At 39.2% G+C, this 144,179-nt stretch overlaps 7 long non-coding RNA genes across 8 annotated transcripts in view; all 7 read right to left on the bottom strand.

The window, feature by feature from the left end:
- Window positions 1–39,577: 39,577 nt before the first annotated feature.
- LOC119150994 lies at window positions 39,578–50,443 on the bottom strand. 2 transcript variants are annotated; one of them, XR_005105268.1, is made up of 5 exons: window positions 45,554–50,443; window positions 44,384–44,653; window positions 43,565–43,937; window positions 40,630–40,767; window positions 39,578–39,891 (listed from the first exon to the last, which is right to left on the bottom strand). It is a non-coding gene; the product is annotated as an uncharacterized LOC119150994 (long non-coding RNA). The 2 variants fall into 2 exon arrangements; XR_005105267.1 differs by having other exon boundaries at window positions 44,384–50,443.
- Window positions 50,444–55,348: 4,905 nt separating this feature from the next.
- LOC119150989 lies at window positions 55,349–83,911 on the bottom strand. Its single transcript, XR_005105265.1, has 9 exons — window positions 83,794–83,911; window positions 77,696–77,734; window positions 76,858–76,923; window positions 69,903–72,964; window positions 61,017–61,178; window positions 59,664–59,755; window positions 57,899–58,043; window positions 56,832–56,942; window positions 55,349–56,153 (listed from the first exon to the last, which is right to left on the bottom strand). It is a non-coding gene; the product is annotated as an uncharacterized LOC119150989 (long non-coding RNA).
- A 2,595-nt stretch (window positions 83,912–86,506) lies between these two features.
- Window positions 86,507–92,726, bottom strand: LOC119154431. Its single transcript, XR_005106465.1, has 4 exons — window positions 92,562–92,726; window positions 92,405–92,463; window positions 90,718–91,196; window positions 86,507–86,754 (listed from the first exon to the last, which is right to left on the bottom strand). It is a non-coding gene; the product is annotated as an uncharacterized LOC119154431 (long non-coding RNA).
- A 198-nt stretch (window positions 92,727–92,924) lies between these two features.
- On the bottom strand, window positions 92,925–101,723 carry LOC119155788. Its single transcript, XR_005106838.1, has 3 exons — window positions 101,627–101,723; window positions 95,551–95,693; window positions 92,925–93,620 (listed from the first exon to the last, which is right to left on the bottom strand). It is a non-coding gene; the product is annotated as an uncharacterized LOC119155788 (long non-coding RNA).
- A 12,879-nt stretch (window positions 101,724–114,602) lies between these two features.
- On the bottom strand, window positions 114,603–116,089 carry LOC119154429. The gene is made up of 3 exons (XR_005106464.1): window positions 115,948–116,089; window positions 115,418–115,512; window positions 114,603–114,676 (listed from the first exon to the last, which is right to left on the bottom strand). It is a non-coding gene; the product is annotated as an uncharacterized LOC119154429 (long non-coding RNA).
- A 270-nt stretch (window positions 116,090–116,359) lies between these two features.
- On the bottom strand, window positions 116,360–120,664 carry LOC119154456. Its single transcript, XR_005106473.1, has 4 exons — window positions 120,542–120,664; window positions 118,734–118,907; window positions 117,881–118,090; window positions 116,360–116,563 (listed from the first exon to the last, which is right to left on the bottom strand). It is a non-coding gene; the product is annotated as an uncharacterized LOC119154456 (long non-coding RNA).
- A 10,014-nt stretch (window positions 120,665–130,678) lies between these two features.
- The window catches only part of LOC119154522, an 18,009-nt gene continuing 4,508 nt past the window's right edge, over window positions 130,679–144,179 (bottom strand). Inside the window, exons 3-4 of the long non-coding RNA XR_005106482.1 lie at window positions 139,940–140,091; window positions 130,679–130,730 (exon numbers count right to left, since the gene is read on the bottom strand). This is a non-coding gene — a long non-coding RNA (uncharacterized LOC119154522). The remainder of the gene's footprint in view (window positions 130,731–139,939; window positions 140,092–144,179) is intronic.

Below are 144,179 nucleotides of genomic sequence, written 5' to 3'. Positions count from 1 at the left end.
CAAAAACCTGAAGCCACATCCATAATAGACTTGAAACATGGAGAATGTATCACTATTGTTATTTGCGTTCTATGTGATAACAGGCAAATCCATAACTGCAGAATTAAAAATAAATAAGTAAACAGATCAGACAGTCTGAATACTGCAGTCTCAGAGATACAGTAGGTAGGAAGAGAAAAAAAAAACATATCAGTCTTTGCAGACGGTTTTATGATTCTATGAGGCTGCATTAAATAAGCTTTGTTACTGTTCTCCATTGCTCTTCAATGGACCACACAAGACAAAAGCAAACCTCAGTCAAAGGGTAAAAGTACTAAATAAATAAGTGCAGACCCACTTTTTCTGCTTCAGGACAGAATTTGTAATAAATTGAATCAAAAAGGGTTTTCATTGTTTTGGGAGCAGTTGGCTGTAGGGTGTGTGAGAGCTCTGATTTCTGTGTTAATTTAGTTGTCTTCAGAGATAAGAAAGACTGAAGGAATAAGTGTTTGAAGATTACTGTGTCTGTCCTGTTTCTGGCCACTAAGATTGGGGTTTTTAATCTTAATAATTTCATTTATGACAAATGGTGCAGCAGAAAACATCTTTTTCCTACATGTTTATCAGTTTTCTAAGCAATAGAGTCTGATACTTAATTTTGGTCGTCTTTGCCCCTACCAGAATAGGAGGTAAAACAGAGAATTTTCTTCTTTAGAGTACTTTGGGAACATCCTAACACATTAGCACAACTAGCATAGGTAAATCCAAAAGTAAGTCTGAGACTTGTCTCATTTTTCAAGAATCAATGAAAAATGTGAGTCTCACTTGTTTCCTGCTGTTCTACTATAAGCTAGCTTTTATTATTTTTATCTCCTGTGAAAGCAAAATTGGGCATGTCCAGAAAACAAATGCCATGCAGCAGAAGGAATAATCAAAAGGTTGTGAAGTGAAACAAAATCTGGAACACTGGGTGTTCAATTATATAGAATTAACATAAACATGAACAACGGTTTACCTAACTATTTTTTATGCCACATTAGCTTTTCTGTAGGAAGGAGAAAGTATACTCTGGTGCTTGAAATGCAAATGTTTCAAATGTACATCTATGCACATTCCCTGTTAGCCATGATTAAGGTCAGGGGTTTTAATTTTTGCCAGGAATGACTGTGCAGTCAACATTTGTTTTATTTCTGAAACAGCTAGATGCAGTTATTAAGAAATGTCTCTTCTCCTTCCCATTCGAAGCCAAAACGTTCTCATTTTGCCATTGAAAATTTTGATTCAGTACAGAAACACAGTTAAATTAAAGCCCAAGTGGTGTCCAACCCACACCTAGGAGATCTACACACATGCTTTATAATTGTACAAGGAAAGGGAGAGGGTATTCACATCTGAAATGTAAGAGATCCTTAGGTGGCTTTTTTATTGTTGTTGTTACCCCAATAGACACAAATAATCTGAGTATGTTCAATGTTAGCAATGTCTCTGAATATCCCGCTGTATGTACACATTAAAATACTGTCCCTTTAGAGCAATCTGGCCCTTTACCAACCTCCCAATGGCCATGGAAATAAACTGCAGTGCAAATTATGCTAAAAAAATCAAAGGATGAGAGTGAAATTCCTATCTGCAGAATTCATAATTTGTGCTTGCAGCCATCTGGCATTGCTCTCCCTTGGGACAGTGACCTCTCTCACTTCTCTCTCCATTGGTATTGCACTCACCTATCTCTTTGGTTGCCACACTGTCATATGAATGCTGCCTGTTATTTTTAAACATATTAATTTTCCTTTCTTTCTCTCCGTTTGGAGGTGTATGCCTGCTCTTTGAATAGAAATTTCTGTAACGGCAGTTCTACTAATTGAAATACAACACAGTCTTGTTTACTAAACACTCAGTGTGGGCAAGTACCTTCAGCTCCAAGGAGCGGCATGGGTGAAAGAAGGAAACAGAGGCAGCTTCAGAGGCATCTTTGAGCACCTTCATACAATATACTGGTACCACCAACCCCGGCCGGAGAGCCACAGATGTGACGCATGTAGTGTGTATGTCTTTCCATCTCACTGAGCCATACATCAAAGCTAACTGACCTGCTGAAACTACTCACAGAAAACTAAACTACCTTGTCCCCTCCTAAATAACTTTGAATGGAAAAAGTCTACTTGACGGCCTTTTAAAGGTCACAGTAAGAAAAGGAAAGTTGGCTCCTTTTTTTTCTGCTTGTATTATTTGCCTTAAATGCTACATTTGTTCCAGTCCCTGCTGTGGAGAACAAGTATTTGGGCAGTTATGAAGCATGGAGTTATCAGTCCCTGTATAAAGACAATATTAGAAAAATGCTATTGTGAGCCATAAGCATGAAGATTCAGATTGTGAAGCCAATGTGACTAAATGCAGCCTTGCAAAATGTCCTTCAGGAGGTATCTCACCATGGGTTCACAAAGTCACGCCTGTACAAATAGGGCTGGCACTCTCTACAAGTCCTTACCAACATCAGCAAATTAACCACTATTTGCTATTTCATGCTTCCAGAAAATGACTGTCGTCTCTGGCAGCTCCAGAAATCCAGCACACCCCTTCCCAGGTGCTATAGCTCCATAAGATGCTTTAACTTCTGCTGCTGCTTTCAGCTGGCACTAAGCAAGGTATGTCCTTGTCCTGTGTCACAGAGTGGAAGGGAGCAAGCACCAGTGAAGTTATTCAATCCCTCTTGATCCTATCCTTACCCATTTTAAGTAGCTTACTGATACTCCTGTTGACGTTTCTTTGCAACAAGCATGTTTTTTGTCCCCATTCTTCTTTCAGACCAGTCATCCATACCTGCATGAGATGGTGCAGGAACTGAATTGGTCAACAGACAAACAATAAGCACAATAATACAGTAAACATACATCATAAACCGAGTGTCCAGGCAGTGGAAATCAGCATGGTTTTATTAAAGTTAATGGGATTTTTTTACTCTTGAGAACTTGTTTACCCCAACTAGAAGTTATATTTTTGTCCAAATAACATAATTAATACAAGCACACTGAAGCTTCATACACTAAACCTCTATACATCCTCCATGTACAGGCCATAATCTTGTACAGATAAGATTATACCAAGTGAAATCCCAATCCTACTGAAGTTCTCAGAGTAGTTCCCATTCTCTGAAACCGTTATCTGCAATTCACTTTTTTCCCCCTAATAATTATGTGGTCATAGTATAATATAAAGGCAAGACATTATAGGTGGTGTAAATGGGATCATGCACTATGTGACTGAAAATTCTGTATCATGAGTCAATCTCAAGGTAAGTGTCTGGAAAACCTTTTCTTAAAATTTAGGGGCATTGCAGGAGAACTGACCTAATGGAGTCAACAGAAGAGCATTGGCTGGCTTTACAGGAGATCAGTTTTGCCCCATTTACTTTAACTCAATACTGCAGCTATAGTAGGAATGGGTTAAATTCTTCAGCTGAACTTCATTCTGATTTTAATTCATTAAAAGCTGAAATCCCCAAGCAAAACTCAGGACTTGCCATGAAGGTAGGAAACTCGAAAATGTCACGATGCTGCAAAGCCAACAGAGGTCCAATGACACTGTTCCAAGGGCAACGACGCCATCACACAGTCATGGTGAAAAGGTACAAAGAGATAAACTTTGTGTCTTCGTGTTCTCATTTATTCTACTCTGTTGATCCTTTGTGTCCACCTGAACTTGAAGAGAAAACAATTAAAGGAACGTTAAAAAGAGCCCTGTAACGGTTGCCATGCAATTAATTTACTCGTGGTATGCTTCCAGGCATCTTCAGTGGGAGAAAGTATGTGTCCAGAAGAATAACCTGATTTGATCTGAAAAAGACACGTACATAGTTAATCATAACGTTTCTACGTGTAGCCAGTCTTCTTTCTGAACACTTGCTACATCTTGACTAATTTAAACAGCAGTATATTCAGATTTGCCTATGCCTTTTTTTTTTTTAAGTATGTAAAATAAATCTATCTATCTATCTAAATTCTATAACAAAACCCATTGATTTGGGTTTTGCTGTGGTTAGAAGAACAAAAGGGGGGGTGTATAAAGACGCAAATGTGGTTGTTAATGTTCATATACTTCAATGCAACATTTTGATGCACTTCAGTTTATGGATGATATTTATATGGACCTATCACTAAGCATAGTCCTGTGGGTCATGGACTTGGCTACTTTGCCTTTCAAAAATATGCCTGATAACTCAAGGTACCCAGTTCTAGACCAGTAAGATCCTGGAGACCCCCGTATCCTAATAAGCAAATTAAAGCAAGCAGAGAGACTGACGAGTCTGAGTGAAAAGGAAATGGGTTGTCCTATAACATGCTATAATTTGAGGTAATTATCATTAATTATAATCGTAATTATAATTACGTTTTGATAGTGCAAAGTTGGAAGAGAGTTTAGTCATTCCACCAAGGCTGGTGAAGTTAGTTAGGGGTTTTGTATCAATTGAATGTATTTAGGTATGGTCAAGAATTAATAGAATTTTTATAAAAAAGTTTTCAGAAGTATTGCTCCAAAAACTGGGGTCAAAAGTTCCTTCTAGGTACCCAGAAGACTAAATATTATCCTGTTGGATTCTTCTCAGTAAGTGTATATACAGCAAAGGTGTATAACCCCCCTGCAACGTGATATACCATAAAAAGAGCCAAAAAAAAGAGTGAAAGATGTGTCTCTATCCTTCCCTTAACAAATCCTAAGGAAAAAAATTCCAGGGACACAAAACAATTAAATGAGTAAGACACTCGTTACTACCACTGGAGTTCAGTTTTACGTTTAATCAAAGTGCTAATGGAAATTACCTCGGTGGTTGCTGTGCCATCCTTATTAGCAGATACTCCACGTTATAAAGCTGCTGCGTATAAACTGGCACCAGTGCCACAATCTGTGAAACCATGGTGCAACACATAGCTGTGGAAAAATAATTACTTCTGACCACCAGAGAAGAAGGTGGCTTATCGGTCAAGCAGTACATGTAGTTGTGCCTCTGTGGATAAATTAATCGCTTCACATCATAGGTATGTTCTGCGTTTTCCATTTTTGGTGAACAATTTTGCAGTATACCGGTTTAAATGGTATACCGTGTTTATCAATCTGCAGCACAGCATTCAATTATCTAGATTAAAAGAATTGACAGGAAATATTCTATATCACAGAAGGCTAACTATATTGTGAAGTCATACAAGTATATTCAAATCAAACTATTTACAAAAGAAATGGCAAAACTGCCATTATTGTCAATACGCACCATAGAACATAGGAATACACGCATATACCTCTCCTTTGTCAGTATCTGAAGGTCAAATCCTGGAAGTGCTCCCAAGGTGGATCCTTTGAGGATTTATAGAAGCACGCTGAAGCAAAATGCAAGCCAAAATATATTTGATGTGAAAGGAAAAAGGAAAGCAACTGAGATCATTATTCAAGCAGTACCGCATCTAGTGCTTGGTTTAGGTCTTAAATACTGGTAAAGCACCATTTCTGCAGCAGCCCTCTTTCTGCAGAGCCTGACACGTGGTATTTTGTGGCTGGCTGGCAACGATTCATTCCGCGTTTTGATTAAAAGACTGTACAACATGCAAGGCAGTAGAGAACTCATCCTAAGACTTCTGAGTTACTTCTCTTCTGCTAGAAGCTGACATTACACTGACAGCCATCTCATACTTGCAGGTTTTCAAAGTTTCTCATCTTTCAAAGTTTCTCATCTTAGGGACACAGTCCAGTGGAATGCATTCCCGCCCCCTGCCCGCCCCCCCCCCCCCCCCCCTCAAGTTTATGTACTTTGTTGATTTGTGAAAGAATACCTTAGGATGTTTGATATCTTTTGGCTTTGCATTGCAGGCAGTTTTTCTACCAGTATCAGCTCTTCTAAATCCTGAGAGATTGACTTCTTCCCTGGCTTGTTAACTTAATGTAGGTTGCCTTTCTGCCACTTCGGATAGAAGGGAATTAGAGGGAAAGGAGAGAAAGCAAAAAGAAACCCCCAAACTGCCACTGTTGCCTATTCTAGGTACTTCTGTGTTGCAAAGAAAATAATTCCTGAAATGGAATTCCTGTTATGGGAACACTTGGAAAATGAGGCTGGTATAAACTCCCCTGAACGAGAATTAGGAAGAAAGAATTTTATTTTAATACAATTTTAGAATTGAGGCATAGGCTGAAATTATATGGACCACATTGTTCTGGACTTCCTGTGACGCATGAGCCTTGATTCACTACATGACATGAAAAAAAATAATTCAGCTATACCTCTTTACCCTTTAGCCAGTAAAGGATTGCATGCTTCAAATTCTGGAATCACATCTTTTCCCCCTTATTTTAAGGTCAACAAATATATGCTTCAGCCTATGAGTCTTCAGTAGAGGTTATTACATTAAATGAATGACACAAGTACACAGGCAGAGGGAGAAAAAGGGGCATCAAAGCATTTAATCTACAACTTGTCACCTTTTACAAATTGTCTTGAAAAATGCTAATCACACTGGCTTGTAATTCACTTGTCTTTCAGTTTCTGCCCCATTAAACAGCATTATGTCCCTTAAAGTCTTAAGTCTTCCAGTTTCGTGTACTTTTCACTTTTTTTTTCCCCCCATCCCCTTTGCCTGTTATAATACACTCTTCTTGCTCTATCATTCTCCCTGACAGACTCTTCTCCCTTTAGCTTTGGCAGAACACTGCTTTTTATTGTAGTTCCCATGATCTGTTTTGGTGCTCAGAGTGTCAGCTTGTTCCTGAAAAGACATATCTGCTTGAAAGCAAGGATCCTGCTTGCTGAATTCCTAACAAAAATGATTTAAACTCCATTTACGTAGGGACTGGGAGCCAGATCTTTCCTCTCCCTTTTCCCTTTAATATGCATGAAGAAACACAGGTGCCCAGTTCCCAGAGATGCATCTTACCAAGCCAGAGAGCACAGTACCTCACACTCTATGTCCAGGTCCCGACTCTTGTTCATGGGCTGAGATCCACACGTGGGCACCATCCCACCTGGCAAACCACCCAAGCAGGGCATGAGCTGGTGGGCACCATCCTTACCACCTTTTCAGTGGACAGGGAGTCTGCCGGATGGCTGGGTAACAGATGGAGGAACAACGGGATGTATTTAGTGGGCCAGACCTAATGGATTCTGCTGGTGTCTTGGGAATACAGCTGTCAGCCGGAGGAATAAGGGCACGCGTGTCCGCTTCCGTAGCAATTGCAGGGGTTGACAACGTATAGTGATGTGGAGTGTGTGTGTGTGGGGGGAAAATGACATAAGGGGAGATTCTGGGGTGGGGGGGGAGGCAGGGACCTCTGACAACTGATTCAATACGCAGACCCACCATAAGGAAACACAGTTCCTTTGCTTCTAACTGACTTGCATTGCTTTGATGGGGTACAGGTTCATGTAAGAGAAAAACTAAAACAAGATATAAGAAAAACTATTCCTGTTAAACCCTGGATTGGATCCTGTAGAGCATGATTAGTATCAAAACATTTCTTCCTCTGATAAGTCTGAAAATATACAATGCAAAAAGTGGCTGTTATTTACCTCTAAATGTGGCAAAATGGTTTAGATAAAGGGCAAAATCTTGTCTGCTCTTTTTATTGCATTAGAAAAAACCCAGTGTGAACAGATAAAATGCTCAGGCACCAGATGAGAGCAGACAGAACCAATAAAATCAGAAATAAAGATGGTGTTTTATTGTGCTCTAGTGGATGGGTGAATTATACCCCTGAAACGTATTTCACCAACTTACTGTGTACAGGTTTGATGGGAAGTAACCCTTTCTGTAATTGCTGCCTGGTGCTTACCCAACAGTGCAAGGCAGTGTAACAGTAATACTAAACCCTGTAAAACTCTTCCAACAACCATATAAAGACCAAGATTGAGGTCTCTAATAGTGCTGTAATGACTGTATAAAGAATTATGACACCTTAACGACGATCCTAGGGCAGCCAGCACGCCATCAGTACAGCAAGACACACGCCAGACTCGTCTGAGCACAGATAAATGAGTGACGGAGGAAAAGGTCAAGAGTATTACGTAGAGTCAGAGATTTTCCGAGCGTAAGATCATTAGATCATTTAGACTCACCACCTGTGTAACACATGGTAAATAACCTTGCCACACAGCCCTGGAATTCACCCAGGTATCTTGTGTTAAGCATATGCATACCCAACGAGGCACCAAATCCTGATCTGAAGTCACTGAAAGACAGAAAATCTGACACTTCTTTTGGCATGGTGTTCCAGCGATAAAATATGTGCATTGTTGCCTCATCCTGAACTAATCCAGAAATTTTTGAGGATCCCTGCATCTGTCTTTAGGTGATTAAATACTGCAGGAAATACACCAGAATGGCTTGACATGTTTAGACCTTATTAAAATGGAAGAGCCGTGAGAATCGGGAATGCTAGTTGTTAAAAAGAAGCACTAGGAGTCACTTCAGAATTGATTTGTCCTTCCTGAGATCAGTTTTCAAGTGGTGACACATCATCCCTAGGAAGACATCCTGCCAAAAAAGAGAGAAAAAGAAGGAAAGGGATTTTTTGGTACGGATACTTGAAGTCATGTAAATATTTTAAGAAGAGCATAATCACATATTCCTAAAGGGAGCAATAACAAGCAAGTAGGGAATATTCTGGCTGAAGAAAAGATTCTGCGTTACAGACCAAAGACTAACAGAATGGACTTAGATACTAAGTTCAGCTGCAACTTCAGCAGTTTAATTTGCTGAATAAAAGCTACTGTGCAGTAGAAAGGCAGATGTTAGTCCAGCAAAAATAGCTGTCGTGCAAGATGAATATAGGTGTGCTGAAATAGCCATGCATCATCCACAATTTCTCTGGCTGCAGGGATGCTATGGGTTGGCAGCACATTGGCTCAAGGACTGCGCACAACGCCCCTGACAGATAGGGAGGACATTTCCCAAAGCAGGCAGCCAAGACCTTTGAGGTTTCTAGAGCCTCAGAATGACTTTCTCATGTTTTTCTAGTATTAGGACAAGGGCTTCCACAGACAATCAATGGCTTCCACAGTATCGAGAGAAATTATTTTGCGAGCTGTATTGCATGGCTGGTTAACTAGCTCCTGCAAGCAACTGCAGGCATAGGGTATGCAGAACAGAGCTGACTGCAGAAATTGGAAGCACAGATAATGCACTATGCACCAGAGAGGGACAGGATTCATAAAGTCTTCTCTAAATATCTGGGAACTAATCCCAACCTTCACTGGATTTAATGACAAAACTAAATGTCATTTCACGAGTTTTAGGTGTTTTTTTTCCCCCCACCAGATTTTCTAAGCTCGTGCGTTCAGACCTTCTAAAGCAGGGGCTGGTAACCTCCCAGAGAAGCAAGAAGTTGTTTTGCCACTGGGTGAGGTGCAGGATCCCAGCTCCCACAAAGCTGCATGCCACGGTGTGGGCTGGCATCCATGCTCTCCTTCAGCATCATCACGTGGAGGTGCTTTCTCTCTATCGTATGGATTTCTCCATTTCAAAGGCCAAGACAGATCCTTTGTAATGGGGAAAAGAATATGGAATCATTTGTGCAAGACACCAAACAGCCTGTAATTGAATATATAGGGAATTAAATACATATTTATTTATAGAAATGCACAAACCTTAAAATAACATATTGAGAACTCAAAGGATAGAAATTAGGAAATATCTTAGGAATTCAGGGAAAATCATGTATACACAAATTGCAGATGCACACACAGAAGTGACACCACTTTTAAAAAACTAATGTCATAGTATTTTGTCAGTTCTCTGGCCCTTTAGAGACAGCAGATTCCTTCTCACAGAGCACACAGAGAGCAGACCAGGCACAGAGGAGAGCAACCCGTGCATCCTTCCCAGCACGAACTCTCACATGATGGGTTAAATGGACTTTTTCTGTTCAGGGCCCAGGGAGATTTGCAGGGAGAAGATGGCAATTCCTAACAGCCTGACTGCCAGCTACAAATACCTTCCTGATGGAAAATATGCCTGGATCCCAACATCTCACAGAGGATCACTGCTTCCTTGCACACAGATAACAAGTTCTCCCTCTGCAGAAAGATTTCCTAGGGGTATGGGATACAAAAGGGGGAAGGCTGTAAGCTCTCAGCTCTGCCCACTTTTGACAGTTTTTCAGGTGTGCTTTGCTCCCTTCTGCTTTTTTTTAATCAAGAGTAGCATATGGCCACTTGTTAAATCTCAACAGGATTTCCAGCAACCGTGGTGTTATTAGAGTCATTTAATAATGCTGATGGATGTCGTGGGGGAAGGGGAGGTAGTTATGGTGGCTGTGTGCTTGATTTCCAGAGAACTAATTAAAAGTCCCTGCAAAATGCTTTTCTGAGGTATTATAAAATAGAACACACCACACCCCCCCCCAAAATGAGAAACATGAAACCTGAGTTCACTCCTGTGATATTTAGATACATTCAGAATGAAAAAAAAAAAAAAAAAAAAATCACAAACAGAAACCCTGGGAGACTGGATGCAGTAGGACATACTTCTGAATCATAGATTAATTATGCACGAGAGATGGTGGAATAAGACTGTCAGCCCCATTGTTATGTCTCAAAATGAAAGTTTTTCTTTCTATTAATTACTTTAAAAAATATTTTTCCTGGCAAATATAACTTCCAGTTCACTTAACGACAGAAAAGAGAGACTGTACAGTTCACTGCTCTTCTCTCATTTCCGGGCTAGGAAAAAACATCACATACACTAAAACTTTCAGCTTTTGTCCAGAAATATCCTATGTAGCCACAGTGTCGTAACCTGTAGAAATACTCCTGTCTTTAAAGGGCTTTCACACCTGGTTTTCCCCTTTCAGTGTAAACATTGAGTAACTTTTTGACAGTTTATATTGTGTTAAGGAAAAAAACACCCCAAACCTAGCAATATAAACTGCATATACAGACACATTTTGTAAATATATTCCAGAGCAACATGGAAGAACAAAAATTTGGAAATATAACATACCAGATGAGAATTGTTTGTAAAGACAGCTGTGCTACACTGTGAAATCATATAATATGAGGGTGCCTTATCTACAAATGCCCTGATGCTGCTATATGACAGATTTTTCTCTATGAACAGACATACAACTGAATACTCACAAGTTGGTTTTATGATCACAGTAGGATGTGCTCTTTACAGTAACGCATCTGCTCATCACTTCAACCACTCTAGATTGTGACAATGAACTTTTATTTTAAGGAAGCACTGTCTTCCTAATAGAGGTTTTATAAAAAAAAAGACTAATTTGGAGTCCTTTTTAAAGATTTATATTATCATACAATGATTTATCATCATAGAAATCCCTTAATGATACTAAAAGACATATAAAAAAATTTATGAAGAGTTAGAATAGTCTAGCATAATCCAGTAATTGAGTTTCCAAGTCCTACTTGAAGTTTATGGCTGTTTGCATTTAATCTACATGATCTGATCCAGCATGAAATTTTAGCTTCTCTACACCAGAAAAGCAGCTTATAGATACATGTTTTACCCCCGGCGCATGGGAATTAGTTAGATTTTGATTGTCGGTGAAAGGACCATTGATAACATCTATGCAATGTTATCTCTATGTCCACAAAACCAACGCAATAGCTCTACACAATAAACAGTTGCAGCGTTGGCTAAGGCTAGCCACTGAATGCCCTCTAAAAATCTGAGCTGGTAAGTGTTTAGATCTTTGGTTTCTGATGTGAACATTTTGCTGGTTCTGCAACACCGCCTGAACTCAGATTAGAGGTTATTACAATATGAATGGCTATCGTGTTTGCTTCTGCATGCAAAAGCCAAACTCAGATGATTAAAGCTCTGATCTGCAAGCTGATAACTTGATTTGATTCAGCAGTTCTGAAACAGCACTGTACAAAAGGTTGTTTTTTGTGGGTTTGGGTTTTTTTTTTTTTTTCCACCAAAGCACTGTAACTTAGTTTCATAACTTAGCAAAAAGTAAGGATGGCTTTACGTACAAAAATTTCCAAAAAAGCTACCTTATTATTGCATAATAACATTAAGTAATTGCATTAAAACTATATAAATATGTTTATCCCCAACACTGGTTTGAACCTTTATTCATCATTTGGGATTCTGCCATGAGTATTCGCATTCTAAGAGCCAAGTCAACAGACGGCACATCAGTAACCCTTCAGAGACCTACTGGTTGTGGAAGGATGCGCTCTGCCTTGACAGGAGCTGACCCATTTGACATTGTCCAAGACTAGGGCTGTAACAAACTACCAAAAATGCATTAAATAAACTTTTATTCTGGAAGTTCTCTAATACCTATGGTAAGAGCCACTGCTTAACTCTGGGACTGTCATTTATTGCTGAAAAAAAAATGTAATTAATGCAATTATCACCCATGAACAATCTTTACAGATAGACATTTAGGTAACTTACATTTCATTGCTTTTTTTACTCTTTCACAACCAAAGGCTGAAACAAGGCTTACTATAAATATGGTTAAGTTGCCAGATTTAAAAGAAAATTAGAAATGTTGATTTTTTTTTTCATGGTTATTTTGTTCATAGTTTGCAGGTAGAAGATCAGCAACAAGTTCAATACAACATTCGGCTCATTAAATCTTTTCAAATATCCCGACTTCTGAAATTGTTGGCCGACGTTTATTATAGCTGTCAGAATGTCTCACTCAATTTCTAAATCCGAGTCAAAGATAAAACATCCATATTCAACACTGTAAAAAGTGCTTGGGGTCTTCTAAATGTCTGAGTACCAAAACTTAGAAACTCTTGCTAAATATCTTGCTTTAATAGGTATAACTGAAATGAAGAAGGCACAAACTTGTTTTCAATTATTGACAGATGCAAGGCTCTCCTTTTGCAGGACTCTGAAATGAAGTAGAACTCAGGTTTGGTGGAAAAATAGTTAATTTGATTTATAAAACAACATTTAACATTAAAGTGGAACATTCAACTCCTTGTGTCTGTTAAATTATCAGACAAAAAAGATAACAAAGTTGACTGAGGTCTACTGAAACAGTACATTTTGACCATTTTGAAATATCTTTGATTCTTATAAAGGAGCAGAAACTTTGAAACTAGGATGAAGATGCTCTGAGTCTAATATTCAGAAACCTGTTCATGTAAAAACATGTGTAAAAAAATAAAAGATTCCTTAATAATAAGTTAAAGGGTTTAGCATTTTTTATGAAGTCTTTTTATCAGTTTTTAAAAAAATAGCTCAGCTCAACTGAAAGAGTCATGAATATTATCAAAAAGGAAAAATGTTTGAGGGTGTGCTGTGTTTAGAAATAGCACTATATCATTCAATAATGATTAAGACAATTTCCAACAGTCTTGGCTATTTTTTCCTCAAATATTAACATAAATACATACTAAAATTTTTAGCTCTGTGTATGTGTGTATATATATATATATGAACTGCTGTGCTATATTTAAGAGCCAGACACAGCACATTTTATGACTTTACCCCTCCATTTTAAGCAGGAAATCTCATTTGACCTCTTTCTTGTTGAATACAATTGTATCCTAATGGTGTCAAAATGTGAAATGAAACATAGGCAAGTAAGAGAAGAAAAGAAACTGAAATGAAATATTCTTACAACATTGAGCATCACTTTCAGCTTCTTGATTATTTTTTTGTCATGGGACATATTACAAATGAGAAATTCATTTGAGCCATGTCTTACTTTTGAGCTCAGTGAATGATCTGCAATTTAGAATAATTTTTTCCCAAACTGGGAAGATTATTCAAGTGGCCCGTGTTGGGAAGAGTATGGTTTAACTTCAACATCCAATTCTGCACCAGGAACCAGTATGAAACATCAGACCAATTCCAAAACTGGGATTTTTCACTGGCAGGGAAGGATATTCTGTGCTACAAAAAATTCTTGACAAACTTGCTCCTGTTGCAAGGATGCCAGGAAAATTCAATAAAGTGTAGATAGAACATGAACTCGAAGTCTCTTGCTGTGGGTTTGATTTAGCTGGATGAGTTCCAGAGAAAAATAATAGTACACATCAGGGTGTACATATACATCTGTCTACTGCATTTAGCACATTTTGCATTGAATAATTGAAAAACCAACCCCTTGTAAATTATGTAGTAGGAGTTTTATGCTGAAGGAATAAAAAGAATATTCGTCCTTGTGCAATTTTACATACCGCTATAATCCTTGCTTTCCCAGCAGCTAAATTCTAACGATGGTAAATAAAATATAAATAATAAAGGAAATTTGGTTAAGATTTCTCATGGTCCCACATGGATTCTTTGGAAAGGTATCGTAGCTCCTCGGGACAGGGCAAGGCACTACTAACTGTGCAGAAAGGACACACTTCATCAGTGCTGACACTGGACTGGCCAGTGCCAAAAAGAATTTTCCATGTATATTTTTAGGACCTGCCATTCAGAGATGTTAAGCCTTGGTAGCTTGTTGCAATCAGATATAAAAAGCGTCCCCTCCCATCTTTTTTACATCAGTGTATCTATACTGACTTTGTATATTATTTCCGAGTTATACACGGGGAAGTATGAAAAGAACCATTCCCCGGGAGTAAAATTCCAATTGAAGCGTAAGCTTGTGTATAGCCACTTATTCGTATGAATTATATGAAAGTCATGGGTACTCTGGGTGTAAATCCAGGTGGAACCGTGCCACTAATCTATGAACATGTTGCACTCTTGAGAGGAGAAAAAACAAATCTAGAGATCCGACAGCCTTATAAAAGCATTCCCATTGTGGCATAATCTTTTAGAAAAAAAATAAATCATACCCCATCTTTTTGTAAATTGACCTGTAAGTTACTGGCAGCAAATCAATAGGGTACAAATGAAAAATAATAATGCAATAACAATGCTGTGTATTATCTTGGACCCCAGGCGAAAACTTGTAAAACGATCAATATGATAAAGATTCAGCGCTGTTACTCTTTTACAAAGAAATGACAAAATAACATACTGATTTCAAAAGGTGGCTGTAAAAAAAAACCCAACACACCACAAACCCATCTGCCGCAAAATGAAAAGATAAACCCAAATATAAAACATTTCCTTGTTTGTTTGCCTGTTTCTTTCCCCTCAGACTTCCATTAATTTGAACTGGAATTAAAGGGAGCAATGGGGGGTTTTTTGTTTGTTTGGGGAAAAAGCAAGCAATTTTAGCATTAACCCAAGAATCTCAATGGATGAAAACTCACTTGCATACAAAAGGAATATGAAAACTGGTAGTTTCCATGAAGAACTTACGAGCACTTATTTCATTCACTATTTCATTTTAACTGTTATCTCCACTTTTTTTTTTACTTTTTTTTTTTGAGCTGTTGAGCTTAAATGCAGCAGAGCATCCTTTAATTAAAGCAAGATTATTATTTTTTTGTAAATTAGAACAAAGAGGGTGCTTGGAAAGAGTCTTATCCTCCATCCTTAACAGCTTGTCTTGTTTATGGAGCAGGCATGGTAAAGCGGGTAGCAAGCTCTGGGTACAAAAAGGTCCATCTGGGGCCGCATGAGGAGCAGGGTAGCTCTGCCTTTGGGACTAGAGAGCCCTGTCACGGACCTGGGCAAACCCCTACAAACTTTCTGTAACGGAGGAATGAAACTTATGATGGTGGAGGTAGGATTACAGCAAGGCTTCATTCTTAAAAAAACCAACCAAACAAACAACAGACCATAAGCTTTACTGAACAAAATCTAAAATTAGGAAATTTCTTTTCTGTGTGTGTTTTCCACAGTTGTGGTTCAGAATAGAAAATTTAGAGCAGGAAAAGGAAGTGGAAACTGCAGAGGAGAGGGAGAAGGGCAGCAGTGCAGCCTGGCTGCTGATGCGGAAGCTCGGAGTTTGCCATCGCTGGCACGTCTGCAGCAGTGTTCAGCTGTGGCTGTGAGCCCCAGCGCTGCCGACACCAACGGAAAAACCATGGGAGGAGGATGAGCATATAGCACAGGGAAAGGCAGTCATGTTTAGAAGGATTACCTGTATCTCTGAACTAATCCTTGATCAGACTGTGATGCGCATTTATATACACAGGCATAACAGGCGTTCTGTGTGAAAGCTTCCAGAAAAGAAAATTTACAATGCAAACTGAGTAACTATATCTGTAGTTCAAAACAAACATACTCGCATGCTGCTATTTTGCAGGCAACAAGTGTGACACAGCACTGAAGTCTACGACGAGATAATTTTTAATGCCAGGTTCACGGCTGGTATGTGCGCGAGCCAACAGAGTGAACGCTAAGGCCAAGAACTACAAGGTAACTGACTAAGCATTAATCACTAATGTTATTTATTTATCCTTGTAGGTCTGCAAGGTGCTTTTCAGACAAGCAGAAAATTAAAGACTTCACGTTGATGATTTTGAAATCAAAATGAGTCATAAAAGTCAGACAATAAAGGGAGGGAGAATGAAGACAGAACAAGAAGATAAGCGGTAACCCTACAGGAGGGCACCGTTTGCGCGGAACAGCCTTCCCCTGTTCCAGCTTGCTTTCCTGCAAGTACACGGTAAACAGTTGTCTCATGCATCAGTCTTAGTAGCTACCCACAGCCACCTTGTCAGAAAAGATTTTTATAAATAAAAGCATGGGAAGATTGTGGCAACTCATGCATTCCCAGAACTATGTAAAGTAACTTCCACAATCAGTGCAACGTGGCACGTAGCAGTTACCCTTCGATCTCACTTATATTTTCATTTTGGATTACTAAGCACAGAGTGAAAATAAAATGCCTTTCCTGAAAGGCAGCCAAAAGCTACAGTTTTCAAATTTCAGTTCATGTTCAGAGCTTTATCACAATTTCATATGAATAAGTTCTTAGCTTAGAATTTTCCACAATTGCTTAAAGGTGCATTTAAAGTCATTTATCTCCATACGGGTGCATTGCTGTAGGAATTTTAAGAGTTATTTCAATATTAATCCACACTTCGTGGTTACAAGTACAGACCAGAGATCTTCACGCAGCTCCAGCCCCAAGACAGGCACCACCTCCAGGGTGACAGGAGACAGTCCCCTGCCTCTCCCATTAAAATAACGTGCATTTAATTTACTGTGACCTTGAAAGGAAGTATGAAAATCTCACTAGATGTGAAGATTTTTAATTCCTCTGGCATATCAGCCAATGGAGATGTTGGAAATTATTGCTAGAAGACTGTAACTGTCAGGGTATGGTAAGATTCTTTCATCTTAATTCTGGTTTTGGTTTTTTTTGGTTTTTTGGGTTTTTTGAAGATTGTCTTTGTGTGGATTTTTTGTTCTTTTTTTACAGTGTCTGTCTCCCTCCTTTTAAGTGGTATTTGTTGCAAATCAGAACAACCTCAAAATTGAAAAATCTTACTTTGGGGATGTTTAAAAAAAATAAAAATCAAAGTTCTTCATGCAATAAGATGAAGTTTTTCAGACAGCTGCAGATACCACCTGTTTGCAACATTTAAGGAAAGAAGCACACAGGCGTTTTCTCCAGATGCGCCAAACTGAGTTTTGCATTTATTCAGTCCTTCTGTTCTCTCTTGGTGTGCTGTCATTGTAAAATCCAAAGGGGTAAGTATGAGGAGAACAAAATCCCTCATTCTGAGCTCGCCTCTGCCTGCTACCCTGTACAGACAGAAAAAAACATCTTCCCACTGCTATCTGAAGAAATACACTCTGACATCAAACAGGAGTAGCAGAGGTTGTTTCCATAGTCTGCTGGACACCAACACATTTAATAAAAGCAACTGGACATCCCTTTTGCCAACATGTATGTCTGCTGAAGGCTGTGCCAACCCCTGCTGTTTCCCTCTGCTCTTTTGCTATGGCAAAATCTGCCTGCAGCATCCCTGGATGGAGGTTTTGGTTGGAGGTTGAGCAGCTGAATCAGCTTTAATCTGTTTCAGGCGCAAGTCCATCACTGTAGCTTTGCCCACAAAGGACGGGAACTAATGTCTTGCCCAGAAAAGCTTCAAGCATGTGCACCAGCAACTGCTGTTAATGTGGAACAGAAACAAGAACCATGTCTGTCTCCTTTTCTGCTTGTGTAAATTCCTCCTAGTTGCAATTGAGTTAAGATGGACAACAAATATTGCCATGCACCCATATCAATTAGTTGTCAATGGCTCACCTCTCACAGTGCCTGTTATGGGTCACAGGCTCTCCCACTTACCTCAGCTACATTAGGCACCAGTTGCTGTAGTCTGAGTCCAACTCAATCTGCCTCACACTGGGCACCAACTGTTGCAGCACAATCAAACTAGCAGGCTGCAACAAGGCTTTTACCATGGGTCAGATTCTACTGTCTGTGCCATTTCACCTTCCTCCAGAGGGGCGGGGTGGGGCAGGGCGAGGCAACACCACTCCTCCTCCACCCAACCCCCTCTGCCACACTCTTCAGGGCTATTTAACTGCTTAGCAGGAACGAGCTACAGCTACACATCATCCGTGTCCATCAACCCACTGCCTTCAAGGCAAGGCCACAGCTGCATGCTATCAACACTCATTAGCCCACTGCCTCCATTCCTCTACACCTCCTGGCAGTGAGACAGATCCAGCACTGCTGGGTTTTGCCTTTGAAAGAAAAAGGACAGGTTGCAGGGTAGGTAAGGAAAAGTCTTCCAGTAGAAGTGACGCAGTTTCAATGTTAAAAAGCCAGGAAAATATATCATTTAGTTATTCTTTTCTATAGTCAGGGCTAGTTATTCCCTTGCTATGCTAAATCACACACACACACACACACACATACATATATATATATTCAAAGACCAAGAAACCAACTCCATCTCATAAAAACTAAACAGTATTCTATTTTCTGTTTCCAAGCAGGCTGCTAAATCGCACAAGGTATTTATTTTATTTAATTTTTACTGTTATTTTAGCTGCTGTACTGTTTTCTGTACAACTCATGTCCCATAAGAGCAGCCTAAGCTCAGTGACACAGGCAGCGCCAAACAGTACACTGCCTTGAGAAGGAACACAATTCATTTTGAAACCTTCCATAGGATGTATAATTATCAGCACCTAATTTATGCAACTGAGGTATCCCTGACTATTTAAACAGGCTGGCATAATGCTTTAAGTGGAACAGTTCCTTAATTCTGATTTTTTGTGCTCAGGTGTTAATATTGAAAGGCTACTTAGTCATAACGTGAACCAAACCAGTAATAATTCAAACAAAATACCTAAACCCAATGAAAACCTGTGGGGAGGGGGGAGGGGAAGACATGGCAAAGCCAACTTGGAGTGAAAGATCTGGAAGTAGTCTTTAGCCTGCTCAAGCTTTTGGAGAAGACTCAAGAATATAAAGGTAAAAAAATCATATATATAAACAAAAGAATGCTGCCTGCTGTAGTTAAGAAGTACGGAAGGAAACATTCCCTTGCTTTACAGCATGCCTTCCTTTTCTCTTTGGCTAACCACTGATACAATTTGGAGATCTGGAAAGACCACAGAGTGATCTGCTAGGCCAAATTGCTTTAAAAGTAGAATGTAGGCTACTACCTATCCTAAAAATAAATGCAATGTTTTTATGTAATCATTCATTCATCTTTTGTGTAGGAAAAATGGAAGTATTTTAACTGGATTCTCAGACCTCTACACTTAGAAATCAGTATCTCGCATGTAGAGCAGAAACGTAATTAATCTATTTCAGACTTTATAGATGTAGAAGAGCTTGCAATGGCCACAGGTTGTTTGGCACTGAAACCCACTAGCAACAGCAGTAAGTTGTAGATCAGAGACATTTTCATAATCACGAGTCACGTGATGCTTTCAAAGTATTTTCCAAAGGTAGGAGGAGAAGATTCTGCATTGTAAGAATCACTCATGAAGTTTTGTATGCATCAGTAACACATTATGGTCATGATGAAATAGCTGTCTCATCGCAGATTATGTGATGGATTTCCTACGGAGGGCTGAGAACTTGAAATTGAGCTGCAAAGCAGCCACGTTCATGTGCAATACGGTTTGTTAGTCTCAAAATTATGAGATTGTGGAGAAAAATATTTATCTTTATAGTAAGACAATGGAAAAGGGAAAGGCATGGGTAAATACTTTCTGAAAATATTTTACGTTTTGTCCTCAAAGATACTTAAGCACCACTAATGTGGCCTGGTATTGGATAGATGAAACAAAAGTGTTGTATCAAAATCATTGTCTGAAATTAAGCCCAAGAAAAAGAGCTAAAGGCTGTGCCTCCTTTCGTGGAATTTATTTCCAGAGGTATTCAGGACAAAGACACTTAATCCCTAATGTAAACATGCAGGGAACGTTATTTATCTTTAAGAAGACTTGAAGGCTAATGCAACGCAAACTGAGAATTTTGTCTTTCTGTTGTGTGGGGTGAGAAGAGCTAGACACAAATTTTTTCTGCAGATATAAATGGATAGTTTAAAGAGGTGGCATAGCTGCAATTCCTTTGAATGATTCAAGCACCATGTTCGTTCTTTTTCATGAAAGAAAGCTTACAGTGTACAATTAAAAATGACAGAAATATGGTAGCAATATTGGTAGAAATATTGGGTCTGTGATATTTTGATTAAGTTTGATGCACTTGAAGTAGCTATTTCATTATGGTGGACACGTACGAAGCAACAGCTAGAAGACCCAGGTGTATGTATGCCATGGTGGGGGACTTTGCTGTTTAAGGGTAATTTTATTCAACAAATAAATGTTGGCAGTCATAATAAAAAAGGCTGTGCACACCTTTGTAGTCATCATATTAGACATCTTCCATCCTTCTTAATAAAAAAAAATTAATAACAATGAAACTGGCCTCTCAAACATTCCATCACTGCCTTCAGGAAAATGGATCAAGGGTTGGTTCTCATTATTTTGTCAAACTTCAAACGATACATTTTAATGAAGCTGTTTTAAGCTTTAGACCCCCTGTCCTTCTTCTAGTCAGCTTCTGCCACTCCTTGTCATAATATTTCTGTGCTGAGGTCACAGGTGCCTTAACAACATTAAAATATATATGATGTATATAGGCCTGAAACATATGCCGTCTGTACTTAGAATAATTTTAATTTTTAAAGCTGCTGGAATGCATGACCAAAGTAGCTGCAACAGCTTTTTCAATAATCTTTCCACATGAAAATTAAATTAAACCCACCAATTTGGAAGAATTCCAGTTCCAACAATTTGCTTCTAATCAAGGAGCTAGACATTGTTTGACTGGTGCTGGCACCTTGCCCTCTCCAGGGTAAGCCCTGACTATTTCTAAAATAATGAATCCACTGTCATCTCACAACCTAGGGAAACACAGGTCCCACTGATAGCTAAATCAGACAGGATCGTGCCCTTACCGTTAGCCCAAGGAAGTAGATATCCCACCAGGACAAGAAGAAAACGTTGCGCAGAACACTCAGCCACACCGTTTAGCTTCAGAGCAGCTTCCTCTGCCCATCCTGTGATGCTATGACACTGACTCATGGATCCAAAGCCCTGGAAAAACAGGTTCCAGCCCACGACCCTCTGGCACCAACACAGCGCTGCTCCACCTGGTCTCACTGCCAACAGCTCTGCCGGGATGTGCACAGCCCCGATGGCATCTTCAGCCTGAAGCACTCGCTCCTCCAGCTAATTCTAAAGCTGGAAATGAGTTTTCCTTCTGATATTCCTAAAATGTATTTCACAAATGTGAAGAGAGGAAAGGTTTGGTTTTAGGCTCACACCCTCCATATGCAGTTCATGCTGTGCCCAGGTCTTGATATAAATTATCTTTCCCTCTGCTCATTACGAAGCTCCCTGCCAGGATCATTTTCCATGCTGTTCACCTCCTCTCTTCCCTTTGCTGGCTCCAGATTCTCTACCGCAGTAGACAAAAATTATTTATCCTCACTTTCAAGGCTCGTTAATAATTTCCTCCCTACTCATTACCTCTCATTTACTTTCCAGAGATGAACTTTCTCCTCGGGTTAGTGGCAGGGCCAGTTCGAAGTCCGGGGGTTAACACTGGTGGGTGCAGCTGACCATTTGTTCCCTGTGCTTTGGTTCTCCTCTGGGGGTTGGCAGGGTGGGATGGGAACCAGTGCCGAGGCAGTAAACCCCTTGGAGTGGGCACAATTTCTTGTCGCAGGCCTGAGAAGTGATTTGCGCAAAGCACCCACCATTCTTCCAAGCTAATGCTGGACGAATAAATAGCAGGGAAGCAAAGGAGAATAGTGGACATGCAGCATGTAAATATTTTCTGAATAGCATTATTCTACATAAAATGTCACCCTGGTGACGTTACACACTGACAAATGAGAGCAACAAAGACAACAGGGATAGAAATGGAAGTAGGGGGAGTTGCAAAATGTGTCTCTAACCAAAAAGTGGGCTGCATTATGAAAGCACCCAACCTCCACAGTATATTAAGCCATTAGTGTATTTAAGGCAATGGTGGTCTGACTCACAGCTCCTCCAGCCAGCAGGAGCCCTTCCTTTAATTTCAATGTGGTGTGGAAGAGGCCACGAGGACTTACACATTCACCGGCTTTGAGGAGTTTGGAAAATGACATATTGTAAAGAAAAAGACCAACCAAGATGTTTTTCCCAAATGTTTGGCAGCCGTCAGTGTTCCCTGAGTATGAGAGTAGAGCTCAAATTAACACACGCTGTAGTGTATCAAGCTGAGGCTTTCCAAGCTACTAATACAAAAGATGAATTCTCAAACGCCAGACACAGGTGACAAGATAAGAAGCCTAGCACATCATGTATAAGATATAAATGGATCCATCTGCCAGCAGTTACTTTATAAGTGAATTGCTCTCAATTATGTTAGAAACAGTATTTAATGAAATATGATTTTAAAGGACTACATAGAGGAAGAAAATGTGCAAAGTAAATTCCTGATATAATGAAAATTGAGAAGAGTGATAGATTCTGCTATTATAATTGGCAAACAGAATGGAGGGTTTTGATAGAGGTGACAGTAGAACAGCTTTTGGGGTATCATTTGGCTGGGATAGCAATTTTGTAATCATATGTCCAGCCTGTCTTCAGAGGTCATTTTCAAGGTACACCTTCAGATGAGAAATAGCGCTGTTATATGACAATTTCACTGATGGCTGCAAAGAAATGTTCATTACGTTGCCTTCTTGCCACAGAAGAAGGGACCAGTCATGTATCAAATGGTGGAACAGATGTCAATGAAAAACTGGCGTTTAGGTATTCTGAATTTAAATCCTTCATCCAGTCGACATCCAGTCCTTTCTCTTATGACAGAAAGTCAATGAACCCATATGAAGTGGCAGGTAAACATTTCCCCACCCCCACATCCCAATTTCTTCTGGGTTTTGGATTTCTGCTTGGGTTTTGGTTGGGTTGTTTTCTGTTTGGATTTTTTTGTTGTTTGTTTGTTTGGTTGTTATTGTTTTGTTTGGGGGGGTTTGTTTGTTTTTTGTTTGTTTGGTTGGTTTTGTTTTTTTTTCTTTTTTCCCTTCAGTATTTATCATCTCAGTCATCATGACAGAACAAGAGAGCAGTTGGGAAGAGCCCCAGCTTGGAAGGGAAGATGTAGATATGCCTGGCTGTGAGAGATGTATAGATCCCAAAAACCAAATGCCATGGTATCAATAAGGAAAATCTAACCTGTCTTTGAGAATCAACAAACAATGTGAGATTGGAAACATTTAAACCACAGGTGCATCTATACTGTATGGTCTCATTACAGGTTGGAACAAAGGTTGCTTAGATGCCTCGTCTGTGACATTCCATATTATAGTAGATGTATTTGTAGATACATTCTAACTTACATAATTTAGGAACTTCCTAAGGTTCCGTTTGCAGAATAACCAGCATGCTTACATAATGCATTCTACCCTGAACTGGTGATACCGCCTTCTTCAAGACAGTTTCATCCTTGTATCGTTTTTGTCTTGGTATGAGCGAGACATGGATTGCACAAGTACCCCTGCAGCTGCTGAATACAGATGTGAGGGAGTGTGACCTATTTCTGTAGGCTCTCTCTTAAAGCTCTTCCCATAGCCTGGATGGTGGAGGCATGCCACATTTTTTCAGAAAAGCAGGCACTAGTCTTCTAGCCTTAGAGACAGGATTTAATAATGCTGAATTTAAAGTTATTAGAAATACCATTGCTTTCACGAGTGCACAAATACTGAATTAATTATTACATCTATTTGAGATCAGCTGAATAGTATTTCATTGACTGATTTATGTTGGAAATTCACACTTACAAATTATATTCACCAATAAACTAGGCTTAGGTATGACATAGAAGTTATTGCTGTTACTCATGAAACGTTTTCTACTTTGCTTTTTGTTCTTGGGAATGTTGTACACCAAACAATATATTTCCCATATGAAATAGCTTTCCCGAAACATCTGCTGCCAGAAAGTTTGTCTGGAACTTGCAATGATGGATGAATTTTTGACAGGTAATTGCAATTCAGATCAGATGCAGACAGATTTAGTACCTAGAAGCTTCCAGTTTATTAAAATCACCACTGATTTATTTAAGCACCCCCCTCTCTATTCACCACCATTCAGAAATTAATCACTTGGGTATGGTGTTCAGAGCTCATCCAGCTGCTCATAATATGAAATACATCAGTTTATCCTAACTTTATCTATCTCTCAGCACTTCGGAAGAACGTATCACCACAGTATCCAGTTGCTACCAAACGTGGCATATAGTGTAAGCCTTTCAAGAGCGCTGAAAGAAATTCTAGAGTTCATATTAGTTACGTGTTTTAAACTCTTCAGGCTTACTAAAGCAAATTAAATGTCACCACTATCCATTACATGTATGAAAAGGATGTTTATCTTTTTCTTAGGTAGTAGCTGGCAGGATTGAAAGGCATTACTGCTTTGGTTCCTGCCAGTACAGTTTTTTCGGTTTTGTAGCATATAACAAATTCGTTATTGAATAGACATGCACCATCAAGATAGATACACACACACATACAGACACACAGACAAACACACAGACACACACACACACAGACACAGAGACACAGAGACAGAGACAGACACGAGACAGACAGACAGAGAGACAGAGACAGAGAGAGACACAGACAGACAGACACACAGACACAGACACACACGTGTGCGCGCATATTAAGATTTTTCTAGATCATCCCTGAATTTATGTAACTGATATGACCACAGCAACAATGGCAAAATGGAAAGGGACTCCATCCAGTCATGAGCAATACAGGACAATTTTCTGAGCCATGTTAATGCTTCTCAGTTAGATGAGCAAGATGGTTTGTACTCGCTTTGGATTCCTAGGCCACCGCACTGGATTGTTGTCTTTGGGTTTTTTTTTTTTTCCCTACATTGGCTTAGCGGAGATTTTCAAGCTTCATTAATATAATTGTCTTTAAAAAAATCCGGTCTAACTTCCAGCACTACAGTTCATTACAGCTTAGTTTTACAGAAGTTGAGGTAAACGACATCTGCTGCTGTCTCCTTGTCCACAAATCCAGTCATTTTATCATAGAAGCACTGAGGTCAGGTGAGGTTTACCCTTGCTGCTCTCCGTGGTCACCTACTCCTTCGTGTGCCTGGGAGTGTGTTCCCAGGTGACTCACTTCATGATTTTTGCAGGAACCGATGTGAGGCTGCCTGGGCTGTAGTTCCCTGGATTTTGTCCTTTTTACATGATGTGTGGCCTTTCCTGAAGATTGTGGACGGTTTGTTTGCCATCAGACCTTTTGCAGCTTGCTTTACAGCAAACAGTAGGTAGGCTGATCTACCCAGCCTTTCTTTCAAAGTAACTACATCTCCTTCATATCAATTCTACGTGGAGCTAAACTCAAACGAGTGCTAGCTATTGTGTTTGAGGACCAAGGTACCACCTCAGTGCTCTCAGAAGATACAGCGCATGATGGGACGACCTATGGGGCCCAGGTGTCTGTGTTATATAGGGATACACACCATAATACCGGTGGTTGAGGCTGGACCAGCTTTACACAAGGAAAAGTTGCATTGATCTCCTTAGATTCTAGACAGAAAGGACAGATCACACTCAGATATCAGATTTTATTAAAATATTATTTATCTGAATAACGTTATTGGCACCCAGTGCTCCCACCAGTTCACAGTGAAGTGAGAAAAGATTCAGTGCTGGTATTTCACTCGAGTCTGGCTGTTTCCAGACAGACTACCATCAAAGCTTTTGGAAAGTTAGACGTTAATTTTCTTTGCAACTCACATCTGTTCTGATAAAGGATTAGTTATGCACGGATAGCAGCCGTATGACCTTCAGCTATTTTTCTTGTACCTTTCCCAGACTAAACAGAGCTAAGCAAGTGTGGGACATGCTTGGAAAAGAGCCAAGGAAGGTTGAGGATGCCGAGGTAAAATGAGCATGGCAAATTCAGACAGTTAAAGCATTTCTATTTGACTTAATCCAGAACTGGCATCACAACTATTCCAGAATAGCCACTGAAATGACTCAAAGGGAAAAGTGGCAGAAGATAACAGATGATATCCTCCCTTGAATATAATCTAAAAATACACAGATGCCAGTACCTGCTCAGAGTTCCCAATAGCCTCCCACCAGCGGTAAGGCACAAGCAGACGTCAAAGGAAAAGAAGAGGGCAAGCGTACGGTACTCCCCTGAGTAATATTCCACCTGCCAGTTACTACCAGATCAAAGGGATTTTCTCAGCCATATGTAATTTTGTGCACATACTGTCAAAGGTAAGGACGGTTTGGCTCATGTGGACATAAGCGCCTGCTCCAATTTGTTTGTCATTTAAAAGTACTTTTATTATTCCAGGTGCCAGTAACTGTACTTCAAGAAGAAACCTAAAGGCACATCTGCTTTTGTTCACATACTGGAATCTCTTTCTGAAATCATGTCTTGTTTTAACAACAACCCTCTGAACTGGCTTAGCTGGTTTGCTGAAGCTAACAACCACCGCACGTACCTTCTTCTTGTACCTGCAACAGTAAATCACAAAAATGTTAATGCTGTAGACCATACTCTTACAAGAATAGCTATTCTTGCATTAAAAAAAAATAGCATCTATTAAGAAATTTAGGGTGAGTTTGTGCTTCTTCAAGCACAATAACTTAGCCAGATTTTTAAGGCACAGATGTAACATACCATTTCTTCAGTTGACTACAAGGAATGCCTGCCTCATGGACAGGAGTGAGCTTAGGCATTCCCCTTCAGCCTTACAGGGGGTGTCACCTGTCTTCTCTACCAGCGGTGAAATATCTGTGGGTGCTTTATGTATTTCTCACACAAACGAAGGAGATCCATAGTGTTCGTCCCACCTAGGGAGCCGTTACATGTTTTATGTGATGCTCTACCCGCATCCCTCTTGATGTTGTCTCATCAAACATATTTAACTGGCTGAGATTCCTCCATCTAACCACCCATAGGCCTAATTAGCTAATGCTAATTATTAGTGTCATAGATGTAAGTCCTTCTGCACCTACATTTTCATGCTTTCCTAGCTCCTTCCCAGCCTGCTCAACATTAAGCACACAGGTTCAGTGTTGGGTAGTTTTCGGTGTTAAATGTTAAACGGTAAGAGGTGAAGTACAATCACGGGTCTAGAAAAGGTGAGTTATGGGGAACGCTTGAAAGAAATAAAGTTATTTAATCCAGATTAGAGAACAGTGAGAAAGGGATATGACAGCATGTTCCCTAACATACAAACGGATGAGAGTTAGCTCTGAAAAAGAAAAAGGAAAAGAATTATTTCTCATGCCCACAGTAAGCAGCAAGAAGCATTAGAAGGGTGTAAATCCCAGTGAAAAAGATTGATGTTAGACACATCAAACAATCCCAGAGGAATGACGTGGGCCGTTATTAACTGAACAAGAGACCAAGCTATGTTCTCAGGGCTGATACAGAATAAAGCAGCTGTGATTTAAATGTTTCAGATTAGCTGCTGTTAAGTGGTCAGATGCATCTGACGGAAAGGAAGTTTTGGTGGAGCACGGCCAAATGGAAAAATATCTGCCACTGCTGGGAAAAGTATTTGTATCTTTCTCCAGGCATCTACCTAAACCTTTCCAGGTGGCTAACCCTGTGGCAAGCGCAGAGGTGCACAAACCTGCACAAAACCCGTATTTGCCTCCTGGTGAAGCTCACCCCTGTGTGGTTACAGCTACTTCAGTCACTGCTAGAGCAACACACCTCTGCACTCCGTCCCTGTGTCTGAGTACTCGGTTTGACTATTTGAGCCCTGTGGTTTGTGATTTCTTATAACTGACCCACCTGTCTGTGCCATTAAGGGAGAGGGAAATGTAGTTTTGTAAGCTCTGATCCATCTCAGGTTCCTAGAAGAAGAGAGTAAGGAGTAATGTTTTTACCAATATTCATTTGCTCCTTCATTACACAGTCTGCTGCAGAGAAATTATTCTTCTGCCAGGATTTTCCAGTTATGTATGCTCATCAATCTTTTAATGATTTTAAATATAATATGTGGATTCCCCCTCTTTTGCTTATGAATTAATTTTTTAAATTTTAGTAAGCTAACATTTTGAAGAAAAAAGGTCCATAGTGTTTCTGACAAACGATTATAGAATGTCAGATTGAGGATACGCTTCTATTAAAAAAAATGCTTTCTAGGGAGTGAAGATTTGTAGAAGTGTTCTGCTGATTCATGACAGCTAGATATGGAAATTAATTTCTAGAAGCTGCTCAGCGATGAAATATGTAACATATAATGCATTTGTCTGTAAGACAAATATGTATGTTGGCTGATTAAAGAAGATATATAAACTTCTGAAAAAAAACCAACCACAAAAGGAAATTATTCTCAGGATCAAACCAGCTAATTATAAAACCAACAGGAAATGAAATGTGTATTTTGAATAACTATATAATTTTTCCTAAACAGGAAACCTTGAATATTGATTTCTAATGTACTACATATGCAACTTCAAAATCTAATGGCGCATTATATATATACTACTGAATATCTGAATCCTGCCACTCTGCTTGTCCTAGTCCATTTTCAGACAGATGATGTTGGGCAATGTTGACTCACTGCCCAAAAGAATGAGAAACAGGGGACAAGGGAGGAGGAGAAGGAGGAGGAGAAGGAGGAGAAACTCCCTTTGCTGCAAAACACCCCCAAATGTGGCAAAGGGCTGGCTGTTTCCAAGGAGGATCATTTCAGGACACCAGGATACAAGTTTATTCTGGAGTACAACTATGGCAATCTACTCTCCAGTTAGAAAGGGAATCAAATAAAACTCAGCTGGGCTAGCCCCTATGGCACAGCATTAACCATTGTGGCAGGGATATATTGCAAATTTGACCATGATTAATCTGATATAAAAAATAAATCCTGATTTCATTGCCTACCTTAAATGCTGTTTGTAATAGGAGACCAAATATAAAGGCAGTGAAAGGCCTACGAATAGTTAAAAATGCACAGTTTTAAGTGAATCTGAGTCCATAAGCCAACTGATGAAAAGCCAAATTTTTATCATATTTTTTTTTACGCAGAAAACATGTGGCTCCTTGCATAGCAGGTGCAGAAAGGTGGGTGAGTTGGTCGGGGGTTTTTTTGTTGTTGTTGTTGTTTTTGTTGTTGTTGTTTTTTGGGGTTGTATTTTTTTTTTTTTTAGTTAACATAAGAATCTGTCAAACTAAGGAACACTTTTTCGAGAAAAAGCAGTTCAGCTTCAAACAGTCAACAAGTGATAAGTGAGGCCTTTCAAAAATAGAAGTGTGTACATGTGTTGATGAGACAATATGTGAATGCTGATGAATAAATATAATCTGCCTGAGTAGGCTAAATTTCAGCTTGTCCTCACATGTAAGCTATTTGCATTTCTACAGATGTGTTGATTTTACATGGCTTATGGACAAGAAAGTGGAAATGTTAAAAGACAGCTTTTCCCTGCTTTTGTTTTTTTTAAAGAAAACAACAATTCAGTTGTTCTGTCAGGTTCAGAGACTTGAAGTAATTGACGCTGAATGAATAAAAAAGATCAGTGTCCGCATCATCAAGCTACTAATTTAAAATTTCTCTAGTCCTTTTGCAAAAATAAGATCAAATTGTGTATTAGGTTCAGGCACACATCCCTGAGAGATGAGGGCTTTGCAAACTGGTGATTTCCCTGAGAATTAACGATTCCAAACACGTTGGCATTGCTAAAACAAGAGAGAGTATGTCTGTATATGTCTTCTAATTCAAGAAGGCAGATTATGCGACAGCTCAGAATTGACTCTTTTTCAGATTTTTTCCTTTTTCTTTTCTCTACAGGGTCCAAAAGAATGCATGATGTTCAAAGGACTTGTTGCTTTTCATATTTCTTTTCTCCATTTTGTCTTCTATCCTGTAAGAGAGTGAGAGAGCGTGCTTATTGCTTTGTGGCATACAAAATAAAGAGGGGAAAAAGAAAGAAAAACAAGCAGAAAATTTCTGAAGGTAATAAGAAAAATATTGAAAATATGTTTAAATTTCTATGAAGTAGAAGCAACTACTATTCTTTACATTTTCTAACTTTAATAACTCCTATTTAAGACCCAAATACTGTTTTCTTTGCACATCCATGTGCATTTTTTTTTTAACATGTGAGGATGGGATACAAACCCACAGAGTGCTAGTCAAAATTAGAGAACTGCAAAGCAGCTGCATTACACCTTTACTTTTGGGTGAAGAAATACTACATATTTGCAGTCTATAATCCCTTTTCTTTTCAGAGAAATTCCCAGTGGCAGAGCTGGAAGAAGAGCACATGTGGACAAGACCTCATAGTGCCTGTTCGCCTCACGGAGGATGATCGGAGACCCCTGCAGCCACCGCACAGCGGTACCTCAACCCCCAGCCTCATTCAGCTCCGTACGCCTCTCTGGGAGCACACGGAAGCACCTGGGGAAAACAGAAGCTGCAAGTCGTACAGATCCACATGAAAAAACAAACCTGGGCTCCAGATGGTCTCTGTCTGTAACCATCACGAGAGATGCCCTCCTGCCAGTCAGGAGATGGGGCAAGGAGGGAGCAACCTTCCTTGAAACCAACCAGGAAAACTGCAGAAGGTAATAAAAGGAAACGGGAACTGTTTTTTTTTTTAGCCTGGTGCTTCTCAGTCTTTGTATTCACCCTAGCCTTTCCAACAGTTAAGCGCTGGCTGGCACTTCATCTTTAGTTATTAACTTTATCACAGTCCTCATGATATTATAGTATTCTCTGTTGTGGTCCTCGCACATGGCACAGCTGGGCAATTGGCACAGCACATCCAACTTGTGGGTTAGAGATACACCTCTGTCTACGGGGTCCTGGTCCCCACCAGTGAGAGCCCACCCATACATCCCCCAAACGTCACAGGTCCCAGATCCAGCACTCACCCCAGTCTTGGAGCTAGAAATCACACTGCAGTCCTGCAGCTCACAGTAGCCAAGGAGAATCATCTTCAGTAAACTTCAGGTAACATGTTCATGTGAAAATAACAATATTAAGACTGAGATGATGCATATGGTCTAAGACAAGATGCTGGTGTTTCTCATTTTGTTGTCTCCACTGATTCTTTCCTGTGTCATGCCCAAAGCACAGTCTGAGGTGCACACTGTCTTGTTGACCCAGATATATACAGTGCCCAGGAGGAGGACAACCTCATTTGCTACGGGGAACAGTGGATACTAACAGCAAGAATGTAACAGGTGACACTTTTTTGCTTTTCTTCTTCTATTAGATTGCAGTGAATAATACTCCAGTCCTCAGATATGAGCTTAGAGCCACTCTGGCAAGCTGTCTGAAGATTAACCTTCTGGTGGGTCACAGCAAGCTGATACATCTCCATTTCCCCTAAGAGCCGCACACAAATCCATACTATGAATACTCGTGGTCCCGCTGCTTTCAGTGTAAGGAGCCATGAATTGAAGTTATGTATTATTTTGACCTTTCTGATCTCCCAACATCACACTCTCCCCACTTTGCTTCCTTGCTTTGGCTCTTCAGATTGGTAGTCTTTGTCTGACCTCTCCCTTAATGTGTGCAGAGGTCACTTTTTTGCCTGCACTGCCCTTTGTAGCTGGAGATTACTCCCCCTTAATTTGATCTACCGTGTCCATTTTGTAAAGTTCACATTCAACAAACTTGTTTTCTTTTAAAATCATGACAGATTGTTTCCCTGCTCAGTTGTTTACTCATGGCTTCGCACATGTCCTGAACTCCTCTCTCTGGCTCTCAGGTGTGAGTGATCCTTAGGATCAAATCCACTTAGGCATAGTTTGAAGGAATACTCCACTACTGCTGGAGTCGAGAAGAGAAGGGAAGAGGAAAAAAAATCTGTTGCATGACTACTACATCAATCTGATAAGAAAGGTCAGAGGCATAGGGCCCAACTACACAAGAACAAGAATTGCTCTTGTACTGAGAATTTGCTGGTCAACTGTAATTAGTTTCTAGCTCCTTACATCCTCCTCACTAGTGACGACAAAGAGGCTAGGTCTTTCTAACTGTGCAAAACTGGGTTTGTTATACAAAATATTTTAGGTCCTTTATTTCATAAATTTTGAAACCTTAGCTCATCTACTCCAAGAACACTGCATCTTTTCAACACGCCTTGTTGACACCCTCTAGCTAATATGACAATTCATCATTAGCAATTCCCTATGTCAGAGTTATGGTCTCAGTTCAAGAAAAGATTTAAGACATGCCAGAATCCTAGAGAAGCTGGGAATAAGAGTTAATATCACGTGCAAACATAGATGTAAATTTAAGTGGCATGCTCTATTTTTTGCCACTATGGGCCCCTGAAACCTGCCATGGTGTTGGAATCATTAACAAATACTGCCCAGGATGTGCACACCTGCTCAGGAATTGCATCCTCATTTCTATTTCTTATCTTATTCTTTAGCCTTCAAGTATTTGGATTGAAATGCCCAGCATAATTATTAACCTTCAGTACAGGAATCCCATCAGATAAATAATTTGTTTAAAGACCGTAAAAGATTAAAACACAGCAAAAGGTCTGAGCCCAAAGCAGAGGTTGCAAGGGAAGCTGTGCGTGTTTTTCAGAGTGCTTTGGTTTTGCTACTCTGTTCAGGAATAAACATACTTTAAAAAGCTTGAGGGAAGGAGATTTTGATGCCATAGCAAATATGAATCAGAGCTGAATTCATCATTGGTATGATGATCTTTGTAAAGATAATAAAAGAATTAAAATACCAAGTTATGAGGCACTGAGAGAATGCAATATACTGTTCCAAATATTCCTTGTAATCAGTGTGTGATGAATAGTCAGTTGAAACTAGTACCTACTTACCCATCCAATTCAGAAGAAAGAAACACCAAACCTGTTGTCATTTATACTAGAAGTAACCATAAGAACTGACCTGGTGTATAGGTGAAAGATTAGCTACAAACCTTTTTTACATTTCTTCAAAAACTGACAATGTACAGAATATAGCTTTAAAAATTAATGTGACTGATCCTATTTTAGTGTTCACTTACTAAACTGTACATTAATATAATAAAAAAGATCATGTACATTTGATAAAATATGGCATGCTTTGTGATTATTTTTATATATACTGTCAGAATTATTCAGAGAACAGTAAAAATTATTTAAAAGCTCTAGGCTGAAAATAAATCCATCTGATGCCATTCTTTCAGAAGCTGTACTTTTCTCTGCCACTGTTAATGTTGTTATTCTGAGCAGAACAGTCCACACAGTTCTGATGGCTATCCAAAAAGGACTAGAAAATGGAGGTTTAATAGCCGAGAAAAAAAATATTTGAACATACAGAACAACAATAGCCAAAGGTGTTAAATGTTAAAACCCTCCCCTCCATATAAACGAGAAAACTAATGAACTTAGATAACCTGTAAAATCCTAGTAGATGCAAAAGAATTCAGAGATTGTTAATCACAGGCAGCTAAAAAACATCTCCTTCGCCTGGTTACATTTGGGTGAAAAAACTATAGGACCTTTTCTCCACTGAGAGTTTCCTGAAAAAATACCTAAAGTGTATAATTCTCTTCCGAGAAGCAAACCTTACCTTGGCCAGGGAATCAGGTATGGATCCTGCCTGCTGTGTCTCCTGCTCCTGCTGCAGGCAGAACAACTTCTCTACAGTGCAAGTTCTCGAGGACCATCTCGAGGTCTATCTGGGCAGCCCCACGCCTGGCAATACAGAGAAAGATTAGTTCCTTATCCATGTTGTTTTAAGTAAGAAGGCGGCATAAGGTCTCTGGAACCATGTGAATAATATAGAGCAGTTAATCAACATTTTATTCTTTACAGTTTAAGGCCTTCAGCTGAATGGGTTTAGTCTCTAAAATGACATCTATCATTTGAACTGATGAGCTTTTGTTGATGAAAAGACAAACAGGAAAAGATAAGAAGAAAAAATAATTGCTTTCCAATGAAATCCTCAGAGACAGAACTATACCAAATAAAATTTTAAAATTTTGTCATTTTCACAGGGAATCAGCTCTCATGTTCCACAAGAAACTTTGCTAAAGCTTTCAAGAAGCTGTGAAACCAAGGTTCAAAATTGTACAAAGGTTTCTGGCGATACCTGACTTCAAGGTAGAGGTGTTTCTATGGTCAGTGAGAGCTGGCTGCAAAAAAGAGACAGCAGGGGGTGAAGTACAGAAGCACAAACTTTGGTGGATTCACATAAGAACTTCAGAATATTTCCAGATGAAATTCCTGAAACTTCTGCCTTGCAACAAGTGTTTCAAGAATTGGCATCACATTGCACTTGAACCCAGCATGCACCAGTACGGACAAACCAGGACGTCACATATTTTCACACAATCAGTTAACTAAAGACTAAAGACTTCCAGAATCTGACGTTTGCTCACTTGCTTGCCTTGCATTCTCTAAAGGCTGCTGATCCCCTGTAGCAGTTGGTTACGAGGTATGTTTTTACTACTTCACCAATGGGCTTTGGCATGAAGTCCTAAATGAGAAAGACCTAAGCATAGATTTAAGGTGAACAGTTTGTATGACAAGGCAGAAAACTTAGCCAAGGACTGCAAATAACATTTTTAGATCCCTAATTCTATTTCAAATACTACTTCCCTTACAATTGCTACTCAGCTGTGAAGTGCCTTTTTTTTTTTTTTAGTAGAAACAAATAATTTAACAAGTATTCTTCTTGAGAAGATGGTTTGCTGTCTGTTGAGAAGTCTAGGCTATAATATTGCAGATCTGATTTACAGGAAATAGGTTATCTAATAAAAAGCTATTACAAAAATGACAGGATTGGAAGGAAGGAGGATGGGTCATTTATCATAGGGAAGTGATGCATTACTGATTCTAATAATGTTAAAAATATCAATAGTTCTCTTATTTTTGTCTTCCTCTGAGGCCGATAGATTAATATCTCTTTGTTCCACCTGGGCTTCCTTCCACTTCACAACTAGTAGTGGGGAACACCCTGTTTCCCCTTTGATTTCTTCACTCTGAGGTGCCACTGCCCCGTGGAGATTAACACAGGGGTAAGAGGAGTGCCCACCTACAGCTGTACCCTATTCTATAGATGCAGCAAAGAGACGGGTTGAAGGCACACCCAGCCAGTCATGGATACAGTTCAACACATCAGCTATTTAAGCAAGTTATACAGGACTGGATAATTTCCTACTTGTACAGAATTCTTCGGTCACTCAGATGTCTGAAGCAAGAGAAAATGTTAGGAGCTGGGGCAGCTCTGCTTCGGTAGGGGTAATATGGGAGTGTAACAGAGGGTCAGTATCACAACTTTAGGTTTAAAATATGAAATGGACTGTAGATTGCCACTTCGTGAATACTAATTCAGGGTAAGGTGAAAAAATACTCCTATTCCTGTATTTCCTCCACCTTGGGTCTCATTTTACATACAACATAACCCTCAGTCTGTGAACCAGATCCATCCTCCCCACTGCTTTAGCCAAAAGCACTTTAAAACTTAAACTAGAAAGTATCAGCAGCTGTGGAAAAAGTAAATTGTCCTACCATACATTATACATTTGTGTCTTTAACAAAGGTCTGACTTCTTCCAGCATTTTAATCCAACTTTGGGGCTGGAGGTGTTTAAAAGACTCTACACACAGAGGCTGGGAGCATATTGCCTACATTTCACAAGCCAGCAGCTATAGGAATAAGTAAAGCAGGCAGCCATGAAATAGTATTTATAGTAAGAATGAAGAGAACTAAAAAAAGGTAAAATGGTTTTACGTAAGATTTAATAAAAAAACCCCCACCACCAACAACAAAAACCAGGTAAATTTACTGCAGCCAGAAAGGTTACAAATATTAGAAAAATGACATAAAAGTTAATAGAATGTATGTCATTTTAGGTCCCTCTTCCAGCTCATGCACTGTCCTTTAAAATACAGCAGCATCTGAGATTTGGAAGGTCAGGAGGAAAAAAACCTGCATTTGTACCATCTCCTGTTTCTTCTCCCATCTCATTGTTTTCAGTTTCCTTTGCAGAGACCTGATGAGAGATCATTAGCCTGAAAACTGAACTCAAACTCCGTAATCAGGATTATAATGGGAAATAATTATTGGGTAACCTCAGCAGACGCTGCTTGTTTTTTCCTCTCTGCAGTGACACCAGAAAAAGAATGAATTTTTGGACTCACGGAAAATTACAAACAAAAGAGCACAAGGTCATGACTGGGAAATGAGCACCTAAAAAAAAGTGGGCTTTCTTCTTCCACAAAACAAAATCCCCAAATGACAGAAAAACATAGATGAAGTTTCTCTGAAAAAGAGAAACTGTATATGAATAAGAGCAAAGCTGAATCTAAAAGAGGTCCATGTGTTTCCTGTGCCTACTCAAAGAAGGAAGGAACGAAGCAGAGAACTTGGGTGGATGGCAAGTGGAGTACGAGTAAATGATGGAGGGCAAGTGGTCAAACACTACTTGAGGTGGGGGAAAGCTGCATCCGTTTTCCCTTTAATAAAGATCCTGTAAGTCTAGAGATTATTTTTTCCTTCTCAATACTAACGTGTTCACCAGGCAAGTATTTCTCCTCTAATAAAAATTAATACATGCTAAATCTCCACTGAGTGTGGTTAAACACCATATATAATAATTAATGCACCACCCCCCACTCAATAATGTCACTGAAACCAAACTTCAGCATTTTATATTAATGCAATTTAAATAAGCAATCAACAGCATATGGTAATGCTAAATCAAGGAGATGAGTCACCATATAAAAATGATTATTTTTTTTTCTCCACATGGAGGAAAGATTAAGCACATCGTTAGTGATAGAATCATGAGAATAGCTGAACCATCGATCTTAAACAATGTCCAAATACATTTGAGATGCACAGCTGAAGGAGCTAAGGGCAGTGGGTGATTCAGAGGACTGTGTATGGGAAATACTCCAAAACGGGGATACTGTCACAGAACCAGCTGTAAAGGTTGGGATCATCCCTCTATATGCAGGCCTGGGCACAAGGTGCTGCACAGCCAGACCATTTGCAGAAGTTTATGGAGACACAGTAGGTTACAGCTACAGGAATGTTTTTGGCACAGCCCCAATGGAATATGACGAACCATTAAAGAGGACCTGCAGCAAGTCGTTTGCCCAAGTAGGGGGTCGGGATAGGACCAAGATGTGACTTTTCCCCCTTATGTTTCTTTTCACTTTAAGAAGAGTTTCTGTGGCTAGCAAAATGATGAGGAAAACCAGATCCTAACAGGCAAAATGCCCAGAGCTCACGAATTACGGAGAATTCCACTGACTTTCCCAGCCGTTAGAGAACGATGATCAGACTTACATGGGAGGAAGCTGAAAGGAAATTCCCTGTTGCTACCAACCTACCAAAGCAGCAAAGATGGCAGCACCAGTGGGGGACAAATATTAAAATGTGGCTACATTTCAATACTAAAACCAAGAAAACGAAAAACCCACCCAAACCCAAAAAATTATGGGAAGCAGTATTTTACCTGGTTTCCCAGGTTTTGGTGCCCTGGAAGCAGATCCCTGCTTTGGTCATCTCCTCTTTGGGTACCAGTGAGTCCCCAGGTCTGCTCGATTGCCTACGGGATCAGGTTTGCTCCCCTCTTCTCACCAGGACCGTCCCTGTCTGAGCCATCAGCACCTGACTGCACACAACTGACTGTTAGGGCAATATAATATGCTTGAGTGTCTGTCTCTTATACTCTTGAATTTTTATAGCAACTTGAAACAGAAAATATTTTAACACAAATATTATGCAACAGTCAGAATCAAATGAGTAATAGGATACCCTTAATGAAAGCAATCAGCACTAAGTCAGAAAGCTCGGGAGACATTTATATGATATGTATGCCAGAGAAAGATTTTTGCATAGGGGAAACTGACAATAGAAAAAAAATAATTAATCATCATTAGTAAGTATTTTTATGGGGAGGGGGCAAAAAGCCCCAACAGAAAGCTGTTGATGAAGAATAAGAACTATCAGCTCCACACCTACAGAAAGATTTGAGATGAGGCAAGTATTGCTTGCTTCCCTTTCTTCCATCATTCCATCACAGCCATATGTTTTGCACTTGTTTTTCTCATGTCACAGTGTGATACGTCATCATAACCAGGCTTTGATAATACAAAGAGCACATCATGAACAGATATTCTACAGTCCTTACTTCTTCAGATTTTGTAGCATCTAGATTTTGAAAAATATTCACATATTGCTTCCACATATTTTCTTTTATCCTGACAACTCTTAATTAGAGAAATTTCTCCCCGTTGGTCAACAAAGTACTCTCCCTGATCATCTAACACAGGTTCTGTTGTGGAGTAACAGTGTAAATATGGGAGGTAATTTATAAGTCTCCAGTGCATTATTCACCATCATATTCCTAGATTTTTAAAAAGAAGTGGTAGCTATAACATTAAAATATTTGACAAATGACCAGAATATAACCAAGTTCTACTAAGAGCAAGGTAGAAGCCTTCCTGGTGTTCCTCAGCACTGAGCTGGGAAGGCCAGAGCATGGGGCAAACCATACCTCTGTGGCCTTCACAGCTACCCGAGTCAGCTTGCTGGGAGAGGAAAAAGAAAACCAAGGCATCTCCTGTGCCGGTCCTACAGGCACAGAAAGCAGTCCAGAGTCCCCATTTTGGTACTTTCCACCAATTTTCTCCTGAATAAGTAAATACTGGTGGTCTGAAGGTCTTGACATGAAGCCTAGAAGATGAGAGCAAAGGCCTTTGCTTTATCCTTGTAATTTTTAAATTGCACAGTTCATCTTCGTTTTGCGTGATAACTGTTAGGCATCCTGGACAGGCTGAACCAGGCACCTCAAGCTGCCTGCACACTGAATCAGTGTGAGCTGAGCTCAGGTAGGGCTAGTTCCTCCCTCCTGCCCCCCTTCCAAAATGTTCAGATCTCCAAGAGCTCAAACGATACTAAAAAAAAAATAATAAAAATCCCAATCTAGTGATAACCAATAAAATCCCACAGAAATACTCCCAAGGCTTTTATAACAATTCCTGAGTTGAAGGTGGAAAGACTTAGGCAAAATCCACTGCCTTCAGATGCTAAAACCTACACTATTTGATAAATAGGGATTTAGTTCCAATTAATAGGTTCAGAAGTGGGATGATTAAAGAAAAGAAAGCTCAGAGAATAATCAGCACTAATTATAGTAATGCTGCTAGTGTAATTAATCAGTTTTGCAACCTGCAAAATCGAGATAAAGAGTTATAAGATCCAGAGATGAAAAATCACTACGTAGAAACTGTGGATTGTCATTATCTAAAACAACACATTAACACCGATTTGGGTCTTGGGGATGGTTTGTCTTTACTCACCTTTCCCCTGGCTGCTGGAGGGAGAAGGCTGCTCTGTTCTCCCATGCTCTTTGGCCCATGGAGCTGCAACCATGAGAGCCTTTCCAGTGCCAGCCATGGTTGGTCTTGCCCTGATGTTCTCTCTCCCATTTTCCTTCTACTGAGATGTGGCCATATCCCTGACTCATGGCCAGCAGGTTGAGGGAAGTGATTCTGCCCCTCTTCTCTGGTTGAGACCCCACCTGGGGTATGGTGTCCAGCTCTGGTGTCCTCAGCACAGGAGAGACATGGAGCTGTTGGAGCACATCTAGGTCACAAAAATGATCAGAGAGCTGGAGCTACTCTCCTTTGAGGACAGGCTGAGAGAGTTTGGGTTGCTCAGCCTGGAGAAGAGAAGGCTCCAGGAGACCTTACTGCAGCCTTTCAGTACTTCAAGGGGGCTTGTAAGAAAGATGGGGACAGATACTTAGTTGGGCCTGTAGTGGTAGGACAAGGGGGAATGGTTTTAAACTAAAAGAAGGTAGGTTCAGACCAGATATAAGGAAGAATTTTTTTTCTGATGAGGGTGGTGAACCACTGGCAGAGGTTGCCTGGAGGGGTGGTTGATGCCCCATCCCTGGCAGTATTCAAGGCCAGGCTGGACAGGGCTCTCAGCAATCTGATCTAGTGGAAGACGTCTCTGTTATTCAAGGCCAGGCTGGACAGGGCTCTCAGCAATCTGATCTAGTGGAAGACGTCTCTGTTATTCAAGGCCAGGCTGGACAGGGCTCTCATCAATCTGATCTAGTGGAAGACGTCTCTGTTGACTGCAGGGGGCGTGGGCTAGATGGGCTTTAACGTTCCCTTCCAACCTAAACTATTCTGTGATGCATCTCAAAGCCACCAGGGTGCTCTTGACCACACAGTGAGTCTTGTCTCTCCATGTCTCCTTCCCCACTCCCCAACGAATGCGTCCATCACCTATTTTATACTGTTCTCTCTTCAGCTACAGGGCATATCATGCTCCAAGAAAATTCAGAGTACCCCCGAAAGGTATTTCCATTACCTCGTTTCTCACTTCAGATCACTACAAGATGTCCTAGCAGAAAAAGTGGGAAGACTGAGAAAGGAGACAGTCCTGCACCAGTCCATAACACAGCGGGAATACTGAAGTATCCCAGACACTTAAAATGTCTGCAGTGACCTAAAAGGACAAATAATACTAACCTAATATAGGCATTCAGCCCCGTATCTATGCACTCAAAGAACTCATGTGACAGACTGTTGTTGTTTATGAAGCTATTTTTCAAGAGCATATAAAGTTCTCTTGCACTATGCACTAGTAAAATAAACTATAAAAACAATTTTACAGTGACATGAAAACAATAAATCATAAGGACAGAAATTCATCGATGTATCTTTGTCTAATGTGCTGTCCTTGAGTCCTCCTGTTATGCTTATATAGCAAATGCTCCCAAATAATCTGTGATTTTACATATTAGCTGCACAGCGATGTTTGGCATAATGGATGAGTAAATAAAAACTGTTCATCTCAATTGTGTTTCAACATTAGTTTTATGTTGTCCTGGCCCCGTAAGTTTAAGGAGTATCCTTAGCACTAGTTAGAAGTAGTTTCTGTGATTTAATTTTATATTTATGTCTTTACTCAGCTGCAAGAGATTTTTCCAATAAATAAAGAGAGTGGCTATGAATCTTACATTACAGCTGTAAATTCTTGCAGCAGGCTACATTTTTAGTGATGCAAAGGCTGGCGCTCGTGGGCTCTTTCACGATAAATATATCAATGTCCGTCTGAACCCCCTGGTGGAAATATGGCTTCAATTTTTTTCTTAAAAACATGGATCAATCATTGTTGCCCTTGCCTATTCTTTTCTGTCAAATGCTTCAAATGTGTTGGAGTATCTGTAAAAAAGTTTGAGAAGCACTTTGGCTACATGTCTTACAGCCCTATTGTATAACATTTAACTTCAGTGTGGCTCTTGCTGGCTTTGAGGTACACGAAGAGCTGATCCAGACCTAAAGATCAGGGTGATTAATGATAAACCAACGAATTCAACAGACTTTATAAAGTAATGTAAGGGCCTTTCTTGCCTGCAGAATACCCTGTAATCAGGATCTAACCCTATGCCACTGGGCTCTAAGTTATATATTCCATATCCTTGGAAGAAAGCTCTGAATGTCCTACCAGTAGATACAGGGGAGAAAAAAACTATAGGGTTTACACACTCATGCTGCTTTTTTCCAGCTTAATTGATGGTAATTTTGTGGTTGGAACTACAGTGTCATTAAGACATTGTCACTTTGCAAAATAATGTCAGAAACTTTCTGGTTTACTGCACTAGCTAGAGCCATTCTGTGCTTAGTTGATTTATACAGTCTTTTGTTAGATGAGTAACTCTTCCTTACTGGATAAAAAAAACCCCAAACAAACAAACAACAAAAACCACCACAAAAAAAATCCAAAAGGAGACCTGGCAAGCCAATATGCATTAAACACTTCATTCTTTAGTGTGGTATTTGGGTCTTGCCCACTAGTAATGTAGGAGAGCCAGCATCCATCAGAATGCCCAAGTCTCTTACCGGAGTTATATCAGTTCTTGCAGGTGGATTACAACATAACTCTTCTAAAATTCAAGAAGTTTGTGACTCAGTGAAAGGAAACTGCAAAGGAGAGAAAGACAGGAGGTGTGAGCTTCCCTTCATGCGAAGTTTGCTACTTCAGCTTTTTTTGTCAGCAACACACTCACGTCTACCCGAAATGTAACGTGTGGAAGTGGCTTTGATCCTTTTCTCTCTAATGATCTGTTCAGTTAGCAACCTTGTCATGAAAACGTGACACTACTGTCTTGTTAAGGCTCACCTCATGGAAGAGGTATTCTTTGAATGAAAGCATCAAAGACGTTCCTTAATCTACTTTATGGGAAAGTCTCTATTTTATGGTCATGTATACCTAAAGAATTGAAATATTTCAAGTTATAGTCTTGCATAGCTGAAGCTGGCACAATATAACCCACCAGCGATTGCCGGGACAGCTTCAAAGATCCCAGAAATTGTCAAAACCTATTTGCAAAGCAATATTGTCGATACTTGCTTTGACAAGTAAATGCTGCCTTTTTCTCAAGGAAAAAAACCCAACAGATCTATTTATTAACGACATTTATTTGAGCGCATTAAAAACCAAAACCAAAACAAACAAACAAAAAAAACACAACCAAGAAAAAACACAACAATGTGAGTAGGGACTGAGCACCTATGTCGCAACACGATGAAAATAAGCTTGTCTGCACTGCAAATGAAGCATCTTCCGAATGAGAACCCTCCGAGGCGAGAACCACATCACGTGGAGCTGGGGTAAATCCAAGTGCTGCCTGGCACAGGAGAAAGGCACCCTCTGGCAGCACGGACCCTGTGCCCACACGTGTCAGGGCCACGAGAGCTGTTGGCCTCCCGCACACTGTGCCCACCAGCCATCGCAGGAGGCAGCGACTGCGGCAGGCTGCACAGCTGCAGCATAGGTGAGCCTTCCGGAGGGAACGGTGACAGATCACAGGCTCTGTCCTTGAGTAATTCTACTGAGATCAGTGGTTTTCCATCTCAATATAAGCGTGCATGTATGCATCAGAGCTGCCTGAAATCATGCTCTTGTGTTCTGTGTTAGTAATACAGGCATTGCTCACGACTTGGTTTATGACACAAAAAAAAAGGAAAAAAATTCTTCTTGATCACATCATGTGGAGTTTCATCAAAAGGAGCCTGTATGAGACTCAAACTAATGAACAGCATGTCTCACAAAGAGAGGACACGCTGCTTCCTACAAATAAGAAATTATTGTGGCTTCTTAAATGAGTTGTCTATGATACACTACAGTGAAGCAATTAATGTAAGGAAGATTATAATCCTCAAGAGTAATTTAAAAAGCCTTGTGATGCACGGAGACACAATAAAAAAAAAGGAGGAAAAAAAAAAAAAAGAGCCATTACCAAAAGTAGTTCCAACCAAGGCTGCTGGCAGGGTTATACCACACTCCAGTCCAAAGCAGTAGAGGCTGGGGAAGTGCTGGGCAGCAATGTCCACTGGAAAACTGGGCTAATGCTTTCTCCAATATTCCACAAGAGAAGCTGACACAGAGCCAGGTGACAGGCTCAGCAGGAGAGCAGGAGCTATAACTCCATCAGACCCTGCAGAAACGTCCCTTTCCCTGTTGTTCCCAAGCCGCAGGCTCCAGCCACAGTCAAGGATGTGCATCTAGCAACACGAAAGGAATTGTGACTGTTCCTGGGCAGCATCGCAGGGCACCACAGCGCTCACATTACTGGACGGGAACTTGTTCTGGCCTCTTGTGCTTCCTTGTCCCTGCAGCAAATGTACATATTTCAGGCACCCTCATCACTCCTCCTGGCTCAGCAGCAGAGGCATGTGCTGATGTACAACATCATAAAATATCAGCAACATGTTCCAGAAAGTAAACATGAGCTCCACAGTACCTGGAGCCTCTGCAGGTTTTCAACATGCCAGCAGAGGTGAAGCGCTGGGAAGGAAAGGCAAGACTTTTGGTAGCTTGCCTGGTCTGAGCCAGCCTCCTACAGCCCAAGCACCCCGCATTTGTGCTGCAGTGACAGATGCTAATATCTACCGCAAGCATTTGGCATTTTTTAATGTCAAAATGTGCCACAGATGGCTGCGAACCTCAGCTAGCGAGACAGCAAAAGCTCCATATGCAGCCCTCCGTGGCCCTCCATCCCTGGCCATCAGCAGTGCTGGCTCAGGGCGCAGCAGGGCTCCCCAGCAGCCCCACGTACCATGGTGATGGGGCAGCTCCACGAGCCAGATGGGGCAGCTCCACGTGCCATGATGGGGTAGCTCCACTTGCCATGGTGATGGGGCAGCTCCACGAGCCAGATGGGGCAGCTCCACATGCCATGGTGACGGGGCAGCTCCACGTGCCATGGTGATGGGGCAGCTTGTGCCGCTTGTGAGCAGCTGGTACAAGCATATGCAGGGATCTCTGGCTGGGCAGAAAAATCACACCTTCGTACCTAGTGACGTAGCTGTTGCTGATGGGTTACTTGCTGTGACAAAACCAGAGTAAAACAGAAAGAAAAGATAGCCAGGTTTGGGGTTTTAGTGCACTTTGTCTATAGTTTTGTATTACTCAGCGTTAGTCTCAAAATGCTAATACTGCATCGGTTAAGTGTAGCATAACTTGAAAAACGTAACATAGGTACAGAAGTATCCAGAATTTCACTTCCAGGCTGTTCATGGGCTAACCAGAAATATTTTCAAAACAATTCAGATTAGCAAAACGCATACCAAAAATCATAGCTTTTGTGTGGACATTTTATGAATAATAAAAAAATAAATTAACAGGATGAACTTCTACTGTGAACTTCTTGCCTGCTTCTAGCTGCCAACTAGCAGATGTTCACATCTATTCCCACTGTTTTTCACATATCACCCTTATCCAATGAGCTAATAATACAAATGGACAGCCACAATGCAGTAACCTATAGCTGAAATATTAGTTAATTAGCAGCTACCCCAAACATTATGTGGCACTAAGCATAGCCAGAGAGGTAAAATAACCTTGGAAATCCAAACGGGTATGCCTTATTTTGTGCAAAAGGGAAAACAAATACTCAGTAATTAAAATTTTAAATACAATAATTTGTGCTGTTGATTTTGATAATACAAAAAATGGGAGGTAATATTCCTTATCAATCCACATCATATGTCTATTATTTTAGGCAGTCTGTTCTCATATAGAGCCTCAAAATCACGGCTCAGCCCATTTTTGGTGGCTGGATGCTCCAGCTGCAGGAGAGCAGGATTACACAAAAGACATCCTTTATTTTTGAAAATAAACCTCATTTTGAATGCTGAAGAAAGGAAAGGCAGTAATTGAACGTCTATTTGCAAATGCTCTCTGAGAAAACACGGAGATACGCCGGTGGCACGCAATATTGACGCACGGATATAAATGCCGGTCTGTAGATACAAAGCAGATCCTCGCTGACACCGCCAAGCAGCCGCAGTGAGGTGAGGTGTCTGCATTGAGATGTGAGCGCCAGGCAGGTGCGATGACGGGCACTGGCAGAGGAAGGACACACATTTCAGATGCTGGCTCTGACCTGCTGGTTTGTGGCTGTGAGCCCTTACTGGGAAAGGTCCAAGAGGCAGCTGCCATAGTTACAGCTCATCCTCTCCCCTCGAGATGGCAATTCTTTTCTGTGTGGGGTATGGCTATGGGTAAACGCACAGACAGGGTACAAACCGAGTCTTTTCTTCCCTAAATCCATGTGCTTGAGTACAAAGTAAAACAAGTATGTGCAGCCCTTCGTGGCCTTCCATCCCTGGCCATCAGCAGTGCTGGCTCAGGGCACAGCAGGGCTCCCTGGCAGCCCCACGTACTACGGTGATGGGGCGGTCAGCTCCACGAGCCATGGTGATGGAGCAGCTCCTGTCCACAGGGCTGCCTCCTGGCCAGGACCGAGTAAAGCTCGTTTCAGCATTAAAACATCTCCACTCAAAGGATCGAGCCATAAAAAGAAATTGGTCATACCTGTAGTACTTAAATAACTTGCGTCCCCTCCAGAAATAGTATGGCTTTTGTGGATGGTCACTTTGCACAGATTTCTCCAAGCATCTTTCGCAGCACCTAAGAAGGCTGCTCCCAACCTGAGGACTTGCCACGCTTGTTCTGTTCAACAGACTGAAAAAACCCACCCAGCGACAAATATGCACCTTCCAACACCAACCCTGATTTCTCACTGGACTAAATTTTCATATATCTTAACAGCAGTTTAGCAATATACACACAAATAAAGAGCTTTAATTAAAAGAAAGATACCATGAAGAATGTAACTCCTAATTACATTACTAAACCCATAAGAAAATAAAAAAAAGATGACGGTTTATGTACTCGGCTTAAAATATGTCCTCAGTTAGACCTATAAGAATCACAGCTGCTGTAATGGTCCAGTGAGGGCAGCTTTTAGATCACATAAATTTAGATTTTTTCCTCTTAGCAACTTCATAATCATGAAGTTATATAACAAATCTGTAAACCAATTACCAAATGTCAGAAGGTGCCCTGATTAAAATACACATATCCCCTGGAACGTGCCATATTCACAAATTAGCCATGTGTTATTTATAGTTCCTCAAGGCACAATAACGAAGAAAGTGGTAATGAAATCTGAAAGCCTGAATATCTCCCTTATGTCTGAAAGCAAATCCCATGAGACCCATCTGTAGTCCAAGCTGGGGCGGGGGGTGGTGGGGTGGGGAATATTCCTTTCTAAAACAAACAAAAAACCTACAAACAACCTCTCCTGCCTTCATAGTTTCATATTTGGTGCTTCATTTTTAAACCTATTTAAGCTGCAAATTAAAATCCTACCATCCTCGTTGCTCCCACACGTTCATTTTATTGAAATGATTCTTCAAAATTCCTTCTTGTGTTCTGCAACACCACAACATGCAGCCCAAATGCTTAAAAAAAGACAGGTTCAGCTTTACGGGTGCAATTTGCACTTGCAAAACCCAAGTTACACAGTACGCCTCATCGTCTCGGTGTGTGGCTCAGTGTCCTTCCGTGCCCTGCCACTCCTGGCCCTTCACAGGATGACCAAGGATGCCTCTGTGCCTGTTCCTGCCCATGGAAGGCTGAACTTGTATGCATATCAATTCCTGCTGCAAGTTCCTGCAGCGAAGTTATTCAGCATTTTCATTCAAAACTCTGACTGCTGCAGCCACCCCCTGAGGCAGCACAATCCCACTGGCATGCTGCTCTGTTTCCATTGCCATAGGTGATGGCTGGTAGGGTCTTACTGACCCCAGTTCAGGTCCTTAATAAGGCATATTTACACCTACCCTGCAAGACACTTGCTTTCTTCTTCAGGGAGATATATCTGGTTCAACGTACCATTTTCAACATCCATATGTTAACATTTGGAAGGCCTTTGCTAGGTTATCTCTGCCTCTCTCACTTCCCACTCTCCCCAACACTGACTTTTGACTCTACATTATTGTCCCTTATTTTCTCTGTTCACTATTGATCAGAGCTGTTATTCTGCTTCTCACATAAGTTTTTCTTAAAAGCCATGCATTAATATTCTTTCTTCTTTATTTATGGTCATATATACATGTACTCCATCATATGCAGAAAAGCATTTTTGAAACATATGGTGATTACTGCATTGAAATATTTTACACTCATCCAATTTGATGCAGTCAACCTGTAGCATTGTAAGACACGAATAATTCATCATGTTGTAACATGAGTGCATAAGCACAAAACAAGGATAAATGAAGGAGACTGCCTCTTTTTTTGGCACATGAACCAATTCCCAGGAACGTGTGGTGGTTTCACCTTTTTTTGATGACGGATGCAAACGCTGCAGAACTGCCAAAAACATTTGAAGGTCCATCAGAATATTTAAATATGTCTGTAACACTTTATGGATAAAATAATTAGTATCACTGTCTTTCAACCCCCCAACTCAGTAACATCCTCCTCCTACCCCAAGTCTTTCCACAAAAGGCTCCCCTCATCCATTCCCCCATTTATTTCCAACAACAAACCGAACAGCAACAGAGCCTCTCCCTGCTCCAAACCTGGCGAGCATGCATTGCCTTCTGGTTTTCTTGCCTCTCTCTTGCTTCTTCCTTTGAATGGCTTTTCCCCTCTTTCTTTTAATCTGCCTCTCTCCCTCCTTACATTTGTTAGCTGTTTTCTTGTGTTGTTGGAGAACTGATTTCAGGCAGCTGAAAAGCTCTTGGAGGCACCTGAAGGGGTGAAAAATCGTACTAGAACCAAGAGTCGCATCTTTATATTACTTTTGCAGACCTGACTCCTAGCCAGAGGGTTAGCAGATGGACATACTTTGCCAGAACATGTTTTGAATTTAAACAAAATTACATTGGCTCTTGCTGGGCTGCTGCAGTAGCACAGTGACCTCAGGAGCCATTTCTACCTATGCACTGTGTTCAAAGGTGAACTGTGTTAAGGTTTAATTGACTTCATTTGAAACTTCTCTGTATGTAAGAGATGTGAATAATAGAAACAATTAAAAAAAAAAATAGAATCCAAAACAAACCAGAAATAAAATAGTTCTCATCTTACCTAGCCTCCTTTTCTGCAATTCTTTTCACCTTTTCTTTATTACTCTGCCTTTTGAAGAGCTCCAAGATACACGTTTTTGAAGGATATCTAATTAATACAAGCCTCTGACCTTTACTTTTGAAGATAAATGTGTAGCTGGAAACAGCAAAATAACAAAAAGCCAGCCCCAAAATATCGCTGTGTCACTTGGCTTCAACCACAAATACAAAGCAGGAGATTTCCATGGGAGAATGTCTCCAGGATAGGGTTCCCACAGAGAAGTGGTAGCTGAGCACAAAACCCTCAGGTTTTGCATTTTAGAGATTTGGAACTATTTAAAACTAAAAGCACACTTAAGCCTTTCAGCCTGTGGCTACCATCCCTTACAGATGGATGGGGTCTTGGCAAAAGCCACCTCGTCCCTGCTAACTATGCAGCAAGTGCCTTGACAGACCTCTAGCCAACGGGAGGAGTATGCTTAGGTCAGTTACCAACTCGATACAAAGGGATTCCTGTCATGGGGGAGACCTTTTAGGGCTGTCCCTCCACCTGTTGCTAGTATTTTTCTTGCTGAGTTTCAGAACTGCTGGATGGGAGAGTCCCGGTTCTCCCTTTGGGAGCCCTACGTGCAAGGGAACAGGCTGCCCTGATGAAGAGCTGTATTTCACTGCCTGCACCCCTCGGGCCAACTCCTTTTTGTGACTTCAGACACCGCAATCTGCACATGTTTGTTTCCGTTGAATTTCCATGTTGAAACCCACGAGCGGCTCTGTCGGCTTCTGCTCTCTGGAAGGAGCTCACCATCAGCCGCACGTGCACTGTCCTACTGCAAAGCACTTTCAGACCACCCTGGGGTCTGAGAGGTGCTGTCCTGCCACAGTGCTTGTAGAAACCTTCCAAATTTAATTTTCAGCAAGGGATAGGAAAGTCTCTCCCAAAAGGATCGTGCTTTCCAAGAAATCCCTTCATGCCTTTTCTGGCCAGCGGTGCTGTCACACAGACATACCGTATCCTGGTGGCGCGCTCCATGCTCCATGCAGCCATGCCCCAAGGGGCTCTTCCTGCATCCAGGCAGCCTGCAGATGTCTCCCCCATGACTCTCACGTCGAGTCATCGAGTGAGGATGGCAATAAATCAAGAAAAGTGGTCAGGGACCTATTCTGGACTTCAGGCTGCCTTTGCCATTATTCAGCATTGTGGTGTCAGCGGAGACGGGAAGTCTCGCTTTTTATTGAGGGTCACAGTTCAAGTATCTTAACTTCAAATTTTAAATTATCATCGTAAACCCACACTTTAACTATTTTGTTCATTTCAGAATGTAATTACCTTTTCTTTCCAGGACTGAATGGATATGCTAGGTGGTAAAGATTGTCTTTTGTTAGCAGAAGCAGACTCTATAAGCTATTGTGTTGTTAATTTTGCAGTTATCTTGGCTTCCTTAATATCATTTAGCTATTTCTTTTCTTTATGGTTACCTTATTCTTCTTGATTCTGTTTCACTTTGAACCTCCATTGATGTTGAGGATGTAACGCATTTTTTATCATACTGAGCAAAATGCTGATGGAATCTTTGTGCAGACTCTCTGGCGACAGAAAAAACTTATTATTACTGTACCGTTTGTATTGTATCACCAGAAATCTATGCACATGCTTTGTAGCCACCCACTTTGCACAGGAGCGTGAAGAAATAATTTTGTTTTATTCACTACAAAAGCACTTTTCTTAAACATGTGTCTTTATAATTGTCTTTTTAAAAATTTGTGCGTGCATAATGCATTGCTTTTAAAAGAGACTTGAATGATTTGCTCCAGTTGTACATACCTTACCTCTTAGGCTGCTTCTTAGCTCAAAGGTGAAACCATCTAGGGTGAAATCAAAAAGTCTGTTAGATTTGAATGTAGAAGGAAAAGAATTTCATTCACTGAGGGCAGGGACAAAAGAGCCCCATCTGCAGTCTGTACCAGTCATCCAATTACTCCCTTTCTGGCATTTTCAAGGATCTCAAACCCACCCAGACTTTTCATGACCCCGAGCCACCCAACTCGCAATCCGTAAAGGCAGAGAAGAAAGAATAAGCTCCTTTTCCTCACCTCCAGACAGCTCCGTATTTCCATTAATTCGAACCACCTGCTACCTTGACTTCTCAACGATCCGTGGCAAGGATCAGCAACTATCCAAATTCAATGGCAACTAACTAAAAGTATTCAGAAATATTTTTAGGTAAGCATCAGGCTCACTCAGCATAACCCAGCCAGCCATTCCCGACATCCATGTGAATAGCAGCTGGATATTATGACATAGTTGTGATAGCCATATATTGTCCATATGCTCACTTTGAGAAGCTGGAGAGACTTCTGTCTCTGAAACAGGGTTAAATGAAAAGAATTTCATAAAAAAGCAGAAGACTAAAAATGCGGTCTAGTGAGTCTGTTTCCTTATTATGCTCTGTATTCCTACAAATTCATTTGGCAGTCAGGACACACGGGGTTTGAATAATTTCCTGCCGTTACATTTTCCCTGCTGCTAAAAGTAACATGGTGATGATTTTCAATAAACAAATCTGCTCTTTTCTCTCAAGGTTTGTGTACACTCCAAATGCATTTGTGACGTTAGATTTTCACCAGGGAAATGAAAAAAAGCCAACAACTCACACTGCTGAAAACCCAAGAAGCAAACCTGGCCATCTTTTTGTAACACTTTATGAAAGCGTTTACTATTATTTAAGAAAATAATAAAAATCAGCATTGCCCTCTTAAGACACCCAGTACAAATTGGGACATGACTGAAAGAGGACTTTCATACTGAGGCTGCATCCAGTTGCCTTTCTTCTCAGCTCGGCTTTATCAGTTTTGAACTGAGCTCTTCCTCCTGAGGATGCTCTCAGGCCAAAATTCAGGTGACTCACAAGCACCAGAGGTCAATGTGAAGCAAAAGAACCATCAGAAAGAACCTATGGAAGATTTCTGTGAAATATAATGGAACTTTGGGCCACATCAGATTCTCTTTTTCTCTTTTTTTTTTTTCCTCTTTAATTGTCTTTTATTTAGACAATAATTTCTATTCCACCTTTTCTTTTGAATCCACGTGACAGGCAAACCATGTTTGGGTGTGGGTAGGCTGAGAAACGTAATTGCAGATCAGATCTGCTGAACCTGGGAGGCAGAACTGAACATTTCTAGTGAGGAAAACCCACACTTTTAGAACTTACACCCAAATAATACATTAAAAAACCTCATGCTTGAGGGAACAGATCACTCCTATCACCAGCCCTGCCCATTACTGTCTTAGGACTCTTTGGAAATAGTGCTCATAGTGGCCTGAAAGCAAAGCTGTGACACAAATTAAATTAAAAAAAAATAATTTAAAAAATTTAAACGGAGTTCCCATTTTTACATAAGGCCCCAATGACACAGTCAGAAATATTTGTCATATTCAGTATGAGCATTCCAAAACAACTCTTTCTTGAGCCTGTTTCCTTCACTCTTTCAGATGGTGTTAGATTAGGTGTTTGAAAAGAGCAATGCTTCCTTCCAGCTGCAGCCCAAAAGAACCACCAAACCTTTTCCGAAGAAAAAATCATACCCAGGCAGCCTCTTCACTGCCTTTTTATTCTGTGTATTCCTCCTTTCAGGCTGTGACGGCGCTTGTAAGTGAAGCAAGGAGAAATTACCTCTTCTGCAGTAAACCCCCACCTCATCCATCAAAGCCATATGGTCACTTGTTCATTTACTGTATACTGTTAGTTTAATAGTTAGGTAAATATTGCAGTGCCTGGATACTACAGAAAAGCGTATTTTTACACAATAATAAAAGACAGTAATAACACTAAGAAATGCTCTTATGGCAACTTGGGCCCTATAAAACTCTCCTGGCTTCAGGTGCTATTACTGCCTCAGCAGAAATCGGCTCTGACACCGGTGAAAAAGGACTTGGCATCCCAATTCTTTAAATAAGATTACTAAACAGGACTGACACTTTCATTTCAATTGGACTGTCTTGGGAGAAAATTCCATATAGGAGAATTTTCCTGGAAAAAGTCAACCAACAGTTTGTAGAATATCAGCTGTAACAGCTACCATTACTATTTCGAGTAAAAATTATCAGTCTTTCTATTAAAGATGAGCTGGAGACAAATCGGGATCTAATGTTTCATTGTATTTACACCTGCATGCCCAGATATGTAGGCAAAACTGCTCGCTCAATGGAAATCTTTCCTTAACTTCAGTGGAGCCAGGATTTCCCACTGATAGTTTTAATTTTCAGGATAACAACTGCAAGCACGTCACTAGCAATAACATTAATGATCTTCAGCGCAGTTTAAACATAATTAGAGGCAGACCAATTGTCCATGTTACATTCTCTTTCCAAGAAAAGACTGAGAAAAATCACGCAAAGCTGTATAACCTGAGGGGAGAAAAAGAAAACAAGCATAGAGGTGAGGTCTAAATCAAATATGAGGCAATCTATATTTTCCATTAAAGCCATTGTGAAATAGGCCATTTTGCAAAGGTCTTGATTGAAAACCATGTGAAAGTTAATGGTTTTGACTCAGATGATCCTCAGCACTCAAATAAGAAACAAGAGAAAGGAGACCCACAGAAACAGAACTTCAAAAAAATGCCAGCACAAAACCATACAACATAAAAGAAACAGTTTAAATAGCTCTAGCAAATAGTATAAATTTCCTTGCCCCCACAACTAGAGGAAGATTCAGCGATGCAGGTTCTCATTAAAATGTCTTTTTTCAATAAACAGCCATTCAGTAAGTTTTGCCAATATTGTTTCTATATGCTGAAAGCTTTATCTATTCTTTGACATTTGGTACTTATCTAATCCTTTAGTTTTAATAAAAAGCTATTGACAAGTGTACTAAAGACTTCATTTTTTAATGTGGCTGATTTGAAGGCTAATTAGCACGTTCATATCTGTCAAAAAATCCAATGTCTTTTGTATACGTATTTCTGGGTTCTTTTGTGGTCATTTTAATTAAATTTGTTGATAAAATATTTGACAAATGAAGGAGGAGAGAAAAAGAAATATTTAGTAGCTCAGGTTAGGTTTTTCAAAGGCAATTCATAGTTAGTGCCCATTAAACTAAAGAAGGAATCGGCCGAATAATTTTCTAGGTTGTTTATTTTTTTTAATGTTATCCTTAAAATTTTAGCACCTCTTTTAAAAGAATAGTCAGGAGAGAACAAGGAGCAGTCATGATCCAAAACGGCTTCCTCTCTTCTTCTCTCCCAAAGGAAGAAGCAAAAGAAAATTACTGAGATGCTGAAAAACAGGACTTCACAGTTTAAAAGGCTGCTGACAACCTCTTATGGCCCTCTGCTTCAGAAGCTATGATTTCAAGAGCAAGCAAAGTGGGACATAAACGTTACCGATAACTGAAAATTAGGAGATGAAGAACACTTCAGAACGTTTAAGTGTGGTAGGTCTGATTACAGCAATCAAAACACTATCCCATTTTGCTGCAGTTTATCTTGAGCGGCAAGGTTAAAAAAGAAAAAGAAAAAGAAAAAAACCCTATATGATCTTAAATTATACAGTATGCATAAATATTACAAAAGTCCTGACAGAATTCTACACAGGCAGTTGACCCAAAAGGTAACATGGTATTTATCTTGTTTTGTACTTCCAACCAAAAAGATTCCTGCTGCTTCTTCAGAGAAGTTTCACTCTTTCCTGGCAGTCTGAAATATTCCTTTTGTCGGTTTGGTGTTGCGGACTGACCTGTTTCTCCCAAAATACCTATTAAAAAAAAAAAAAAAAAGAGTTTTGTCCTTAATTATAACACCGGGGTGTTTGCAACGATGTTTGTATATGTGATTCTCTAGTCTGCAATGGCTTAATTATACATTATCCCAGAAGACCAGTAAAACAGCATAGCGACGTTTGTCAGAAGACGTAAATTTGGTCTCATGACCATAGGCATAGTCCCTGTTGCTCCAGAGAGTGAACATTACCCAGGCACTTACGTATACTATATAAGTTGTAGTTTCTCCTCTTCTGTCAAGTGATTTTTGACGACTTGGGATGTTTCCTCCTCTCCTCACATCAGCTTCCCAGGCGGATTTGAGCAGGTGTTTGTGCTGTTACTCCTCGTCGGGCAGCTGCTCCATAGTCTGGGGCCACAGCTCGTACCAAGGGCTCCAGGGTTAAGCTGGCAGTAAACACCATCACCTCTTCCCTCTCCTGTGAAAACCTTCTCCTTGCTAAAGATGCAAAATCTCCAAGGATCATTGCATAAACCTCACTAACTTCCCTACAAAGTGCAAAACAACTCCATAAATACACAGTGACACAAACATTAAAAACTCCAGTCGAGCCATCCACAGTGAGATTTCCTGTTTCAGCAGAGGACAAGAGAATAAACAACAGATGACAAATGTTAGGTTGTTCTCATCTTAAACCAATGTAACTCCATGCTGCTGCCAAACATGAATCCTCTCTTCCTTCTGTCAGGTGAATCAGCAAGTTCATCCCAATTCATCAGGGACCTGCACTACCGCTAATGGACAAAGGGGCTCAATAATATAGAAAGCATGATATATTAAAGGCACTAGAAAACAAACACTGTCCTCACCCACCCCCCAAAAAAAAACCCCCAACCCCCCCAAAAAACCCCAAACCCCTAGTATTAACAATAGTACCCAATGCAGATTAAAAATGCAAATAAACAAAAGAACTTCATGTGGGTTTAACCCTAGTACTTAGGGATGACTTGAGCACAAATGGCCACATGCCGTGTTCACTATCCTGTACGCCGAAAGGATGCAGAACTGAAATAAAGTCTCACATCCAATAATTAAGACAAAAATAAGAGACCCAGAAGTTGTGATGAAAAAATACAAATTAAATGAAAAGCAGTCCCCTTTGGTTAGGAAGCAACTAAACGTCATTCCCAACTTCTTCCAGGAACTGAAAGTAAATCAGCACAGGCATGTGATGCTCTCAACTGAAGACCTGTACTGCAAGCACAGAAGTTAATTGGCAGCTAGCTTCTTTGCCATAGATTTAAAGATTTTAAGACCCAAAGGGATCAGTGTGATCGGCAGATTTGACCTTCCATATAAAAGAGGCCAGGAAATGTCATGCAGTAATTCTTACATCAAATCTAAAAACTTTTAGGCTAAAGTAGAATATATATTCGGCTAAGGTATCCAGACGGAGCTTTTAAGATTTAAAGAGATGGAGTGTTCATTGCCAGCCTTTTGAAAATTGATCTACCTGCCCTTGTTGTTAAGGAGGTTTGCCTAATACCCAGTTTCAATAGCTCTTTCTTCAACAGAGGTAGCCACTGCTATTCACCCCCAACTTCTTATTACACTCTTCATCTTCTTTAAGCAGTAAAATATAAAACGTATTTTCAAAAGTGAAATAAATAACGAGATTGAATTCAACTTCACCAAAAAAGAGGAACTGTGTGGCCCACGCAGTTTCAGGGTGCTGCTGATTGCTGCCATCTGGGAGAATCAATGGTAGATACTTGCATTAAAATATTCATTAAGCACCAAGTGACTTAGTAATTGCTTTAATCACCTTTCATACACGAACCCTCACTGCTATTCTTTGCATACTCCTCTGCCCAGTGAGTTTCAGGGCCATACTATTGTTTATTTATGCACAGCATCCACTGGAGTCAAAGGAAAAATGTACCGTAGGTAAGCCAGCAGCCCAGGGGACGGGCTTGCCAGACGTGTCACATCAATGCAGATTCCCTGCACTACCCACTTCAACCACCCACTGAAACTGTATTTAGAATTAAATTGCTTTCTACTATCTTTGCCCTTACAGAGGATCTACCAAGTTTCTAGCAGCTGCCCTGAAGTCACCCAGCTGTTTTTTAAAGTGTGCAGGGGACAGCAGCCCTGGGCTTGACAGCACACAAGTGATGCTGGAATGCTGGAAAACTTTTTCCCTTTTTTCCTTCCCCGCCCCCCCCCCCCCCCTTTTTTTTTAATTGGCTTCCAAGGAAGTCCCTTGCTGAGCTGTCTTGTTCTCTGCCAGCCTGATGAACCCCTGCACCGAGTCCTCTCTTGCAATAATCTTGTAATGTTATCAACAGCAGAGAGAGAATGAAAATCATGCCCTCATGGTCATCAGAAACCAGGATTTACCGACATGAAATTTTAGCAGCTTACATTTTCAAAAGCTTGTGTGTAGGACTTATTCATAGGAGTAAGTACAAATGCAAAGCAAAACCAGCAGGGCTTCTTTAAAGTCCAAGCAAGTACTTCCACCCAGCAAACTACCTACCAAGCAAATAAAATAATTGCAGTGATTTCCACAATAACAATAATAATGTCTGCCACCTAAGTGGAAATCTGCTGATGGTAATGCTGTGAGCAAATATCAACCCAGCCCCCTACTCCCATCCCTTCCAAAGAATAAGAATAGTCATATATATGTGTGTGTATATATATATATATGATCATATTACAGACAGTTCTCTGCAGCCTTTTTATTGATTCAAATGCACCCAGCTGCTGGTATGTTTTGCAGACCAGAGACTAGATGCTTGCATCTACCACTGCTAAAGGGGATACTTCTCCATGCACAGCTCAGAAAGGCAGGCTTATTTTTTCCTTACTTGAAAGAAAAAAACATATTTTTTTTTAAATCATAATAGCAATATAACAAAGCCAAAATTCTGTACAAACTCTAAGGTATCCATTAGCAATACTATATAATGCTGGACTAGACTGTTGAAGGGGGAAGCTTATTTTTTAATTTGAAAGAAAACATACCTGTTAAAAGCACACCAGCTGCATGAATTCAAGTATATTTTTTAACATTTAACATCTGTTTCATTAAATAATCCATAGTGAAGAGGAATGACCAGTAAATTCAGGCTATTTATGTCAGTTCTCTGACATGAAAATACTTCTTGGTCCAGCATTCAGAGGCTGTACTTACCTTCACAGCACTATAAGGTAACTAGCAAAATACACAGCCTTAAGTTAATCGGGACAATCCTGATTCTTTTTCTCATCTGCTGGAACAAACTCAACATGCTAGTGACATACTAGAAGCAAAGAGGGTCTAAGTTAGAGGTAGAAGGAAAAAACCACTGTCTTTGGAAAAGCTCAGTCTGGCAAACCCTCTGCAGGGTAGTGCCAAAATGGGTGCCAGTTTGTTGCGTGCTGGATTTCCTTGGGAAAAAGACATACACATGCTTCCATACCACCATCCAGAAACTGTTTCTCACCTGGGAACGTAAACATTTCCTGCAGGTGCTGAAAGACTCCTGCCTGATGTGCTGTTTCAAATGGTAGCAGGTCTTGTATGTGTACGTTATTGCTGTGATACAGTCCTTCAAATCCATGGAATATGCTCGTGTTGAACTTCAAATCCTTTGAATGCATTTTATTAATAAATAGAAAGCCGTAACTCACAAAACTTTTATTCTGCTGTTCCACAGACAGCATTGATTGCAATAAGCAGCCTTTTTACTTAAACCATCAATGAACCTTGAGTCCTTAAAGCATGATAATTAAAATCACAAGAAGACAGCCATCTAGGACTAGAGGCTTATTGGAGGATTCATTTTAAGAAATCCATTTGTTGAGAATAGACTTTCTTTTCTGTTCAGATATAATTTATAACATTCTGATGTATTTTCTTCAGAAGTGGTCACAAAGTAATCTAGACTAACAATATAGGACTGGTAAAGTGCTTATTCTGACAACCCTCTATTATTTCTCGTGTTTCCAGAGTTTCCCCCTGATCTTCAGGGACATGTATTACTCCTACACTACTTTATACAATAGAGATAAAATACAGAAAGGTAACCGATATGCTTTAAGGTAGGCAGCCAGTGAATCCTACAGAAACTCAAGGAGCTACACCAATACCCGAAATTAAGTATGAACTGTTTTTTTTTCCTTGCTGAAAGCTGACGCGTTGTGAGCAGTGTTCCTCTCTGCTAGACGTGACTCTACTCCCCAGTTCAGAAGAAAAAAACCCACACATTTAAATGTAAATAGTTGCAAATGTTAAACAAATGAGTATTAATGACTATTTCTTGCTGCCTATATATTTGCACAAGTAAGAGCCCACCATAAATATTAGTGTACCCGGAAGCCTATAGGCTTAAAACGTTGCAGTAAAAAAACAGAAGTGCCAACACTGTTGAATCAAACAGTTCTTAAAATAACCTCTTTCAAACGGAACTTGGAGACAACTCTGAAAGTTTTAAGCATATTCTCTGCCAAAACTACTGAAAGCAGCAATTAAGCACACAAAGAGAAAAATAACTATTTCATCTTTGATTAAATCCAGTGCTATCTACAGAAGAAACTGAAGACCGTATGCAGGCATATGCACTTATGGCTTATATATGCACATATATTTGGCTTATATATGTGGCTGTCCAGAGACACCTTTATGACAATTATCAACAAACCCTCCTCCAAAAAAAACCCCCAATTTTGCCTCACCAAAATTACTCTGATTGCATGGCAGTTGTATTGGTCAGACAAGCTTAGTGACAGGTGTTATGGTAAATAAAGGACTTCTGTAACACAGAAAATTTATGTCCTCATCTGCTTTTGTCTGAAATGACCATTAAAGCCGGCTGAACTGCCTCTGTGTCCTGAAACACAACACCTGGGACTTTGCACCTATGGAGCTAGGAAGCCTTACACCTTACGCCAGCTGCAGTGCTGGGCTCCTGCCTGGACTCACCGCCTCGCAGGGAAATCACAGCTTTGGACTGTGCTGGCACATGCTGGACACTCAGCATCTCCATATTAGAAGATGTTTTTTGAAAAAAAAAAATAAAAATTAACTACTTGCATCTTAGTCGCTCATTTAAGAAAAAAACTAAGGAAATGAAAAGTAAGTGTATACGGTTCCTTCCCTTCCCTTCCCTGGATTCTTGTTTTCTCAAACTTCTTCAAGAATTTTGAGGTTAATATAAACAAAAAGTGTTACAGAGAAAACCAACTATATTCATACGAACTGAAACGCACCTTTTTGGCAATGTGGAAGTGCCCCCAAATGTTTGCACATTTCTTCAAGTGTCCTTCCAGTGCAGCCGCAGAACATGATTTCCCTGAAAAGGCTGGTAAGAAGCAGAGTGACGGCAGCGTATTAGGAAGATACAGATACCGGTATTGAGTGGAAGTAAAATACTTTCACAAAGAAGTTTTAACTTCTTTAACAAAGAAATAGAAATAACACTTGAAAAATTATATAATCTCCTCTGAAGATTTGAAGTTGAGAGACAACACATTTTCCTTTGAGAAAAAGGAAAGCAAACTGAAAACCTATTTATAGAAAATTCACGATCAACTCTAGTTAATAGAAGTATAAGGCTGGAGATGTTAAATCACTGCTGAGGTTGTTCCTGGAACCTTTCATTCAGACCTAACTACCCAAGTATCAGAGAATTTTCAGAAAAATTACACAGAACTCTCAGCACCTGCATCACGAAAACATATTTCAAGACTACTGAAAAATAATTAAATAAATGTAGCAACCTTTCGGGGGACCAGGAGCCCCTCCATGCAGACCACCAGCTGATACCATCACATCCCACCTCGTGGTCCTGTCCACAATGGTGCAGCACTGCACCAGCCCTAAGGCCCCTTTTCCTGCGCCCTCTGGAGCAAGCGTGTCCTGATGCTCATGTCCTGATCCTGCTGGAAGTGTCTCTCCTTTGTAGGGAGAACATGGAGATTGCATCTTCCGCCTGCCCCACCAACAGCCCCAGCCCTGTGGTTCACCATGTCTCCCACAGCTCTTCTCTTACTCCTTTCTCATTCTTTGACTTACTTGGGCACTGGTTTTTATAATAGACACTTTTATTGTATGATCAATATTATTTTTCCTCCTTCGTGTTCTCCCTTCGTCAGTGCTTTCCAGTACAGTTTTCTTAACTCATATATGTAACCACATTGCCGAATCTTTGTTTTCTTCTAATAAAGCAATCTTGTCATAATTCAGTTTGTTGAGCTGTCTGTCTAACTAGAGCTGTCTCTCTCAACCTGGCAAGTGTTCTATCTCTAGATGATTTTCTCAACACATATTGGAATTTTCAGAAAGCGGAGAAATGTAGTAATAGAAATCCCTGCTATGTTTCCTTTTCCCCAAAGCATTACATTTGGCCCTTTCAATATTTTCTTGGTCAATGAATCACCAATCATAAAACAATTCTAATTTCTCTTTTAACTTGCTCTTTCCCTCCTCCGCACGACAGCACGGAGTACACCGTATGCTTGCTAGTTTTCAGACTTTCTCTCTAAAGCCAAAAAAAGCCTTCAGGATCAGTGTAAATCTGGATCTAGCAAGAAAGTGAGGATGCAATTCTCCAAGACAGTTACCTGTGCTGCCACTCCTACTGCTGGGCTCAGATGAAGCCCCTTTCCCCTCCTGCTATTGCTTTTGAGGTCTCCCCTAGTTTCTTCTCCACAGGTTGACCTCACAGGATGCCAGCGCTTCTGCTCATGCCTCTGTTGCCCATTCAAAGAGAGGTTTCTGACCTTCTGTGCCAGGCAAAAAAAAATAAAAAAAAGTCAATATCTCAGCCATGATAAGGAGTAAAAAGTTTTGCAATGCAACTTTCTGGATAGACACCCCCAGATCTTCTCTCACTATACCCTTTACCATTTCTAGCAGTTTTCCGACCACCCTCTCCCCAGATCACCTGCGGGTGGGAAAGTCCGCTTTCCCAACCCATTTTAACTAAAAACATCACACAGAGAATAAAGAAGTGGTGGTGCGGCCTTTCCAAATCCTGCTTGCCTTCCTCTCCCCACGGGAACAGCGGAGCAGCATCGGTGTGCCTCCGCAAGGCAATCCACATGGCAGGAATTTCCCGTGTTTATCTTCTTCTGCAGGGGAGCAATAGCTTCTCGGGGAGCACCAACTCCTGTGCCAGCAGCATTTGCCGTGCAGCTCTCTGGCTTTTTTGAACTACAGTGTTTCAGGAGGAGCCCTGTTCAAAGCTCACTTCCCTCTATCACAAAGTTTCCCTTCGATGCAGACCAAGCACAGCAGGCGGTGATGTTTCTCATTTTATGCTTTCAGGAATTTCTACAGTTTTAGCATTTTTAAAACAGATGTTAAGCTGTTCTTTGTTGGTGGTTTTTGTTGTTTTTTTTAGCTGTGAAAATGTCTTTAAATCTCCTGAACATGCACCATTTGACCTCCTGAGCTCAATAATTTAATGGCATAAGCACTCAATTATGAAGTCAACAGACAGATGAAGTGTCAACGGGTTGCAGGCAACAAGCTGACATAAATTCTAAAAAATTTAGCTTTTTAAAAAACCTTAATTCCTTCTTTACTTCAATTTTCTTCCAGGGCGCTCTGAAAGATCTCTTTTGAACCTTTTCACTTGGCTCTTTTAAGCTATTTCAGCAGGATGAGCAGTAGCTTATAGGTATAGCAATGAAATACTGAGCAAACATATGTAAAAACATTGCATAAGAATGTTTCCTAAAATGGACTTTTCAGAAAACCAATACCTTTTCACTATGGTAGATCACCCAGCAACATCAGTAAAAGAATTTTACTAAAACAGCTATAGCAAAAGAATAAAACCTAACCACCAACACTGAAAGTAATTATATTTATTACGAACCCATAGGACCTCTTCAAGTGACACAGCATTATCACAAGGCTATGCAACTCCGTGGAGCCCCATTCAGATCTCAGCTTTATCTTCATGCAGTTCCATCTTTGTATACTCAAAATACAGTAACAATAAAAAAGCAAACCAAAACCCTAATTCTCAGAAATTCAGCAATTTTTGTTTTACGCAGACTGTGAGCGTCATTGTGGGTGTTTGATTGCCCTAAAAACATCGTCAAAGCTGTGTAACCGCTGGGAGCTGCTGCAGGTTCTCACAGCTCTAGATCCAGAGGACACTGTGGTTTGCAAATGCTCCTGTGCAGATAATTTCACAGTAAACATCCAACATTCCACATTATCTGAACTTGAAGTCGAAAAACTGATGAATCAACATGTTCTTCATTAATTTTATTTTAATCCTGGTATTACACTGATCCTTGGGGAAGGGAAATCTTTTTTCAGTGACTTCAGCAGCAGCAGTGGGGGAGCACCTGTTGGTGTTTTTATGAGAGATACTGCCTGCAACTTTTCAAGTAAAGAATTGAGGTCTCCCTTTAAAAACAAGTATTACAGATCAGCCTTCTTTCTTTCTGAGGCATAGAAGTTTTTTACAATGAAACTTAAGGCTCTAAGGCTCTTTCCTGTAATATATGTCAGTAAAAGAAAATATAAGCCAGTAAAGTTGCTCATGTAAGCATTCAGGATTTAAGGAATTACTTAAACAATCAGTGCACGGAATTATTAACCTTGGAGAATTAAAATGTGCCACTACGTGATGAATCACAAGCAGCAGTCATTTCAGATTTGAAGGAATGATTTTATACATACAACTGAAACATTATTAAAACAATAGGCAATTGTGTTGCATCTACAGAAAATTTGACCAGACTTTTAGATCTTTACAAAACCTTTGCAACAGCTTTTGTTTGGTACATTCATACACCAGTTACTTCTTGACAATGGCACAGACTTAGGAAGATTATACTCTAGTATTTATCTTCAAGTAAAGGAACAGCCTAGTAAAATTAGAAGTTTTTAGGTTTTATTTCTTTGCAATATTCTGCTGTACTGGGAGCATTAAGAGGATCAACATGAGTAAGTAAAATTTTGGTCATGCATGGCTTATTGCATGAAAGCAATAGTGACAAAACCAGCCCTGATACCAGACTAATCTGGGCACAGGTTATCTGTGTATGTCAGGTATTTAACAGTACATTTTATAATAGAAAAGGCTTAGGTATTTTTTAACATTTTCCCTCTGAGACAGGTCACAGGAATGTTCACTGTTTAAACCAGCTGGAACATTGATACCATGAGATTAAATAAAACATAGAAAGGATAAAAGATTACCATATATTAAAAACAAATCCCCAAACACAGCTCCCCAAAAACCCCAGAACTAAAAACCAAAGAGCAGAAATGAGAGCAATGAGAGGTATTTTGTCAACTCACTGAAGTGTTCTACCACTTCAGGTAGAACTACCACCCTCCTCGGTGCCCTTTTGTGTGTCACTGATACTGTGTGTCCTCATAAATTTATTTTCCATTGATATCCTGCTTAACTTATTAGTCCCAATCTGTCATTGTCCATTAGGAATTCAGGAGATCTTCAGGTTCTCTTAAAGTGGTCACTTGGCCATCAGATAATATCAAACCATCATTACCATACCATTTATCAGATATTTTTTTTTTTTAGCTTTTCCTAAATTGTTCAGCTCCTGAGTCTTCTGGATGTTGATGAATATAAGATGTGCATTATATTGCTAATGTTAACACATGTTGTCTGTGTCCTACCTACACAATTAATTATAAACCCACACGCAGACACTGTTTTTGTTATCTGCGTGGAGCTGGCTAACAGCTCCTATACAAATGATTATTAAACAACACATTGAAAAAATATGTAATTTCTCACTGGCTGTATTCAAACAATAATCCATTTGCATATTCTTAGTAACTGAAACATAACAAGCCGACTTTGAAAATAAAGTTCAGATCTGTTTTGCCTTCTGATGAAAGATCTTTCTGAATGAGCAATTTAAATTTTTTTCAACCCATTCTATTGAACATAAGATAGATAGACCTAAACAGCACAAAACCTGGGCTTCATCTAGAGTCTAGTAGAGTGCCTATCTGTCCCTAAGGCCTATGAAAGCTCTGTTAGGAATGGAGGCAAATTATTATTTGGAATTAGCCCTGACTCCCACTGCTGTTCTGTCCTGTCTCTCAGAGCACCCTGGAATGTATGCTTAAAAGGATACAGGAACAGGCTCAGTGAAGAAAATTCCTTCATCCCACCAGTGCCCCGGTCATTATTTTCTCTGCTAACAGCAGGGAGAGCTGCCACTAAAAAGCTCACATGATAGCCACTTTCTAAAACAGCAATTTCCTTATCAAGAAATAATTTCCTCTTTATAAAACCCCTTTACTACTTCCGAGGAACAAAATTGTGCTCTGGGAGGACTACCCAAACACATTAGGGGACTGTTGCAACAGGAACCTACACGTTACTTTTGATCCATCTCCTCCGTGAGCAGTATCAACACTACTCTTTTGAAACAGGTCATTGGAGGGGAAAAAAAATCCCAACCCAAATCCAATCAAACCAAACAAAATACCCCACCGTACAAGGAAGACAAGCTCTCAACTGGTCACTCTAGCTCTCACCTGGCTGCTGAGACTTCTCTAACAGTTTTCATGTGAGGACAAAAGGAGGCAGACTTGAAAAAAAATGTTTTTTTAAGGAGAAGGGTTTCACAGGACATGGTGGGGCAATCCAAAGTACGTATTAAAATACGAGTTGGTGACATGGAGAGTGTACATTGATTCTCCCTTTTTGGTTTGTTTTCTTTCTGCTTCCCCTATGTCCATAAAATAATTTCTTTCTTCAACTCTCCTCTTTCTCACCAGGCACTTCCGTCCTGGAAGCCAGCTTCTTGATTTCTGTGTGCTTTCACCTGCCTGCCTTCCCACTTTCTCCCGTCTCTGTCCCCTTTCACACTGAAGCCAGAAATGGACAGGGCCCCAGTAACCGCCCAGCATCCACAGGCTCGCACCCCGCACCCTCTCTGCTTACTGCCTGGCAGGCGTTTATGGCACAGTTTGTTTCTTTAGCAGTAACTGGATTCAGACCAGCGCACCTTGCCCGTTGCCATTACTGAGATCCCCCGGAGTCTCTAGCTAGCTAAAGGTAACTCTTTTCGTTAGCTCAAAAGACCAGTGCTTACTCCCTGTGGTTAGGAAGCAACTTTCCTTATGGGCAAATTATTCCAAGTTGTCCAATGCATAATTAAAGCAGAATGATCATTGCCACGTTAACCGCAGATAAGCAGGTCAAATACTAAATGAGGTAATTTCATTCTCCCATTTCCTAATTTCATTTTTATTCTGCTGAAACAGGTCCAACGGAGTGGATGATACATGTAGCTTTACACCAAATCTATAACTGAGTGCACCAAAGCTACAATTTGCCATGAAGAACATGACAACAGCACAAACTAATCTACTGATGCAAAGAAGCCTGGCCACGACAGCACCCACGGACACACGACAGAGCTAGTACCTCAGTGTGAGGCCTCAGAAACCTTTTACAGGTAAAAAGGAGTAAGGCTGCTAGAGTTTCCATATGAGATAGACACAAAATTTTGACTGTTAAATCACGGAGCTGTCATCCCAAACAGCCTCTTCTCACATCAGCCTTCTTTTTCTAAAGCCTTTTTGCTTCCTTGTTTACTTCCTTGCCACTATTGCTGAACTTTCCTGCTTTTAACTCTTTTCCTTCAAGAGTGATAGCCCAATACTATCATACATTTCCATCACAAACTTTGTGATATAATTACTGCTAATTTCTCATGCTTTTTTTTCTTGTCTTGATCTCTGATGCCACTTGCAAAGCAACTGTAACCAGAGAAGAATGCAAAAGTAAAGAGAAGTTTTGGTAAGTCCGTTGAAGACTTCCCTGGGAATCACAGTGCCGACCTGGGTGCACATCACGACACTAGTTACACTATTATCCTCCAGGTACTTATAGATGTGCAAGGGCTCCAGCCCTCCAAAATGCCTTACAGAGCCTGTGCAAACCTTTCAACACAGCCAGGGACAGAAGGACGCAGCAGCCCCGTGGATCCCCGAGCCAGCAGAAGCGGTGATGCGGGGCACCCGCGCACCTGTCGCAGCAAGCAGCTGGAGCAGCCATCCGGTCGGAAAGGGTATTCATAGTTTGAAACACAAGTGAAGTGCTTCACTTTCCTCTGAAACCATCAGAGATGCTCAAACCCGGTCTAAATGTCTAGCTCTCTTCTCTGCTGCCGCTATTTTGAGGGCTCTGCTATCTTTTGCATAAATCTGCATGGAAGCAAAACCTCCCTTACCTACTGCTTCAGCTCAGCCGACATCAGGTCGCCTTTATATCTACCTTATTCTCGTGTTTCTGTGAAGGAAAGCCAGAGAATGAGGAGAGGGGATGCGTGTCTATTGTTGAAATACACATGCAGGTGGCCAGAGACAAGTCAGGGCTTCTTTTCCTTGTGGAGGAGGTCACAGTTCGTCTTGCACCACTTGACATCTCACGGATGTTACTAAGAAGTCTCATTGACACACGATTTGAGAGATGACACAACTCACTACCAATAAGTTGGCAGCACCAGGAAATAATCAGGATTTGGGAGCAGGCTATGTCAGTGACAGCCTTCCTAAATTTCCCTGTTTCAGCCCAGAGATGCCAAGCTTTAGGAGTGTTAACATGCATCCGTGAGGCACAATGCTGCAAAGCGGGGTAGCTGCTCTAAGAGAGGTCTCAAAAACTTTTATCACAGCTTTATATCCAACTTTATTGGTTCTACCTTTTAGCAAATCTACCTAGCTCAAGCTGAAACATTTCTACTAATTCCACCTCTGAGGCCCTTCCTCTCTCTATTAGATGTGGAGAGGAAGAATTGCAAATGATTAACAGAAATCTGCAATAACATCAACACAAACCTATTGGTGAGATTATAGTGTTGGCCTATACATAAGGACATGGGGACTGTATGTCACTGCTCAAGGATGGCAATAGCGAGCAGAAAAGGGTAGTTTAAACTCACCTACTAAAAATTTGCCTAATGCCAGACTGAAGAAAGGCTGATGAAACAAATCCTTAACTCCTGAACAGATGTTCTCGGAGTTGTATGTTCTGCAGTACATGAGGAAAACTCATGTCCCGTCTTGAACAGGACTGGGTTCTGCTTAAGAGTCATATGTCTTTGAGCCAACACAGACTAAAAGGCACCCAGACTGGTAGTCTGGCATTAGACCGGAAAAAAGAGGTTTTGTGTGAAACTGGGAGAATAAGGATGGAAAATAAGTACAGAAAGACAATCTTGTCTTGGCATAGAGCACTGAGTAATAATGTGTGCTTTACAAGCATACAGCATCATTTTTTTCTTACCTTGCACTGGCTACCATTGCCCCCAGTTAGCCACACCTATAAACAAAACCCATGAGGACGAAAAAGTATAAAGAGAAAGAAAGATAAAATGTTCATTCCCACTCCACCCCCCACCCCCACCCCCCCAGTCACACACCTTCAACTGGAAGGGGTGATTTTGGCACACCGGCACACTGCTAACAGCAAGCTCTTTTGCTGCCTGGTCAAGTGACAGAGCAGTTCACATCCCCCAAACCCAGCATCCCTGCCTCATCAGGCAGGAACAGTGTAAGGAAGCTACCTGGAAATCACACGCTGGGGCCACCTTCAACTCAGCAGCTATTTTCACACTCTATAAATGAGGGCTCCTGGCTATCTAGGTACAAACCGTTCCCACCAGCCCTCCTCCTGACTGAACACCATGTATCTTTTAATTCCAATATTCCTATTCTCTGTATAGAAATATGTGATTCCGTATATACATCAGGGATTTGGGCCAACACGTACTTCAGACTTTTGCTTGCAGTAACAGGTAATACACAAACCCAACTCTTGGCCAAATTTTCCAGACTGAACAAATGTGACAGGGGAACCGCTGGTGCAGAATGAATGCAAATCAGGATGCCAGTTTATTTTCCAGCCAGTTCTGCACATAACTAGAATCTAATCCAGTTATGGTAAATATTCAAAATCTTGAAGGAAGGGTGAAACATATGTAAATTGCCATTGTGATTTTTTTTAAAGTAAACCAGAATCCAGCAAATCCATCTCGTTTCATTATTCTCTGCAGCAGAGAAGAAAATTCCGTTGCCAAGAGCAAATTAAAAATAATAATACTAGCAACACATATTTTACAAACGTATTCTGCTTCTTAAAAAATAAAGTCCCTGGATGCTATAGAAGCCAATAAATTATTGTACAGGCTTTATGCAAAAGCATCTCAGCACAAAGTAGATTATCTGCTCACATGTAAAAAAATTAAACCGTGCCACTTCAAATCTGAGCACACCGCTGTCGGTGTGTCCTACACTTTTAATGACATTTTAGAAGCAAGCATTGATGACTCTGCAAAAGTCATGTCTGCTGCCAGAGCTGTCAGTTTACATAAACACCTAGTGAGGAAACCAATATTAATGGCTTAAGTTCCTCCGTAGCCTGGAGCTACGTTTGGTTGTGAAGACAGGACAAGCAGGAACGCCAGGCGCTCTGCCCTGCTCCCCCGCCAGCCTGTGACGCAGCCTTCAGAAGAGTGCCATACACTGATGCCAGGGCACGCCTGGCTCTTCTGTCAAGGTTTTTCAAAGCAAACTTGTTGACCGGCAAATGAAAGCTAAATGGCTGTCTAGCCAAAATTACGCTATGCTGCTGAAGGCATTTTTAACAGAGGAAGTGCTGAAAGCTCACTTTTCTTTTTTATGCAGCTTTGTATATTGAGTCAAGTGACAACACAATTTATGCATTCAAATGGAAATACAGAACATGTACTAAATAAAGCCGTATTAAGGCTTTGGTTTTGCACATTATTTACTCTAACTAGTTTTTAGCCAAAAAAATTATGCCGCTAGATACAGGAGAAGATCAAAAGCATAAGTTTGCCTTCAGAAAAGTTCATAGAAATGATACAAAATATTTTATGTTAACATGAGTCAGTAGCCATTTGGTTCCAGAAAAAAAAAGCCAAGGTTGTTTCACTGCCAGACACAGATTTAAAATCCTCTCAAATGCTGGTTGGTTTTGTTTTGCTTTGTTTTTAAATTTCATGATGCTTTATAAGCAACTCAGTATTTTGTTAGAGAAAACGACATGATGTCTAGAAATCTAAATGATTTCAAAAGCACAGCGAGAACATTACAGTGTCACTCCTGAGCCTTTTCTTGTAGAAAAAATACGTCTTCTTCTTGGCACCCCATTACGCTGAAAACAGAATGGTGAGACCCTCACTGACACATGCACCTACAGAGCAACTGCCTTTGTCTGATGCATTTTTCTGCATTGCCCTTGCTTCAAACTTCCTCAGTTCTTGTCCAAAACCTGCAGAAGTCAAAAGACAGGCTCTCAATAGTTCTACTGGTGCCTCTCAGGCTCCTAACTTTATAATCTGATTTAGTATCCCACACTATCCACTATTAAACAACACAAATTATTACCACTTGACTTAATATTCAAGAAACTGACAACTTATCCCCATAATCGATATTGATAAATACATAGAACAAGTAACAACACTCACCTTTTTTAGCTGCGTGTTTATCAGAAGCAGAACATACATCACAGCAGATAGAAGCTTCTTTGCTTTGAGAAGTGGTACCCAAGTAGAATATTTGTGGCTGTTGTCTTGTGAACTACAGGTAAGCCTCCTTGTTTGTATAGCAAACTTCATCTGCTTTCAAGAGTCATAAATTGAAAGGTTACAGGGTTTAAGCCATTTCTGTGTTATGATATGTCTACCAGGCAGCAACAGCTGGGCAATAAAATTCTAGCCATAAATGTTTCTGAAAGCGGTAAGTTCATGGCCAAAGCCATAACTATGGTAACATCAATTGATGTCAAAAATGCAATCTAGCTGCATAGTTCCCTTTAATACAAAATGATATCTTACATTGCAAGGTACTTACCAGCAGCCTCCAGGTTAAATAAGACGGGTTAAGGTCGGGTGGGATGGCCCTGAAAGGCTTCGTCAAGTCAGCCTGAGATTTGTGGCCTCCTCCGAGCCTCCAGCGTTCCCTGATTTCATCCCCATCCTATCGAACACTCTCAATATCACTTTAGACTGGATATTGAAATCACTTAGTAGCAATAAAAAAGAGAAGTGCTGCAGAATTGAATCCCATTTTGCTCAGCACACATCTCTAAACTATTACCAGTGTGAAATGAAATCTAATGTCTCCCTTAGCAATCCCATCTTCTTTGTCCTTTTGTTTTTCTAGGAGCGTTATGATACACTAAATCCACTTGGACACACAATAGTTCACGGGTTGTACCACAGATTTCAAGAAAAGATTTCCAAATTTATGTAGCCACTGCATCAGGTTGCTTTTCAACCATCACGCTCTCATGGAAAAAGCCGTTAATAAAGGTAAAAAGAAACAATGCAAACATCTCAGATAAAACACAAAGTTACACAAAATGGTTAGAAAATGGAGAATGGTGAAGTTATCTCAATAAAATAATTTTATCTTGTCTAATGTTCAGAGCGCTCATGCTAGTCTGACTTTATGGGAAGACAGACAAAACCCTTTGCTATCATTTCACAAGTCCAATTCTTATTATTATTTCATATAATATTAAAATGAAGTAACCTCCTGTTAGGCTTAACATATAGGCACAACGCGCAGTCTCCCTCTCTATTGCTAGGAGTTTACGTTCTCTTTCCCCATTGGATTCTTAATTACTGCAGTTTGATTTACAGATAAGATGGCAATAATGAAGCAATGGTTATTCGTGACCCACTTCCTTTTCCTTATCTTAGCTCTTATGCTAGTAGGAAATAGAAAATGTGACTGAATCTCTGCGGTTTCATCTAATGCCCTCTTCAGGAACACGGGCTCTACGGTTGTTCGAAGGCTGTAGGGACAACCCAAGTGCCTTGCTTTCCATGGGGAAAACAGGGCAGCAGCAGTGGGCCCGTGCTATTGAGGACACAGCCTCTTAGCACTGCCAAACGCTTTCTGATTTTCAGTTTTGTTTTTCTGTTGTTCATGATGCTCTCTCGCCTCAACCACATCTTCCATAGCATTGGAAGTTTTGCTGAAATAAAGTACAAGGCAGGTGACTGATCTGCGGAGCCAACAACTGAGTGAGTGATGAATTTGCAGGGCAAGTGAGGATACAGCATGCCCCAAGGAGGAGTTTTGGGGGAGGATTACTGGTTGTCAATTATTGAGAACAGATGTAGCTTATAGAGCTTGGGCGGAAAGCTCATCTGATTGCTTTTGGCCAAGTTTAGATGATGGCTAGTCAACAAAATGCGATGCCCAAGAGACTGTGAAACTAAACCCTCCGGAAACATGTCCAAAGAATAAACCAAGTGTAAGGCAATACTGTACTAATAAATCAGCTGAGCTTCTTAACAGTAACAGAGTCAGATATGCGTGTAACGATTCTGTTTAAACTATCTGAGGAGACTGTCAAGGCTGTTCTATCACAATAATATACATAATTACTTGTATTAAATACAAGGAGGTAGCCTCTAGTTTTCCTCAAATTTAATAAATGCTATTACTTTTTGTTTTAACGAAGATAGCAGTCTCTTTAGATAGCTGCATGTCACAGTGTCTTCTTAGATAGCATTTTTAACTCCTCACTATTATTTCTGGAGTACACTAGTTCCAAAAATGTCATGAAGACAGGATCTGGCATGGCAAGTCCTTGATGCAGCTTATCAGAATTACAGACTGATATTATAAAGTAAAAACTCCTAAATAAAAATAAAACAGTGTTGGAAAGGAAGCTTGCTAAATATCTGCACTGGTACTCTTGGGCAGTCAATAGGAATGGTATATAAAATACAGAAGTATACAAAATCAGCAAAATGCAAGCTACAGATGGATGCTAATTAAAATATGTATCTACTCTACGGAATACAACAGTGTAAATTTATTGCCTATTACGAGGTGATTAATTACTTCATGGTAGGATCGGTATGTAGGTTTTCTCCATATGACTTCAAAAAGAACATGTCAATCAGTGCTAGACCAGAATATGAAGCTATAGCTCACATTAAATAGCATCTCGTGGTGTGGAGTAAGATAATATTTGGCATGAATAAGAGTATCACAATGTGCCCTTTCATTCATTTTCAAAGTTCAGCAGAAACCTACTGGAAGTTGTACTTTTACTTTTTTATTTTTCATCTGCAAAATATAATTGCTGCTAAAATCAAAACACTTGACCCAGTTGCCCAAAAATATTTTGGATGTGGAAAATGGATAACTTCAAAACTGTGTATTCCATTTCTCCCACTTCCACAATCAATTGGCATAAGGCATGATTTAAGTGAAAACATACATTAAATGTTGGAAATTGAATATACTGGACAATTTGACACTGAACACCCAGAATCACCAGCAGTCAGGAGTAAAGCTATACTCACTGGGGGGAAACTCCTAGCTAAAAACCTAGGGAAGTAACAGCCTACACGACACACAACCTGCTGTAGAAGCACCCATCTCAGACATGGCAGCCCTTTCTCTGCCCATTTTTCAGCCTGGACTTCACCTTTGATTCTCCATATCCCAGGTGACAATGGAGTTTTTCTCTTCCCCGAGATGGCTTCTCTCTTTCCACTATTTTCTGTAAAGAAACGAGAAAGTCAAGAAAATGAAAACAAGTGCCAAAAAAAAAAAGAAAAAGAGTTCTTATTTTCTAGGCCCAACATAGATTGCAGGATGTAAAGTAAATGTTTGTTCTTACTTTTCCCTGATTAGACTTGAATTACTAGTATTAATAACCACTGCAATTTGCAGTTAGTTCCCTGGAAAGAAATTTCACGCAAAAGTCGTTCATCTTTCTTTAGTTCTTCTGTTTCCATAGTCACTGGAAACAGAAGAATAAAAGCTCTCAGGATTCCTTGGGTGATGAACAGATGGGTGGAAGGACAGGTAGAAGAGTGCCTTTCTGAAGTGCAGATGTAGGGTTCATAATTACACCAGTTCTCTCCCTTCTCCCAGACCATATTTCCAGGAGACAGATGTTATAGCTTAATGTATGGGGTTTTTCCCCTTTTATTCGCACATGTATATCTGAGCAAAAGCCTCTTTTTGCCATTTATATGAGCAGTAATACTCCCATTGCAAACAAAGGTGAAAAACTCTTTAAATGGAATAATATCATCTCATCAGGCACAAAAGTTTGCCCCAGCACTAAAAGAGATAGCTATTGATGCTTCCTCTCAAAGTTCTTGCTATTTGTGTCTCTAAGTCAAGTTATATGGTAGCCAACCATTTTATATCAGTTACAGGTTAGGTAAGTTATAACAGCATCCTGATGTCAAAATCAAATTTTATTTCATGAGACATTGCTTCTTAAAAGTACCTTCTACACATAAATGTAAAGCAAGACTATTAGTGTGGCTCTTAGAACATAATGAAGGATGTTCATGATTTGTCTCTTAATTATGCTTTTTCACTATCATTCTGTGGCAGCACAATTCCCTTTTCAACCACAAACCATGTTCATGGCATACATATAAAGCAATAAAATTGACACAGATAAGAGCAATGGGTCACATTATTCTGTGCGATTGAATCAGTAGTCAATGCAACTGCAGAGAATTTGTAATTCAGCAAGCCTGTTTCAGAAGATTTTGAAAGATCCCATTGCCTCAGATAAATTATAAACCAAACAGCAATAAACTATACAATTACAGAATACACGTTTTCTATGAAATGACAAGTGAGCTTCTCTTTATCTGCTGATTAAATAAGACACCACTGGCCCATGTTAACCGGGCCAGTGTTGATTGCTATTCAGTACATGTGCCTCTTCATGCAATTATTCTGATCTAGAAAAAAAAAAAAAAAAAAAGCATAATTTCTCAGATTAATGCTAATATTGGGTGGGTCACCATTAGCCAGCTGCTGCTGATACAAACCCTAACAAAGGAGGACACGGCACAGCATGGAAGTACCCACATTACAAAAGAGTTTGGCCCCTTAGAAGAAGTTGAGGATCAAAAATCTTATCTCAGAAACCCTCCCGGCCCCTGTAGCACATCCAGTTGTATTTCATTAGATAGTGGAATGATGTACGTGGAAGGGTCTCTAGCTCTGGAGAAAGGCAGAAATGTGCTGCAAGACTGAACTGAGCAGCACAAGGTGATTGTCTGAGGAAGGTGGCCATGAAAAAGCTTTAACCTTGGAACGTTAACAGCAAAACTTGCAAACATAAAAAAAAAAAATAAATGTTTTGGGGTCTTTTTCCCCCCGAAATAGCTCTTTAACATTATAATTAAAAGCTCTGTAGCCTTGATGGTGAGAAAATGCGAATTTCTGTAACGGTCACCCCAACAAGGACAAATGAGTCTAACACAAAGGGAATTTTTACAGAGCTTCTCTAATATGGGTTGCAGTCTGGGTAGATGAGATGGAATGGAGCCTCACAGTTTCCAAAGTTCAGCTTTTTTTTTAAGGTGTGAAGTCTCTGAATAAAACAAGACCTAAAAGAAAAATCAAAAGCTAAAGATTCATGGGACACAAGCATATAAAAAGTAGAAATTTAGGCAAAGTGCGTATGTATACACATTCAGTCTAGTCACAATTACATCTTATATGTCAGAATGCATTTCCTTATCATGACAAATTAACTGTCAGTTCATTATGACTTCATACCATAACTAGTTACACTTCTTCAAAAAGTTATTTTTTTTGGTTCAGCCTGCTTTTTATGCTCCATGCACAATAATTTCTATGTGGTGCACCCTTGCTTTCTTTACCAAATCACTTTGACATAAAGCCATTGAAATGGGGGCTACGATCAAGAGCCTTGTTTTACTGGCTGTGGTTTGCATTTACATGACAGGCATTTGTCTGCTTAGGCAAGAGAGAACTGTTGTTTGAATTCAGTAATATAAAGACTTTTTCTTTGAAAAATGGGTCTTCTGGACCAGAGGATTCTATTAAAGAGAGAAACGTGGGGGAGAAAAATAAGAATTAAAATGTATTTCACGCTATTGGAATTTTCCTTGTCCTGCACATCTAATTACAATGTAGTATCTTGTTCTGTACACAAATGTTAACAACTTCACTTTTTTTCCAATCTGAATAATTTCACATCGATCTGAAGAAGTAATATCCACATGGGGATTGGCTTAAAGCAATGAAGGAAGCTTTTACCAAATGTTGTCCAGGAAAAGCTGATGTTTTGAATATATTTGGCAGATAGGCGCAGCACTGAACCAGGTATTTCACCTACCACATGGTGCAGCCTACAGAGACAAGCCAGATGTTTAGCACTATCTCTGAGACCCTAGCATCTATGGGGAATTTTGCAATTATTTGGAAAAAGAATTATTTAAAAAAAATCCAATACATCAGCAGCACATAGCTTGTCATAGCATATGTACAACCTAAAGTTTTTGAGAACATCAGATATTTCTTTTATAAAGAAAGAGGGTTTTAAAAAGTACTCACACAGTTCAGCTTTAAAAAGCGCAGTCTTTGTGGTTCTAAAATAGGTTGGGCCAGTGTAGCCCAACTATTTCTGAATAATAGCAGGTCGTTATTAAAACGAGAAGAACGGTAACACCAGACACATTACAAAAGAGATTGTCAGATGTAAGCGCCCATAAGAATAATGTGTGGGGTCTTGCATGTTCAAGAATAACTCCCACAGAATAAGATGAGGAATGTGGGGTTGGACTTCTTACGCTCTTACGCTTTTTTGTTCCGTGTGAAGACAATAGCTCTGGGTTTTTAAAGTGTGGGCTTATTTTTCAGCAAGCTGAAGATACCTGCAGTTTTAAAAGGTCACTGGAGTTGGTTGCTCATTAGTCTTCAGCCATCTTTTAAATAGACAAAAGCCAAATCATTAGCATTGTAAATTGGTCTACGATGCCATCAGCATATAAAGATAAAAGCTCTGACCCTGATACTGGTTGGCCACCATTCAGCAGTTACACTATTTCCAACAGCACTAGAAAACCCACTATTCTTTACACACATACTACCTGCTGGTCTACAATTTCCTGTAATTATTTATGTATTTATATTTTTATATTATTTATTTTATATATATATATATATATATAATAATGCTAACATTAGCCTAGCCTACCTTGCATGAACACCAGGCTGCGAGGGAGGCTCACAGAATTAGTGCTGTCTTTGGTGTGCTGAATAGTGTAATGCTTTCATGGTCTGAAAAAACACCAGTGAAAATGACATCCAGGTTCTCTCCAGTTTCTCCTATAATATTTTCTCCTAAAATATAGCTCCCATTAGACAAGATAACATTTCTACTCCAGGCAACATGAAAGCTCAAACCTGATGACGTGAAGCCAGGGGACAACAACTGCAATACCACTTCTGAGATCCAGGCTGCACATAAAGCCATACCTGCAGACAATACGGGGCATTTGTGCAGGCTATAAATGAATACAGAATCTGAGCTACTTCTTTTGCAGATGAGACTAGCTGTAGTCTTCTCTTAAGCAGTCAAATAAAGCAGGCTGAGCCAGCCAGACCTACCCAGTTGAATATGCTTAGAGCAAGCGGGTGGTTCTTGCTGAATTCAAGCCATGGCACCAGCCATCACTGAAAAACAGAAAAAAACAGAAAACCTAAGAAATGTTGGGGGTGGTTTTTTTTTTGGAGGGGTGGGGAGTGGAAGAGAGAAGCAGAAACAGCTTTGCTATTGGTTTATCATTGCACTGTTATGACTACAAACTTATTTATACCGGCTAGCTATAGGGTGCCTTTCAGTCCGCTGGCAAACTTAACAGCTGTGGGGTTATTATGGAGAGCACACATCTCTCCACGGGGACTCAGTACCACACCGCTCTATTTTAAGTATGATATAATGGAAAATAGACCCATGAACTGAAATGGCCTGTAGCTGTTAACCTCAGAAAGTAGCTTTAAAAATAATGTATTTGTTATTGTAGTTGTTAATAGTTTCCAAAAAGATGACTCCTAGGACTGCAAGAGCTCAGTGACCTCCCATACGTACATCCTTCTCGGAGGTTAAACGGGAATCGTTCATGAGCACACAGTTGAGAGAAGAATTACCTAATGAAGTGCTCTTGCCTGAGCACATCCAGCTCACAGCACTTTCTTGTGAACATAAAAATGGAGCTTTTAATGTGAAAACCTGGTTTTGTTTGAAACTTGGAAATGTTTATGGGAAATTCTGCCTCTAGGCTCTGAGACATGCACATGCATAAATGCACAGAGCATCCTTCACATTTACATCATTGTGGTCTCAAGGGGGAAAAGGTCTGAAAAACAAATCTGTTTTTACAACGGGACTGAAATGAAATTATCCAAGTTAGGACATCTTAGTAACAGTGACAGCAAAGATACTTACCAAGGCAGGCTTAGTTTAAATCCACTCTGTTGATGGACTCTTCAAGAAGCAAGAAACAAAAGTAAAAAGCATGCATTTCAAAGTTAACACTGCAGAACTCTGCATTGAACTTCACTCATTTAGTGACGAGAAAAGAGGGCATTAGACAGTGACATTTCTTTTGGGAACTGGAGAGAATGAGTGATGGTGAAGTGATTATATTATGGACAGCGTCACATCCACAGTAGCTAATTTGATGATAAATTCAGTTACCAACACATGACAACTCCACAGTGTATGAAGATATTAAATAGGAATTCTCCTGAAAACCTCAGCTGAAACTTCAGGTGTGACTCATTTGACTTTAACAGTGATTTTTTCAGACCATATCTTAGAACAAGGCAGACATTTTTTTAAAAGTTTCACTAAACTTTTGGAGTTGTTTTTGTGTACAGTGAAAGCTCTCTTTTCTTTTCATAGGTGGTATTTCAATAGAATATCAATAACGGGCAAAAGTTAAGTTCAGTCATAAGAACCACTGACCGCTAAAAGCACTCGCCTCTTACACAAAAGAGTTCCAAAAGCTAAAATAACAACTGGTATAACTATATTTTTGAGTCAGCTAACTGGTTGAATTATTCTGAAGTGTGCACAAGACAGAACAAGAGGGAATGATGAACAAAGTCACTGACTCAAGAGGAGGAATGAGGAAGAAAAAGTCTGTAAGGAAATGCATGTGCAACAACAAGCTTATGCTTTCTCATTTTTAGGTTTTTTTTTTTTTAGTCTGTGAGGTTGTTGGTATCATTAGGTGTTTAGAGTTTTCAAACCCAACCTGACCTGGCAAACCTTAGGGTTGATACTCTGGTCCCTGTTGAGGTGGACTGAAGGGCGGGAAGGAGTGGCAGGTGAAGAGCTGGGATGCAAAGAGAGGGACAAATACAAACAAACGTGGTGTTGGGAGTCACCAAGGCAGCCAGGTGGGAATGTTCAGATGGGAAGCGCTAGTGATGGGAGCTTCGAGGGCCCAGAGGATGTCTGAAGCTGGGTGAGGGACCAAATGAGTGATTTCTGATGGGGTATGGAGATGACAAGCAACAAAATGTCACATGGAAAGGGGAAGAGAATGGGATGCTAGATGCAGAGCAGTAAGGCCAGGGCTTGTTGGGTAAATAGGATGGGACTGGGATTTACTCGTGGAGATGATGACCACCAAGTGCTGCTGCTTATTCCTATAGCTCAGTGGAGGGGAGAGAAGGATGTGGGTGACTCAGAGATTCCCTGCTACTGACGGTCTCTCCACATGGCACGATAAGCTGTTCTACAGTTTGCTCATCAAAGGCCTAGCTAATTTCACACCACATGTGAAACAACCCATTAGGGTTTTGCTTTCAAAAGTTGGAATATGCCATAATCACAGATGTCTCTGCAGGCTTCTTCAGACACCTTATGTATTACTATTGCCTCTTACTCTATGACGATAGCCCGTTTTGCCAATATTATCTGCCTCATTCAGTGCTAGAATGGCACTGATCTGGGATAGCTGTCGGGTGGAAGGGGGTTGCCTATAAAATCCTAGTTCCACCTGCAGAAGGGGTTGGAAACGATACATGGGCAAAGAAACTGAAAGAAAGGCAATTGCAGCTGCCCTGGAGAATACGATTCATGCTCTGCAACTGATCTCTCATGTGATGCTAAAGTACACATAGAAAAAAAAAGAAAACAAAACAAAAACAAGACACAAAAAAACCCTATTTGTGTGTTTCTCATCCTCCAGCAGCCTGACTCCTAGTCTGACTGTCAGATTCTCAAAAGTACATCTCAAGGGCATAGTGAACCACTACGGTCTGCTGTTCTGCCTTTCTGCATGACATGAGCCACAGAATTTCACCCAGTCCATTTCTGTATCTATACAGAACATGGTCTGATTGAACTAACAAAATCCAACATATTTGATCGTATAACTGCCAGTCTTCACCTTGGAAGCGTAATCAGATTGGATTGCCTACCAATATTTAGAAAATTAGCAAGGAAAATTCTGTTAAGCAATGCTTACATATTTAGATTTGTATTTTTGGAACTTCTTGTTTGTTATTGAGCTCTTGAGAATATGTAAGATCTGAGCAGGCAAACACATTAGCTTCTGCATCTTGTCCCTACTATGCAACAGGAAAAAAAAATAACAACAGAAACCCTCTCACAAACAGTTACCGAATAGAAGATTCATACAGGATTGACTATGCTCAAATCGCCAGAGTGAAATACAAAGACAAAAGAGGCATTGACTCAGTATTATTATTAGATTAGAAAAAGGAAAGGAAATACTTCAAACCTATCTGTTAAGCAATGCTGTTTGGGAATGCTTTCCTTTCTTTTCTAATTGCTTCCCCATTGGGAGGAGGGTGGAATGCATGTGTTGATTTTACTACACTTCCTTGTAAAAGAGCTGTTTAACTTTTAAGTAACACTGAAACACAAATAACCTCACTCAATTTACATACAAACTACTCTGGCAAGCCAAGGGCCTTCCCTTGGCAACAGCTGAAGCAACACAGGCTGTGTCTGAAGCATTTAAGCTGGCCTGCTCCTTCAGCGCCGCGCAGACACTCCACATTTGGCAGCAAACGAGGATATGGTTACTTACAATAAAGTTGGGGAGAAAATTCAGTCAAATTTGAGACTTTAAGAGTCCAGTCCCAACATCCTTAACAGTTTGCTTCAGCAATGCACTTAGGTATTGATGACAGCGAGGGAAATTGCTAGTGTTTGTTATTCACCTTCTCTCAGGTCTGTGAACTGAAAAAAAGGAAAAATATTTATGGGTGGATAGTCAGTTTCCGTCAAAAAACTGAATCTGATTACAGTTTGGTTTTACTTTTGATAGATTTCTCACAGAAAAGGCCTCTTCTTTTTTTTCTTAATCACAGAATCATTTAGGTTGGAAAAGACCCTTAAGATTGAGTCCAACTACTTCTCCCAGTCTTCCTGTTCTTCTTCCTCCTGTTCCTTCTCTCCTCCCTCTCTTTTTCTTCCAACTTTTATTTCTTCTATTCTTTTTTAAACACTTCCTCCTGATTTTGTTCATTCTTATCTTTCACCTTCCTGTGTTCTTCCCCCTGTTCCTCTTTCCCCATCTCCTTGTCATCTATTTCCTCATTTTCTTCAAACTCCTCTTCCTCCTCCATTTGCTTCCTGTTGTCTCTTCCTCCTCCTCTCCACTCAGGGACCCTAACTCTGCATAGAAGCTTTTTTTTTACACTATTTACAGAATTTTGTACGCAATTACTTTGAAAGCCTTCTTCCATCACAGCATGGCTGCCTCTTTAAAACACTTAGTATATTTCTCTTTCTCTCTTAGTTGTTGCTGATGGTAAGTCAGCTGCAGACTGAACACTGCAGGCCAGACTGCCTGTTCCTGGGAATCCCCTCGGCAGAGAACAAACCAGCTTCACTCTTCTCTGACCACAGGCCTGTACACTCCAGGAAGGGCTACCAGCCTGCCTGGCAGGCAGAAGACCCCCCCCACCAGCCCCCACTGCTAAGCCGCTGCACGTTCGCCAAGCGGGAGAGCCAAAGCCCTGTCAAGTGCATTCCCTAAACACCAGAAGTGGGGGAATACAACTTTCTGGTTCATTAACTGTCATGCTTACCCAGGAACTATTTTGTTCAATATTTAATCCTAGAGCTCTTTTAGCAGCTTGTTTGAGGGAAGGAAGGGGGGAGGGGAGGGAAGGAAAGGAAGGGGGAGGAAGAAAAAATCACCAGCATAGATACAACTAGCTAAGACCTCCCATCACCACCACCACCACTCAGCACCAGCTTTGGTAATCAAACCTTTTTGTTCTCTCTCACTCATTCCACTCATGTTTAGTACTTCTACATCAAATAAAGCAGATTCAAAAGGAGTGATTGGCAAATACTTTTTTCTCAAGTAGCCCAATGATTCGAGGGCCATTTTGAATGGTGCAAGCTCTCTTTTGCCTTAGTTAAACTACACGCATGCATTAAAGCAACCCCTTCAGTGAAGCACGAGGAAAGCCTCATTCTTTCTCTGCAGATTTGGGGCAGGGGTGGGGGAAGAAAAAAAAGATACAAAGAAAGGGCTTAGACATGTACTCCAGGGAAGGCTGTTGATGCCACTAACATGTAAGTACCAGGAGTCAGGCAGCCTAATGTTGGTCATAGAGAGCCTAAATCTCTTTCTTGCAGCCCAAGCCCCTCATCTCAAGCGTGTCCCTTCCAAGGTATCCAATTCAGAGTGTCTAGCTCACAGGTATGATCAAACCTACAGGTAACAAACGTTCCTATGGCACCATATATAAACATAACACCTTATTAACTCTTATTAACTCACACTTTCCAAGAGCCTTTTGTGGAGAAACGTAAAGGCTGGAAGCATCCGGGTCTCTCTGAAAGCAGCAGAAATGTGCCCCCTTCCCAGTGAGACATGTTGTTCCTGCAGGCAATGTTTCCTCAGCAGCACTATGGAAAGGAGCAGCTGCCATTGTCACTGTGCATCACCCACTTTAACAAATACTAGGCAACCACTGCCAGGATTAATCCCTCTCCTGACTGTCCTAACATGTACGATGGTTCTTCTTGAGCAGCATTTTCTACTTATCCCTATTTTTTTGCTACAGAAGCCATGTCTACGCAAGAAAAGGGGTTGTATGCAAGAATGAATAGGCTCTGATTTATGTATATCATATCAGGCAGCCTTTTGGAGGCTCCTCCTGGGTCAGCATGCTCTATTAGTCTCCAAATGTCATGAAAAGGTATTTAAATTAACAGTCAGGAGAGCATGGATTAACAAGCAGAGAAACACATGGATAACAGAGCAGCTGCTGCAATCACGGTAAATACTGCACACCCATGTCTCCACTGACCCTCTCTTTAACAGCGGCTGGGAAATGTGCAAGCACACTTATTTGGGATGGGAACTGTAGATGCCAGCTGGACCTGCTTTACTCTTCCTACCTTGCACTCAAACTATTTTTGATGACTTTGAGGCCACTGACATGCATGGCAGGACCTTAAGGCCTCAGCTCCAAGGCTGCCAGCGCAGCCTCTTCACCACCAGGCTCAGGATGAAGCTGCAGAAGCTGGGACACACCAGACTCACAGCTCTTCCTGTTCCCCATTCCTTCTTTACACCTCTCTTGTGTCTCTCCTTGCCCCTGGATGCCCTCTGGGGGTTTCTGTCTGACCCTGCTGGGGGTTGATTCTACTCACTGAGTTAACAGAAAAGACCCACAGCAACAGAAAACAAAAAACAAAACAAGAACAAAAAAAAAAGTGAAAAAAAAGGAAAAATAAAAAAGGAAAAAAGGAAAAAAAAAGAAAAAAATTCAAAAATGCAGATATAGTCTGCCTTAAGGGGATTAGTCCGTCCTCACGGCAGAAACTTCACCCCTGCTTCCCCACCTTTCCTTCCCTCCCAAGCACAGCGTCATTTCCCAAGCTTGCCCTCCAGAGCTGTGCCCTGCACAGCTGTGGGTCTCTCTTGCTTCATGGGTGGTAGCCCTTGCGTCCACATGAGGCAACTGCTGGGTTTAGTTCTTTCTGGTGGATATAGATTGCAGTGTAGTTCCCTGCTTGTGCTTTTATTTCTGCTGTCACAAAGTGCTGCTGCTCTCCCTCATTCCTCCACAAATCCTTACTCTCGACTACATCATCATCTTAATCCAAAGCTTTCTTCCAGTTTTTGCAATATTGCAAAAAAAAAAAAAAATGCTCTTCCACAGAACACAAAAATATAAAGCAAAGTTACGGCAGAAGGCTTGTAGCAATATTTATAGATTGATAGAAAGGCTCTTGTGCCTTTAGGTTGAAATCCAAGATAGCACTCACAACTTGGTTTTCTACGGGTTCCCACTGAGCTGTCCAAATTCTTGCTAGCAGGAGTCGAAAGCAACAGTTAAAGGTACTTGTGGTACAGTTAAAGGTGTATTAGAGTGGATAGGCTGGGCAGCTGCTGAGCATCTGCTGGGCACTGAAGACCAGCAGGCAGCCTCCTCCTGCACCTTGGCAATGCTCAGTCCCTCCCCACATGCTGCAGGTCCCATCACCTTCCACCACCAAGCTGCCAGCACACCCCAGTCCACAGCAGGAGTACTCACATTTATTTTATTTCCAGGCATCACGCTTGTAATCGTTAGCTACTATCACTAACTGATTACACACTGAGCAGTTCCAAAAATACCAGTCTGGGGGTGACAACTTTCCGTCATGTGAAATCTGACAGCTAAAAGAAAAAAAAAAGATGCACGCACACATGCAGGCATTTCATAGCTTTTAAATATTAGCACCAACAATTATTTCTGCTTCACTTCTTACATATTTTTGCGAGTTTTAATTATTTAGAATTCAGCCTGCTCAAAGATTGATTTTATTTTTGATATTTACTTTTTAACTGTCACAGCCTCGAACATGCTGCAACTCCTAACTTACTGAGGATGTGTCAAGGGATTTGGTGCTGGTACCAATTCACAGATCTACATCCTGTAGTCATGTTGTCACCTTCAAATGCCATTGAGATGCCCTGGTTAGAGTCCTCTCCCCAAACATTGCTCAGGTAACCTGTTACCATTTTTCTACAAAAAAACCCCAACAAGCCCAAAATTACTTTTGCACATTTTTCAGAACAAAGGGACTTTAAATGTACAGAATTACAGGAGGTGATACCCTCCTCACTGGATTATAGGCAGGCCTGGCATTTGGGACATTTGGCCAGACCGAGTGACTTCTCTTTGTTCACACAGGAGTGAGCTACTCACCTGAAAAGAAAGGTCTTCATAGGATGCTTGTTCTAAATCCTCACACTGATGCTTGTATTAAACCTTAAGTGTTTGTTGACATAAAAGCAAGAGAGAATGAGTCTTTAAATTTAGCTGTAGAGCCTCAACTAGAATCTACAGTTTTACAAGAAATTTGCTATCATGCAACAAAGAAAGAAGGAAACAATCAAAACCCCAAGGCCAAATGCACCACCTTACCATTATGGAAACATGATTCTTCATGAATAGTCTTCCGATCAGGCTAATGGATATTTTTTTTTCCTTGATTAACAAGAAACCTCTGTGACCTTTATTAGACCTATGTGGGCTGCATGCCTATGTCTAGATGGCCGTGACACACGGTTCTTAACTCCATTTTCCATTTTCAGGCCTGCTAAATTTGCATTTTGAAATTTTTGAAATTCAATTGAAAAAATTGAAAATTGCTTATTTCACCATAAACCTTCTACTAGTAGCTGCTTTTCCAGTATTAACCCAACAATTACACTAACCGATATATAGTGTATTACATCTGCATTAATATAAGCAAAGCAGCACTGTCTCCGCTGAGAAGTCAGGACAGATGTCTGTCCACGGAGAACAGATTTTGGAAGCAAATAATTTTTACATTTTTAAGTCTCATGCTGAATAGGTAGGTGCTGAGAAAATAGTGGTCAAGCATGGAGGAGGAGCAGCGTGGTCTGACCTCTGGAGGAAGGAGAAACAGCACAGACAGTAGAATCTAACCGACAATAAAAGCCTTGTTGTAGCCTGCTAGTTTGATTGTGCTGCAAGTCAAGAGTGCCAAATCAAAATGCAGAAAGTCTGGAAAGTGCTGGCAGTGCTCTGGAAAAATTTGGAGGTGAAATTGGGAATCAGGGTGGTTTCCAGGGTGCGGAGCTGGGAGCTGGTGGGATTAGCCCTCCTTCTCTCAGGAGCAAGAGCCCCCTGAACACAAGACAGTCAGGGCTGCAGCTTCACCACTCCTATATCCTCCTGGATCTGGATATTAAAATATGGAAGGTTGGGCCTCCGGCCTCAAGGCCTGGCTCATACTTCCTGAAGGTCCATAAATCAGCCTCCAGGACTGAGGCTCTACGCCAGCCAGAAACTATTATTTATGGTTTGGAGACATGTTTCAGGTGCACAGGGAGCCTGAGAGCAGAGTGGATGAAGCTGTCCATACAGACATAGCGATGCTGCAGAATGAAGCTGCTTGTGCAAGCAGCCTTCAGGTACTCGAGGACTGAGCAGACCAGCTCTTAGTTAGGTGTCTGAATACAGATTAAAAGGCTCTTGGTTTTCCCAAAATCATCTTTGTTCTAGGTTTCTTTACCCCTGCCATCATCCAGACAACATGCTGCCTGTAACATATCTCCCAAATCTGCTACCGGCATTAGTACTCACAAAGAGTTTTGGAGTAAAATAGAAAATAACATCAACTTACATGATACTATAATTCAGTATTTGTTGGATATTTTGTTTTTACTCTAATAAAAAGGTAACTGTAATCTTTCACAAATTGTCATACACAAGAAAATAAAAAGGTGTATAACAGTATGCACTGACTGCAAATACGTATTTAAATATTCAATACAGCCGTAATTGTGCAGAACTGACATAGAAAAATCCCTTGCTCTCTCTTCCTCCTCAGTCAGCAAATCAGGTGGAGGATTTTGAACATAAATTCAGAAGGTGTTTTCATAAATAGAATATTTCAGCAGTTAAGGTTATGGTTTTAAGCAGTTCTGACTCTTCTCACATCCTCTTCCTATGCCGCGGTAGAAATAAATTAAACTCTTAAGCTGCTGCAATAATGTCTAAGAGACAAAACAGATGGAAAAAATAATGGGATAGGGTACCTTATGAGTAAGATTTTGGCAACGCAAACCCAACACCTCTGTTCTTTACCTAAATGTTTAGACTTTCAGCTGCCAAAACCAAAATAAAATTGTGGGCTTTTTAAAAAAATACGTGGTACATCTTATATATAGTACACTCCACATCTTTAAACAAAAAAAAAGTAATATAAATCTGCACAGGGGAAAAAACCTCCAAGAAGCAAAATACTCCAACATTCTTCACTAGATTTTGTATCAGACCCCCAGAGAGAAAGGCGGCCATACATAGCCACGCAGACATTGCAGTCCTTTGTGTCAGCAGCCACAGATCCACCAGCCTCATGCAGAAGGTCATGAAGGGCAGATGATGCTGGGCAGTTCCTCAGTTGCTCCCATCCGTGGCTGGTGCTGGGATGAGCTTGTGGGGATCCATGGAGGCCAGGGAAGACACGCCATCTCCCTCCTGGATAGAAAAGTAAGTCAGACAGGATTATGGTGGGGGCAACTGCATTGATTTGGCATGGAGCTGCTTAAAAGGAGCCCTGGAGCAGTACTGATTTCTACTTCTTTTATCACCTTGTTCCCCTTCCCATGTTCATCCCTCTCAATCCCCTTGTCTCTCCCAGTTATGCAGCTTGTCATGTGTGCTTTTACCCCAGTGGCCCTGGATTTGCTGTCCTAATACCCCTTTTTTGGTATTTACCGTACGGTTTGCTTGATAATCTGCCACAGCTATCTGCTAACTCCCCATTTTATTAATTACCAGGTCTGTCCATTTCTCACACTGTTGTCTTGTTATTGCAGCCATAAACCAGGGTGAGCCTGGACAGCATGGACATGACTTTCTCTTTGATTTCTAGAAGGTTCAACAGCTTATTTTATTTGTATTTTGTTTGTGCAACTATACAGCCAGGGTAGGACACTCGCTTGGGCATTATTTGCTTTTGATATCGGTAGTTCCTCACACTGCTGTCTCAAACTACACATTCAGGACAGGTCGTTTGTCTGTGTACCTCGACACAGCCACGGCTCATCTTTGCTAGTTATGGACTTTTTTGATTTTTCACAAACAGCCAAGCAATTTTGCCAAGGAAAAGGTATTTTCTTGACACTCGCTCTGTTGCAACATGGACAAACACAGCCCACACAAGCTGCCCCCAGCAGAACTTAGCTGACTGCAACCAATTTTAGATTCATGGGAGGCCCAATATGGTATTTGCAAGGATTTTTCCAGCAAAGAACCTGAGAAGAAATAGGTACAACTATCAGTTTTCAAATCTAAACACATTAAAAATAACCTGCATCCTGCTGCGTTTTCCTGACTGACAGAGAATTATCCTCCCTTACTGGAAAACCACATAATTTTTTGGAACTGTTTTTGAACCAGGTGATGAAAAACAACTGAGACCACATTTTTTTAAAATGGTCTGGAACAGAGCTTTCACACATTTGTATAATTCTAATGCGTGCTGTAAACTTCCAGTGAGATATATCAACTTGGATTGTCACCTGCTCTCTGAACCAAGTAAGACTAAAAACCAGCAAAGTACATACCCAAGGATCCCTGTGCAACCTCATACCTATAGAATTCAATTCTTATGGAAAGTTTAAAGAAATGCAGCTAATACCTTGAAAGAAATACATTGTACGGAACCTAGTCTGACTAAGAAGAGGGGAAGAAGTTAGAATTAGAGATAAGGGAAATAGAAGCCCGTATTGATATATAAGTAATAATGTGTGCATATGTGTGTAGAGTCATGCAGCTTAAAAGCACATACAGCTCTGGGGGCTTTTGGTAACTTGGGTTTAATCTGTTCCAAGTCATGATCCTCAAATTGTGTTTTCCATAATTGGTTTCAGCTGAGCTATAATGCACTGAATTTGGAAACCCTAAATCTTCTTCATCTTATGTTGTTTTTTGGAGATGACTATTATAATCAAGTTTGTATCTCATACTAGAAACAACTGCAAGAATCAAGCTAAATATTTACTGTTAGGAAAAATGTAATGCTTTTCCTTTTGAAGAGGAGCAGCTACAAAACCACCTGTAAATGTTTGTCATTTTTATTTCATATTAAAAACCAAGTTTTTATGACCTCATTCAAGAAACCCACAAGAATCTGGCTGTGCTTTTTATATTCTGTTTGTGCCCTTTACATCATTTCCTACTTTTAATAACTAATGATGATAGGTAATTACTTAACAGATGGTAAAAGCTCTTTAATTGCTTTTAAGGACTACTGAGCTTTGCTGTATTTTGGGAGCATTAACTTCTGTGACTTCTCATCTTCCTCAGGTCATTCCAAGTTTGTTCAGCCATCATTAAATATTCAAGGGCCTGGGCTATTTTTTTTTTTTTTCCCCTCCAGCACCACTGAACGCGAGGTCAGTAACGTGTTCCTTCAGACTGTTGTTATTTCAAATACATTTCTTTTGTGAGGCCACATATAACACTGAGAAAGCATCACCCTTCCCTTTTCTCCCCAGGTCTGGTCGGCACATCAGCCCATGCGGCCCAGGGCGGCTGACCTTTAGTTAGCAGCACTGCATCTTTCTCTCTTTCCTCTAGCAACCTACTATGAGACCATTAAGAGGAGGCCGGGGGGCGGGGGAAAGAAAAAGTCAAACCTCAAAGCTAAGTGGGCTGGTCTCAATAATGCCTTACACTGCATTTCCATTATCTCCTGAGTAACACAGGCAGGAGACATTTCCAAATCAGAGGGGGTAAAACTGAGGAAGGAAATTAATTGTTTAACACAAACACAGTTAGTGACCCTCTTTATAGTCCCCTTGCACTCTGAATAAATTGCACATTATCCAAAGTAACTGCTAGCCTAATTAGTCAAGGTACACTACACGCCACCAACAACTTCACTGAATGCTTTTTTCAGTTCTAATAGCTGTTTGTCTGCGTTTGTATGTAAATGCATACGAGTAGCTGTGGTAAAAGATACCAAACCGACTGAAATAAATTTACTGCCTCACAAATTAGCAAAGAGTATGTCTAGAAACAAATAATTCAATTTTATGATTGCTGCTAAAATAAACTATATGGCTTTTGCATTTTGCATGAGACTGCAAAGCCTGAAATAATAAACAAATAAAGTCAGGATGATTTCTTCATATTTAGGATCAACAGCCCTCCTGGTATATAGCAAAGGTTACAATTGATTAAGTTGTACATTTTTCTTTTGATGCAGGGAGCTACACACAGGGTACTAGATAGACAATACATAAGTTCTGTTAAGTGTACCCAGAAGTGTGATTTATTATTAAAAATATATCTTTATAACTGACTTGTTGCTTGAAATAAAATAGGTACATAATATGAATGTAACAAATGGATTTTAAGGTAGAGGTTGTGAAACTTTTATTTGAAGCGTGCAGTGTAAAGTTTGGTTGCCTGGGAGGAACTCTGAGTCAGCCCTGCATACAGAGAGGCTGAAAATCTTCCTCCCTCCTTCCTTTTGCTGAGGGATGGCCATTTATCGCCTTCGTATACCAGTGTGTATTTATAGTAAGGTGGCTGTCCATGACTACATGAGACTCAATAGCATTGCCACCTTTTATGATGTTTGGGTAGTGTTCTGATATTTAAGAAACAGCCCCTGGAGTCATATAATGCATCTGTTCTCGCCACTAAGAAAAGCATGGGGTGACGTGCTTATTTTCCCCTCTATACCTCTGAATTGCTGGGAGCAGAGATATCTACTTCCCATTTGTATGCACTGAATCCGAGTACCTCCTCTAACATTGCAATTTCATTTTTGATTGAGAAGAAAATGATAGTTATTTGCCCAATGAAAACCCAAACATGACCTCAACTTGTATTTTGTTCAATAATCTCCAGTACATTTAGCAAACTGCTGCTCTGAGCAGATTATGTTCAAACATAGCGTGAATACTTATAATCATCGCCAGAAAAAAAAAAAAAAGGGACTCGCTAGTTATTAATTTTAGATGTACTAAGCACTTCCTTTGCAATTCCATTGTCATCTAGCATCATTGTACCATAAATTTAGAGTGTTGCCTGGAACAGCTCTGCGTTGTTTTGTAACATGACTCCTTATGTTTTCGCAAGTTTAAGCAGATACAGCTCATTGTATAAGCCATTTGCATTTACTACTCTTTAGGAAGATAAGAGATACAATCTAAAAACTTAAAATAGAGCTATCTTTACACAGCTTAATAAATTGCTATGAATAAGCAAAATCCTCAATTATGTTATGCTCTAAATTAGCCTGGGTTTTCCATGAGTTTGTAACCCATAGGGGGAAATAATGAACAAAACAGAACAAACCAACCATAAGTCTTGGAAGGTGCCGTATGCATAAAGCCAGAGAGATGATGGAACAAGGAATAATCAGACTTTTGAGGAGCCACTGGGAGGTAATTCTTATGCCCCATTTTGCACTGTTCTTCTTACCTGTGATCCGAACTATGGATCCTGACATGCCACACAGGATTCCCTCCTGAGAAGGACTCTGAGGTTTGGCTCTTGTTTTCCTGAAGATGGATAAACCACTGCCGAGTACAACGGATCGGTGAGCGCACACTTACTGCACTGTTTCTGAAAAACAGGGTGTGGGCCACTCTTGAGAAACAGAGGTAAAAATAAAAGCTGAGGAATCAGCTCTTTCTGTAGCCAGAGGAAAGCTGGTCTTCAGACCCGCAGCTGGTTGCAGCTGGGCTGTGTGCTCCTCCCTGGCCTGCCAAACCTTTCGGCCGGTGCTGCCCGTTTCGCTGTCTTCTTCAGTACCCTCTCAAATCACTCAGAAAAGCCTTCTCACGTGAAGGACTGTGTGGAAGAGATAGCTAAGCTCTCCTCCACCTGGGCTAGCATCCAAGCATGGCTTTGGAGGGATGAGTCGAGCCTACATTCCCAGCTCCGGGAAGTACCCCTGCCTGAAACACAAGGGAAAGAAACACAGAGTGTGTGCCTCAAAATCTCTTCCAGGATGCTTTTTTTTTTTTTTTCCCCTTTTTCTCTTTCTTTTATATTTTTTTAAACTTAATCTCAGAAAGAAATATTTTTACATTTTAATATACTGGTGAATCAAACAAAATCATATCATGGGACTCCGCATCAACAGTAGGTATATATAATATATAGTATCTACTCTTGCAGCCTGACAAAAGAAATGGAGTTCCTCTTACATACCATATTTTAAAAGCTGAAGCAGAAAACATCCTTTCCCTGCCTGAAATAATGTAAAAGGTTTATTGCGGGAAAACAGAGTTCTATTCTTCGACAATGCGCTGTAACATTCTGTGGGTACTTAGAAAAGCTGACAGGAAACAATGTGTTTGCAACTAAGATTTGTGTATTTTTTCTATCTTTTTTTTTCTTTTTTTTTTTTTCTAAATGCAAGCCTCACGTACTTTGAAGTCCTCCAAGATCCACTAAAAGCAAGAATTTTGCAGGAGGGTCCCTGAACCTTACAGAATTAAACTCCTGAATGGTCTATCGCTTTAGTTACAGTACATGATTTCCAGCCCCAGCAAGCGTGCTAAGCTAATTCACAGCAAACCACAGACTTGCCATCATTCTGAGTGTGCCAGGCTGGAGCCATTTCTGAGACAAAGCACGATCCTGAAGCATTTTAGCCTTTCCACCCTCGATAAAAGCAAAACATACGTAGGAAGAGGAAACAAATAGTACTTATGGTTTAATTAAGGGCTGAAAAGCCACAGGTATCTTCTGATATTTGAACTAATCACAATACAAAATTTTCATTTGCCACATATTTTTAGATTCACTGCATTTTCATGGCTTTAGCAGAAGGCATGTGCATGAATGTGTTTTCAAGGTTCTTAGCTAACGGGTTTCTTCCTGTCTTTATCGTATTTCTTTTGATTGAAACACTAATATTAGGGCTGCTTCAACTGCCTCTGGGTAATGCAGCACAGAACTAGCACTATAGTAAAACTCCCTCGGTGCTAAAACAATCACATTAGCAGGACCTCTGTGAATTTGTAATTATAAAGCAAAACTATTTCACAAAGCAAAATAAGCATATTGACTTTACTAAGCATGACAGCAGGTCAGTCTGGGGAAAGGGCATAAAAATGTGTGGAAGAAAACATCAGTAAATAATATATATTCACATCACCTGTCCTGCTCAAACTGTTTAAAGCACTGCTAGGAGTCACCTCTGAGCCAGTGGGCCTTCTAGAAAAGACAAGAGAGAAATCAACATCTGACTGACACAGCCCCCACAGCATGCTCCAGGATCCTCTCCCCACATCTGGCATCTGCTTGAAGCTTACTTTGATTTGCTGCCTTCCTTCCAAGGACCTCTGGGAAGGAAGAGGAAAGGAGATCTCACCTTAAGGGAGAACTGACTGGCACCTGGGATCTCTGGATCCAGGGGCCCTCTGGGGTGTGCTGGTGCAGAAGTACCCACGGAGAGTGGGGACAGTCCCTAGGGACAACCTGTATCTTGAGAAATAAAGATGGAGATAAAATTCAGTACTTCCACAGATCCTGGAGTATCTACTATAAGATTTCTAATTCAGATTGCATTTACTCTAAGGAGATTTCTAATCAGAGCAGGTGTGTGTGGACCTGGTCCATCACTTCAAAACTTCAGTAGAGATATCAGAATCTAGCTCAAGGGTTTTATCAGAGAATACAGTACAAGAATGGCCGGTTTTCATTCTTTGGTTGGAACCTACTAAGTTGCCATTAGTAGAATAATGCACCAAAAGTGGATCAGGACAAACTCAATAGATCATATTAAGATCTTTATCCTACTGAACACTTGTGTGAGTCAGCACAGCATAAGGAATTACAGTCCACATCAAGCTACTATAAAACAGATACTTGCAAAGCCAATCCCATGCTTTGCTCTTACACCGTGAGGATATTTCATGTTGTGTGCATCCTGCCTTGGTTCAGCCTTGTGTCTGGTTATGCAGGGGATGGAGCAGGGTACTTCTTTGTGCAGCTTGCCGGGGAATTAAGAAGAGGAGGGCAAAGTAGCCTGCAGTGACCTGCTGTCTGTTGGGGCCGGGGTGCCTAGCAGCAGAAAGGGGTGAAAGAATGGTCTTTCTGTTCTCCTGTTGCTCTATGAGAAACTCTACAGGCATTTTTCATAACGTAATAGCTCTGCTTGCATAGCTAATGCTTCTGTGGAAAGGTATCTGTGTTGTAGGAAAGTACTGAGCAGTGCTGCCAAAGTACTGTGAAAGTTTGCAAATCCAAATGACTATTTTGAAAGCTCTGACAGAAGACTTGAAGACTGTGAAGTAAACTTCATAGCACATATTCATCATCCCAATAATCCTCACAAAATAGAAGCTGTGAATCTTCTGCAGACGGGGAGGCTAGGGGGAAGAAAAAAAAATGTTGGTGGTAGTATCTATGTTTCTTCTATACTCTTATAGCACTTTTTTTTAAAAAAAAACATCCTTGTCTCCACTTTAGCAGAAGAAAAAATAATTAGAAAGAGGAAAAAATAGATTAAATTATATTAAAACTTGATTGTTAGCTAGCAGCTGTGATTCTGATGGTCTGGTGCTTAAATCTACATGATGCTTTCAGGAGCTCTATAGGGATACCACCATTTGTAATTCCAAAGCTAAAAGACGAGCACGATTTGAGATAGATGATATGAAATAAAGATAACTCGTGGTATTACGATTTTACCCCCTTTTCTTTTTCTATTTAATTTTCTATGGTTGAAGAAAAGATACAAACAGGTGCGTATTTCTTGTTTTTTTACAGCTAAAAATTCAAACATTTTTGAAAGGTGTAAAAGTATTGTGGCTGTGTGTCTACACCAACATCCTGACCCCTGAACTACATGCACCTGCATTTTCATTTAAGGAACCAATCTTTTTTAATCTTGACGATGTGAAATAAAAAGGATTTTGGAATGAAATGACAGGTTTTATTTTTAAACACAGGCTTGCATCTAGTATTACACCCCATAGTCTCAGTCTGTACAATTAATATTATCCATCTGATGAAAAGGGAATCCTGTTTTCCCTGGCAATAAATAATTTTATACAAGACTACATTTTGAAGAAAGGGGTCAACTATGGACAAGAATTTCTTACTGTAGGAAAAGTTTCTATAACCCTATGGCTGAAAAAAGTTATCTTGGAAAAACAGATCAGACAATTTTCTTTAGAGCTCGGCCATTACGAAGTGTGTTTGCTGTTGGGTTTTTTTTTTAATCCTTGGAAATCCACCTTCTCTGCTAGCATCTTGGAGATTCTTTCTCTTTATATTAAATAAGGATAGATTTTCTTATATAAAACATTTGTGGAAAGAAAAATCCTGCTTAATTCTTCATAGCAGATCTTTGAGCATAAACTTCCATAAGTGACTCCATGTCGCTCTGAAAAATGGGAATGGAGCTCTGCTTACAGCTTACAGGCTCTGACTCTGCTCTAGGCAGGCACTATAAAGATAAAGATGAACATTATTCAGCTAAATCACTTCATTTCCACCCTTACACTTCAGTACATGTTGAATGTGATTTCAGGAATGATCATATCTGAGCTTTGGACTTTCAAAGAACCGAGAAAAACATGCGCCACTTAAAAGCTTTTTTTAAAAAAAATCTGGGAATACAAACTGTGGCCGGCACCACAATGCAAGCAGAGTAAGGCACACAAGGACATCCCTCTGGAAACACCTGAAGGAATTTAGACTTCCATGCTGCTGAAATTAGTAATATTATTTGCCCCATTTAACAGTGGGTGCTCAATTATTTCTTCTGAGCAACATTACTGTTACTCTAACGTTCAGTTTAGGAAATTGAAATATGCTTGGGGAAAATTATGGATAACATTTTTCACACTTTTACTTAAGGTTCTTTTTGATCATTAAAAAAACGTATCTCATGTAAACTGAACGCACCACATCATCTTGTAGTTATGCAAGTAAAATTCACTTTCTGATTAAAATTACACCTATTCGGGTTGCATGCAGAAACACGTAGCCATCTATTCTAGTAGTTTTATCTTGTAAATGTAAGAAGGACCAGAATGAGGCATGCAAAAGTCATTATACGTAGATATGTATGCAATATAGGTGCATTCTAGCTTAACTTGAGACTGGGGTGGACAAGAACATGTGCTCTTTAACCTCCTTCCCACTGGTGCCCTAGAGAAATGCTATCTGTGTTGCTTCTTAACGATCTTACCAGTAAACCTACACAATGTCTCTTGCATTTTAATATTTCAAAGTCATTGTTTTGTTGGGGTTATGACCAATCATACCAGTCATCAGAGTTTATTTCCTTACCTTCTTGTCTCTGTCCTTTGGTGGTACCCTTCCGTGTACTGGCATTAAACTGGCACTTCAGAGATCTGGAGTTGTATTTTAGTTCTGGGTGTGGGCAGGCTGTAACCCAATGGGATTTGGCAGTGCTTCACACTTTTCAAAGCCTGAAATAGTAATACCAATATATTATTAAATGACAGCTTTAAAATAATACAGCAACAAGTAAGTTCTTTCATAACAGCACAAAAATAATTGCCCTAATACATTTCTATCCAAAGTGTACCTTACATACCATGGAAAAGTTGGTTCTTTCAGAGAGTGCAACACAGTTTTGCTAAAACAAGGCTCACAGAGCTCAGATAATATTGAGTGTAAGCTTCCAGCATTTTACAATCCTCTGAAAACTAGAAATCTGAAAATATAGGTTTGCCCATTCCCAAACAGTGCATTTCCCATCTGCTAACAGAAACGTGTGTCACAAAAATATTCTGTTCAGAATGTTTCTTACTGTAGTATCACTTAAATACTTGCAGAAAGGGAGAAGAAAGAAAACTTTGAATTATAAACAAGAAATTAACTAATCATGATCAATTATTTTTTTAAAAAAACCCCACCTGTGCTTACAACAAACCACAAAATATTTCCATAGACCCAGGAATTTAGATGATATAGTGTTTCAGAAATTTTCTGCCAGAGGGACATTTTTTTTTCCTTCAAGAATTTTTGATACATCAGCAGCCATATGCTTTAGTTTACTGGTTTATGCTGATTTCAGTGACATTTTGCTTCTGACGAGAAAAATCTAAGTGATCTAAAAATCTATGTGATGTTTCAAAACAAGTTTTCACTTAAAATGTGTAACACATATGCACAAACCTTTGGAAGAAGAGATTTTGATTTTATCAAAACTTCTCAGTGATATAATGAAGAAATGTAAATTTTACTACAGAAAAATAAGCAGAAGTCATGAGAGGAGAAGAATAAACTGTCACCGAAGAAGACTGAGCCTTGGTGTTATAGAAAACCCTCGCTACTGTTAGGCAATTATTATTTTTTTCCACTGGCCAGGCAACATCACTGCAGAATTTTCTTTTTTGGTCAGAATTTAGGAATGTGTTAGATGTACATATTCTTGACCCAGCCTCACTGAAAGAGAATGGATTAGAGATAACTTCCAACCACAAATTTCTTTAGCTTTATGATTTCTATAGTAAATTAATACCCTCTGGACAACAAAAAGACATCTCTTCAAGTATGCTTGTGCCTTTTGAAAAGAACATGGTGTCTAGTAGAATGCTGAGGAGCATGTGAAAAAACTGTTTCCTAACTCAGATTCATCTTGATAAGAGTTAGTTACTTGATCTATGTAGGAATAGTTGAAAATTAGATTAAATACATTAATACCTTTGAAAACTGTCCCAAATTCTAGGGTTACTGGTTAAACAGACTAACTTTTTTAACTTCCTCTATTAAAACAATGGTGATTACAGAGTGCTTTGATGTTCTGCTTTCATACGAACCGGAGATACTAAAACAGATGTGTTCAAATACAGGATACTATGTTATTAATGAAATTAAGTTGAATTTTTAAGAATGTGATCTAGCGTGTGGATTTGCATTAGAAAAACGTTTGGGGAGATTCCATAAACAAGTAAATCCACTTGGGATGCAGGACTTCTTGACTCAGAATTATAGTGCAGGTATTGGTATCCTGTTTGTAAGTGAATATCATGGCCCTTTCATGAGTAACAAGTCTCCAACGAGGTTCCAATGAAAGACGCACAGAACTGAACTTATTTCTGATCCCTTTTTGGAACGTGTGGAGTCATTCAGTTTATGGCTTCCGGCAAATCTGGTGCTGTTTTAAGCAACTTGATATCAATACTTTTGACAATGGAAGAAAAAAGGGAAATTGGACTTTGACCCTGATTTATGGAACAACCTACATTCTTTTTAATCCAGAAAGACTGCATTCATTTTGTTCTTACAGAAAAAAACAACTATGACATTTTTCCAGGTATCTTCCATGAGATTCAGCTACTGCCATCTATTGATATATATATTGTGAAGGGTCACTATGAAAGTGCACATCTTCACTTTCTCACCCCTGTAAAATATCAGAGGTGAGAAAAGGACACTGAAAGAATGCTTCTCCTTCCCAGCAGTGAAAAACAGTGATTTTTGAAATGAAAGAAAATATCAGTAGTAGTTTGAGGGTGGGGTAAAGGCATGAGCTACTTTTATTTTAGAGATAAATTTTCCAAACAAGAAGGGCAACATCTGCATATATATAGGGGTGGTCTATCACTAAATGACTTATCTAACAAACTCGTCTGAGATGCATAGTTGTGTTATCCTCATTAGCTTGTATTTAGGTGAGTTGGCCAACGTTCAGCTCTTTAACAGCAGCCCAGTCTCACTGGACATGCTCATTCTCCAGGCCTTTGGAAAACAGCCTGTTTCCAACCATCTGTGGAAGGAAGGCACTGACCTGAATTAATTAACTGAAATCAAGCCAGTTTTATAAAAGAACAAGACCAAAGAAAGAGACAAATTGAATCAGAATAAGAAGCAAGCCGTGACTTTCAGCAAAGCCCTGACTACGTGATCAGGAACAAACCATGACTTTGAGGAAGTGGCCACTATGGCTAAGGAAAGTAGCTGAAGCAGAGCGACCTCATGGGAGTGAAGGAGAAAGCAAGGCAGGGTCTGAGGTAGAATTTAGTAATTTCTTGTTATTGCATATCACAGCAAAACACTGCCATCCCTCACCATTTCTGGTTTCTCTTGTGCTGAGCAGTAAAAGCAGTCATTACCTCCTCTACTCTAGGACCCAAGGACTGACAGCTATATAATACACCTAAGGGCTTTTTGAATATTATTGCTCTCCCTTTCACAAATGAACAGCAAGGCTATTGCCAGGCTTTCGTGAACATTTCTTCTCTCAGTGCCTCTGTCATCTTCAGTTGATCGTACCAAGATAAGAATTTTTCTCTTCTGAAAACAAGCTTAGCTCACCTATACAGAAATCTGCTTTATTAATTTGTTTTCAGCCGAGATACAAAGTATCTACTGCATGCTTCCTACATTTTGTCAACATCTTGCTAATTACTTAAACAACACAGTTTTCTTCTTTTTTTTTTTTTTTTTTTTTTTTTTTTTTAAATGAGACATACTGGGAAGAGGGAAAGCCTGTCTTCAGTTACTCATTTCATTTATTCAAATTACAGCTTTCCAATCCAATACTGCAGAAAAAGTGCTCCAGGGTAAATTTGGAAGTCTGTTTCATTATGATCTTTTAAGTATAATGCAATTAGAATCATGCCATGAATGACTAACAGTTTAGAAGCAATTATTTTATGACTAGGTGAATGCCTACCTCACAGCAAATATTTCTCACATCTTTGTGTGCTAGCCTTTTCAGCTGGTGCTAAGAAGATTAGTAAGATTAAATAAGCATTTATAACCATGAAAGGAAACCAAGAGCAACCTGATTTGTTTGAGGAAGCTGAACTGGGAAACCGGAGAACTCGGGCCAGCTGTGTGTCCTGCAGCACAAGCTGGAAGGTACTGGGGGCCCAAGGACTCCGTGTCCCGGGAATCAGGCCCGTCAGAGGTTGCTGACCCATGGCCAAGCTCTCTTTGATAACTGTGAGGCGGGAGGTAAGTCTCAGCCTCTGCCTGAGAGGTGAGGGCTAGGGAGGTGGAAGCACACGGCTCCATCGCAGTGCGGTTTAGCACAGAAGCATGATGGACGCTGAGAAAATGGAAAGGAATTAGCATTAACAAACCAATTAACTGCTCTATTAGAGAGTGCTAAAATGTGTGGATATCCTTACTGATACTATGGGTGTTATTCAGGCAATTACAACTACTTTACTCTCTACTAGGGATACAAAAGTCATAGACATCAGTACCCAATGTTCCAGTGTTTTGACAGCACAGGTTGTCCAGAATTACCATTTTATTTTAGCCAGCACCTCCTGCTGCTTCCTCAGGCTCCTGAGCAGCTCTGTGACAATGCCTGGGCTGCACAGCTCCTCACCACCCCTTCCCCATTGAAAAATCCATCATTCATACAGAAACCACAGATGGAACTATGCACATCCTTCCCAAATCTTGTGGCTCGCACTAAAGCTGTATCTGAGGAGTTCAGGGAGTGATGCTCAGGGCTTGAGCCCAAGAATCAAGCCCTGGGAGTGCTTTCAGGTTCCTGGCTTCCAGATAGGAATGAAGGCCATCAAGCTGAGCCAACACCCAGCTCCTTGTCCTCAGAGTCTCTGCTTGAGTTTATGGCTCCCAACGCTCCTGGGCTCCCCTGTGTGAATTCAGGGCACTTCTGCTGCAAGAGCCCAGCTACAACAGAGAGCTTCCAGGATTGCTGCAGTTTTCAGGTGACCTGACAGCCATCAGAAACTCACCTCTGATTTGACAATTATTTTAGAAACTATCGAAATTATGGCTGAAACACACACAAGTGATCCCTTCAGCCATTTGAAGGGATTCTGCCCTTTGTCATTAGGATTGTGAAGTTTAGCATCCATTATTTGCCATTCCACATGAAAAAGAGCAAATATAAAGTGCATCGCTGGTTGCTTCTTCACTAGAATGTTGTGCAAGAATAATGAGCCTTTTCAACTTGAAAATGGAGCTCCACACATTTGTGGTGGAACTCCCATTTTAAGGACTTTAAGCTCACCAGAAGCACATCCTTCCTTTCATTACTACTCTCTTTTCCTCTTAAAATAAAAGTTACATTACTTAGTATTGTAACAGTCTGCATATAATCTGCTGAGAATAAACACCCATGTAATGAGTCCGAAATGATATGGTAATTACTTAATTCAAAATAATTACATGGCTATTTGTGCCCTCTAAAATAAGGTATTACTTATTCAGCCCAAACAAATTGCTATTTGCCCAGGTTTTGAACTCTGGTAAACAGTAGCACAGCAGTCATCTGAATGCTGAATCCTGAAACAATTTTATGTTAGATGTTTACTTACACAGAAATGGAAACAAATATTTGTCAAGGCAACAAGCAGGTTTTAGCACAACCAAGGGAAAACCAACAGAAAGCCCTTGAAAACACGGCCAAGTCAGAGTGCTACAAGGGCACCAGCTGGCTCAAAGTCACCCAGGTGCCCTCTAAAACATCTCACAAGCTTGAAAATGTTAGATGAAAGAACAGGATTTGTTTAGTTTATTTTGGCTTGTCGTTTGCGTCTTAGTGAGCTGCCTATCTCCCTGCACCGCCTGGAGATACAGATAGGAAAGCCACTGCGGAGACACAAACTGGAAGGAAGCAAAGAAGGAGCGAGGGCAGACATACATTCAAGCCATTGATTCCAGCCAGCTTTCCTCCAAGTCGATAAAGTATCTTCCTCTGGCTTTAATGGAGGCTGGAGAAGGCCTGATTTCAGAGCGCTCACAAGATTTAAAAGTCGCTTCATTCTAAGCAGTGGTAGAAGGCTTTTCATTAATTTGAGTAATGTGAGCTAGAGCCATGGATGCTCATGACTACTGTCTCCTCGAAGGTAATTCTCTGCTTTCTGGAATGACTGATAAAGAAGGACTTGCAAGCGGACTGATGCTGCTTTGTGGATGAAGGCAGAGCCCCTCAACACCCAGCGTGGAGATCAAGTACTTCACAGACAGGCACAAATGTGCTCCAGGCATTGAGAGAACTACATGAGTGGACTAAATTGAGTGCATTGCTTTTCATTTGTGATGATTAAATATTTGGGCCTGGAATGAAAATTAAATCTACACTTAATTTTGTACTCCTGTATCGCACAGCTACTCCTCATTTATTTCCCTTGTCATTTAAAGACGTTAGATTGAATACTTATATTTTTGGAGTTACTGACTTCACGAGGTAGACCTATATGCAAGATCTGGCATGCTGTTTCCTACTTCCAGGAAAAAAAAGGAAGCAGCTGAAATCTAGTCCATCCCAATTTATTACAACTTGGGTGAGAAATAAAGCTCAGTAATCAATTTTTCCACTTCAAAAAGAGGCAACCTGAAGAAGCAAGATTTTCAGAGGCTCATAGAAATAATGCAGGCTCTCTTTTTTCAAATGTTTTCAACTTACAACAGGGAGATCCAAAACGTATGATGACTCTAACAGAATCGCCGCTTTGCATCCAGAGGCACCTCAGACCTGCTGCTAACAAGAGTCACCTGCTGTTCTAAACCTGTAAGGAAGAAAATGATTGCTTATTTTCTGCTAACATATATGCAGAAGAAAAAAAAGTAAAACTGCATGACTTAAGTGGTAGCATTCATTTTTATGCACAGCTTTAAATTTTTGTTTCAGCATTCCGTGCCTCTTCATGTGTTTGTATATCATAGGACTATTCCAATATTTTCACTTACCATTCTTGCTGCAGAAAAATCAACATTGTACTCATTGCTTCATTTGCTGAAGATGTTAAAGGTATTATCTGGAAAAATTGCAACTCTTTTTAGCATTGATAGAGTTAGCCTTAAAATCCCTTGACATTATGTTTTGCATTGCTTGAAAATAAGCTGCCTGTAAGAGTACAACTTAATTCCATACCAATTCCATACAACTTAATGCCATACCATTTAATTCATTAGTTAATGTTTTCCCAGAAACCATGTTGGGTTTGTCTCGTTATTTGTATTTCTTACGGTTCAGGAAGCAGATTACATGCCGCGAACGGTTGTCTTCCAGGAAGCAGTGTTCCGGTTGTTTTATCTGAGGTTGTGTCAAGATACTTGAAGTGTCCCATACATCTTTCCTATGGCTAAGTGGCCCCAGGCTACTTTGTGCTCTTTCATGCCAGGTCAATTTAATTCAGCCTTGGTTTTTGCTAAGGTTGCTTTGCCATTCTGCATACCAGTATTGTTTTAGGTGTTCTTGATGCTAAGTAGCTTGCATATTTTCATGACAACTTTGCTGAGGCCTTAAGCTAAGCTTTCTACAGTTTTCTATACAGGTTCTTTAAAGCACCATGAGAGAAAGAGGAAAAACAACAACAAAAAGAGGTTTTGGCCCTTACTTGTCAGTTAACATTTTCTTTTTTCATTTTGGCAGAAACAGTACTGAGTGTGGTGGCTTATGGTAGCACAATAGTAAATATCCCCACCATTCTTTCCTGTAAACAACAGAGAAAATTGCCTGTAACTTATTTGTTCCATCCCACATTTTTTACAGTACAACTGATGATTTTTAACAACTTTGGCTGCCTACAAAATGTTATTCCCTCTAGCTCTAATGGGATTCAACATTCCACATCTTGGTAGAAGTAGGATGCTTGTGCTGTTGCCCATTTTGAGTGATAATGTCCAGCTTACCTTAAACAGATGAGTTAAAACTTTGGCTTTTATTCTAGTGTGTCATTATATCCACTTGAATAAATTTATTTATCCATCTCAATGATACCGCTTGTTTCAGCTCATTTGGTTTTAATTCAGGCCTGAGCTGCTCCATAATCATTTCTTCAAGTTTATGACATTACACATTGTTGACTAATAGCTTCATTTTGCTGAGTTTCCATTTATTACTGTCACTATTGCAGCTGGATTTGAATTTCTGTAACTTGCCTATCCTAGCATGAATCTAATTTCATTGACGTTTAACACTGATCCTGAGGGCTCCTCTTTGACTCTTTGTCAACTAAAGATCAAATACTTTTGCTGCTGACTTTTAAAATCAATTATAATCTCACAGGATTTGGCTGAGAGGATAACCCAAAGTGAAAGGCAGTGAGTCTTTAAGAGAGAGAGTTTCCCAATGCATTAAATAAGATTGATTTTCTGTGTGCAGAAACAAAAGGTCTAGTAAAGGGGGGAAAAAATACCCACACAAAACCCCTGCAATCCAGAGTCAAGTCTTTTCTATGATATCCGGTAAATGTGCATAAGTCTGGATTGCAGCTGCTGAATTTGAGGATCTGGTATAAAAGAACAACCCCACAAATTGTTGGAAGGATGCTCCTACAAAACCCGTGCACAAGTCCTCTTCAAGGTAGCCTTTCCTCTTTAAGTGCCTCAGTTTTTCCTGTGACATACTCTATCTTTGGTTCAATTAATAGAAAGAAAGGATCATAGAACAGCCCATGTGCGGAGGGACCTAAAAAGATCATCTGGTCCAACCCTCTGTGGAAAAGGGAGCCTAGACGAAATTATCAACAGCCTGTCCAGTCATGTCTTCAAAACCTCCAGTGATGGAGACTCCACCACGTCACTGGGGAGGTTGTTCCAGTGATTGATTGTTCTCACTGTAAACATTTTTCTCCCTTATATCAAGATGAAACCTTCCCAGTGCAACTTGTACTCATTCTGCCTTGTCCTCTCCATGTGGCTCCTGGAAAGTCTCCCTCCTCTTTTGTAGCCACCCTTTAAGTACTGGAAAACTGAGTCCCCTGAGCCTTCACTTCTCCAGGGTAAAAAGACCGAACTCCTTCCATCTTTCCTTACATTCTCCAGCCTTTTGATGATCTTCATGGCCCTCCTTTGGACCCCTTCCAGTCTGACCGTCTCTTTTTTGACCTGTAGGGTCTGAAACTGGACTCCAGGTGCCACCTGACAAATGCTGAGCAGAACAGGATGATCATATCTCTATCTCTGTTAGTAAAAATAAAATAATAATAAAAAAATAAAATCCTCCTCAATTAATCCTTTTATTTAACTTAGTATTAAGAAAACATATTTTAAAAAATTAATTAAACTACAATTTATCATTTCCACAACACCATTCCTCTCTCTGCTTTCCAATATTTATATTTGCATTACCTGGATCTGAACTACATCTCCAATTTAAACAAAAAAAAATGAGGCAAACTGAAGTACTGTGCTATGTGATTTTTCATCAATAAATCAATGCCTTCACTTTCAGAGTCATTCCTGATCTATATAAATGACAAATACAGATTAATGGAATCCTAAAATAATAATAATAAAATGAATACAGTAACTTAATGGAACAAGGATATGTTTTCTTGAAAATATCCTTTCACACTATGAACAATAATTCTTCTTTAAATTCCCAGCAAGTAAATATATTTGCTTCACACTTTAAAGTAGGTTAAATATCATTTTAGGTACTGAATTTGAAAACTCTTAGAGGAATTATTCACATATGGATAAGCAGGAGGGTCACTAAAACCAGACCGAAAATAAATGTATTTTAAAAGTTCATTTTGACAGCATATGAATAATCACAGATGATAGACATAAAAATGTAAAGTCTGTTGGCCAGTGATTCTTAGTGACAAGCTGCTGTTATTTGATCAATAATAGGGAAGAAGCTGGGGGAATGACAGAGCCAGAAAGCAGAAACATGTGATGGAAAAGCAACTCATGGAAGATGGAAGAGCTGCAAATAGAAAACTTGTAGAAGTTAAGGAGAAGACCAGATGGGCTGGCAGAAAAAGCTACTCAGAGAAGCCCAAGATAATATAATTGCTTAACTGGCTAGCATGTCTGAGCCAGGATCTGCAGGATTGCCCTTTACTTGTCTTTCCAGGCTGCAGGTTGCTAGAGGTGTCTTCTCTTCAGCCCTTATGCTTCTCAGTTTCTCCTTCCCACAGTTGAGAACCTCCCCATAATGTGAAACAGTCATTACAGAAGCAATCCTGCAGTTCCTGAGAGAGAGAGTGTGACCTTTATTGACATAGAATTCAATTTCAGAACTATTAAGAAATAATTTTACTTAAAAATTATGTTTGGAAATTTTCCCAATGCCAAATTTTTCTTTAGAAAATTGAGCCTTGGGTCTGTTTTAAGCAAAGCAGAACAATTTATTACATTAAACAGGACAATACATTTTGCTTAGAAACTAATGATTGTCAACTGCGTTTCCTCACAATATTGCCTTCTGGGAATTTGGGAATTTTTAGCACAAGTGAGCAAGAACTTTAAGTTGCTGCAGACGTGTAGGTCATTATCTAACTATGTGTATTTCAATTACCTCATCGTGGGAGGGGTATTTCTCAGCCCCACAGAGAAAACTGGAGGCCAGGCAATAGTGACAGCTGATCAGCTCATGAACGAAAGAAAATGAACCACTTCACTTTCAGGAATGCAGTGCTTTATTTCAATCAAAAATGCCAAAACAAAATATGTCAACATTTCCAAATGAATATTCTTTGAAATCTCCATGTTTTGAAGGCAGGTGTTAAAACTTCATTTTCTCTTGAAATAAAAGCAAACACTGAAACATGCGTGAGGAGGAAAATGTGCAGTTTCTTCTCATCTACTTATATCTACTCCCCATTTTCAGGACACAGCGCAAATAATGGAGGCGCTCAGCAGCGAGGCGAGAGCACATTACAAAATGGATAAAAAGAGATAATCTAAGCTCCACAGGAAAAGTCAGTACAAAAGTACACCAGTCTAGGGAACCCTACCCATGCAGTGAAAATTTTATTTGGGGTAGAACATTTGTAATTGAAATCTAAACACAAATAAACACATATATAATGTAGCTGTTCACGCACATACAAGACGCTAAAAGCAAAATTACAAAGATGTCCTGTTGTCAGAGCTCAGCATTGATTTATTTTCCAATTCTGGTCAATTTGTTATCACAAATGCCATCGATTAAAATGTTTTATTTGATACCAGGTGAATTAAAACAATCTTTTTATTCTAATGATAGAGATGCACTTAGCAGCATATAAAACAGTGATTTAATGGGTACTTAATGGTCTAAAGCTTTAAATGAACAAATCATCAATTAAAGCTTTCCTAGCCTTTTATGGTTCCCCATTTGGATCCTAAAAAAACAATTTGCATTCATTATGTGGGGCTGATATACAGTACCTTGCCTCCCACTGACATTCAGCTGCATCACAATATCAGCCCCCACAGTATGCTTGACGCTGTTGCCTTTTGAAAAGCTTTTATTTTAAGGTCTGGGTTACAATCCTTCCATGCCAAGGGTGGACAGAATGATTTCAGACTTCTCCAGGGAACTCTACATTTGCTGTAACATCCAGATTCTGAGGAATCACTGACAGTAAATCCATTCCTTTGTCTCTAGTTCACCTCAGAATTTCAAGCCAGGTAGTAGAGGTGGATTTTCAAAACACCATGTGAAAACTGAGCACAGAACCTTGATAAGTAAATAATAAGTTGGCATGGGCTGGTTTCTTCCAGTGATACACTCTGAAAGAAACTCCTTCCCAAAAACAAACATTAAAAGAAAATGTACCTTTGTATTTTCCTAAATATTTTATCTGTGCCCAAGAAGCCTGAATATTCCGCGTCCAAGGAGTTTTTCTATATTTCTTTCACATCTACGTATTTCCTATAAGGAACCCAGCAGTCTCAAACCACACCACCTTCACGCCACAGAAAACAAACCAGAAAAAGTATTAAAAAACCCAACCTATAGAAACTGAAGCAGCAACCTACGTAAGTTCTTAAACACAGCCACATCTATAATTCTAAAACAAATTCAAATGTGTCCTTAGACTCAACTCCAATACCTGTCAGCTGGCAGTTTACGTCCTGGTCCTTCTTGCCAGGGGAGGGAAGGCAAATTGGTGGTCACCACTGTCCACAGCCACAGCTAGATGGAAGAGAGTGTCCTCAGGAGGATACTGAGTCTTATATATTCACCTTGGAAAGGAAAAAAAAAAAAAAAGGAGAAAAAGAGAAACAAATACAAACCAAAGCAGATTTCCCTCCAGCTTTCATTCAAGATATTCATGAAATAAACAGTGTCTTTTCAAATTGCAGAAACCCAAATTGCTCAGTAGCTGCTACCAGATTGTGAAACCTTAGTGCTTCAAAAGCAACAAAACCCAGGAGTCCATTGGCTTCACCCCAGCAGGTTCACACTGCATCTTACATAGAGGTGCCTTAAAAAAACCTCAGAGCCTGAGGAGAGAGGGGTTTGGTTGGTTGGTTGGCTGGTTGGGTTTTTTAACCTGTAATCATGCCTATTGTAAAGCTCTCATGTCCTTTTTTGCTTCAGAATACTCCTTGGCTGGAGAGAATCACAGTTGCCTTCTTGAAGTGCTGTTTTTATACACTGAAAAATATTGCTACTTGAATCCTATACATCAGGCAGTCTCCCATTCTTCCTGAGTCCCTGTGATTTTCAACACGTCAGTGATTCAGGAATTGGAAAAAAAATAAAAATAACATAACGCACACATTCACACACACACATATATATATATTTATGTAAGCATTTAAAAAAACATTTGGGGGTAGAAACATTATTTTTGATAAAAATAAAGTATTGATGTAAATAAAAAATAACTTCTAAAAAGAAAAGCTTAAAAAACTCCAAACCATGTTTTCCTTCTTATTATATTTTGAATTGTAAAATAGAATTTGTTTGGTTGGTTGGTTCTTTTTTTTTTTTTTCAAAATAAGTAATTCAGTGAATTCTACAAGCAGTGGAAATAATTTTAATCCTACTACTACAAAAACAATAATTCTAACATTTTAATTAATTTCCTGTTTGTTTGGTTTTTGGGGTTTTTTTTCACTTCTGAATTATTTCTCAACACTCTGTGCTGTTACCTTTCTCTTTACCACCAGTACCTGCCAATAGGACATTTTCAGATGGTTTCAGTGGTGCCACATAAATGGGAACTTTCAGTTCGTTGATCCATAATGTGGTGTGTCTGCATTTTTTCGCTCTGTACTGCATCATTAACACTTACCTCATTTTTACAGGCCCTGTCATCTCTAGGTCATTTCAGTCATTTCTGCCTTCTGTGCAGTTTCCTCCCATTAAGGATCTAGGTCTGCAATAATTCTCTCCTGACCGATTAGTTTTGGAAGTACTGTATTGCATTTCCTTTTGCTTCCTTTCATATGCCCATTTTCAGCTTCTTCCAAACTGCAAGCTTAACAAGACTATATAATGACAATATTACTATCTCAAATGATATCTGAGAGCTTACATACTCATACTTATTTATTGTGGCTGCTATCATCAATTAATGATTCCCCCCACATACCATAGGCTGTTTTTTCAAAACGTTAGTATATTTTTTAAAATAAAAAAACCCCTTTTCATATCACGTAAATTAATATATGAACCTTCTGCCACAAAAAACCTGTTTATACACAGAAAAGAGATGTGATATTAAGAAATGGCTAAAAGAATTTAAATTATATTTCTCAATGTATTGTGTCTTTCCGAAATAGATTACTAGTCAAATCTAGTCTGACTCTTTCATCTGCTTCAGAATAGTATTCATCTCAATGAAACAAAAATCACCTCTATAAGTTGTCAGGAGATGCCCACTCTTTGTCCAGCTGCCTTTGGGACTGTCAGTGCAGCATGTCATGTAAATAGATAGCATAAAGAAAACAAAAACAAAGGAACAAACAAAAGCATTGCCCACTTTTCAGGGTGGTGGTGGGGGGAAGGTAGACTTCTGTAAGTCTACCAAGATTGAAATTTGATGTAAAAATAAAACACAACAAAAAAACCCTTGTAAACCATCATTAGACCTTCAGAATTCCATCTGCTTACACTCTTCATATTCCTGTCTTCTTTCACTGACTTTGGGATGTTATCTGAATTGGTCTATGACAGTCTGCCAAGAAAGGATTTAAAAATGTTGCATAAAACCCAAGTACCCTCAACTTCCTTAACACAAATTCACTACTAATATCCTATTAAATGTTCTGACTAACATCCATGCACTTCTGCTGAATTTATACATCAGAAATACTGGAACAGGCTTAGAGATGTGACAGTCTGCACTAATATTGGGGTGTTGACACATACCAGTTCTGTAATATCAGTTTTCTGCAAAGGTTAAAGCTTAACAAACTTTTTGTAATAAGGAAGGCTAACTGCATTTTTTGTGGTTTGCACCTCCATTGCCAGAGATCACATCCATAAGGTGTGCTGCTCTATAAACGTAGCTCTGTCTTCTGGTTAGGTAGCCAAGAAAACATTAAAACCTAACCTAAAACAATGCCTGTAGTGGCACCCTAGCACATAAGCTTTATGCCACTCAGGAGCAAATGTCATGTCATGAAACTGTAATATCATGTAATAAATGTTTCATGAGAAGTCAAAATGACAATGTTCCTTTGCCTAAATATCTCAGAAGTATTGTGTTCTCAAAATGCAGAGGATAAACCCTAGAAGACCCCAAACTTTGCTTCAGCAACAGTTGCACTTCCACAGTGAGTTTCTTCCAGAGCTGCTGCTTTCTTTGTGGCTGACTTCTCATTTCCATCTACCTACTCTGCCCTTAAGCCCTTCCACCTTTATCATTCCTTCTTGCCTCCAAGTTTGGGTTACCTCAGGATCCAGGTAATATGAAGACTTGTTTTAAAGCACAAGACCATTTAAAAGAAATTGAGATTTTTTGACATGTGGGTTTTATGCATGAAAGTATTGCAATTATCACAGTAAATGATCCTTAGCGTTAGTAGTGCCATGGTGATGAGAAAAGTCAAAGTCCAGTTAACACGCAAACAGTCCCATTTATTGATTTACAAGAAAATTGCTTGAACACTCTTGCTGAGTAAGTAAGCACAGTAAGTATTACTATGCTTTGAAAAGCAAATTTTTATCTCTAAAGTTGTTCATGAAAGAATAGAAAACCCCACTTAAGTGAGTCTTACCTTAATTTTAGGCCAGGTTCTTTCCAAAACATATGTGCATCCCGCTCTCAGGGGAACCCAACTTGTCAGACTTGATCTCGTCCGAGCGTGGAGCCAGACCATGCCTGGGAAGTCCTCCCTGGTTCCGCAAGACAGACACAATCTGCAAAATCCTGGCTTCAGTAGTACTTTGGCAAGAAATTCTAGAAACCAAGAATTTTGCGCCAGAAAGCTTTTCCATTTGAATCTTCAATATTACTATTTAATTGCAGATTTTCTGCCAAACGCTCTTTCATGCAAGTCCATTTGCATTTTCTGCTAGGTACTGACCCAGAACAAGAATAAGAATTTTCTAAGAAGGCTTCAAACATAAGCATGGTACAAAGCCAATGAATACTTTCAAAACTGTCCAGGAATAGTTTATATAAATGTAAAGAAGAAACAGCAAAATGCTCCAATGTAAAATTCTGACCAAGAGCTGTACCAACCACATTCTGGATTTGCAAGCAGGTGTTGAACTGCAAAGAACACTAAAAGCATTTCAACTACCAAGCTACATGAAAAGAAAAAAATGTTTATTCAAGTTTGAATCCTTTATTTTGTCAATATTGTATATTTGTGAAATATAGAAGTATATAATACAATCCATCGAGATGTTATTTTAATACTTATGTTATCATCAAATCTCCACTAATCAATGGAAAAGAATTATCGTCGGTGATGAAAATACTCATTGTTCTATGTACTGAAGACATATCACTGAGAACACATTATAGCATAGTGGTGCATACATTAGACTATTACAGATTTCTACAATATTAGGCAAATTTATGAACAAGATGATTTTTACAGGCTATATTTAACATTTACTTCACTGCTTATATTATGCAATTTGGTTATTTCATTAAATGCAAAGCATCAAGAAGTCATGTGCAGAGGCATATGTGAGTATAAACACATATGTACCCAAATCATTATGCAGGTTTTATATTTTTACATTTTTATACTATCAATGTTTTAAATTTACAGTACAAGGACCAAGATGACCTCTGCTACTCACTCCCTTTTCTTTTTTTCATTCTCTAACAGTGACAGAAATCACCTACAGCATCATTCATACTACTACGTTGCTCATATTGACAGAAGAACATGCTTAGGTGGATTTCTTCCCTTTGCCCCAGGATAACCAAGGCAAGTTCCACTAACAAAGCAAAACCACCCAGCTCACTGACCTAGGCCTGAAAAGACAACCTGTCTTGGACAGACCACCGCAGAGCAAAGCCCAACTCTGACCCTCGCTACACAAGGCCATCCTGGTGGCTCTACATAAGAAACTTTAAATTTGTTTTCAAAGGCTGGTATGAAATGCTTATAACGTCCTGGTTTTGGTTCTGCTTTATACATAATATTATCATTATTGTTTTCCAAGGGAAAACATCTGGGCAAACAATAAGTGGTTCATAAAAAGTGTATGAAAGTCACCAGTTTTACTGAATATTAGCAAGGATCAATCCATCTGTTCACAAACATCACTTGTATAAATTAACAGCCACTTAAAAACTTAATGCTACATCTGTTTAAAAGCAGACATGACAAAAATATCCAGAAATATTCAGTGATTATTTACAAATGATAGCTGCTGGAAAACAGTGATCAGCACAATATTCTTCACATACACGGAAAAGTGAATAAAAATTACTCTTTAGAGTTACACACCTGTTCAGTCTATGAGAAATTGTTACTGAAGTTTTCTTTAATAACTCTTTAAAGAAAATATCAGAATCTGACATGAATATTGGAAAATTATTGTATCCAGGGATTTTGACTGACAACTTTTGACACTGGTTTTTAAGGTTAATTTTTAGGTTCTGATTTTTAATAGTTGCTAATCCATACAGCCTCTGTAAAGGAGGCTGTAGGTTATTCTGAATTGAGTGCAGAGGAAGCAAAGCATCTTCTTTTTTACAAAAATTATATAGTCCATTATAATCAGTTATGCAATTAGAGTGTTAGGCTGCTTTGCTTTCACAAGCCACCAAGAGACGTGTTTTATTTCAGCACCTACAACCCTTCCTTTTACTACAGTGAGATGAATATAAAAGAAAGAAAACAGAAGTATATATTTTGTTTTAGAAGTTATTGATTACCATTTAAACATGGAAAAAATACAGTTATTTAAAAAGTTATATTATCCTGCTTCTGTCTCTCTGTGAGGAGTGACTGAATTTAGAGATACTGACAAAATAAGTTCAAGTCATTAACAATTAAGATGGAAAGCTAAGGAAAGAACACAGTGCCCTGACTCCTTCTGGTGCAATCAAAGAATCACGTGAACTCATCTGGAGAAAAGAGAATCGCCTCCTGTATGTAAGGATAGGCTCCGTTGCAAGGTACTTACCATTTTCTTTAAAATTCATTTACTTCGTGTATATAGTACTTGTACCAAATCACTCCATGACTTTGCCTTTTTTACGTATGTGCACAATGAGACATTTGACTATAAAATCCCCAAGATGTTTTGATATTGCTACTGTTGCTGTATTGCCAGAAGGATATTTTTTCTCTTACAGAACTCTAAAATCTGCACCTGGAGCAAAAGAGAGACTATGCTAAGCAACCAGCAAGAGACACACTAAGCTAGATTTATTTATTTTATGAGTTATACAATCAGATAAAGTATTTGGGATCAGACTAAGTACCACCTTCAAGAAGCCTGTGTGGTATGCACTTTTCATTCCTACCTGTGTGCATTCTAAAATGGCATCCGACAAGCTTTAGACTCCACTTTTCATAAATATTATTGAAATTATTGATGTCTTTCTTGAATGATTACTTCCTGTGAACCTCAAGTGAATGAAAATGATGAGACTTGCAGATAAAGTCATGACTGAAATTTTTCATGAGACTTACATGAAACAGGTGCTTAGCAGTGAAAAGACACATTTAAGAGAATTTATAGGAATATTTCTTTATTCACCAGCTGCTGCTTTTTCTTTTACTTTACTTCACCAGAAGCTGCTGAAGCCCTGGCAGTCCACACCACTGGTGGCCGTACACTTTAGGCACCAGCCCAGCAAGCACTTTGCTGTGCAGTCATGCACTGATCAACACGTTTGACTGTCAGTGGAGAACTGGGAAAAAATTCCCTGCAATTTCCTTCCATGATTTTAGTAACTTGCCAGAGCTCCCATATATTACTGTCAATCACAATCATCTGTTTTCAAGTCTATTTTTTCCTCTATGGATTCCTAAGTTCAATGAGGATTCCCTAATCAGATATCAATGACTGACTCACAAACATACTTGTCCGAGAGGGGAAAAAAAAAAAAAAAGATCAAATATCACAGTTTTCTTTCTTCTCTTCGTATTTCACCTTAGGTTGAAAACAGTTTTGCCATGCATGGCTTTGAAGACAGTTGCAAAACTCCACGTAAAAAAAACCCAACATTTCCAAGGAAGTACTATTAAATTTATGTTTTTAAATATGTTAGATTTACTCATCCCCTTCCCCATTCAGGGAATAGTAACATTCTTTTTAAACATGACAACGCAAAACAACAATTCTTAAATTTCATTACATATTTTCCTATGAATAACACTTCAAATGCAATCTTTGTTCAGTAGTAACTTAACTGGTATGTCAGTTTTGCAAGTACTCAGGGTGTACAACTCAGGACACAACAGAAAACACTCAAGTTGTAAATAGTGGGAAACAACATTTCACAAACATGTCCATAACCCTCTTCAGAAATCATAAGTAAACATGGCATTATCCACTTTTAATTTTTTTCTTTTTAGAGAGTTATGAGTTTGAACCAAATACTTAAGTTGGGTCGGAAGCTTAAACATTTGTTAGGAGTGGGCTTTTTTTGATCCAATATCAATTTTTGCCAGAGTTTTGTAAGGCTAATAGGTGGGTTTATGCCACTGAATTCCTTTAAGAATTGATTCCAATCCACCCACAGAAAGTCATATATTACTCATGGCAAAACATATTTAACACAGTTTTTAGACTTGAAAAATATATATTTTGATTCTGATCTTCCACAAACAAATACCAACCTAAAACCCCCACAAAAATTCTAGTTTTTCACATGGATTGCTACCGTTCTTCCCTTTTGCAAATCAGTTGTTTGGTGTTTTTTTCTGTTTTGGCTCAAAATGTCTGTCAAACTCGGTGAAATAGTGCACAACTCCATCATCAGGATAGAGCTGTTCACTTTGCAGGCTTCAATCCCAAACCATTAACATCAGTGAAAGGTTTTTATTCAGCGCAGTGGATGGCAGAACAAGCCGTACCCAGGATTTGTTGCAAATTGCATTTGATCTGCTCTGGCTTTTTTCCTTTAGATACTTGTGTGATCACAGTAATAGAAAGTTTAGCTTAATTTGTTACTGACTTAGAAGTGGAGTTTTTCAAAGACTTGCCTAAACAGAGTTTCTTCTGATATCCAGCCAGTTCTAAGGATTTTCTCTGGTTTTGGTTTGGTTTGTTGGTTTTTTTTTCCGTTCACCAGCTCCCTCAGGGCTTCACAGAATGATGCTACATAGAAGTCTGAGGGAATCCAAAGGTCCTGTACTGCTGCAAGATTAAGATAAATTAAGGAATGTGTTTATGACCTTTGTTGTTCCAAGTTACTAGGAAAAGTTAATGAATTAAAGTTAAGCATTATATAATTCCAATATACAATACAGACAGAAGTTTTCCTTCAGTCGGTCTCATTTCCAAGTGAGGTAGGTGCCGCCATATTTCCTTGTCACTTCCAGAGGCAAAACGCTAGCAAGTAGTTGCTTACTGAAAATGATTTTTAGCTTTCCCAGTGAGTAAATTAATTGCCCTCACACTTCAAAAATTTATGGGAAACATGCAAGGTTATTTTGGATCCAGCTGTTGCCGACGTGGACATGATACTATCGGTGGTAGAAACCAGCAACAGCATATTGTATCTTGTGGCACCAAGGCTCTGCAGTAACAAGCAATTACACATTCCTGCCTGCTTTGCACCTGTGATAATACCACTTCCAAAGCTATTAAATACACATCTGTGTCCAGAGTGAGTCCTGCTTGCTTGGATATGATAGATGAGAGCCAAAGCCTATTTTTGGTTGACAGTGATATTCTATGTAGCTATTTCTGTCACTCATACCACATCATAAGGATAGTCTTTCTCAAGTGGAACTCAGTAAGGCTTTATTGGTCTGGAATACTCACACTAGTGATGGCAAAATGAATTCTTAACATCCAGATTCTCATAGATATCAAGGGTGGGAGTCACACATGAAAAGGCAACATGCTATTTGGGTTAGTCTACAGTGGACATACCTTGGTGGCTGCACTTTCTTGCAATTTTCCGTACTTGCATCCCAAACGAGAAGAGTTTATGGCTATGGTGTAATATCGCTTTCCTTTTTCTTCACCTGAAAGTTTTAGAAAGGAATAATCATGTTTACTTTGTAAACTTTACTTTGGATTTTTCAGTCCTAATCATATCTTGTCTGAATTTCCCTTTATTGGGCTGAAATTTCAGGGTAAGATGCCTGCAAGAGCTCCTCCTACACCATTAATCTGCCGAATACTCTTTCCAGGACTACACAGAGAACGGAAACTAAAAGTAAATCCTCACAGGGATTATTTCCCCTCCTCCCACCTCCACCTCTGGATTTTTGCTGTCATTTATTTCTGATTTACTCAACCAAGTTTTTTCTTAACTTACATTAAACTCTGTGCTCTACAACTTTACTGTGTTTCTGATTTACATCTCCCATCCCCTAAGTGATATTCCCTGACAAGTCAGAAGACAAATAAGCTGTCTGTCCTGTGGTCTCTTCACCTGTATCTTCCCAGGTTTTTACCTTTTTTTTCTCTTCTTTTCCTCATATTTTTAAGTAGTTCAGCAGCCTCTAGCAAGGTTTGTACTTTCCATCCACCTCAGACCAGATAGAATATTTTGGTTGCATTTTTACTTGCAAAACAGGTAAATGCTACTTGAAGGCAGTACTTCTGGAAGATAAGCCGTTTTTAAAATTGTTTATTACTAAACCCAATTTTGTCTAGAAAATACTTTATTTATCATTATAATACCATTTGCTAATTCTGGCCCATTTAATCAATACTTTATGAAACAATTTTCAAATGGAAAAGGAAAAATTGGAATACTGTGGCTGCTTCGTATCGTACTGTGCTTCGGTCGGAGCACTTAATGGCCAACATACCAGAAATCTGAATTGCAGTTCTCACTCTGTCAGAACAGTTACCTACTGTCTTCCACCTGCCACTGAAGTGGGCATCTCATCAGACCGGTAGGCACTCTAATACATCACATTGGAGCTCTTTTACTTCTTTTTCAAAACTGAAATATCCACTGGACACAAATGGGCAATCTGAAATTTAAGAGGTAGCCAATAGCCATTGGCTCCTATGAAAGTCTGGGAAGTTTGCCACTTCATTTCTTTAACTGTTTTTTCACACCTAAAATAGAAGACTTCAGTTAGACCGAAACCAATAACATTCTAGACGACAAAATAATTTTAGTGAAGATTTGTGTTCTTCTTCAGTGAAACAGAAAATAAAAAACCTCAGAAAAACATATTAAGACTTGTATTTTCCTCCAGTGAAATGGAAAACAGTAACAAAAACCATTCTTTCTAAGTCATAATTAATTAAAATGCTTTTAAGTTTTGAATTTGGTAGCCAAAGAAATAAATAATTTCTGAGCAGCACTCCATTGTAGCAAAAGAAATCTTACCCTTAATTATCCAATGTCAACTATCCTGATTATGTTCTTTCTGCATCTGCTTTAAAATTTAAAAATATATTTCTGTGTTTAAAAACACCTTTGTATTTAAAAAAAAACATAGCTGGATATTTTGAGAACATACAAATAAACTGAGAATTTTGAATAACAAAATGTTTTTGTACTTATGTTTATTCCATCTTTTATGTTTGGCCTAATACAAATGCCATTTCTGTTTCTCCCAAAGGTAACAGCTGTAGGCACGTGTGGCTGCATATACACAGAGCTGGGATTTTGTGTTGACAAGGTCTACACAAAACAGATAAAGGGGTTTGCCAAAGGTTAAGTATTTCCACCTCTGCTATTGATCTGGAGATTTATGGCTAAAATTGAGTAAATTCTGTGACCTTGAACTAGAGCTCCTTGGATTTAAAATGCGACTTGATTCAGCCCTGTTTTATATATTTACTTAAGCATACATTTTGACTTCTAAACACGTGACTTTCCCTGTCTTTTGAGGGAGAGGGGGAAATAGAAAAATCATGATTGAAGTTGGAAACTCTCAGCGCTTTGTATCATCAGTTTTGAGATGGACCCTAAACACTTTGGATTGAGGTTTTTTACTGCTTTCACAATTGCACAGAGGTGCCTGTGGATGCTTAGATATTCAGAGGCTTTTCTTATACTATGCAGCAGAAGTCTCGCAATTCTCCTGCTGAGATGCTTACTCCCATAATGTGGTGAGCCACTCTGAAAAATCTCAATGGCCCATAGCTGCATTTTTAAACAAATGTATTGTTTTGATTAAAGACAGTTAACATTTTATAAAAAAGAAAAAAAAAATAAGAATTCCTATGGTCCCATTGCAAGTTGCTTTATATCCACCTAACTGGGTATGGTAACACTATATGGCATGACTGTGTAATGAGGGGAGAAAGACCAGAAAATATAAAATATAGCATTTGTTTTTTAAGAGACTAGCTCAACAGAAAATCCCAGCCGCAAACACTTCATGCTGCCAAAGGGCTTCAGGTAGGACACCAGTAGCTCACCTGTCCCTGATTTTGACTGCAAAGGAGATCGTTTGATCTTAGTGATGCGCTAGGGAATTGCCCAGGTGTGAGGGACTGAGCCCATACCAGGGCTCCTACCAGCCTGCCGGCAGTGACGGCCTCCGTGGAGCATGGGTCATGTACTCAGGTGAAAAGCTCTTGAGGTGCTGCTTGGCCCCTTGAGCCACCCAACCCACCAGCCCAGCGACTCTGCAATGGAAGGAAACACATAGGCTATTAAAACTCGCATGTATATGGGAAGCGTCTGGCTGAAAAATTTAAAATGTATGATGCTGCATTCACTAGAAGACTTGTAAAATACTGTTGTAATAATGAAATATTAATATTTAAAGTAGAGAACTACAACCTCAGAACATAATGTATCACACTACAGTTTAGTCACTAACAATTACTATTCTACACTTTTGGACTAAATGTGCTGACATACAAAAGGGAAACAGGTAAGAACTTTATTTTTACTTCCCCATATCCACAATAAAATTAATTTTAATTAAGATTTGATTTAACTATGACAAAGGCTCATTTTTTAACTGTTACTGTTCACCTTGAGTGCAAAATGTATTGTATCAAGCAAGCTCACAGAAACTTTTAAAATAAAATAGAAAATAAATTAGGCCCAGTTTCTTTTGAAAGATCTTCAGGTGCTGTTGTATTTTATGTAGCATTCATATAATTTCAAGAGATACGTCATCACCTGTATGTTACCTTTAAACTTAAGATGATACAGTTCCATATATAGTAAAATATATATAGAAATGTTTATACATATTTATATTTTTATATATATATGTACACAAAATATATATAGAAATGCTGGAGGCATTTCTCTTACTTTTCTGTGTACAGGCCCGTGCCTCTGCTCATGCAGATAGAGAAAATTAATCCAGCAGATCCTCAGAAGCAGTATTAAGGTTTGGGTTTCACACAGGAGAAGATTATTGTCAATTTAAATAATTTTATGTTTCAGATTTATCTCATTATACGATTCCTTGCAAGTTTCCACCTCCTAGTAATAGGAAATGAGAGGATAAGACAAAGGCAACTGCTGGGGCCACCCAAAATACTAACAATAGTGAAAATGAGCTAATTCAAAGAGTAGGATGGTAAGCAGGGTAAGGAGGGAAGGGAAGTTTTGGTCTTAAAAACAAATTCTTACATAATACAATCCGAATGGAAAAGAAAAAAACAACCTCCAAATGGTTTAGCCAAAAGATTTGACAACAGTAACTGCATGGAAACATCATAGCAACTTGAGATAACAGTCAGCAACTAAAGCATCTTGTGGCTTTCAGTGATAAGACATGGATTAGACACATTATACACTTTTTTGCTGAGTTGGCAGTTTTAATTGTTCTGGTTTGGGCTTCTAGGGAGGCCCAAAATTGGGAAAAAAAATTAAAAACTCATAGTACAAATATACAAACTGAATAGATATGATAACCAAGCAAACTCAGGCTCTAAGGAAAATGTATGAGCAGAATATTAGCAGCAGAATGAGGCGTTTGACAGTCTCAGAACGTTGTATATTACAGAAGCTGGAAAGTTCAAGTAATGAGAGAGCTATACCCACAGAGACATAAAGCGGTAAAAGTGATAAGGTGGATAGAGAATAGCAATAGGATTAGACAAAAGAGACCAGGATTAAGGTTTGGAGTGAAAGTTGGATATGGTCTGACTCAGCACAGCAATGATAAAATCATCATCATAGAGGAAAAGAAGCATCTACTTTGAAAAAAAAATATAAAAAAAGAGCTAGAAATGTCAGCAATGTGCACCCAGAAACAAACAAGCAAACAAACAAGAAAGCAGGAGGGGGAAAACAGAGAATACTTTGAATACTTCAAATGCAGCCTTTTGGAAGGTAATAGCTGTTGTTAGAATTGTCAGCTATAAACCAGTCAACAGACAGATGTACTTGAATCGTCCAATAAAGATCCCAAATGTCAGTCAAAATGATCAGACTATTTATTACAGAATTTGTAATGGAAACATGAAAGAAGGCATGGAACGATACCACAGAGACAGATGGACTGTTGGCTACATATGTCATTTAATATCAGTCAGTGGCTAGAATTTATTAACACAGTTGCTGCTTTAATGGATTGAACAAGCTTAAAAACACTCAAAGCACTAGATGGTAGGTAATAATTAAAATGCAAGACACATGGTTTCAAAAACTGTAATAGTCTCCTGATAATATCTAGTATAATTTATTTATTTTAAATAAAATTTAAAATAATAGACCTCACTCAGTTTTTGAAGAAATAAGGTTGTTTCACTACCAGTATCTATGGGAAAATGAACTGAACACTGGCATTATATTCATAACACTGTTTTCTGCTTTTTCTTCAGCTAACTCTTCTTGTTCCCTTAACTTTTAAGTACAATCCTGCAAGATACCCAGTGGTAGCAGGACAGAACAACTGCCAGCAGTAATGACAGCAAGCCCTTTGAGAGCAAACACCAAGCTGCTGGAGACAGCCCAGCTTTCCAAGCACATTTTCATCTTTCTATTCATGTAGCCTACAAATTATTTCCTATAAAGCAACCTTAATTCAGCAGCACTGTGTATTATATTTGTATATAACGCTTGTAGGAGAAATACTCCGAACAATAATTACACTGAAAAAGGCTGGAGACCTTTTTCTCATTCCCTCCATTGACATAGTCCTCCACCCAGTTTCGAGCTGCCAGCTCTGGTGAGTACTTCTTTTTGGCATTTCCAAAGAGTTCTCTGTAAACCAAGTTATTGGTGTAAAAGTATTTTTCTAGGAGGAAAAAAAGAAAAAAGGAAAACATTCAGAAAAAAGAATACAATGATCTCACTGGATACTTTTAATTTCTAGACTATTCTAAAATACAGAAATCTAAATACAAGTGTCCATTTTTACCATAAATAATAATGAAAAATATATTCATACATAATATATTTTTGTAACTGTTTCAATTACTTTACATTACTATGAAAATCCCATGTGGCAATTGAATCAGAGCCTAAATTTCCCTGAAAAGCTCATATTTTCAGAAAAGTTCAGTGGCAAAAATTTGAATTATTTTAGTACTGAACTCAAAGATAGTTTAATGTCCAAAAGCAATTCCCTTACGCTGCTTTGCAAATTCCAGCTCCATTTGCTAGCTTAGTTCCATGTTTTAAAAGATAAAATTTATTCCTGGTTCATACTGGTATTAGTCTTTCATCTTCCCAGGTACAACAGTAGTAAATACCATGAATATACCATAATTATGAAATTAAGTGCACAAATGATCATTTACTCTTTCACTTTGGAGTCACACTGCGTTATCTTAACAGAAACCTGAGTCACCTTTTTGATAAGAGAGAATATTGCACTAAAAAAAAAAAAGAAAAAAAAAAGATAAAAAGAGGCCTTTTTCCCACCCTGCTGCTTACCCCAGTATTCAGAGCCTTCTAATAAGTCCTTTCAGCAATGTTTATATACCAATAGTCTTAAAACACTAAAAAGCAGAAAAAAAATGGTTTCAAAAACATATTCCAGCGGGATGTTTGAGAAAGAAAAATGTAAAGCCTCTGTAATTTTTCATGGGAACATGTTTTTGTTATCATACTGATGCTGTCAGAACATTTAATTTTGGCCATCTCTTTAAAATCACGGAACCAGCTGACTTCTGGGTACACAACCAAATCTGTCTGACAGACACACTGACCTGATGTAAGTCGCTGAAAACTGGAGGGGGGGGGGGGAGGCGTTATATACGCACATATGCACAGAAATTTTCCACTTCACATGAACTGAGGATCTGGCCTTTTTCTTCAAGCCCAGTTGCTTAGCAACTCATGGAAAGAACTCATGGAAAGGTTTTTTTAGGCAATTTTTAGAAAATAAGGCCTAGCTGTTTAAGAACAGAGTTCTAAGGTTTTAAATTGTGGGAGTTTTTAATAATTGAGACTCAGTAACATAGACCTTCAGGAGAAAATCATACTCTGGTTGAAGATTTTTCATTCATTTTAGAAGGCAAGGTTTCCTGGTCATTGCCTTTCCCGTTTCTTTTTGTTTTACAGCCAATATTGATCACGATCTGCTGCTGTTTCCCTGACTCTCCCCAGTTCTCCCCCTGAGCACGAAAGGTGCTGAACGTGTTCACGGGCTTCAATTAGACCTTTGATGAAAATGATCCCTTCACAAGTACTTATGAGGAATGACAAATGACGTTCATAATATGCCATGTCACCAGAGCACTAATCAAATTAGACTTAGTACCTTTGCAATCACAAGTGGGTCTTCATGTTTTATATCCGAACACAATTTGAGTCAAGTTAGCTTGGCAGAACATTGCTCCCATCCTCATAAAAGTATATGACAGCTATAACAAGCGTTTTGGGAGCAGGCAGGTGCAGTACAATACCGCCACAGGAAGCTGAATGAAAATATACAACAGCCTGTTTTCTTCACTAAAAGCTGTATTTCTATTAGCAATTCAGACAAATATCAATGGCAATCAATTAAGAGTGATTTGGGTAAGACATTCTGCAGGTGTATTATATTAATTATGATCACATTAGTTTACTGATGTGCTAATTCTGTGTATTTATTTAGACAGCATATTATGGCTTGCCTCTAACATTAATGCCTGTTTTTTATTTCCTACCGTGTGGAATGAGAAAGACAAAATGCTACAAAATTTTGTTTTGCCTAATGAAAAAGCTTGTGCTCTAGTGCTTACAAATTGTGATTCAAAAACCAGGAATGAACATAGTCTGAGATATACATCATTTACTGCTTGATTAAAACACTTAAATAAGTCCTGAGCCGTTAAGAATAATAAGTAGGTTCTCAGTGCATGATTTCTAGTGCAATTATTTTTAAGAACTCCTAGAAATATAGCTAAGCATTACCACCTTTGCCCCCAAATCACTGCAGTAACAGAGCACATGAATAATTCAGGCAAATAGTATTAGGAATTAAATTATAACTATCCCATGAGAATCCACTATCATGGATCACTTAATAAACAGACATAAAAAAAAATAAATTTCACGACTGTCTCACCAGGTAGACGTTTTCAAATAGGGTGCTACTTGTAGGGATGAATGGGTTAATATAAGACTCAAATATTTGAAAGTCATTGAATAAAACACATATTGTGGTTTTTAACTGACATTTGCGCTGTCCTATCTGAAAGAATGTTTTATAAATTTCAATGTTTTTGCAAACATTAACAAATTTAACCTCCATCTGTTAGATTTCATTTCCTGTTGCTTAATGAGGGTCTTGCTTTTCACCTTTATTGTTACTGGTTTAGAGTATTGCCAAGCTGGATATGAAACAAAGCATCCTAGCAGATTCCTGACATATTTTGGTTAATTTAGCTATCTTTAGCTCAAGGAAATGCTTTGGTTTAAATTGTGACATTTCTCCATATTGCATATTGGATACCATATCCCAGTTTTGGTACATTTTCACCAAAGAGAATGGAGAAAAGGAAGAAAAAGCAGGGTCTGATATTCTAAGCAAAATTAATATTCTCAGATTCACACAAATTTTCATCATTTGTGTCCCGTGAAACATAGAACAGTTAAGCAAAACCAAGATCACTATACCCAAGGGGATAGAGTAGAGACCACACCAGTGAAAAGATTCACAATTTGAATTTAAAATTAAACCTGCACTGGCAGTGTCAGGGTTCTCTAGATTTCTTCTTTCACTTGTAGAACAGTAACCTGAAGAGAGAGGGCAGATTTAGATAAGTCAGCTACACCCGTTGGGCCAGGCAGATACTCATTTGTAACTAGATCATCTCTTGCAGCTGGTTTAGTCAACAGGTATAACAAGAAAAGGAAATAGGCCCTTGGAGCAGAAATAGCACATATGCTTCTATTAGAAGGGCAAAAAGAGGAAAACTTCATGTGAAAAATCCCATAAAATGATGCTAACACCATAGCACTTTGCTTTGTAACCAACACCTTACTCAACTCCTAATTTTACAGCTAAATTGAAATTAATGTTTGCTGCAAAAAAACATTAACTACCTTTTCTCTTTACAGACTTGCTCTTTTTTTGCTTCTTCAGAAACAATAAATACGTGGGTATTAAATCCACATAGAAGAGACCAAAACAAGGCCCCACTGTATTCCTCCAAACTGACTTGGAAAAGTTATGAGAACTGGATACAGAATGGCTGAACAAATTTCAATGATGACAAAAAAAAATGTTAACTGTTCTTTGTATTGTTATTACTAAAATTTACTGCACTGTGGTGAAACTTAAGAATGAAAGGATCAGATCAGAGCAAGTATATCAGAGTTTAAAAATGCAAAGTAATCTTCAATAGAATTAAAAATTCTAATTAAATAAAGTGGCAGAGTGTATATTACTGAGGGATCTTTCGGGGATCTTTTGGAAATGTGCAAGTTATGATTCAAATTTTCATTTAGAAACTCTGTTATACACTTACTTAGCTTACATAATTTAAAAAATAAATGCAATGAGCTATAGTAATTCACTATATATGCCACAGCTGTGGTTTCAAACCCCCAACTACTTTCAGAATCTCACTAGAAACTTGTGTGATAGTCTATAAAGATTCCATCTGAAGCACTGAGTACAAGAAATTTAGCTGATGACAGACTTCAGCAGGTCATCAAGGTTATTGTTTAGGCATCAGCTGTTTCACACATTATGCACGTCTCAGCCATTACAAGATGCAAACTTCCAGAATCCAATCACATTAAAGGCTTCCTTTACTTCTAAATACAGCAGGATTAAGAGACCTACCAGGGAAGGATATAAAATTGCTAAATGACGTGTCCAACTTTTGGCAGTCCCAAACACCTGGAATCAGCAGTTGAACCTCCAGAAATCATACTCGGAGAACACAAACTTATTTCTGTCTCTCAGAACCAGTCCTGCCACTTCCAAGCCTTTCTCTGGATTCACAAGGACTAAAGTCTCCAGGAAAAATATCAAGAAAAATATGATGTCTGTCACATTCACCTTCTCCAAACACTTAACGGTTTTATTACAATTGTGAGGAAAGGGTGCATCATGCGTCCTATTTCAGGCTGAGAGGCAATGGGAGCAAAGACCAGTCTGCCAGATAACAGCTAATACGGGCTAGCGTGTCCTCTGTACCGAGCAATCCCACGTCATGCGTGATTTTGAGACTTCCATCAGTTGATCAGATAACACATCACTAATGAATTATCCAGTAAGATACAAAACAAGCCTAACACAAATAGGTTTTCTAAACATTTCATATCCCTGCTAAAAATAAATAAATAAATATTTACACATTGTCAGTACATTTTCCCATGTCTCAGTTTAAGCAGATGAATCATTACAGATGACCATTTTCTCACTTTAAACTATGATTTCTTGGAAAACATGGCCTAAGTCAAACTGATGCAGCCTACGTGGATACTTTAAACCCATTTAACATTGACGAAGTTAAACAACTGAAAATCTGAATGTCAAACCACCTGAATAGGTGCTGTTCCCATTATTTCTTTCTTTCAGCTGTTTTATAGAAATAGTGCGGTGAACTGACAAAATTTACAGATGACCCAAATTTTTTCAGGTAGCTCAAGAATGGAAAAGATTTTGAATAAATCCATAGTGATCTAACAAGGCAGAAAACATGAGCATATGAACAATCGAAGAATATGAGCATCGTGTATAAGTCACTGCATAGGAACAATCAATAAGCAATTATTAAAGTTAACCCACGGAATTTAGAAGCAAATAAAAATATCAACTGAAAAAAAATGAAAAATATTATAAAGATTAATATTATTCTATAGGTAAAAGACGTTAGCCATTCCCTGCAGAGGAAAATACAACTGTACCCAGACATTGTTTCATAAACCAGGGTATCTACCATTTAGATATTTTATTCACTTCCCGATTTCCAATTATTTATGTCAACTTTTAGCAGTGGAACTCTGAACTTGTGCTGGCTGATCATAAATAATCTCTAATGTTTGATTCCAGACAAGGATTAGTTCTATAACCATGCCAGTTTTTTGAATACCAATTCATGTCTAGACTTTTTTTTTTATTATTATTTTTAGATCAAAACTAGAATCAAATTACTGGCTGTTTTAATTTACTCATTCTGTTCCCTGGCTCCATTTTCTTATTAAAGATGTCAAATACTATTTCAACACTTGTCAGAGAAATGGCAACCTCTTGGGAAAATATATGTAAATCTCTATGTGTTTCAGGCTGACAAGGCACCAGCATGATGAAAACTTGTAAAGAGGCTTCACTGTTCGCAGTCTTCTGGTGCTTCATCAATAATGACATTGAAAAACTAAAAATTAACAGAATTCAGAAGTATCTATTTTTGAAAAAGTAAAGGTTTTTCATGTGATTACTTCCATATTACTAAAAGTTGCAGTTGTTGTTTCCGAAAAATCAGGGCTCCACACGAGGGTGGCTGAAAGGACTGCCACCTTTTCAGTTCTCCTTTCAAGAAGAGAGGGCTTCATTGTGTTCTCTGTTAATATGTGACTTCCCGTGCCACGTGCTCCATGTTCTCCATGCTACACACAGCAGTATGTATCTGCTCTTAAAGAGGAACAGGGAGACCTGATCTGCACACCTTTCCTCGCTCCCCCCTTGTTCACGGGAGGCAGGCTGATACAGGCTGCCCTTAGAAACACCCTAACTAGGCTTGAAACACCCTCCCTGAAAGCAGCAGGCAGGACAAGCTGTCACAAAACAGTTCCACACTCCTACACCAGGCCCTAGGACCTGCAAGTTTTCTACGAACTTGCTTTCTTTTGTTTTGCTTTTTATCTATGGAAAACCAAGCACAAGGTTGGCAAAAAGCTGTAGCGGCGTGGCTGGTGTGCAGACACTGTTATCAGCCTAGTATAGCCAAATTATTTCCATTGTAGAAATCCATTAGATTTCTTTAAGTAGGCGACCTACATAGTAGATGTGAGTACATTACAGAATCCAGCAGGGAAGCGCCGGGGGTTTTATCATCTGTACCATGTTCCACACTTCAGAGCTTTCAGCTTGTTTCAACAGTACTACAAATTCGCTGTGCAGAACGAGATCAAATGCTTTGCCTATTTTTAAAAGAAGATCCTCTTAATGCTTCATGGTATCAAACAAAATGAAGCTTGCAGCTTTGCTGGTGATGTGAAGGAATAAGAGAGGGGCAAAGCTAGAGATCACCTGGCACATCCCCTGTGCCCAAGTTATGCTGCTGTCAGAACTACTGCAGGTAAAGAGTCTGCTGGTGCTTTGCTCACCCCGTCCCCAGCAAAGGCGCGGAGATGAGGGATGAGGGAGCTACTTTTCATGCTGTCAGAAGAACTGAAGTGGTACTGCTCCTCAAGAGGCAACAACTAAACAAAGGGTCACGGGCTGTTAATTATTTTTCCGATGTAATAAAACTGTTTCTTAGTCTTTGTTCGAATTTCACATGTGTCATTGGCTAGTGCATATTAGCATTGAAACGAGTGGAGCATGCAGTGGCTGACAGGATCAGAATGAGATTTCAGATGCAATGTAAAACACCATGGTGAGATACTGATGTTTTCATATTAATATTTTATTTTTCTCAGAAAATATCTATGACCTGAAAAAAATCTTAATGTCTTCTACTGAGATGTCAAGAATGCAACCTTTATTTTCAGTACTGCTACATTAGCCATTCAGATGACGGCATGATGACAGTCCCGTTAGATAAATGTTCTTACCAAAAAGCAAATCAATATGAAATAGCATATGGCAAACAGCTAATGTGAAAATATGTTGAACAATTTGTAAATTTTCAATAAACTATATTCCCCAAGTTTAACACTCATTCAAAAAAGAAATCTAAGTCTGCTTATTTTTTAATTTACCTTGAAGGCTGCACACAGATCAATTGTTCACAGAATAATTTCCTTTACAAGGACATTCTGCCCAGTTCCCAGCAACAGCAGATTTATGTCAAAGGCTGCCAACAGATGATGTCATTGAAGGAACAAATTTATATTTATCGGAAAATGAAACAATCTTGCAAACATCTTTACATTTAATCGCAGAAGTCCTGTTCTCCTGCCTATGTTCCAAACACCCATGAGGATTAAGAGCATTATAAGAAGAAACACTTTGCCCAAATAAATTATTCTGTTACAAACATAGAACAGAAAGAACACCAGATGTTCAAAAAGAATTGGGTATAGATTTAAGAATCAAAAAAGGATGATGAATATGGACCATGAAATAAAGCATTAAGCAATGTGATGAGCATCTGTTGAGTAATAAATTTAGTCTTTACAGTTCTCTTTTCAAAGTGAATTTAATGGGAAAGTTTTCCAGCTTGATGAAAATGTTGACAAGTCAGAGAGAAAATATTGGTCATTTTAAGACTGGCATTTCATCTGTTAATACAAATAATCACTTAACAGTAAATAAAAAATATTTATCTGTGGAATGGATGTCTTGCACTTTTACCAATTGGTAAAATTGCTGCTTTTGTTTATATGTCATCCAGACGATGAGCCATAATTGACTTGCCTTACAAGAAAACTGGAAAAGCTAAGGCTAACCATTATGCTCTGGTATCAATGTGCATGTGGAAAAAACTACTAGAGTTTGAGATTACGTACAGTCCTTTTCTATATTCTCTAAGTTTTAAATAACATTTGAAATTATGAAATCAGGGTTGGTTTCTGAGGGAAGATAAGTATTTGTTGAGAGACTAGAAAGATGCCCTGTAATCTCCATACTGAGAGGGAAAAGGAGGAGGAAGACAAGACCTTTTCTTCTTTGCTGTAAAGTTGTTGTTGCAAACTTCTTCCAAAGATATTTGCAACTGAAACAGCTGGGCTGGGGAGCACAAATTTGGCATGAAAGGGCTCCTTGCTGAGAGCTAATTGCCTTTGAATGGTCTTATGAACTTTTTATTGGCTTATACAGAGACAGAACCCTTGAGAAACTCTGTGCCACATGTGCAGTGTGCTTTCGTCACAGGTTTTTCCACTGAGCATGTAACATGTACAGCTAGGAAAGGGCATACTTGCATCACGGCAGGACCTTGACTCAGGCCCACAAAACTTTATGAATGACAAATGTGACCTTGTCAGCATTTTAGAAGACACTTATTTCAGTATAAGGCAAACGAGGTTTGGATAGGGAAGAATCAAAATCTGATCATCTCATCTTGGAAAGTAAGCAAACTCTGGGCTTCTTCCTCGGTTCACCACAGAACTTCTCACAAGGAAAACAAAACCATACAGCACATGCTCTTTTAATTGTGTTGCATATTAAAGAGGGAATAGTTAATATCTCCCTTTTGTTCCTTTTTTTTCTTTTTTTTTAGTTATGAAAAGTGGAGTCAAAATAGTCTGGGAAGCTACACTTGTCAAGTAACTTGAAAAGCATTTTCAAAGAAATAATGTGTTAGTTTTAGCCACAGTGTTCTCTTTTAGTATAATGACAGCCAAGATTTACCCTGGCAGTCTTTGCTGTATGATAGTACGGCTTCAACAGGGATGATGGGACTCTACACATACCGTTTCAGAGTAATGGAATTCAACTTGAGTTCAAGATATGAAACTCCCGTGTGAAAAGCAGCAAAACTGTTCTTTAAGATTCACATCAAAGAGAAATAAATTACAAATGCCTTTTGAAACAGTGCTTGTTTTCCTGGTGTGTGTTTTATCAGTGCCCTGGTTTCTGGTGTGAAGTGGGAGCTTATTTGCCTAATTGCTCTGGCCAGTTCTGGGTATGTGTGGAAGCTCACTGCTCTGGAAAATTTCAGGGGAATACCAGAAGCCAAGCCTGCTTTTCTGTCTGGCTTTGTCTGTGCTTTGGTCCATCCCTGACTGCCTACATGTGTATGAGTTCTGTTCTAAAAGCAAAATCACAGTCTGTATTTCCATACTGTTACATTAGAACAATGGCAATACTCTAAGTGAGTCTGCAAGCAACAGTGCCTGAAGAGGGTATGTATTCAGTTCCTGTCTTAGCATCTAAAATCATTACTGAAGTTTTAGTAAACCTTCAGTCTGAGCAAACTCTTCTCTCTTTACCTTTTATTTTAATGACTGATTAGAATTTCTAACTTGATTACACTGGGATGTGTTGCTGCTCATCTTTCACCTTCTCCCCTTTGGATGTTTATTCATTATTTATTTAACTTCCTGCTTTCTTATTAATTTTTATCTGTGCTCTGCAGGTGAATAGACCAGTTTGTTCATCTCGCACTGAATTGTAGATCACCAGCTGTTACATTGCTTGTAACAGTTGCACTAGAATGGGAAAATCATTTTTGATTATTTTAGCTTTTGGAAAATATCCACATCATGTAAATGCCTCAGTGTCTTAACATAAAAAACATAATCTCTGCAAATACAGAATTAAGCTGCAATACTGTTCTAGGTCAGGCCTCACATACTTTGTACTAATCAACAACACAGAAACACATCTATCTGCTACACTCGTAGCATAGCAGTTATATTTCCCACCCTATCAAAGTGGAAGATTCAGCATGCTCTGTGCAGCCTACAGCAGGACAGGCAAACAATTTTTTGCTGCCACTAGCAAGTCTAAAACTGTTACCCTTTCTTTTTATGAGTAATAGAGTGCTGATAACCAAAAGTGCTGATTATCGGAGTTTTATCTTGTCTGAGCACAATATGGAAGTTCCCAGTTCCTGTTAAGGGCAGCAGCATGTTTGCAGAACCAAAGGCAATGGCCCTCAGGTTTTCACAAGAGTGTACCCGAGTGAGAAGGGAAAGGATCTCATCTGACGAAGGCATAATAGCATTTCAACAATTATCTGTTGTATCTTACCCTTCAGGACAGTGTCATCGGGCTTGAAGGAATTCTTCACAGTACCTGAAATACTTAATGGAGGAATGAAAAACATATTTTAGGAGAAACACTCTCTGAAACAACTTACCAGAATACACCATTTTGAAAACAGAGGTACAATTGCTTGTTACTCTTACATTAACTCAGAAATCCAAATTCATCATACTCTCTCCTGTCTACCAACTATCATCTTTTCTTTGCATGGTTTGTCTGCTTCAGCCATGGTAATGAGAGCAGAAGTATATTTCTAGAAGATGAAATATTAAAACCTACATCCTCCTATAAATGTTTTAGCTCAGTTACAGGTCTGCTGGCCCAAATGATTAACCCACCAAGATTCAGAGTATTCTCACACGTGAACAGTGTACTGCAAAAAATGGCATTGCCTCCTTTAAAAATCAATTATACTTAAATTAAGCAAGTCAACATACATTTTAATCTAAAAATATTCCAGTATTCTATATGCAGCCATAACATTATGCAGCATTTCTGGGGAAAAAATAATAAATCTGTAACAAAACACAAAATCAGCTAAAAATTTGCTGCAACAGTGAAGAGGTCATGTACAAAAAACTCTTTGCTTGAGCTTGAAGTAATTATCTCCAGGGGTTTAGCAAAAGTTGTCTTCTGCTATATCTGTCATACTACACTATGGATATTTCCTTCCTTTATGCTTACTACAGTGTTACTGAGGGAGTGATTGTAAACTGTTTCGAACTAATCTGTTGTGATACAATGAGCAAAGAGAGCAAGCGAAGTCCCTTCATTTACCCATATTCCAACAAAAAAAGTCTAAAGAACAGAAACTCTTCTAAAACATGACTTGCCTGAATGAATTTTTTTTAAAAATATTATATATATATATATATATATCATATGGAAAGAGATGGAGATCCATTCCATAGTGGACTCACAGTTGCCTATAGAACCCTTGTACAACCAGAGCACAACAAAGTTGCAATCTCTTGAAGGCAAATACGTAATTTTCAAGTAAAAGCTGCTGTTTCAGAACTACTAGGGAAGATAAAACTGCAGTGAAAATTTAGATTTGAGTGCAAACTCTCTCAACTGTTTCCTTTCCTTTCTTTACTAGAGCCATTTCAGATCCAGCTTTAGACTTCTATATGCCTCAAGTACTTTCCTGCAAAATCATAGTTTTGATTTTAATTTTTTTACTAAGTATTTTACAAATGAAAGGTGGGAAATGCTGATCAGTGAATACTGTATTGCTCTGCATTTCCAGGAAATAATGAAGTCTTGAAAAGCTAATGAAATTTTGCTTGAGGGTTGTTGCTCTTTACAAGGTTCACATGAATGTCCCACCTCTTTTAATATTTCTTAATATTTATTCATGTGATTTGAATAAAATTAATATTTTTCAAAACATTGCTTCATCTTAAGAGAGTGTCAATACTACATTTTTGGGAAATGTATTTCCTATTATTCTTTCTAGGCCCCAAAGATGTAAATCTTGCACAGAGCTGGTCAGTTGTTTGTGTGGGTAGAGGCTGGGTCCAGCTTCACTGTATAAAACCCCACTGGAGCTACAACCGCTGTCTGAATGATTGAGATCAGAAGCTTTAGGACAAGGTTCAGGGAGTCCCTGAAGGGGGGAAATGTGGGAGAGATGCTGTCTCTGCAGAACTGCACCATGGGGCTCCCCCGGCTCCATGGGCAGGGAGCTCTGAAGGGCTCTGCAAAACTGGGGCTATCTTCCAGCCCCCTGAGAAACTGTGACGCCTCCACTCCAACACTACCAGGTCTGAGGTTTGTTGTGTCCAGGTTAATATTGTTTAAACAATTTGCTCGTTGTGCTAATTCATTGTACATGAAAAGATAAAGGTCGGTTCATTCTGGTCTTTTAAAGAAAAGCTTCTTACAGGATTTTTATAGTGAAATTCTGTTCACATAGGGACCTAAACCTGTACTTCTGTTTATGTATTCTAGCATAATTATGCAATTTAAAATGTCAGGTGCTGTAGATGTTTATTTGCAAATCATACACACAGACACACAGAGTTCTCCAAGTGCAGCTTAGGGCAGGCATGGTCCACATTCATTAACCCTTAAAAGAGAGTCTTCACCATAATTTCTGTTGTTAAAATTTTGTATAAATCAAATGAAGGAAAGTGAGAGTCTTTGTTTACAAGAACGGAGGAAGAAAAACAACTACTGGCAACTTTTAGAGCTGGAGCTCTGAATGCACATTTATAGTATTCATGAATAAACAGGAGAATCATTCTATTGAATATTAATATTCATAAGAGTTGGGCTAAACAACATCAGATTCTTCCTACTGACTACTGCCTTCATCTAGAAGATTAATTAAATTAGGTTCTATAAGGGCCGCGATTTCTTTTCAGAAGTCATTTGTAAGGGAATGGTCTCTCTATCCAAATGTTATCTTTCAGCAATAAATTCAGCAGCATTACTGCAGGCGACACTACTCATATTAAATTAACGGATTTGAGAGCCTGATACTTCTTAACGAGCTTAATACACAGGGAAATTATTTAAGTCAAGATTTTTGTTTAATATTAAAATATGCTGATTTCTGTTAGAAAATGAAGATGGTAATGCTCTTGAACCAGAAAAAAATTATAATTCCCTACACTATGTTCCACAATGAGAGAAAGGCTGGTAAGTAATGTTTCATAGAAAAATATTAATTTATTAGATTAGATACTTTATCATGTTTTGAGCAAGCTCCTGGACAGGAGTCAAATGCCCTTAGGCTGATAGATGAATTGAACCCAAGTTTCGTACTTTTCAAGCAAGCGTAAGTATCAGTGCTGGCCTCACAGATAACAGTGCAGTGTCACTACTGCCTTATATTAGTTTGGTAAGCAAAAATTTTGCCTAAGTGATTTAAAGAATGAATGTTTCAAACCATGCAGTAAGCATGTTCTCAAACTAACATTTTCCATAAAGGTTTATTAAACTGAAATGTAACTTTTCACATTCTCACTCCAGCTGCTGACCCAATTTTTCCTGTCCTCTTCCTCTCCTCCCATTATTTGTTGGTCCCTACTCAGGACAGAGCAACCATCGGGGTCCAGGAACCACTCTTCAGATATGTCAATGCCCAAATTACTATCTGATAAACTCCACAAAAAGCTTAATTTCCTCCTTACACAAATGAAGAAACTTCTAAAGTCTCCAAAAATGTTCATTACCTGGGAAAACTTTCTTGTTCTTTTTGTGTAAGTGCAGGGATGAAATCTTCCTACCTCCTAAGGTAAGGATTACCTTATATTGGTATATATATTGGTGTGTATATATATGTAGGATTACCTTAGAAGAACACCACCTCTGGGGTTTAGACCCTTCAGTAATAACAGAAAGGTAATTTGGTCCTTCTAATACTGAGGAAATCTTCCAGTAAAGAAAGGAATTATTTATATATAGCTAGACTGACAAATTTATATGCCTCAAAAATGTTATTGGTTTTATGTCATTTTGAGCTCATAAAGCTCCAGTAGTTATTCCCTCTCCCTGCAAAGACAAAACAAGTTGATCTGTCTGGGTCTTACCGGAGGCTCATGAGGCTCATTTAGCATTTTAGGTTGTGAGGCATTCGCATCTTGAAGCCTTATACTAGAATACATGGTAAGGCAACTTCTAATGAGTTCCATTTCAAGATTAAATAATTTCCAAAGTCTTTAAGTAACCCAGATACACACGTCTAAATTGAATAATTGCTTCTAGCTTACAATTCTACTCCAGAACAAACTCAAGTCATATGTAATGTTTTTTCTAACATCTTAACTTAATCAGAGAGTGAACCTAGGTCAGCAGGCAAATGGCAGAACACAAGATGGCACTTCCAGTGTGGTTTTTTCACTATTTTCCTACTGAAGTTGTCCCTCCAGTTCAGACTCCCAGGGAGGAGGGGCTGCAGAGCATGCCTAAACATTCCCAGCTGGCTCTTCTGCTATGCAAGCACCTGGTCCCACAGAGCTGTGCTTATTTTTACTCTCCTTTTTACCATGCTTTTTTAGTGAGCAAAGCTCTGGGACAATGGACTCTCGCTGACCAGATGTGGCCAGAAAGTAAAACAAGGCCTTCAACTCAGTTTTGCATCTCTAGGTCACACTGGAGTTAGGCGGTATCTCCTATTGCACGTGGCTTGCAGTGGTTTCAGAGCCCTGAACAAGCCAACCCATGTAACATTTCCTACATACACTTGAACAGAGGGAACTCAATCATGTTATGATGGTTAAAATCATGCTCGTTAAGAATAAAACATCAAAACTATGATCTTATCTCACTAAAGCAAATCCTGATTTATACTGACCCTTGAGCACTTCATATTATAAATCTTCTTTTTTGGTTGGGTTTTTGTTTTTGTTTTTTTTTTTTAAATAATGCAAAAAAAGATTTCTGAGTTAGGTCCAGTGCTCCGGCACTGGAGCTGTAATGACTATTTTAAATGGTTGGTTTTCTAGAATTTTACTAATACTCATTTCACGTGGAATTTTTATGAAGCAGCTATGTGGTGCAATGATACAAAAAATAAATTTAGAAGTGCCATGAATATATAGATATATCGGTAATTACTTTTATTTTAATAGCAGCTTCCAGTATTTATCATTCTCCCCAGCCGTACTGATTTTTCAGCACTGTATATGAAGCAACCTTTCTTAATGCTTTTCTTAATCACACTGGTATCAAAGATTACAATATGAAACTACTTTGTTTGAGGCATTACATATTCATTTCAGTTACTGGGGAATGAGATGGAGAGCTGAAGCTAAAATCCTACTTAATTCTTGGAAACGCCAGCATTTTTATTCATTTCCGGAACATTATGATGTACCATTTGTAGTTGAAGTGCATTTCATAAATTATTTTTTCAAATTAGTATCTCTATGTTTGAAAAACAGCGTATTGGAAATCCACATTGGTTGTATTTTGTTTTCTAATGGATTATAATGTATGCATACCTAATTAAAAAGTAAGCTTTATGTGTCTAACCATGAAGATATCGGACACATTTATAAACTTTCAAAATCTGACTATATAAAGAAAAGATACTCTACTTTTGCTTAGTATTTTGCCATTCCCCTGATGTGAGTTTAATGCTCAAACTCTTTGTGAACTGAATTCTAGGCTTAAGTGTTGCTTTCAAGTCAAATTGACACAGCTAAGTTTATTGATATAAGTATATAAAATTTTTCTTGTGAGAATTTATCTCAGACTAATACTGTGTTCTATTACAGATAATTAAAGTGGCTCTAAAATACCATTTATACTAAGGGAAAAGTTAATTTACTGTGAATTTTTAACTAAGGGTCACATTCAATATTACTTATATAAATATGCTAATGGCCTGAAAACTAATTTCTGTTAAAAAAAAACCCCAATAAACAAACCATATCTTCTTCTTATTAGAATTCAAAGTCTAATTAAAAAAACCCTACAAACCCAAGACAATAAGCCAAGATACAAGATTTGTCGTGGAAATATGAAATTTGACAGCTGGAATGTTTTGATGTGCTAGCTTTTTAGCATTGGGGGGTTTGATTTTTGTTTTTAAGTTTTTTTAAATTTTATTTTAGGTGCAAGTCATATTTGCATTTCATAGTTTCTGTTATTTCTTAGTATTAACAAATTCTTACCAGCACTTTGGAACAATCAAAACCCAAAGATTTTGAATTTCAAAAGAAAACCCCAATGCATTTTCAAAGCATACCTTTTGAAAAAATAAACTTTTGGCAGGGACTCCATTCTAACATTACAAATAATAAATTTATGTAAAAGCAGTTTACTTAAGTATTATTTACTTGTCACAGTCTTTCTTAGCAATACCATTATACTTCTGATACCTGTCACAGGGAAAAACTGCTCAGTTCACATAGCTTAAACCAAATCGGGATTGAAGCGGTTTATTGATTCACTAATGACTTGTAATTAACCTATGTTCATGATCAATATCAGTCATACTACATACATACCTCAACACTAGACACTTGTGAAATGTTAATAAACACCCACACATTCCTAAACACCTAGCGCCAATCTCAAGAGGCTGTAGCCCAACACCCGCTACCTGCAGGCTGGGGGGATGGGTGCAGAGGTCTCACACGCTCACCCCAGCTGTGGGTCCAACCCACTGCACCCTGAGCTGACACGCTGTGCCCATGCCTGGCCCTGCTGAGGTCACCCTACGGGTGGGGTGATGCCTCATGGGGTTGACCACTGCCATTTCCACTCCAAGGAAATTTTCCTGCTTTCTTTAGACTCAGAAAAAGACCTAAAGTGGAGGATGGCAAATATTAGAATGAACGGATACATTTGAATCAGAGCAAAATGAATGCCTTGTGGATCACGAATGCCATGGATTTCGTTTTAATATCTCAGCACAAAGAGACACTTTGGAAGTCCTGTGCCAGCAAAGGTGCCAAAGCACATTCTTCCCTGTGAGGCAGGATTGCAGGAAACAAATTCTGTTGCTCTAGGTTTTCTGGGTAGGTCAACCATGTACAAGATTTCTATAGTTTTCTGTACAGAAATAAATTACACTGATTTGGCTACAGCATCATAATAATTACTAATGCAAAACACATGCATACAGGGAGAAATAAGAAAGTGCAGCAGTGATGAGAAAATCTGTCAAGGGTGACAGAGGGAATAAAATACAACCTACAACTTAAACCAGAGCACCTTTAATCTCTGGAAATGCTTTTCACGCCATCCTTCCAAGAAGCCCGTTAGATGTAAGAATATTTTGTCTTACTTGGCTTGGACAGATCTGCTATTCATTTCCACAGTTCATAATGTAAATGTGGCTTCTGGTACATAATGCAGTTTCAGTGTTTACTGTTACTTGAACTTTCAGCCCTTCCAGAAATGTGTGCATATATGTATCTTATCTTTGCTTGGACATAGTCAAAAAAAGCCTCCCAGAACATTCAGAACCAGACTTGTCAAACCATAAAATGACACTTCTCCATAACCTGAATAAATTTAAACTGCATAGGTTTAAAAAAAAAAAAAAAAAAAAAAAAAAAAAAAAAAAAAAAAAAAAAAGCTGTAATATTTTGTATAGGTATTCTCCCTAGTTCTCATTATGGTAAATGAATATTTTTTTTTTATTCACTATAGGCTACATGGAAACCTACTGCTCAAGTTTTCTGGATTCTGTGCAGGTCACAAATGTCAAAGTCACTCGGAAAGCACAGCAGACTTTCAACACATCCAAGATAATCTAAAAGTTGTCAGTTACTGAGCGGTAATGTGGATAAGTGGGAAAACAGTCTGATTAGCACTTGATACAAAATCATTCCCAGCATCCTATCAATTAGCATTTATGGTGCTGTCACTGAGTCTTGCATATATTTTGTTTGACACACTGAATACTGAATATGAACAAGCTAACGTTTAACCCACCTTAAAACTTAGTAAAGAGACTTAGGTTATCTGTATGGCTCAAACCATTTCTTGACTACTTTTTCATGAGATCTAATGATGCTTGACACACTTTCCTTAAAAAAAATACTTGGTGCTAAAAAACAAATCATATTCTACCACTGCTTGGCAGTGTTCTCATCAATGTGACGTTTATTTGTATTTTGGAGGAAAAATTACAGGCAAAGCTGTTAGAATGAAACAAAACAGGAGCTAAAAATGACTGAATGTCACATCTTCCTCTCTCATTGCTTAGGAAAGCAGTTGCATCAGTCTGCACAGGCTTGTGGTGCATTGGAGTGTTTCTCTGCATGTTACAAGACCCTGCTTTTCCTTTTCAGAGGAAAATCAGGATTCAGTACTTTTGTTTCTAAATTGTTTTGAAAAGATAAAATTTCAAGAACAGAATTTGGTCCTGTTTTAAAATATAACCCCTAAAACACAAGGCAGGGCATCATACAATCACAAATACCAAAATATTATTAGTTTTATTTATGGACTACATTATGACTTCATTCTGAATGTATCCATAGAAGAACCTAAGCTACCTAAGTATTTCTGAGGCTAACTAAATAAAGAAAAAATGTCATTTGCAACTAAGTTCAGCATTGTGGCCAGTGGTGAGCAGGGCAGGAATACCTCAACAGCATGGATAGAGAATAAGCTGAGACATGATAACTAACCATAAATTTTATTCTATTTTTTGAATTAAGAAATGGTCCCATTGTCTTTAACAGGACTGAATCTGAATTAAGTAGATTTATTAATTATTAGATCAGTTTAGTTCAGAAAATTGCGAATGCCAGAGGATAAATAAACTGAGACCCTAAAAGAACTGTTAGCCCCAAGTGCTACAATATCCTTTCCTCAGATGGCTCTGCCCCTCTGAAACCCAGACTCTGGAGTCAGCACCCAGGTTCACTCCAGCCAAAGGAAGAGCCAAGAAAACACATGCAAAATCAGAGCTCTCTCTGGGAGAAGCATCAAGTTTGACAATAGAAAATACTAAGTACAGGGGAAAAGAGTACCTAACATCCTTCCTACCTCTAAGTGAGGGTATGTGAATCACAGATCAGCTCCTGTAGAAGAATGGCTGCAGAAGCATGGCCTTAGAATCTCTGAAGATCTGCACAATCCAGGCCTGGTATTAGAATAGGCCTGTAATCAGAATTGTACTGAAGTTGCTGTGCTGAAGTTAACAAGAAAGATAGCCTTGAGCTATTCTTGAATCCTGAGACCAAGTAATTATGTTGTGCCAACAGGCCATGGCTGTAACAAGCTACAGCTGCTGGGAAAGCAGCTGCAGGGCCAAGAAAGATAGGGACCGGTATGGGAAAATAGGGAGTAACAAACTACAAGGCTGAAGCACAGCAACACAATTAGCTACATGGATAGAATGCTTATTTTAGTCATGATAATTAGGGGTGAGAACCGCGCGTGTTTAGAGACTACTAACCAATTATATTTCTGCTTTACGAATATGCATGTGTATCAGTTCTATATAAGTAGTGTTAGAAACTAATAAAGTTGAGCAAGATGCATAACTCATATTGAGCGCCTTCTTGACTCCGGCGAACCCTTCTTCCAACAAGCTCCTTCCCAAGGCATGTAACCAAAGAGGCATTCAGGTAGAAACATGCAAGTACCTACTTGGAGAAACCCCAGTTCTCTGCCCTCCCTACAGATGCCCCAACACACAAACCTCCACTCCTATCACCAGTCTACAGGAGCCACTTTGAGGCCCCAGAGCAGCAAGAACATAAAATTCAGAAACTAGACAGAAAATAAAGACACGATTGTGACTCTATTTGCCACTAGTAAAAGCATTTACCTCAGGTCTGAGTCCTGTTTCAATCCTCACAATGCTCACTCTTCTCCTTTTAAAGACTTCTAAAATATGGCACATGAAGAGTACCTCGTCTTCTCCTGCTCAGCATGGGGCTTCTGGATGACTCTCCCATCACAGACTCTGGGGGCAGGTGGCTGTAAATTAAGTATTTCCAAGCTCAGATCCCTTCTAACACTTAGACCTTAATTCCTGGACATAGAGAGAGGAAGATGAGCCGTTCAGGCCAGCTACATGAAAGTGAAACACTTGGTGTCTCTAGGTTTACCCAGCCTTACCTCCAGCTTCCACTGACCATCTGCCATGTTCATGTGGCTGGATATTTGCAGCTAATCCAAAACAGAGCCCAAAGATTATTTTCACTGTTTGAGTAAAGGCCTACTTTTATCCCAATGTTTATGATAATACAAAAGTTTGCACCGGACTGGTAAACACAAACAACAGTCATAACTAGAAATGTTTTTTTTTCTTTGCTTACCCTTCTTTCAGCTCCCTTTTGCCCCAGAGACAGCCCACTACATCTCCAAATTCATTAGCAATGACCACCTGATACAGAATACCTGCGTACTTACTGTACCCTAAAAGCTGACACCAAACAGGCATGCCGCTAGAAACACAAGTGTCTACAAGGAAACACTTTCCTCACTTGCAAACACTCACAAGTCCAGTTTCCATCAGTTTCTAAAAGGAGGGGCTCGATTTTTTTCTCATTCCTGTCCTTTCTTTGTAACAGGACTTAATCTAATCAGTCTTGCTAGTGCTAGTGCTCTTTTAGCTCTACTAGTTCATCAATTTGGCCACTCCAACAGAGAAAACAAACAAAAACCTTTTAATTAAATGGTTTCATTTTCTGGATTCTATTTATTTTTCTTTTCCAATGAGTTCTGGACAAAGAGACCTCACACCAGTGGCACAAATGGTATTGCAAGGCTTGAGAACTGCTGTGACCTAACCATGCATCACAGAGGTGATATAACTAACCAGAACATTTTAAAAGTATCTCAGGGACCAATAAAACCATTCCACTGATAATCAAATCTAAAACAAGTACAACCATACAGATTTTAAATTTTCCTTTTTACTTCTTCAGTTCAGGGTGTTGGTACACACCTGCATTAGAACATTTTTTATATCCATCAGTTAAAGTGCGGGTTTCAATCTGTCAGTAAACTTTGCTTTTTAAGGATTACCATTAGCAACAGTGATTTTTTCCTATATTAAAAGGCAGATTAATTGGCATTGTAAAGCACAATTGCACTGACATTTTATTCACCAAATTAATACATGGCAATCTCAAATTTTTGTTCAGGTTAAAAAGAACAGGGAATGGGAGATTGCTGTAATTTGTTTTTACAAACTGCTTTAATATCTCACAAAAGTAAATGAAAGCTGTAATTTTCCATCTATTTCTCTTTAAAGTCCTGGAAATGTTCACAACATCCTGAATGACGTAGCCTATAAGCATCTGTAGCGTGTGATCTACAGAATCAGCATATGGATGAATATGGGTCACATTAAAATTTAACTGAAAGCCATGAATTTTTACTGCTTCCTGATGTTACGAGCCATACCATTTCAATAACCATTGCACTGGATCCCAGAAGCTAACAGGATTAACACATGGCACACTGAAAATACTAGACAAGCAACAGAAGAAGGAATGGTCATTTATAAGATGTAACATCACGGCCTAATAAGAATGGGTAGAAGATGAGTTTTATTTTTGACTATGAGTTTTTCTGAAGAGTGAGTGAGGAGGGATGATTCCAAGTCTTGGTCTTGCTGTAAGGGTTGGAACCACCTGGACATCTTCCATATACATACTGGTACAACATGGCACCTACTAACAAGGGAGAAACTTTGGTGGGCTTTTATATTTCTGCTATGAGTCTGTAACGTCAGATGTCATGTTCACAGCTGCAGTGTGTTTTCAGAGAAGCATCATTGTTTGCCATTTTGACACATGGGGTGTCAAGTGCTCTTAGGTTTGGTTCAGCGTGCTCTTAGGTTTGGTTCAGCAGCAGACAAGGCATCAGCAGTGTATCAGAGCACGTGTGCTGTATTCAGAGGATGGTTCTCTCTGTTCAGATTGACAGCTTCATCTGTGTTGTCTTCTGTATATTGTAATCTGTCGATTCATACCACATTTCTCACGGTGTTTGAAAGGTGGTCGAGGCGCTCAGGTATTCCAGATAGATCAGTCAGAGGGTATTGGTTACTAAATCTGTAGCAAAACTCATGAAAGAGGACTATGTTCAATTCATCTGCTGAGGCTGCCACCCATGCATTGCACAGTGTGTGTTGCGATGCCATTCTTAGAAGCCGTTTCCTCTCTTTCCTTGGGAATAGAGACACATATACCGGAAAGCAAGCTCAGACTGCCAGCAGTCGTACTATTTGTAGGTCGAGCCGAGGATGAAATTGATATGGGTGAAGTTGACAAGGATATTTTTGGTCATATATTTGGCTTGGAAGTCTTAAGCTCTTGCAGATACTTCAGATAACCATCACAATACGGGATCTTATGGAAAAATATTTATGGTATTTGGTTTATGGGAAAAGTCTGCTGTGTTTTGAAGGGCTGAACACTCGCAAAGATTCTGCTTTTTGAGTAATGAGAGGCGCTAGGACAATTTCTATGAGTATAATAGCTTTCCAGTGAAAGTAGCATGGATATGACAGATCCACCATCGTTCCTCTGTTCATCAATTTTAGTGAAAAGGTAAAGGTTTCTAAAGTGATGCTAAATTAGGTTGCTCTGAATTTTTCTGAACCTTTTAACAAGGGATTTGATGCTGTGGCTGAGTCATTTTTAAGACTGTATGGAATCATTCAATTTACACCTGTCACAAATCTTGACACCCAAACTGTTCTCCCTAACAAACAAATATTTGTGAGCCATTGAAATTCCGTTTTTCTTCTGAAGTTAATGAAAATAGAATGGCAGAAAAATACTTGAAAACATTATGCTCGGCTGTTTTCTATTGGTTTGTTAAAGTGCAACATAAAATTATTACTTACGTAGAAGTTTAGTACAAACAGTAAAAAAAAACTCCATTACTATCTTGATGCTGCTTTGGGTTTGTTTAATATCACATGGATAATTATAGAAATGGGCTGGGTGTCTCTCAGTAAGAGTTTATGGGTGACTTATGCTTACACAAAAGGCCGAAATATGACCTTACACTAGAAAATTCTGGCTATCAGTTTCAGAAAATATAACAATGATTTTCAGTTCATGCAGCATATGAAATTAAGCATTAAAACACAGAATATTTAACAAATTAATCAGATTCAGTTTAAGTCAGGTTTAAACAGGATCTACATTCTCATCAAATACTGTAAATTAAAGGAATTGTATATTTGATAACACACCTCATAAATAAAAGCTGAAATTATGCACTTGCTTGAGTGGTAAATCAATTTTAATGTAGAGTGGTATTTTGTGTTTTATACATTCATTTATTCCTCTCATGCAAATTCACTTTTTATTACGGGCACCTTTATGTCCATACTTGCAGGTCAGACCTTTGCAATTTGCAAAGAGTCAAGTCATTCTGTAAGCTGTCAGCAGGAAGAATGCTTGCACATTGCAAAGCAACCTTCATGTGAGTACTGGTGAAGGTAGATGCGAAGCATCGCTCTAGGATGAACAGGAAAACCACCAGTTTACAAATAGGTTAGATATTATGGTTCACAGATGCTTTCACCTTAATTTTTTAAAGTGTGACTTTAAGATATACAAATATTGTCACATCTTCTTCCAAGACAGATTCCTATCTTTCTTAATAATATATGTGTGTGTATATATATATCTCCAATCTTTACTAAAATCATATGTTGTATTTTCTGGAATTCATGTGGAAATACATTTTAGAGGAATTTTGCATACTTAAAATGAATAAAAGATGTGAAGGCAAATTAATGTCATATCTCACCAAAACAACGAAAAACAAAACTATAAAGTGAACAGCGGGAACTCTGCTGTAAATGGATAAGGATAAATCACATTCAAAAAAAGTGTAAATTGCTAAGATAACATGTCGAACATTTCCTGGAGATCTTAGCAAACAAAACCAGAACTCAAATATGAAATTAATTTTCCTGACACCTTCACTAATATCCTTAGATTTCTTTAACCCCTTCACTTCCCTGTTTCTTGGTTTCTGATGCGTATCCCTTGCAGTAGCAGAAAGAAGCTGATGCCTGTGGTGACCAGTGATGA

Source organism: Falco rusticolus, chromosome 1 (genome assembly GCF_015220075.1).
Source record: "Falco rusticolus isolate bFalRus1 chromosome 1, bFalRus1.pri, whole genome shotgun sequence".
Classification (NCBI taxonomy): domain Eukaryota; kingdom Metazoa; phylum Chordata; class Aves; order Falconiformes; family Falconidae; genus Falco; species Falco rusticolus.
The sequence above is the reverse complement of the archived record's forward strand: the minus strand, read 5'-3'. Positions and strand labels throughout refer to the sequence as shown.